A 144,179-nucleotide genomic window follows, 5' to 3' on the forward strand; every position below is an offset into this window, starting at 1 on the left:
TTAAACCCTCTTCGAAAGTAAGCAAATAAGAGGCTTGTAAAGCCGTGTTAAAGCACTGTTGGCTAATGGTGTGATTTAGAATCAGTAATAAACAAGCATGACTTCACAGCACAAAATCATAAGATGTTTATCGTGGTTTTATTGGTTATTTGAAAGCATATGGTTGTAAACAACAAAAGCATTTCTAAGGAAAGTGTGTCCCCTTATTGGTTTTCATCATTGAAAGAGGATAGAGGTAGGTCATCTGTATGACAAAGCTGGTACATCCTGTCATTTTTAAAAAACTCCTCCTCACCTCCATAGAAATTTTGGAATTGGACACGGGCTTACTGTGTTTCTTTTTTATTGGCCATGCCTCCCACTTAAGATATTACCTAGAAAGTTTATATTGAGAGACTTAAAATGTCATATAATGTTGATTTAGAACAAAAAACATTTTAAACTTTTTTTTTTATCAAGAACATAGCTTGAATTTGTGTAAAATTAACTCAGTGAATCAGTGTTAATGGATAAAAGAGGCTAGGAGACCTACTTTTATCCATAAACCCTGATTCACTGAGTTATGTAGAGCATTTATAACAGACAAATCTAAAATTGGGTAAAACTTGAAGTTAAGATAATTTCTTTAACGAGGTTGAGAGCGAGACTGAAATCAGATCACTACATTTCTGATAGTTTGTATTTTGTTTAATTTACATATCTTCTTTTTATTCAAAAACATATTGTTGCTCTTTTTTTAGTATATTACAATTGTTACTTACTATAAAGAATTTGGATATAAAATTCTTTAACCTTGCCCATCATACAGTGAGATTGCATAACATTTTCTGTTCATGGTACATTATATGTGTAGTAGATCATAAATTTTAGGCATTTGATATTCAAGTTGATAGCAAATAAGATGACTTTTTTTGTAACTTTAGAGTAGAAATTTCTTCGGCTTTCCTGCACTTAACTATCCAGAATTTTAACTTTTTCCAGTAGTCAAGCTTTTAATGTAATTTCTCATTTTCTGAAGAATTTTTGATAATCACTCAGTTTTTTTAAGTATTTGACATGTGTTGTTTTCAAATTTCAACATCTAAAAATGGAGAAGATGGAGGAAGTTGAAATTTTACCATCATGTGATTGTAGTTCACTTAGAGTTCTGAACTTGCGATGTAAATATACGTTACAGTATAGTTCTCTTGCTCCTGTATAACTTTAATATTAATTTAATTATTAATCTTTCTAGAAATAATTACTTCCAAAGAAATTAAGCTTACTCATAGAAGTCCTGCAATTTTATAAATAATATTTCTGCCCTCTCTCTCTATAGAGAGATTTTGCACTTGTTATTAATTCATTAATAGCAAACCTCAGAAACTTACAAACAAAAAAAAAAAAAAAAAAAAAAAAAATGTTTTATTAACCTCGGAAACAAGAGTTAAACAATCCTTAAAGCATTAGCATTTAAAATTATTTGTAATGAAATCTGCCATGACATTTTGAATTTTTCACAGCTTATAAATTTATAAACATTTTTCTCAGTATTTCATTTTCAAAGCTGTTTTATTGTGAACTTTATTATTAATTTTATTGTGAGATGTAAAATTATATTCTTTTATAAGACCTTAAAATTCTAACATTAAAAAATTTATCTGTTTTAAAGACTTGGAGTTTTCACAAGTTATGAAGCAAACATTTCACCCCCCTTGAAAACAAGAACGATAAAAAATATTAGTTAGGTGTCTTTCTAGATTATTTTTTAAAACAAACTGCTTGAATGGCCAGATGTCAAATTGAATGCATGCCAGATGTCTTGATTTATCTAAGAAAGAAATTATTTGTAAAATGTAAAGTATACATTGCTCTTAGCAGGATAAAGTAACATGAAGGACTAAAAATTTAGGAGTTCTGTAGCACAAAGCTTACTTGAAAAATAAAAATCTAATAGTAATGTATTAGTAGAAATGAAGAGAATACAAGCACATGATCCAAGATATTCTGAAATCAAATACATGAATTTTTTAATTGCAGTTAAAATGCATAAATTTTAATGTCAAGTTACAAATTTTATATTTTACTAGCGGACAAACCTACCAAATAAGTGGGTTGCAGCTAAAGCAAAATTTAGAAGTTCTTTGTACATCTGAAAAGAAGCTTAGCTTTATTTTGGCTTCATTAACAATTTTCGGCCATACAAAATACAGTTGTACCAATGTTGTCATAGAGACACTCTGTGACAATAAAACTACTACTCTGTGTACTGTTGTTTAACTGTGAATCATTCATCATCATGAAGAAAGAAAATTACGTACGTTATTGGTTCCAAGTTAGGCTTAAAAGTACTGATATTAATGAGACCAACACCTCTTGTATTTATTACAATATTTTTGTTTGATGGAGGCCATCTGCACTCTTGAAAACAACTGCAACTTCATTTTCTTTTGGACCGTTGTAATGTTCTCTCTGCTCACATGTAACAACACTTTCTCCTTTGATTAACATATGGATAGTAGCAGCAGTTTCAGTGCTTTGTTTTCGTAGAGTTCCTTCTTCAGATCTTTTTTAGTATCTTGTAGGCTTTTGCATATGGATTCACATTTCTTAAAACTATGTGGTTTAGTCAATGATATATGGCATCATGAATTCTAAAACAATATTGACCTGAACTTGCAGGCATTTCTATATTGGCACCCATGAAAGCAAAACTAAGAAGAATTAAGGTACCTATGGTTAGCAAAAGAAGTTGAGAAAATTGGTGGTTCCCATTCTTCTGGATATCTTCTTTCAGTTCAACAATTTTCCCATTATGACAGCAGTGCACATAGTTTCCTCTTGTGTTCCTTTCTCCTGGAAAGAAGAGTCCACTGCAGAGATCGCAGCAAGTTTCCATTGAATTGACACTTTGCTGCTCAATGGATACTTTGATTCCATATCTTCCTGCATTGGGAAGAATGCTACGTGAATGTTGTGCTGTACTCATGCAAATCCTATCTTGTATAGTCATTGTTTTTTCAGATGAGAGTTGTTTGTTATATGAAGCATCTTGCATTCGTCGTGTAATGACATCCTGTTCTAAGTCTTCTATTCGAATTTAACGGTGAAATGTGAGCAGCTGTTCACTAAGTTCTTGTTGCATAAGTAACAACTCTAAAGAAGGGTTAAAATATTAATTATTCTAATTCAATTCACTTTTGGTTTGAACTTAAAATAGAAAATGTAAAATTAGATTGTGTATTTAATTATGGCAAAGCACATGGGGGCTATCTGCCTAAGGGGAGGGATGCCTTAGTGGAGGACTTTCTAAGGGAAACTGGCTCGTATACACGTTACACATGAGGAAAACCACGAAAACGCCCATACAGCCAGCCCGTTTGCGGGATTCGAACCTCGGACCGAACTACCAATGTTCAGCGACGTTACCGCTCGGTTGCTGGTGCGCCATGTAAAATTAGACTAAATAGAACTAAACAGCCTAAGCTGCATAGAGTTGTTACTGCATAGTTGGCTCCTATTTAAAAATCGTCGGCCGAACCTTTCCCTTTTAACTGTTGCAATGCAGGTGCAAAGACAGGGGGAATAAGAAAATTAACACTGGTGCAACAACATGGGCAAAAGGCAGAACATGCTTTCTCTAGTTTTCTTAAGTACCTTAGAACTAAAAACTCAGTGGTGTAACAGCCCGAACTGGCCAATGCCAGCAGTGCCCCGAAATCTGCTTTCTTGGCCGTGGGCCCCGGGGTACATAAACGTATACCCTGAACAAGTGGTCAGCTTGGGGGGTCGTAGGACCCCCAGTGTTTAGTCCCCAAGCGAACTTGGTACTCATTTTATTGACCCAAAGGATGGAAATCAAGGGATGAAAGGCTGACCTTGCCCAGCCCAGGGATCGAACCCTGGACCTGTGGTGCTGCTGCGCAATGCGCTATCCACTGCGCCACCGGGTTTCTAAGTACCTTAGACCTCAGCTTAAATAGTTGTTTTTCTTCTTATTTTGCATAAAGTGTAAAACTGAAAACTCATTCTGGTAGGAATGTATAAGTAAGAAAGTGAGGAAAGGAAAGCTGTCTTAAAAGTAAAAATAATTGCTAGTAGAATAAAGTAAAACCCTACAATTTCTTTTTCCCATTAAACTGATAAATTGTTTCTCCATTTTTAGTTCATTAATTATTTCATGAATTCTGAATAAAGTTTTCTTCATAAAAGTGTTTTTAATATCTTCCGTAATGGAATATTCTTGTATAGAATTGTGATAAATTTATATTACCAACATGTACATACTTTTTATTATTATTAGCTTCTTAATTGATATTGGAGTTAATAAATATCAGTTCCTGTAATGAACGAGAATAAAATACAGCACTGATGGGTAAATTATGTATACTCAGTTTTAATTCCAGATTTGATTTTGTTACATGAATTAACATGTCTGTGCTAAGAAACTTGAGTTAAATAAAAAAAAGGGGGAGGGGGCAGGTTATGTTTGCAAATAAAAACTTCATGAAGAATTTTGAATCCTATACATTTTTACCATGAAGCATAATGAAGTAATTCTGATTTTATGCAGACTGCACAGTATTAACCAAGTATTAGCTGTATCAATGAATTTGTGTATGTGTGTGATTATGGCAAAGCCTTGAGGGCTATCCGCGTAAGGAGAGGAATGCCTTCGTGGAGAACTTTATAAGGGAAACTGGCTCGTATCGACGTTACACATGCGAAAAACCATGAAAATGCCCATGCAGCCAGCCCGTTCGCAGGATTCGAATTTCGGACTGAACTACCAGTGTTCAGCAACTTTACCGCTAGGCCACTGGTGGGCCATCAATGAATTTGATTGGACTATCTGTCTTTAGAGAGAGTTCTTTTTGTGAAGTATTTTCAGAGGCAAAGTAGTTTATGTTTATTTGCCCAAAGAAAACTTATAACTGAAATTATAACTAAAAACTAAATTTAAACACAATTAAACTTATAAGTTGAAAATAAAAACTCAACTAACAATTAGCACTCTATCACTTAAGACATTAGCGGTAAAATTATGAAACATTGTTACACATGAAAAGCACATCTGTATAAAAATATGTTTCTGAATTGTAATGAATTCTGTGAAAGAGAACATAATTATTAGATCACTCAGTAAAAGTTTGGAATGTAAGTCCTTTTCTGTCTATGCTAAACCTAGAAAAATCCTATTATATTTACACATTTCAAAACTTGGAAGCAAGACACATAGCCTGTAAGTTGAAATAACAATCAGATGTAAACCAATGAGAATTATGGAAATTTAAATTATGAGTCATCCTAAAGTGCAAATTAAGAGCGAACCATTCCTGTTTATTCTAAGTCAGCAGTCTCAAACTCGGATTGCATGTGAGCTGCATGCATGATCTGAAAACGAGATTTTTTACCTTCCCTCCTTTTTTGTACGATAGAATGTTTTGCTAAGAAAATACAAAATTTTTTTAAATAAATTTCACTCAATATTTATTAAGATATAACAAACAATAACATGATCATGAATAAAAATACTGAGATTTATATTTATTTTCTGTTAGAAATCTGATACCTGCAAGACATTTTTCTTATTACACTTTGTAATTTAAGTATATTCACAGCTAAATACTAAATTCTTAGACCAATTTAGCTTTCAAATAATTCTAACATGTTAGATTAGTCAGTAAATAATTTCATTTAAACTAAAATAAATAAATTATAAAAATTTTCTGAGAAACTTTTCCATGTGAGACAAATTTAAAGAATAAATAATGACAACTATTCACTTTCTCTTATTAATTAAATTTTTCTTTGAGCATAAATAAAAATAATTATAAACTTCTTTATTTCTTACTATGTCTTGACACTTGCTGGTGTTTCAGTTCTGATAAAGTTTGTAGCCTTGGAGAGAAATTATTAGAATTATCTTCTATCATTGATTGTCGTACTCGTTGGTCAATCGGATTCTTTTCTTATCAATATTCAATTGTGGAGAAAAGCTGTTCACATACAATGCCTCCCAGAAGTGTTCGGACACTTTAAGAATTTGTAGAAAAAGTGGTAGGCTAGGAATTAAATTCAAATATAAAGCCTAACATTTTTCATATCATCTCCATGCAATTTTGAATAAAGACAAACTTTTCTTTTTTAATACTGACCAATTTTCTTTTTCTAAAATTGAAAATGTAAGGAGTCGTAGATAAAACGCACCACAAAGAAATCGTACACCGAAACATTTTTGTAAAATTTCATAAAAAAAAACTATAGTCGGACACTTTTTTTTTTTCATTACATTCAAAAATTTGTTTGGCTTTATTCTTTGCTTGCTTACTTCGTTATAATTTAATTTATATCTGAAAATTTGTCGTTGTCGTAAGGAAACAAGAAATATGACTCGGAAATTGATCATTTTTCATCAGAAGGATGGGAAATAGATCCAGGATATTGCTAAATTAGTAAATTTATCCCATTCTACACTGCAGTATGTGATAAAATGCTTTTAAAAAGAAAATCAGATCGAAAATGAAGTAAGATGACATGGTCGAGGGAAAATAAATTCAACGTGATCAGAGATTTATAGTTAGAAAATTTGTGAAAAATCCATGTTTGAGTGCTGAATGCATGTTTGAGTGAAAGATTTCCATAGAATTTACTTTACAAATTTTCTACTTCAATTTTTCCTGAAACTGTTGGATGAATACTCAGATCAGCTGAATTACATAGGTGCTCTGCTCGAAGAAAATCTTTGGTAAGTGAAAAAATAGAAAGCTTATCCTTTCCTTTGCAAAATCAATGGTAAATAAGCCGAAAGTGTATTGGAATCATGTCTTATTTTCATATGAAAGCAAATTTAACATTTTGGGTTCCGATATGCATCTAATTTTATAGAAATGTAAAAATGAGGAATTAATCTGAAGACCTTAGTTGGTAGAATAAAGCATGGCGGTGGAGATGTGCGAGGGGCATGCCAGTATCAGGATTAGGTAATTTAGTATTTATTGGTTGCATAATGAACCATGCTCTTTATTTAAAATTTCAAAAGCTAATTTAAAATTATCCTCCCAAAATATAGATATTAAAAATATCTTCTTTTTTTTTTTTTTTTTTTTTTTTTTTTTAAATCAGGATAACGATCCTAAGCATATGGCCCTCAACATTTGCCTTTAGTGTGTCTATAATTATCCACAAATTCTAAAAACACCACCTCAGTCACAAGATTAAAATCCAATAGAAAGCATTTAGAGAGAATTACAGGTTAGAGTATGAAGGGACAACATAAAAACTGCAGGATATCTTACAATATACTGACAGAAATACAACAATATTTACTAATATATGCAGATTTCTTTAAAGAGTACAAAGACTTTTGTGGGGTATTTATGGATTTTCTGGAACGTTATTTAAGTTTGATTTTAATGGTAATGGAAATAATATAAACTCAAACTTCAAATAAATTAAAATAGTGAAATGTTTGCAAAACTATTTATATGACAAATAATAATCAAAATGTCTTTGCTGGCTGCCTAAAATTGCTTCGGGTCCCCTATGCAGCCTGCCACATTGAGGCCAGTGTTCTAAGTATTCACAATGGTACTACTTAGTTTTTGAACAGAAAACTAAGATGTCTCAAATTTAATAAAATATACTAGATCAAATTATCGTAAATTGTTTTAAAATGAAAAAAAATCAATTGGCAAAAATAATTTTATATAGTTAAGGAACTAAGGGCAAACAGGCATTAACGTAAATATAGAATGTAACTCATATTTTTAAAGCAAAGCACTTTTTCTTAATCCTTGGTAGCAAATATTAAGTATCCAAAACTGTAGACCCAGAAATTTTACTTGAACTTGAGAAAGCAGCTTAGTTAAAAAATTAAAGAAAGAATTAAGTGTCATATTATGCTGCATAAAAATTAAACATTCCTTTATATCCGATTTTATTTTCAGGATACTTGAAAATTATTAGAGTTTACTTTTAAGGTGATGTTTGTTTTGTTTAATCAGTTATAACAAAACATGCAAGGCTATCTGCCTAAGCTGGTGATGGCAAAACTTTTGAGCTCAGCATGTAAAAATATGGAAGAACCCTAGCTCAAGTCTGGGCTGTGTCACATATAAAATCATCCATCTGAGAACGCACGGATGCCTTTATGAGGTAAACTGCCTCATGCAGTTGTGTATGGGGAAAATCATGAATGTGCACACATAATTAAGCCACTTGTTGGGATTTTGAACTGTAGTCAAACTACTAATGTTCAGTGATAATTTATATTCTAATAAGTCTTTAAAAATTCATCCTCCTTTATAATATTTAACACTCATAAGAAATAAGTAACTGCTATTGGTAAAACAGTGGTCTATTTTCAGGAATAGGCAAGATTTAGTTTTGCTAATATGTTTATTTCTCAATCACATTTCATTCATAATAAAAGATCATCAAGCACTCATAACTACGACTTGTCTCAACAAATCAACTTGTGAATTTTTTTAATTGTCTGCAAAAGAAAAGTTTACAGTAAGACTTAAATTTCACTCATATTCTCACTGCTTTTTAATAAATTACTTTGCTATATAGCAAGTTCAGCTTTTGTTTACCCCTTTATAATCATAGATTTTAGCAACTATATTATTGACAATATAATGCAAAATATAATTTTTTCTCTTCAAATCTTATACTGCTGTCAACTGCAGGTACTACCAACCAACTGTAAGCACATAAAGTTTAATATGTCTGCTACTAACATCTGAAAGAAATTAAAAGTCTTAAATATTTTTATAAAATATTGAACATTTTGTTTGCATTTTGATATAATAATTACGATAGAGAAGAATTTACACAATGATTGAAAAATATATTAAATTTCCCTAAAGTTTGAATGAGATTTAAGTGAATGTTCCGATGGCAGTGTATTATAACGCTTGCATAAATCAAGAGCCAAAGGTTTTTGAATTCATGACTGAAAGTAAATTGGGACAAAAGAACACAGTGCACATGAAGTGAAAGAGTTAAAATTGTCATTTTTAGCTTGGCAGATTGATAGAGTTCAATATATATATATATATATATATATATATAAAGATTTAAAATGACTAAAAAATATTTCCCAAACCCTGGCAGTATTAATAATTTAATAGCGTGGATATTAATAACCATAATCTCATTAATAAAACACAAAATTACTGACTCTAATATATGTGACTTCAGGATTTTGTTAAATGGCACTTAAAGAAAATTACTGTATTTGACGGCATATAAGACGCACCCTTATTTTTAGAAGGCCACACACAAGGAAAAAGAGTTTTAAGAGCGTGGTTTCTTTTAGTTCTCACGTTTCGTAAAGCCAAATAAACAATTATTGAATGCAATTACCTTCACGTATAAGACGCAGGTAACTTTTTTGAGACCAAATTTAGGAAAAAAAGTGCGTCTAATATGCCGTCAAATAAGGTATATTACACTCATGTCCATAAATTAAGGAAAATTCGGAGTCACGCGGAAAGCAAACTCTAAAATAAATATATCACCTGTAAAATCACTACACACATCTTCAAGAATCATATGCAAATTTCAGGAAGTAACCAGATGACACTGATGGTAAGTCACAATGACGAGAGTGTAAGAGTGTGATATATAAGGAATACAGACAAAGAAGTAAAACTGTTCACAGGCGCTTTATAAGCATTTCAGTGCAATAACCGAATAGTTATGACACAAAGGACGCATTTGGATGATTTTTTACGTGGTAGAATTATCGGCCGTCTGGAATGTGGGCGTACCCAACTCGAAGTATCAGACGAACTTGGAATTGCCCAGAGTTTCATCTCCAGGCTTTGGCAATGATTCCAAGATGATGGTAATCTGAGTAGACGTTACAGCACAGGTCGCCCCAGATTTACAATGCCGAATGAGGACCGGTATTTGGCAATTACTGCCCAAAGAAACAGGCGGAGCACAGCCTCAGACTTGTCTCGTCAGCTCTCTTAAGGCACTGGTATGACAATTTCAAGGCAGACCGTGTACAGAAGCTTAGGGCAGTTGGTCTATATGCTCATAGACCTGCCAGATGCGTTCCACTTACTACAACTCACTGTCGCCTGCGGTTAGCCTGGAGTAGAGAACATGCATTGTGGATACCGCAACAGTGGGCTTGTGTGATGTTTTCTGACAAGTTCAGGTTTAGCTTGCAGTCTGATTCTCGCCGGACTTTCATATGGAGAGCTCTAGGTACCCGTTACTACCAAGAAAACATCATTGAACGACACCGTTACGGTGGTGCAGGAGTGCTCGTTTGGGGTAGAATTATTCTGGATTCCAGAACTGACCTGCATGTTCAAATTGGAACCATGACAAGCCAAATCTATTGGGACGTCATTCTGGAAAAACATGTACGTTTGTTTCGGGGCGCCATGGGCGCACAATTTGTGTTTATGAATGACAACGCCCATCCTCATCGTGCAAACATCGTAAGCGAATGCCTACAATCGGAGGATATCACCCGTTTGGACTGGCCAGCATTCTCACCGGACTTGAATCCAGTAGAGCATGTGTGGGACATACTTGGCCGACGAGTTGCAGCCCATCAACCTCCTCCTACATGTTTACCGGAACTTCGGAGAGCATTGCTTTTTGAGTGGTGTAATATCCCCCAAGATCAGATCGATAATTTGATACTCAGCATGCCTAGGCGTTGTACGGACTGTACTGCATCGTCTGGGAGACATACAATGTATTAACAATCATACCAACCATGTAATATTGGTTTTTTGTAAATAGGTGTTTTTTGTAATTTGCTCCAGGGAGAAAAAATCGCTAATTTTTTTAATAATATCAAACATATAGCATCTTTTTCTGCTCTTTACCTTTTGTTTAATAAATAAGCTTTACAAATAAGTCAAATTTGTTTTTCTTCTAACTCTTCCTTTGCCTGATTTTGCATTATCCTTAATTTATGGACATGAGTGTAATTTGAAGTTATCTACAAATTAATACAATTTTACTCATAATATAAAACTGTTTGTTTGTCAGATTTAATTAATTTGTATACGAATTCTGTGGTAAAACTATACATGGAATACATACAAAATAATTACCCATATAACGAAACTCTGAATAGCTCTTACAGATTTTCCATTACCCCCTTCCTTTCAAACATAAGCATCTTAAAAGTTATGAAGGTCAAAGATATAACTTCTGTGTTTAATAATCATGCATTAGTCACAGATGAAACTATTGAAATTGAGACCAATTTTTATAAAATATTTTTATTAAAACTGAAATATAACATATGAGAACATCAGTGTGAAATGTTATGTTAATTTCATAATTTTTCATAATAAATATCTGTAATACTTTTGTTCTCTATCAAAATCAACACGATATATTAGCAAATATTAACTCTAAATTATTCATATATATATACAAAAGATTTTATTACCATATTAATAACACCATTACTATATGGGCCATGTTCAACAATTTAATATTCATGCATTATTTGTAAATTATAATGAATGTTCAGAAAGCAGAATTAAATACAGCCAGTCCTATTGTGGAAACAATAGGACTGGCTGTATTTAACCAGCACTTACAAATAAAATTAAATGTATAATGGATAATCTCGAAGCGCTTGGACAAGAGCTGTGTCAAGCAGAATGATGTCTAAGAAGCTCCAAGTAGTGAGCTAAGTTATGTGCAGCAAAATATTCGCTTAGTAAGTCTATATTTATATGCCTGGTATCACTACATATGTGCTGCTTGACATCCTGTTTTTGTCTTTTTGTACTAATTCACAAAAAGTCATGTTTCTGTATGCAATGTAGTGTAGGCCATGTATATTATGACAATATGCTATGCTATGTTCAATCACATTTGCCTATGCTATGCTATGCCCACCTGCTGTACAGGTCATGTTATGCTGTTTATATATATATATATATACAGTCAAAAGTCTTTAATCCGGACTCGTCGGGACTTGGGCGATTCCGGATTATAGATCATCAGTTTAAATCTGGTAAGATGGCATGCAGAAATTATAAAACTAAAAATATGAAACCGTAATTTATAAAATAATGAGCAATTATGATCTAAAGGGTATCAAAATTTACAAAAAAAGAAGCTTAATATTTATTTGTTTACTTTATTAAACATTTCTTTTAACGCGTGCATGCGTAAAGCATACATTACGCATAGTCGAAATTAGAAAATTGCAACCAGAAAACTATTTGATTTGTATTCGTGGAATTTATAATGACGAGGAATTTGATTTAAATCATATCAAAGACAGAGTACATCGAGATGAAATACTACATTTAATAAGGAATTATAAGCCGAATAAAATAAAAACATCTGCCCTGAAGATAACGATATTGCTGACAGATCAACTTCCAGTTCATTGCGTGCCGTGACGTCCCCCCCCACACACAGAGCAGCATGAAATTGATAAACAGATTTCGGAACGGTTAGCTAAACAAAGGATATGCCTTTATCTATTTTTTGTAGCAATTCCACTTTTTGTTTGATAGACATCAAAACATACTTTCGTTTTGTAGATCCTTTGGGAGCTGCAGCATCGGAAATTCTATTTGACATAATCGAAAGTTCAAGCTTACTTTTATAAAATTGCTCTTACAGTCTGAAAAAAATAATAAGCCGGATCCAATTCGAAGATTAAGGAACAACGCAATCATCAACATTAACTGAAATAGATAATTAGATAATTTTAGCTTATACCGTCCGTTATACATTAAACGCACACGTGAAAACGTATTCTGCGCTTGTGCACACGCATGTGCGCAGTCGTAAAGGTCTTGTGTACACGCGTAAACGCCTATGCGCATGCGTCAACGCGGCGCATGCGCAGAAAGATTTTAGCTTTGAGGTCCGGATACAGATCATTCCGGATTATGGGTGTCCAAATTAAAGACTTTTGACTGTATATATATTTTTTGTTTATTATAAAAATGTTTTTTCAATATATATGCCTCTAAGCTATGTTCATAAGCAAGGCTATGTTCTGTATGCCGTGCTGGCTATATGACGCTGTGCATTTTATGTCGTAAATCTGTGATGTCAATATGTTATGTTGCATTACTATGTATATTATGTGTATGAGATGCTATGGTATGTCGCTACGCTATACCCATCTTTCATGTAGTTGTTATGTTGTGTATTTAATGCTGTTATTATGTAATCCTTATTCTATGCTATGTCACATGATGGTGCAATGTTAATGCTGTGTCATGTTATGTCTACGCTAAGCTATAATATGTCATCATGCAATGTCCACCTGTCGCATAGGTCATGCCACACTGCGAATTGTATGTTGTAAATATGTAACCACAATATGTTATGTCGCTATGTCTTATCTATGCTTATCTATGTTATGTTGCTATACTGTATCCACCTGTCATATAAGTTACATTACGTTGTGTATTTAATGTTGTAAATATGTTATGTCACTATGCAATGACTATATTCTATGCTATGTCTCCTCGAATGCTATGCCATGTTATGTCTGTGCTGAGCTATGTTATGTCGCCATGCAATGCTCTCCTGTTGTGTAGGTAATGCAACTCTAGGTACTTTATGTTGTAAACATGTTATGCTCTAGATGGAGTGGGTCCCGGACTATACCCGATTAGTCTTTGAAAGCCGTCCGGGTGTCCGGCCCTGCTGTCACCTGTCACCTGTGGAAACAATCGCATCCTGATCGGTATAGTGAGGCTGGTTATAATTGGTCACAGATTCAAATCCTGGAAAAGATCTGGATGCTTAAAATATAAACTGTCTGTGTGGCATGGGGGCATTTAAAGAATATTCCATGGGCCAAGCAAACCCTCAATAATACTCTCACATGGTCCCCACACATCACATCTACTATCAATAAGTTCCGAGTTTGTAAAGCATTACTCAACCCCTTAATTACTCGGAACAGTGTGTTATCCATAGATAATAAGTTACTTATTTACAAGTCCATTCTCAGACTATTACTCTGTTATGCAAGCCCTGTTTGGGCACACACTAGAAAGACTAATAGGCAGAGACTGCAGGCATGTCAGAATATTGCATTAAGGCAGATAATCAATGCTCCTTAGTATGTTCGAAGTAATAGAATTCACCAAGAGCTTTGTATGGAGCAGCTAAGATCTCATTATTACAAGCTAGCAAGAAATTTTCATGAAAAGCAGGCTACTTTAAGCAATCCAAGTATCAAAATATGTAACTACGACTACAATGATCTTAATAATATGGCTAGGCCATTGGCCCAGCTAAATGGCACCATCATGTAACCCAAGTACCCTCAGATTATAGGTGCTACCACTTTTTATGTAATGTCTCTGCCTAGTTTACTGTATCTGTATATGTAACTGTAAATTGTAATGTTTGTATCTTTTGTACATGTTTTTCTGATTTAATATTTAATATTTACAAATGGGTTCAGACTGTGAAAACTTGTAACTTACCATGTATGTATTTTATCACCAGCTCCACTGCTTCTGTGCCAGTCCTTACAGCTTATCTTCCCAAAATCTACTAAATGACACTTGCAATATTATAAGTAACACAGGCAGCTAAAGTTTAACTTAAATTAATTATGAATGAATAATAACAAAATATATATATAAGTAAAATGAAAGTGCATAAAATTAACAAATAGTAGAAGTATCAATTAAATGCTTCATTGACAGTTAACCATGTCAACTTTCGCAATTACAAAGATCTTTTCTACAAGGGTTAGAGCCTAGGCTCAGGCACCCTGGTGTTGCAACACCGCTCCACAGAGGTCTGGGGGGCATTTAAAATACTGGTGAGCTAGAATTCCTCTTAAGAGGTCTGGTGTTTGGGAAAGAAGGGTGAGACCTCATATACTGTCGTCCAGGGCTGGCACTACAGCTGGCATTACTGCAAAATTTTTAGAATTTAGAGAAACACCAAGCAAAAAAAACATAAAGATAGCAAAATCTTTAGAATTTAGCAGGGGCAGTGGGCAACAGAATTCAGGGACAGCAAAATTTTTAGAATTTAGGAAGATAACAGGCAGGAAAATTTTGAATCCATAGAGACTGAATCAGGCATCATCTAGCATCAGCGCTGCCTCTGTTGGGATGTAGCCATCAAAACTGGAATGGGACTACACCTGTAAAACTATAGTTGAAGTACTGGTATACTGCCTACTTCTTCTGCCATATTCTGTAACAAACATCTTTGAAGTTCATTACTATTTCTGAGACTGTAATAAACACTGATATTCAAAATCACTTCTCTAAAATGAGCACTCCATAAATGATCAAAATCAGCTTGAACCATGGGAAATCAGAAGTAAAACTCGCTTTATTTCACTAAGAAGCATCATATTTTAGTAATTTTTATATTTATTTGAAATGCATTAGAAAATATGTAAAATACACTAAATTAAACAATGCTCTGCAATTTTACCCCACCAGTAACTTAATGGTTAAACATCACTGAATACTGGTAATTTGACTTGGGTGAACAGGCTAGTTGCATGGTTGGTTTGCCATATCCACATAATCTAACCTAATCTCTACAAATAATGACATAAAAAATAACTGAAAGAGTGATACAAGTACTATTTTATTGTAAAATTCTGCAAAAGGATAAGAGTATTTACAATAAATGATTTATATTTAATTTTCCATCCAGTCATCTCTAGCCCAAATTGGCAGTTCAGTTTCAAATTCCCAACCATCACCTCTGTACCTTAAAGCATGGAGAAAAAGAATTAAATCCTTTGGTTCTGGATCCATATATCGCTGATGACACAAGTCACAAGCACTGTCCATTAAAAATTTTTCAGGGTCCTTTGCATACTTTTTGGCCAAATCTTCAAATCCTTCTGCTTTAATATAATATTCCAAAGCACGAACAGCTATTTTATTTTCAAGCTCACTTAATTTTTCTCCCTGTGATTCATCTTCAGATAGAAATTCAGCAGAAGAGTCATCTAAAAGCCATTTCTGAAGATTATGTGTTTGCATGAGATCTTCCAATAATTGCTCACGAGATTTACCAGTCTCACCATTTTTTCCTTTTAGAAGGCCAAATGCCTGTTCATGGTTATAAATTGGATCATTAACAATAGGATGGCCAAGATATTGAAGATGAACCCTTATCTGATGCATTCGGCCAGTTAAAGGCTTACAAAGTACAACACTTGATTTGCCATTATAACTTAATCTACTAAATTCAGTTTCACAGTCCTTTCCTGATGAGCTCACTATACTCACACCCATTTTAGGAGAGATGACTTCAATGGGCTCTTTACACAGAACAAGACCATCAGGAAATTTGCCCTCAACCCTACAAACATATTCTTTTTTGACTTTTCGTTCACGTATCTGTTCGTTAACTTCTTGTGATTTTTTAATAGTTTTAGCAAAAACTAGTAGACCTGATGTCAATCGGTCAAGTCTATGCACAGAGTACAATTCTTTTAAATTGTGTTCTTTTGCAAGGATAAACAAAAGACAATTATGACGATAACGACCGCATGGATGCACAGGTATTGAAGGTGGCTTATCAACTACCAGAAAATCATCACTAGAATGAATAATTTTTATTGGAGCTGCAGCAACTGCGATTTCGTGTCTATGAGCTTTATTAGTAACACAATCATTTTCTTTGAATATATAGTCGCAGCTTATAGTTTTTCCATTTATTCTAATATTACCACAGGTAATATTTTTTTCATATTCTTCTTTTGAATGTGCACGGAATTCTTGACTAAATACATCTATTAAACGTTTCCCTACCCATCGACCTTTACAAAATGTTGTGTATGTAAAATAATATGGATATACTTTTCGTAAGTGGTTTTCAAAATAATATTCTGCTTCATCAAATGAAGCTTCAGTAAAACCACGTCGTAATTCTTTGGAACATATTTTTTTGCTACTTTTAATTTGAAGTTCTGATTTTCGTTTGGATTGGAATATTTTAGAAGCATTGGATTCCATCGTTTTCTCACCCACTATTAATTTATCCGTTAAGTCCGCTGAATTCATAGCAAATATAAAATTAAAAACGTGATGTCAATTACGCTATTTCAAGTCCAAGACTTTTATTTGAGTAATATAACTTTTATTTCCTGACACGTTTTGCGTGGCTGAAGATAAACAAGTGCATAGCTGGACGATCTATCTTTACGCATGCTAGTATCGAAATAAATATAAAAATTCAAGAAATTAATATAAAAGGGCTAATCTTTATGCATGTTAGTATAGAAATAAAAATAAAAATTCACATTGTAAGAAATTAATATAAAAGGGCTAATCAGAGTAAACTAAACAACATTTTTAAATAATTGGCAGAATTTTTTAAAAGTTGATTAAGTTTATTTAGTTATTGATAAATTTCTTCTATATTTAAAATTACTTGTATTATAAAAGAAATTATGTAACTCAATTTAAATCTAGAACAAAGAGTTTTGTATTACTTTAAAAAAGAAGTTATTTAACTGTTTGGGAAAAGAGTTTTTGCGGCATGTTATTGTGGCAATACTAAATTTTGCTGTTCGTTGAGCCATTTTCCTAAACGCCGCTGTTTTATTAATTCAAACTTCGTTACCGTATTGATAGGTGATTTGAGTACTATTGACTTTAGGATTTAATTATATCCTGCAGGAACATGAGTGAAGGGAGATTTGATAGAGAACGGTATGCTTCTAGATCACGGTAAGAAATTGTTATTATCGGAAAGAAATACTGTATTTCTGACGCTTTTCTTGTCTTCCATTGTTGCTCTGTATTGTGCAATATGATGTAAAGATTTAGAATATTATTATGACTAAAAATTTAATTTGTATATTATTTAATGCTGTTGAATATGACTAATAATTATTTTATTGTAGGAAATTTAAAACCCGAACTTGTCTAGTTTTGAGAATGCCGGCTATGGTACCAGAATGAAATGTACAGAAAGTATTCGATCTTCTTTCGATTATCTGAACAACGCGCCATTAAAAAGCATTAAGCAATGAACTAAAAATTTTATTTATGCAGTGTGAAAATTACAGAATGAAGATATGTCTCAGGCACGTTCCCAAAAAGATGAAATAAATTTATACTACAATATAAAGAAAACACATTATAGATTCCATACTATAAGTCAAAAACGTATTCGATTATTTTCTAAAATGAGAACAAAAAAGGATTTACAGTATAATTAATATTTTATAGAATGTCTCTTAGACTTAATAATGGCTTTCAGTGTAGATGGTATGCTTACAATTAGTTAATCGTTTTTTGTTTATACCATTTTTCTCTAAAAGTTTTTGCTTTCTGGTTTTACTATCTTCTTCTGATCATTCGACCTGATTCTTCCCATAAATGTTCAATTGGAATAATTTGCTGATTGTGTATGTGTGGGGGGGTTAAGTACTTTTGGTGTATTGTACAACAGCCAGAGTCTGGTATTAGCGCTCTATGCTTTGGATCATTATCTTGCATAAATACAAAATCTTTTGATAATCCCATAAATTGAGCACTAGCATGTAAATCTGTTTTCAAAATGTTAATATGTTCCTTATCGTATATTATGTTATAGATAAAACATAGTTTTTCCTATAACTGCATAAGATATGCACTCGCAAACTATAGCAGAATGTCCCCATTCTTTACTGCTCAGATTTTTCAGTTCAAATTCTTTATTTGGTTGTCTCCATACCATCTGCTCCAAATAAGTTATATGTACTTTCATGACTAAATTTACTTTTTCTCAAGAGTATAGTGGCTGATTTACATATTTTTTCACAAATAATAGAATAGGACAATCCAGTCCAGGCGCCCATTGAAGTGAACGTATCGATCAAGGATGCTAGCCTTTTCTATTGACTTCAGACGTATGAAATTTCTTTCAAGCTGATTGTCCTAATAACCAAAGTCTTTAAGGGCATTTCTTACATTTTGGATATAAACTTCTACTTTTCCGTTTCGCCGGCGCAAACCTCGCCATTTCCCTTTCTCCGGCGCAAATCTCGCCAAGCAGACCTTATTGGCGACAACACACAGTATACACATAAAAAAATGTTAAGAAATGTTAATTCTAAGAATTTTAAACATTTTTTTTATTTTGGAGGCATAAATATTTTAATATCGTTTAGAATTTTTTCAAATGTGTCTTTTGTGTCCTTTCGCCGCATAAATTCAGCGAGGTAACTTTCCAGATGATGCCAAGCAGTTCCTCTGTGTTTCTTATTCCGCCATTTTGCGCTTCCCCATAGTCTTTCAATTTTTTGCGTGTGCGTTCCAGTTTCCGGATCTACAAAATTGTATTTATGGTTCACTTTGAAATGTTCGAAACTTTCCTCTTCCAGTTTTTCAGTGCAATATGATTTCCATGAATCGGAATATATTGTAGTTCCTTTTTCGATGTTTTCATTTATTGCCTCTAATATAATACTCATGGATCGGTTTGGCACCATCACAAGGAAACATTCGTTTGTTTCATGACAAACTCCACCAAAGATCCACTGTTGTGGTAAAATCCGTTCCGTGTTGTTTTTGCGCTTCGTGAACATACTTCAATGATCATACCAGGGCCTCTTATTTTGCGTTGTTGACGTTTAAGTAAAGAATCCACACAAACCTCTCGCATGTAGTTATTCCAATCCACAACTGTTCCGTGACTGATTTCCAACTGCTTTTCACACCATTTAACTGAAGTTAATTCTTCACTCCAACCATAAATGAATCTTAAACACTTCAAGAAACTTAATCTCAATGATTCAAACCATGTGCCTTTCCGTATACTTCTTTTACTGCGGCAAGTTGAAAGGTTGCAACGCCATTGAATTTAGTCTCCGAAATATAATTTCATTTCATGATTATTTTCACAAATAGCAATGTTGGGCAAAACGCCTTTCACTTGAAAGAACCTGATGGATTCTTCCTCTGTCCTGGGCAAATCCCAAATTTTCATTGGTTTTTCATCCATTTTTGACATATTTGTAAAAGACGTTAATTTAAGACTTTAAAGACGTTAAATTAAAGATTTACTATGCTTTCATGGTATAACCTCTTGATTCGCAGGTTAATATCACGTGATCCCAAACAATCTCATCTCACGTAAAATACGCGACAAAAGTCTGATTCTCTCAGGAATTATCTACATTAATTTCAAGTTAAATCTCAGTATGGAATAAGAGTTTAAATGCAAGAATTATTTCAATATTATAATTAAAAAAATTCTATGTAACTGTATGCCAATATTGAAAAAAAAAAAGGTAAATCTGATAATAATTCTCAGCGACTTGTTTTGAAAGTGCCGTGAAAGGTTATCAGCGAAGATATTCGCTTTGGCATCAGTTCTACCATTTTCGGCGACTTTTATCGCTTGTGCCGGTGAAATGGGGAATTGCGCCGCCCAAACGGAAAAGTATCAAACCTTATTTCTTAATCAGTAGTTTTAATTCTGAACCACTTAATGTTGCATCTTTATCATATCTGGTCAACCTTTTTGGTTGCCCACTTCATGTTCTATTTACAAATTTGTTGATTTCAATATTGTACGGTTGAAAGTTGCCTTTTAATAGTAGGAATAAATTTCTCGTGTGTTTCTCCAGATTTCCTCATACTGATTACAGTTTTCTTTTCTTTAATTGTAGTTTCCTTTCTGAGATATTTTAAAATTTCCTATTTAAAACTACAGAAATGAGTATGACTCAGGAACAAAAGTTTCAGATAACCTTAAAGCAATACTCTTGTAATATGTGTTAATGCAAACTTTGTAACCCTTCGAATGACCTATAAATAGCCAGAGTTGAATACTTTTTTTGGAGATAAAAACAGGTTTTTTTTTTACAAGCAAGTTCCTTTTATCTCAACAAGTTTGTTTCTTTAAATATGTTTTTGAATTAATGATGCAAAAGGGTGATGTTTTTGCTTAATAATTAGTATAGACTTTGATCAGGACTCAGAAGAGAAAGGCTAGCTCATAGAGCTTTTCCCCCTGAAGCAGAAAGTGAGAAGTGATGACGTAGCCATGATGACACTGAGCGCGCCAATATAATTCACAGCTTGGAAATTAGCGTTTTTGAACCAGCATTTAAAATGAACTGTGTGTGAAAGAAAGCTATAATTTGGAAGAGGCAATGTTACTGCTTTATGCATTTTAGACTGAACCATTAAGAATTTAATAATGCTTACTAAATTTTAAAGTAATAGATAAAATGTGCTACTCTTTTAACATAAAGTTCCGTGTTTTTTTTTTTTTTTTTATTTCATGCACGTTTATTTCTAATCATTTCTTTATTTGCATGCTAACTGAGAGAATTTTTATACTGCTTCTAAGATAACTATAATAGTAGCTATTTAAATTTACTCAAAAAACGACTACATTGACATAGGTTTAAACATATATGACATATATGGCAACATTTCTGCTACCTATGTTTGATTTTTTGCCTAATTGTAAATTTTACATTGTTATAATTCTCTTCCGATTCAATATAATAGATATTTTTCAAACTATAATTTCTGCCACAAGATGGCATTGTATGTCCATATGGTTTCAGATACATGTGCATTAGACCTTCTACTTGAAGTGAGAGAAACATGACTCACATACACGTGTTTTTGATTATATAAACAAACGGGGAACTAAATGTTCGGCGTGATCGAATGGCGTGATTTATGACGTCTCTTTAAATCGCACTTTATTCGCACGTGGTAGTTGTTTATTTTAAGTAGAAGTTTTATATGTACTAAAGCGTTGAGTATTTCCGTTTACGGTTCAGTTTTTAGAAAATAATTAGATCTTGTTAGACGTGAATTCTTTCTGTTTTTACCGTTTCAATGTCGAAGCGTCGAAAATGTTTAACAGAGCATGAAATAGCAGAAATGATGCAAAATGTTTCAGATATTGATTCTGAAATTCTGATATTCTGATATTGATTCTGAAAAGATTAACTGAAAGACATTTTCCAAAACTTTGTTCAGAAGAGACTGATAAGAAAATGAGACAACGATGCTTCGTTTGTTCACATTCCCGGAAAAATCCTCCAAAACGGCAGATGAGTTGTTACGAGTTCAAGGAATGTAACGTAGGACTGTGTGTAGATCCCTGTTTTAAAATTTTTCATACGAAAAGAGAATTTTAAGTAATATATTTAATTTTCAGATGTGTAATGTTAAAAGTCATAAAATGGTGAGTAATTAAAATAAAATGTGTAAAATATGCATTTAAACAAGAAATAAGGTAATTAAAGTATATGTATAAAAATATCTATAAAGCATAAGCTGTTTAAATACTCTATAGAGCATTATTAAACAATGCGTTGATACTTCGGAAATTTCATGGATTTAGGCTTAGTAGCAAAAAAGCTCCCGGCCCTGGAGAGACGCTCGCGGAAGACACTGCCGGCCTCCGCGATAAGCGCACGTTTTCGCTACCCGGCTCGAAGAGGTTAAGAAATGCTGGTTATGAACATTTCACTTTGAATAACAGTTATAATTTTGTAGAACCTGGAACTGGATGCCCCATACCCAAACTGTGGAGCGATTGTGGGGCAACCAGGTGGAGAAATAAATGTCAGCTGCTCGGCAGCATTTAGAGCCTTATCTGTTAGAATTTATGTGACGTTGGTTATATTCAAGAACTGAAATTCTTTCTGCAGTATAGAATGATATTTTTAATTTTATGCCACTTGTTAAGATTGAATTTCGTTTTGTATTGTTATCTTTTATTTATGTGTAGAATATTATAGATTAAAAAATTGAAAGGAAAAATTTACCATCTTTAAGAATTGAGAAATTAAAAAAAATATTTACTGTTTGAAGAACTAATTTGTTTAGTCTTTTGAATTCTTGTTATTTCATAATTTTACACTTGGCAATAATTGATGGTTATAAAAAACGATGCATTTTTAACTTATGCCGCACTAATGGAATTGTATCCAATTTTCAAATGGTATTGTTCATGGTTATTGAAAACTGATTTTTCTAACACTTTTATAACATCAGTCTTTTGGACATTAGCGATATCCTTCCAGGAAAGACATAAAAATCGCTTATTGTAGATTTGGTTACATACTTCACATGTATGTCCTTAAGATCAATTTGTGTGATTTCATCAATGAATGTTTTTGTAGACTTTTTCCCTTTATATTCAACAAGTACCCATTTTCCTGGTAAAAGTTTTATTTCTGATTTCTTGATCACCTTTCTTTAGTAGACTGGATTTTTTTTTTTTTTTTTTTCCTTTCTTCATACTGAGCCTGTTCTCCATAGTTAATCTTTTCCTTATTAGCCTGTTGTAATTCTTTTATGTAAAGATGATCTATTACTTCAGGTTCTGTCAGAACTTCCCCAACTGTATGTTTGACTTTTTTCTTTCTTTTTCATATAGAATTAGCTGTTGCAGCTTTAGTGGCATTTGCTTCCACAGGTGAAAGTGTTATCAATATAGCAGATTTCAGATCTTTGAATGTTGATTGATTAAATGGAACGATACAACTCTGATATACGCACTAATTTCACCAAATGTGGCAATGTGTGTTCTGTGCTGGTTTTTGGCACAATTACGTGTTGTACGGCAATCCTGTTGACGTTGAAAAATCTTTCGCTGGAGTTAGTTGGTTCACGTCATGCTCTGTGTCTGAGAAGCTAAGGGGGAAAGATAAAATGGTGGAAGTTGTTGAATTGAAGTTCGACCAAAGGAAATATCGTCATGGCCATCCTGTGGAGGGGCAGTGGGTATTTGGAGGTGTGAAAAGAGGGCCTGGGGGATTATTTTTAGTGTCTGTGCATGATAGAAGTAGAGATTTGTGATTATTTGTTATTTTATTTATTTGTGAACCATAGTAGGAATTTTCTGGATAGTGTGTCTGGCTGTCATAAATACGATAGTGATTATGTGGCGGCGTGTTAAAGGCGGTATGAAATTGTTATTTCTCCTGTTCGAAAAAGCATTAATTCATGGTAAGTGCATTTTATTTTATTCTTGTTCTTATTTTGTAGAATGTTATGTTCATTGTTTTTTTAGTATGAATTTCTGTCGTTATTGTTGTTTTTTTGAATTGTTTGAAATTTATTTTAGTTATTTTGTTGATTAGTGCGTACCTTCTAAATTGTGCAATTCGTAAATGTTTTTTAAAGTTGAAAAAGAACGATGTATACATGGTATTGTTTGAAATTTGTTGTTATGTTAATTTATTAAAGTTAGGTGTGCGTAGTTCGTAGATTCGTTTGTTGCCTAAATTGTGCAATTCTTAGATGTTTTTTCAAGTTGAAACAGGATGCTGTGTACATGGTATTCTTTGAAATTTATTGTTGTTATGTTAATTTATTAAAGTGAGGTGTGCGTAATTTGTAGATTTGTTTGTTGCTTAAATTGTGCAATTCGTAGATTTTTTTTTTTCAAGTTAAAACATATCGCTGTGTACATGGACTCCTGTCAAATAATTTTGGTTAGAAACTTTACTGTTTTGCTATCTAAATTTTTTGTTTTTGTTTCGAATTTTTAGCTTAAATTGTGTGTTCAAAACGTGGTTTTTGCGTGTTTTTGGAGACAATTTAGGCTTAAGTTCGAAATGACAAAAAATTTAGATAGCAATATGGCAGCATGGAGTTTCTTGCCAAAAATATTTGGCAAGAAATTTGGCGACTTGAGGGCGCATATCAGAGTAGTTCCAATGGAACTTAAATAGTGTTTTGTTTATTTGAACAGGAAGGAAGAGCTGCATCGGAACCTGAAGTAGCATTTGTACTCTCTTACTATTGCATTGAAAGAAGTAGATGATACATCCAATTCTTCAGTTGCTCCTTAGTCAACACAATCCTATGTGCCACTTCTTTCATGTTAGGAAAAAAAATGGCTGCACCTTTGAAACCTTTTACAGCATGATCTTTGTGTAAAGTTTGTAAAAGGTTATTTCAGAAGAAGAGAGAAAACAGGTTTAGAAACCTTTTCCAAACACAATCCTATGTGCCACTTCTTTCATGCTAGGAGGAAAAAATGCCTGCACCTTTAAAACCTTTTACAGCAGGATCTTTGTATAAAGTTTGTAAAGGTTATTTTGGAAAATGAGGAGAAACAGGTTTAGAAACCTTTTGCAACCTTGTTTATTGAAACCACTGTTTTAAAATCAGTCTCCAGGATTTTTTTGCAGGTGCGAAAACTCCCACATTAAGATGTTACAAGACATTGGATGCATTAGGGGGAAGAGGTGAAATAATAATTTGATTTTTAAGTGCAGCCTTCACTGTCCTGCAAGTCAGATGGCTGCCGTGACCATCAAAAATGAGAACAATGGGTTTTTCAATGTTTTGTACAAAGTGTTCCATCCATGATTAAAAAATTTTGTCTTCTATCCAACCAGATGCAGAAAATTCATAAATAGCATTCTGTGGTTCAGGAATTGTAAGTGTGCACTTTTGTACACTAAAATAACATAGTACATAGCTTATCCTGCATTGAAAGAAAATAAGCATTTCTACTGTGCTTTGAGACTCTGAAATGATCATTTCCACTCTTCTTTGAGACAAACACTTTGCTCAGGTCTGTACGCTGACAAGCTTCATCTAGATTGAAAATTCTTTTAAGACAAGTAGTTAATTTATTTCTCCTTGTCAATTGGATGTATGATGTGAAAAACTATTAATACCGTCTGCAGGCAAAGCTGCTGCTCTTGATGCCCAAACTTCTGGTTTTCGATTTGTAAACTCATTGCTTCATATTTTTTCAAAACCTTTTAGCCATTCTATGCTAAGCATGAGATTACTATGTTTTATTACTTGATTTGATGTATTTATCAGCTATATTTATAACATATTCCCTATCGTGAGAAATTTCAAAGCAACCACAATAGTATATTTCTCATCTTTGTGAGGATTGTACTCTATTTAGAACCTCTTTTGAGTAGGAGTTTTAAATACCCATCTTCCGAGAGTTTTAAAAAGTATACCATATTGTTGCGCAGCTGCACGAATCGTTTTTCTAATTGTTATAGCTTTCAATACTAACTGCAAATGCGACAAGTCATAGCTCAAAGTTCTCTTTTTTATATAGTTTCTGGACATGTCTATTACAAGCAAAAAACAACATATATAATACCATTAAATGCTGATACTCAGACATAATAAAATAAAATTTATCTACCTATAGAACAATCTTATTGGTTGCCAGCCAGAAATTAGACAGAATTAAAGGTTAAATTTTAAGGAAGATTGAACTAATTATTAATCATATGTTTAAAATAATAAACTGATAAGAGACATGTTGAATTTCTTGCATGACATGCTAATTAAATTTAAAGTAATTAATAACATTGTTCATATTAAATAAAATTAAATTTATAGTGATATACAGAAAAAAATGAGCTAAGCCTAGTCAATTAATAAAGTGTCATATTTTGGCAGTCGGGCACATGAATGAATCTTGGTCTTACCTGATGTACCAAGCTTCTTTCATGAGAAAGTACTTTAATTTTGCATTATTATTTGTTAAAATGAATATTTCAGAATTTAGCAAACCATGTGATTACCACAAGAACATTCTGAGTGTATGTTTTCCTTATATTACCATATTCATGAACATAATGTTTAAGATATTAAATCTGCTGCTATCAAACTGAGAAATATAACAAATTTGGGTTAAAAAAAATCAGTTGTATTTTTATTTACATTGAATTAATTATAAAGTGACCTATTTTACCCTATTCTACCAACTTTTCATTATGACATTTTGGTGCTGTGATGTATAATAAGTTGTATTTGAATAAGAAATTAAATCCTAGAAGTGTTTGCAACCCTTTTATATATTCTTGTGAGTTTTATAGAGAGTTGTATATAAAGACAAATTATTACGGTAATTTAATAATTTTTTCTATCGTATGTATGTGCATAGCAGGGTGAAAAGAGTACAAGTACATACTATGGAAATTTTTTTATTCAGTCATGTGAAAGTAAGAAATTATATTTTAGTTTTTATTATCAGTATTATAGGCAGTTGTTGCATATTTCCTACATTATAGGCTCTCGAGTATGAAATAATGACAATGTTTAGAAGAAGTTTGTTGAAATATTTAAATTAGTAGCATTCTGTTACTGCAAATTAAAATTACTGAATTTATTTCTTAAATGATGTTTTATAATTAATTTATTTTGCATATTACAGATCAAGATCACCTTTCCGAAAAAATTTCAATGAAAGGTCATATGATGATGAGTACAATAAGAGCAAAAATAGAAGACGTGAGCGTAGTTCGGATACGAGAAGAGTTGGAGGTGGTGGAGGAGCTGCTAAGAACAGAGTCTTTGTAAACAACATTCCCTTTGAATGTCGCTGGATGGAAATAAAAGATTTATTTAGAGAAAAAGGTGATTATACTTTTTTTTTTTTTTTTTTTTTGTTTGTTTGTTTTGGAGCAGCTTGAGTATAGGACTCAATTAGCGATTTTTTGACTTGGCGACCGAAAAATGGTGCCAAGTCATCGCCAAGCTGTGAAAAAGCAGTTAAAATTGAAAATACAAGTTTAGAATACATGTTATAACCAGAAAAAAATTTTAAATACAAATTTAGAATGTTTTTTTAAAAAACAAAATCGAAAATACATAAGTAGGTGGAGGCATATTTTAGCAATAATAAAGAAAATATAAATTTATCCATGGAAAAGCAATTAAAATTAAAGTTAGAATGCACATTTTAACCAGAAAATTTAAAAATGCAAATTTAGAATATATGTTTAAACAGTAAAACTGAAAATACATAAATACATGGAGGCATGTTTTAAGCAGTCTTGTTGAAAATAAAAGTTTTAATGTGTAAAATTGAAAATAGAAGCTGAGAATACATGTTGAAATTAAAATTAGGAAAATAGCAGTTAAGAATAAATGTTTAAATTAAAAATAAAGAAAAATACTGGAAATTAAGAAAAAGTTTGAAAATACAGAAGTACACGGAGGCATATTTTTAGCAGCAATATTGAAAATACAAGTTTTAAGTTGTGAAACTGAAAATGGGAGTTCAGACTACGTGTGTAAATTCGAAACAAAGAAAAAAAAAATGCTGGAAATTAAGAAAAGTTAAGGTAAATTTAATTAAATTTACGAAGAAATCCTATACTTTGCCCATTTACATCCCTTACAATTTCTAGAAATTAGTTTCTGTTTCTGTATCAACAAATGCAAACTTTGATTTATGTTTAAATCCTGAAAACCCTCCTTACTTAAATGGTCATAGCTTTCCATATATCAGAATAAATTGTGGTCCCTGCCTTAATCCACTCCTTAACAACACCCAATAGTGAACAATTGTGAACAGCTACCAAAAATAGTTTGCCAGATTCTCTCTCAACCCCTCCAAAAATCCACTGCCCCTTATATTTCTGCTTTCCAAATTTACTTTCATCTATTTCTACTATCTTCCCAATACCATTTATTTTTTCCAGTGACAGTTTTATATAATCTAAAGTAGTTTAATTTGTAAATTGCCTCCAGTCTGCTAATATATTAGAAGCCAAAAAAATATTTTCTTGAATAGCCCATGTTTTAGTTCCTCTAAGCATTTCGTATGTTAAGAAAAATATTTCATCCATACTGAACTTACAGTTAAAAAGCCATGATTCATATCCTAATGACTTGAAATTCTGATTCCTTCCCTGCCGTAACTCTCCTACACACCGACATAAAACCATCTGACTTTGACTTTTTAATCTTAAAAATTTCAGAATTACATTTTACACATACAAATCCCCTGTTTATCAAACATGCTTTCTTTAAAAAGTCTAAGAATAATTGTTCATCTTGACATAAATGAAAAAAGAACAACCTATTCGCTAGACTAGGCTTTCGTGTCATCCTTCCATTTGAGAACTAAAATTTTAAATTTCCCAATAACTTCTCAATAACGCTTAAAACAGATGGCATCTTAATCTGAAAATATAAGGAAATTGGAATAACCCCTAAAGGAGTTATTCAAATATTTTGTGATTAAAATTACAGGTAACCCTCCTATAACATGGTAGATAGGTTTCTAGAAAATTTTGTTTGTGTGAAACCGTGTTGTACGAGACCCAGAGCCAGTACAAAAAAAGGGGTTACTTTCCGTAAACTTATTAAAACCAAGTATTTTTTAAAATTATATGTAAATAACTTTAATTCTTGTTAAAAATATAAATGTATGTACAATGCAAAACAAAAAATATTATTTTAATTTAATTAATTTCTTCGTTGTTGCTCAGCATAATCAACTGAGAATGTTTTTCAGTGGAATCACATCACTTTCATTTTCAGAATTTTTCATTTAAAGTTCTAGCACCTTCATCCCACTTTTAAAAAATCTGTGATTTTATTATGCATACTAGATCTTGCCAGGTCATTGTAAATTTCTTGACGTGGAGCTAGACAGTTTTGCAGCCCCCTCTTGAATTTTCGGCTTCTTTCAGCAGAAGGTATTCAGAAAAGTAGAAGCAGCATTTAAGAAAAATGACACGAGAGTTTCAGCTAAGCTTTTAATTTTTTTACTGTTAAATTATTAACTGCACCATCTTCATCAATGAGCCTTTTGAAACTTATCTTTAGCGTGTCGCTTTTGTTAATTTCCAGATAACAGACTTGGGCGAAGGCGCAAAGGTAACCAATTGTATGAGTAGCAGGGAAGGTTGCTTTGACAATGTCTATCTCTGCCATGGAGGTCCTTACCTCCATGATCTACGTACCTTGAAGAGTAAGGGGATCAGAATTTCTCTGACTGATATTTGGGTCAGATCATTTTTATTCCTTTGAAACCCTGCAAATCTGGCGTACATTTCGCCCACCTATTCAAAGTGGACAATGTTGGTGCTTGCTCAATACTGGAAAAACTTCGTGCAGTTTGTTCAATTTCTTGGGCTATTTTCTTATCGTGTTAGAGCAAAACTGTGTTGTAGGAGGGTTCTCGTGATTTATGATTCGTGTTATAGTGAAACTGTGTTGTAGGTGGGCTACCTGTACTTATAAGGATTGAGTTAGCAACTTTTTTAAAAAAAATTAATGATTATCATAACTTCGAAAACACTGCCAATCTATGAAAAGAAAATAATTAAAATTACGTTGGTGTCCTATACTGAAGCTGTACCTTTGTTTTTACTTTAGAGAATCTGCTCAGAACATTTTGATTTAGGCTTTCCAAGGACTAATTTGGCAATACCAGCCGAAATAATTGCTATTTCAAGTTATGAAAGGCAAAGCAGTTTAATTTTTTAAAAAAAGAAGGTTTTTCCAAAGATTTTCATGAATTTCGATGCTGCATGCCTAAAGGAGTTATTCAAATATTTTTTGATTAAAATTACTTATAAGCGTTGAATTGGCAACTTTTTTAAAAAAATTAATAGTTACCATAACTTGAAAAACAGGAAAAGAAAATAATTAAAAATACTTTTTTTAATATAAAAATAGTGACAAAATACAAATAACACAACAAAAAATTGAGAATACTATTCAAAATACAAAAATGATATTAAACACTATGTTATGTCACCTAGTACTGTTTTTATATGTGCTCTGCAATCTGCTAAGTAGAATTGCTTAAAAAACATCTGAATTGCAAAAACTAGCCATTGTGCACATTAAATATATATTTATGTTACATTACTGCTTTTCTTCTCATGTACATAGCAATCTATTTTCACTTAATAAACATCAGATAATTGCATTAATTCAATAGTTCTTACCCACTATTATTAATTAGAAACTATTAAATAAGCAGTAAGAAATAATTCTTACCTCTTTTGAGAAACTGATTATCCAACTTAGGATGAACTTTCTTTATATCGTCTGTGTTTGACAAAGACTGCTGCTGAGGATTGCTTATGCATTTATTGCTGCATGTATTCAGCAAGGTAAGAATCAAATTGATCTTTATGTTTGCAAGTTCCATGTGTGCGTCTTTTAATAGAACTTCATGAGTCTTCAATATAGTTTGTGCTAGAAATAGAGTCTTTAAATGAGACAGTATGGTTTAATAAAAGATGTACAAGTCCTTCATCCTTAAGACAATAATGTGCCTTCCAGCAATCTGAAATATTGACCTGCTTTATATTTTGTTGAATGACTTCTAGCAGAACTTCCTTTGTTCCGTCCTCAAAATCCTTAGGTGGGAGAAAAAACCCCACTACCTGACTGACATTTTTTCAACTCCTTCAAACATTCAGGTTCATTCATTCACTATTTTTTCAATTATATTGTTATACATACAGTGGTGGCCAAAATTGTGGACACTTTTGGAAATTTTTATGTTTTTGAACTTTGTATGCTTATAGAAAATGTTACGTTTCGCAAAATGCAAACTCGTATATATCATTTTAAAGAGAATTTATTACTGAATTCAATACAAAACACAAAATTCAATTATTTGCAATACAAAAGAAGTTATGTGTACTTTAATATAAATTAAAAAAAACAATTCATTGTTTTGCTTTGTTCTGTAGAATGAGGACCTGTTTCTTATACACTGCAATTACAAGTAGGAATTTTTGTAAAAACTTTTAATATTTAGTCAAGAAGCAATGACATCAGATAAAAGAGTAGATTGGACACCTAGAAAGAGATGTAATATTATTGTGTTACGAGAAAGTGGTCTTTCCTATCCTGAAATTGCAAGACAGGTGGGTGGTTCAGTGACTACGTCTGGAGTCTGAAAGTTTTGTTTACGACATCAGGAGACAAATTCAATAAAAAACAAAGAAGGAAAAGGCCGAAAAAGGTACACCACTTCTATTGATGACAGAAGAATAAAAGGACTATGTGTCCAAGATAGAAAAATGTCATCATCGGCCATCAGAAGTGATCTGAATGATGGTGGTGTTTTTGTCAGTTCAAGAACAATCAGGAGAAGATTAACAGATGTTGGACTGAGAGGTAGAATTCCACAAAAAAAAGCCTTATCTTAATTATCAGCAATGAAAAAAAAAAAAAAAAAAAAAGACTACAGTGGGCAAAGGAACACATTAATTGGACAGATGATCAGTGGTCACAAGTTATATGGAGTGATGAAACTAAGATATCGTTATTCTGTAGTGATGGGCGAAAATATGTAAGACGTAGAATAGGAGAAGAGCTACATCCTGACTGCATTCAAGCAACTGTGAAGAACCCAGTTAGTGTTATGATTTGGTCATGCATGTCAGCAGATGGTATTAGTCGCCTTCATGTCATCGATGGGACACTGAATGCCAGAAAATACATTGAAATACTTGAATAGTTTCAAGAACCAAAACTTATACCTTCCATTAGAGATCTCTTTCCCAATAATGCTTCGTTTATTTTTCAGCAGGATTCTACTCCTTGCCACACGGCCAAATTTTCGAAAGAGTGGTTTCGTACAAAGAGCATTAGATTGTTGTCATGGCCAGGAAACAGTCCTGACTGCGACCCTATCGAAAATTTGTGGCACCGTTTGAAAACTCTTGTCCGAATGAAGCACATATCAAATAAAAGGGAACTAATTGAGGCTATAATTGTTTCCTGTCATCATGTAATAACGAAAGAAGGGCTTAAAACTCTTGTCAGCTCAATGAAACGTCGATGTGAAGCTGTAATAAAAAATAAAGGGTACTCTACTAAGTACTGATAACTCGCTGCAATCATCTTTATCTAATGTATATCGATAACTATTATCGTTTACCTTTTTTTGTATTGCAAGTAATTGAATTTTGTGTTTTGTATTGAAATCGGTAATAAATTTTCTTTAAAATGATATATAGAAGTTTGCATTTTGTGAAACGTAACTTTTTCTATAAGCATACAAAGTTCAAAAACATAAAAATTTCCAAAAGTGTCCACAATTTTGGCCACCACTGTATGTATACAAAGTTATACTTTTGCTTCTCATATTTATTTTTGTACATACACAATTTAAAATTATCCAGTTCGTAACACATTTCCTGACACATCTATGTCAAAACAAATAAAGCAAGCGTCACTTTACATAATCACATATTTGTCATCATTAGTACTTAAATGATAGTCAATTTACTCACTTGAAATCAACTACCTCATTATAGATATCTTTACACAGTGTTCGTTCTTCCACTCTTTTGACATTTTCAAATAAAACTATCATTCAGTTCTTTCCTTTCTACATGAAGTTATATCGTAATTGCATTCTGAACATTTAACTTCCTTTTGCAATTAAACCTCATTCCATGCACCTGCAAAATATGGACTTATTCCTTTTTTTTAAAAATTTGTAATAAAACCCTGTATTGCATTTTTCTGCCATGCTGAACTCCATTGATTTAATTTTCGCCGTGTATAAATGCACAGGTAATTAAAAAAATATGCAGTTCTTAAACTAAAAAATGGCATTTAGAACCAAACAGCATGTGACCAAGAGAACTATTTCACAATCCTTGTGAATTCTACTGTATTATATATATATAATTGAAATAGAAATTGTAAAGCTAACTAGTAATGAGACGTAAGACCTATATGGTCTCAAAAATTTCTGGCGCATAATGCTGCAAAAAGATACGAAATAATAGTAGGTAGAAACATTGCGGCGATCTTGCTAAAAAGTTACCAGGAGCTATAGCTCCACGAAATAGTTCAACGCTGTATTACTAAAATATGAATTAAGAAGAATTAAAAAAAAAAAAACTTATCTGGAAAAACTGGGGGAAAAAAACGTTAAAATTAATGTTGGAAGACGTGCGAATGCACGAAAAAATATCTGACCGTTGTGATATGTTAAAAGTTAATACATAAAAATAGATTGACGGAAAAAATATATATCAAAAGTTAAGGTTGATATTTAGATTATGGTAACTTGGCGAAAATTTGGCGACCAACTCTCCTACAGCAATCCTCTATTTTTTTTCCCCCGCCGCCATTTTGTCTTCATGATGTGTAAAGACATGTTTCTTTTCTTTTTATCTACTGAACACTTCTTCCAACAATCTACTAGCCGAATTACACTTATGCTAGAAATTTTATCTAACAAAACTGTTTAATCATGACAAATATTCACTGCACAATTGGGAAAAAGTGCACAATACCATACTCCTTACGCGTTTTTCAAAATAACACATACACATAAACCATGTACACGTCGACTTATTTTTACTTAAAAAAACATCCCATAATTACACAAAAATGGCATTGCGCACACTCTTCACTATATCCGTGTACACTGCTTTTTTCTCATAAATTAGAAAAATTTCACGAAAATACATGACAATTTTCTGAATCTTTAAACCCCTTAAAAAGAACATATATGAAATTACCTAATAACGAAAAAGTATATACCCTTTCCAAATATGAACATTTCCACGTATAAAATAAATAAAATATCCAAAAACTTTTACCTCTAAATTATCTATTATATTATAAACATCACCAACAAATTCATACCGCAAACATTACAAATACTTAGTGTCAAATATTTAAATTATTTCCATGCACGTTTACTTCAACTAAAACGTATACCAAATTCCTACAAACATAAAATTCACAAGATAACTATCATTTAATTAAAATATCACTAAACCATGTACACGTCGACTTATTTTTACTTTAAAAAAAATATCCCAGAATTCCACAAAAATGGCATTGCGCACACTCTTCACCATATCCATGTACACTGCTTTTTTCTCATAAATTAAAAAAAATTCACGAAAATGCATGACAATTTTCTGAATCTTTAAACCCCTTAAAAAGAACATATATGAAATTACCTAATAACGAAAAAGTATATACCCTTTCCAAATATGAACATTTCCACGTATAAAATAAATAAAATATCCAAAAACTTTTACCTCTAAATTATCTATTATATTATAAACATCACCAACAAATTCATACCGCAAACATTACAAATACTTAGTGTCAATATTTAAATTATTTCAATGCACGTTTACTTCAACTAAAACATATACCAAATTCCTACAGACATAAAATTCACAAAATAACTATCATTTAATTAAAATATATTTAAATTCAAAAACACTACTTAAAATATAAATAAGCACATACATTAAATTAATAAAAATTAGCTTACAATCCTAATTACTTTAAACTAAATCATTGCTAATAACAATTTTCCCAGTAATACCAAATTTCTTTACTTCCACCTTACATTTAGAACAATGCATAAAAATAATATCCTCAAATAATTAAAAATACTAACTTACCTAATCTTCTTCAGAATCTTGCTTACGTGGTGGATACACTTTTATTATGGATTTGCAAAAATCCACGCACACTTCCCTACAAAAAGAATTCCAATCAGCTGCAGTCATACTGCTAATTTCTAAATCCGAAATCCAATAGTCAACTGGCAATCTATTCACCCAATAATAAGAAATCAATAAAATCTTACCCATACTCAAACGACTTTTCAGCATACCACGTACTCTTCCTTACACTCCGTTTCACAAAATGTCCATTTTCACCAGATTTCTTGCACCGCCATTCAAACTTATCAGTAATATCCTTCCTTTCACACAATCTCATTTCATTCCCACATTTTGGGCATTCATACTTATCCGCAATTAAACCTACACTCATGCACCATTCAACCAATTCTTTTGAATTATCACACAAACGTATTAAAAATCTAAAATTCACTTTAGACAGCGCCATACAATCCCAAAATTATTCAACCTTACTTCACACAACACACAATGAAGCTTAATACAAAATAATATATAGCCATAAATATTTTTCCAAATTTCCCCCTTTTCCGATTAAAGAACCGTAATTCGTCCATTAATATCACATGACATATCCCATAATCTCTCATTTCCCTCACACAAAATAATGCGTAATCAGAACTGAGTACTGCTCACATTATTACCAAAGTCCCAAGTAGTCCCCTTTATCGCCTCCAAAATGTCGCCAAACTACCAGTTACCATATTTTAAAGATCATAAAAAATAGATTGACGGGAAAAAAATATACCAAAACATAAAATGCAAAAATTATAATGAAAACATAAATTGCTAAAATACAATAATTACAAAGCGGAAAATGGTAAATTAACCCACTCGTACCCTCTGCCAGGCTTTTCAAGGGAAAAATGACTGATTGTACGAACTAGGCTAAATACCATTACGCGTTTCGCCGAAACAGACCATAGAAGCTCTTGTTTGATGCGAAAAATTTTTTTATAAAACATGAATAGTCCCGAATAAATCTTTTTTGGAGCTTCACTGCTCTGTTCCTTTTTCCCGACGCGTCCACTGAAAAACACATTAGGGTGTTAAGAATGTAATTGCAACTCCGAGCAATGTAAAATTAAAATCATAATAAAATAAATAGCGGTCTGCTATTAGTCAAAAAATTACAACAACGTACAGGCTGGTCCTGCACAGCTTATATATATTTATGAAAAAAAACACTGCCAGATTAAAATTAAGGTTTCCTTCCGCAAAGAACCGATTGGTGACAGTGCCTTTTTTGTTGCCAATAGTAATGATACATAGCGATATACGGTTAAGATTTGAAATGAAACATGATATAGAGCATATATTAATTAAATTTAGCATTTTAAACATGATATTTAGTGCTTGTTAAATGTGATGATTTGTATAATTAAATTCAGGTTAGCAGAAAAGCAGGGTATTGAGCATATACAAGCAAAAACTAGCTGGTTAAACATAATATTTAATACAATGAAAGTTAGGCTAGTAGAAAAGCATGATGTTTTAAGCAAACACAAATAAAAATTATCATAAACAAGTAATGTAAATGTTAGTATCATGATTGAAATAAATTTCTAAGTAATTCTATTATTATAAACCAGTTGAAAAACTATACTTATATCTTCCAATACTTTATTTCTTTTTTCAGATTTTTGTTGCCCTGCAAAAAACCACATTCCTTCTTTTTTTCAAAATGCTGCACTGTTAAGTAAATTGCCAGAGATGTATTGCCCTAATAGGATATAAACTTCAATTGTGTTTAAAGTTTCTGTGAAATCTTGCTGTTATGTTTAATTTCAGGCTGAAATAGATATTCGGGTACAAGATCAGCTAGATTTTCCTTATGAAGACCACTGTTTTGTAATTTTTTTTTCGGAGGCTACTTGTTAAATTTCGTGAACCGAACTATCATCCTCAGCTGCTGATAGCTTATTTTTTTTAATATAAAAGAAGTAATAGATGCTATAGAAAAAATTGATGGCATAGCAAATTATTTATATTAATTAGCATTTGTTATGAAATTGAAAAACTGGCATTAGTCATTAAGAAACAGTATAGCTTCGGCAAGATTTTCTTTTTTGGAGGGCCATAGATCCGATTTGATAAACTTCAGAGGTGAGAAGAATCTTCGTACATTGACTCGAGTAGGAGGAAGAGCTCTTACTGTTAGGGCTACTTTTAACTTTTCAGGATAGATTTTTGTAAGTTCTAAATGAGGCGTCTTGCAAGTGCAATCATATTTCTCTATGTCTTCAAAGATCGTGTAAAAATCTTGTTTGTATTTTTTCATTTTTATATCTAACGGCTCTTGTTTTATTTTCATTCGCTTTGCCTTAGCCTTTTCAATATTATCCAAAAATATTTCTCAAATTCTAATTTATCAATGGAAAAGGATGATGGGGACGCATTTGCAATGTCTGCGGTTTATTGTCTTGATTTCGAATTCTCCAGGCAGGAGTTCTCAGAATTCTCATTCTCTCAGAATAATTTCATTCTTTTCATTGTCAGAATAATTTCATTCATGAAAATTCATAGATGACTTTCTTTGCCTTTATAATTTGATTGTCATCCGAGAAAATTCAATGTTTCAGATCTCCATAAATTGAACCCAGCAAGATCTCATTGTCTAGCAAATTAGTTTCTCTTTTCTTCATTGAAGAAATTATTCTTTCTGCAATAAACCCTCTATTTGAGAAAGAGCAAACATACCTTTCTCACCTCCCGTCAATTTTTTAGATTGCAGCTTTTTATGGCTGTATATGGTATAGAAAGAAGAGTTTCCAATTCTGCAAGATCATTTTACATTCTTTCTGTTAGTGAAACATTAGGGTTATCATCTTCTTAAAAAGTTCTTAAATCTAAAAACCTCTTTATCATCAAATATGTACTTCCTTATTGCATTACTTGATCAATGATTGCTGCTTTTCCTGCTCACGTCTTAAGAATGGCATCAATTTTAGAAGTTCTTGCTGCTTACCAGTGAGATTTGTAACTAAATGAATCAGTTTAATCACTATTGACAAATATCACATCCAGCCTCCTCCCTTATTTATTAATAGGCCAATAAAATCGAAAATAACTATTTATTAAAGTGTACAGTTCATAAATAAAAATAACTCGTCATTAATTTTTTAAAATTCATTTTAATTTAAGCCAGAAAATAATGTTAAAACAGTCCCATATGTAAAATTCCAGTTTTCTTCATGTCCTACAGGGAAGTAAAAAGTACTTTATTTCGTACAAGGAAGTAAAAAATGCAGATTATAAAGGTGATGTTTTAAAAAAATAGCAGCAGTCAAGAATAGAGAATACATTGAACCTGTCTACCAAAAAATTAAGCTAGGCTACCAGGACAAATTTTTTATCGAACAATGAAATAAGCAGATTAGACTTGCTCCTCGCACTATACTTGAGTGCATGCTTACTTAATTTTTTTTTTTTTTTTTTTTGTTTTTGTTTTTTTTGTTTGTGTGTGTTACTTGAATTTGTGAAATAATTGCATTCTCTAATAACCTACATTTTCGTGTAGTGGGAGATGTGGCTTTTGTTGAATTATTTGAAGATGACAATGGAAAATTCAAAGGCTGTGGGTAAGTATTAGTCTATTAAAAATTATTTATTGTAATAAATCTGTGTATAGGGTATTTATATATTATCTTTCTGGGAAAATGTTGATTTCATTGACTTGTAATTTTTTGCTGGACCTGGAATATATAAACTGCATAAGAAAAAGAGCTTTGTGTTTAGTTTTTCTGTCTAAAAGTACTATTTATGCTTCAAGAGCTGCAGTATTTGATTATTTAATACTGATGTTTGATAAGTTAAATTTTTTTGTATATGGTCAAACTGCATTAACAATGAAACATTAATGATTGCTTATGCCAAATGTTCCATCTCCAAAGGTAAAATTTAATAAAGTTTTTAAACTATCAGAAATTAAAGAGTTTTCTTTCTCTGTTTTACTTCCTTGTACGAAGTAAAAAGGAAGTATTGTAATCGCGAAAAGCTTCATGCAGCATATTTCAATGAAAATATCCACTTTGACCGCTTTCGAATGTACTGTAATTTCCGAAAGAAACGCCGCGGCGTTTACGTGTTTAAAACTTAAATTTTCAGCGGGTGCGGCATTTAGGTGCACTAAAAATAAAATATTTCCTATGATGGTCATTGTACATAGTTTGGATGGCCTTCTCATTGTGCATAGACTGGTGCTGTTCCCACACAAAAGACCACTCAGTTGCTTTTTGCGAACGTTATTTTGTTGACATTCTTTCCCTTGAAGGGACCTACATGCCTTATTCACCCTACTCAGAACAATAACATTCTTCCCCCTTTCAAATCAACATTCTCATCAGTTTTAATAGTCTCTCTCCTCTGCCATTCCATGAATCTTCCAGGACCCATCCTCTCCCCACCCCTGCCTTTTCTGCAATTTTTTTCAAAGGCGGACACGACTCCACCTGCCTCGAAATAACGAACTCTGGCTCTGGCCAGTTCGGGTACAAGTACTTGTTGGATAGTTTTTAATTAGGGAATGGAAAATTTTTGAAAATGTCTCTAAACGGCACAGAAGCTATACATTTCTTACCTTTAATTTATTTTTGAGTTACGGTTTCATTTCATGCATTTTTCTTAACTTGTATGTCATATATCAGGACTTAGCTTGAGTTTTTGCATCTATACGGCCCACGACGATGTCATGCGCAATTTAATCTATTGCGACGTTTCTGTGTAGATTTTATATTTTTTCCCGCCATTTTTCTCAAGTGCGGCGTTTACACTGATGCGGCCTTTCTTCCGGAAATTAGGGTAATTTAACGATGTTTTTGCATGATATCTGTACGTAAGGACAGAATAAAAGACTCTTTTACTCAAAAAAAAAAAAAAAAAAAAAAAAACCTTAAAAACTGCTTTAAAATGAATTCTGAAGAGAATTTTTCGTGGCGTCTGTACGAACGTATCTCGCATAACTCAAAAACGAGTAGCCTCAGAACGTTGAAATTTTGTATATAGGACTACTATAACATGTAGATGTGCACCTCGTATTTTGGTTTCAATCGGCTGCGCCAAACATTTATAAATATATCCACTCTGTTACCCGGCTCAGTGATCTCAGTTTCTTGATATGTTTGTAAATTGTACATTTTTTGCTTTAAAAATGATTGAATTATGTCGTTCTTATCTTCCGGTTAAGGGTTTTATGCCTTTAGTAAATCTGTAGGCACTATTTTTAGAATTATCAACAATTTAAAAGTTGTTTAAGTGCCGCTAAGCCTATTTTGATGGCAGCCATTGCTTGTTTATATTTGAAAAAAGCGGAGTAGTGGATTTGTTGCCAATCTAGAGAAACGCAGCTTCACAACAACAAAGATAAACACCTTCATTAATTATTGTGATTTAAATCATGCTTAATCCTTTCTGTAATTTTTTCGAGGAAATAAGTGTTTAAGATTTACTTTTTAATTCTTTAAATGATACAAATTTTGTGCATTCTGAGTTATAATACGAACGAAATGTAATACTGTTAAGTGAACCTAGTGCCAGAGTGTCGCTATGGTAAACAAATACAGTGAATTTTAAAGAATACACTTATTCTATTGTGGTTTATGCGCTGTCGGCGAAGTAGATATAATTAAATCTAATAAGTTTAAACAAAATGCAAGAAAAAATGTGTATAATTTAATATTCCGTACAAGGAAGTCATGTGGTGTACACATAAGATTTTTTTTATAGAATATTTTTTTTTTTTTTTTTGAAATTTTAACCCCTTTATAAGAATATGCTCTTGGTCTCTATTCAGGAATACTTTGCTTAATTTGGCTTTAGTCAATGTGTACCCCAATATAGTATGGTTAGTAATTTAAGTAGATTCACTGTTGTATGGTTTGGAAAGATTTGAGCCAAAATAATGCAGCTTAAAAGTTCCCACTAAAATATGTACTTCCAAAATGAATATTGCTGCTGGGTCTTCTGCACATGTGCATTCACTGAAAGACATGGCAGACTCACTGGGTGAACTTATACCCTCAGTCTCTACGATACCCATATTGCATGATCATTTATCATTCACACTTTTTAAAATTTTTATTTATACTTCATTCCTTAACCCATTTATAATGAATGAGAAATGGAAACCTGATGCTAGTTGTGATAAATCAGTAAATTATTGGATTTACAAAAAAAGCTAGAAACTATAAAAGGTCATGATGATAGGGCCATCATATGCCAAGATTTAAAGAGAAAAAATAAATGAGTCTTCAGCTCGAAAGATAGTAAAAGGTAAAGAGTATGGAATGACTGCAAATTCTTTGAGGAAATTTGTAATAAATGTGACAAATAAGTCCTTTAATGTTAAATATGGAGACTTCCTTCATTTTATATTGTAATGTATTTTGCAGTATTTAACAAATTAACACATGATCTTATTAAAACATAATTTTTTTTTTTTTTAGTTTACAGAGCTAGATAATTTGAATACAATCTTTTGGTTACAAATTCTTCATACAACTGCTAGCAGGTAAAAGCTTCTGAATTACAATTTTTAAATAATTTCTGGCACTTTTCCGTTTTGCCAGCGCAAGCGATAAAGTCACCAGTAATGGTACAACTGATGCCAAACGAAATATCCTCGCTGGTAACCTTTTACTTTAACTTTTGCATTTTCAAAACAAGTCGCAGCCATTTCTTATCAGATTGATTGTTTCTTTCAATACTGGCTTACAATTACATAACATTTTTACCAAATAGTTGAGTTTTATGCCCTAAGGCCATTCACGGGCAGTAATTAAGTCAATTAGGATGCAATCACACTACTCATCTGATGGCGAAAATATAGAAAAGGCAAAGTCAAGAGTTAAATTAGAATGCACTAGCGAAATAAAGTACTGCGGATTTACATAATTTATGAGTAAGCAATTCGTGCGAATTGTAATAATTCTGGCATTTAAACTTGTATTTCAAATTAAGATTTAACTTGAAATTAATGTAGGTAATTACTGAGAGAATTACATTTTTGTAGCGTAATTAACGCGAGATGAGATCACTTGTGGTCATGTGATACGAACCGGCGAATCAGGATGTTGTACAATGAAAGGATAGTAAATTCTTAAAGTAATGTCTTTTTACAAATTTATTGTCTTTATTGGCTTTTTACAAAATTTTAAACAACATTAAAATGTTTATACAGGGTTCGTAGCGGTCCTTATAAGTGCTTATTTATAAGTCCTTATATTTGAAACTAAAATATAAAGGCCCTTAGGTGCTTACGTTTTCTTTAAAGCCCTTATTTTTTGCTTTTAGTGCTTTTTTTTTTTTAATGAACGCTGTATCAAAGCCGAAACTAAATAAACAACTTTTCTTCCTAATGTGGAATGTCAAATGGTGAGTCATACTCCCGGAAATAGCTTTTCCCACTTTCTCTGCATTAACATAACTTTTGGTGTGCACGAAGAGTAGAGACAGGTGCCCGTCCTAGCAGTAGAAAATTCCGCAACATTCGGCATTCTTTTCCTCCCACCCAAACACTTTGGATTTCTATCAAGATCTTAATAATTTGCGTTCTCATTCCGCTTGGTCAGTTCATATTCGTGTTTATTATGATCATTATATTTATATTATGATTATATGTATGAATGTTTATGATAACATAGTTGTGGTAACTGCTGAAGTATAGTAAACTTTCAGAAATGGTTGTGTTTTAACACAGATTAGCTTTCTAAGGAATAATATTCGGAATGGCTTAAATAAAGGGAAAGTACTTTATTTTTAAAAAAATTACTTTGATTCCGAATAATCAAAGTAATTTTTTTTTTTTTTTTTTTTCCCAATACACTATACAGTACGAAGATTGGGAGGTTTTCCCCTTTCTCCGCAAAATCTCGAATATTGAAACTGTTACAGCTCGCTGCAAAACAAGCAACAGAGTTTTTTTTTTTTTTTTTCACTTTCCAATCTGGATTGAATAGGACTAAAAGTTCTGCGGTCTTACCAACCCAAGCGAAGAATGATTCTATTCCGGAAATTTAACGCCGTCTGTTGAAAATTAGAATGAAAAACACACCAGTTATTTAGTTCTTTATTCTCTCAGTACCGGCAGCTGTTGATTCCGATTGTGTAATATCACGTAGGGAAGAATTACTGTGCACGTATTGCGCAATAACATTTGCTATAGTTTGCAGAGATAATTAATTTTGAAGTTCTGTCAGAGATTTGTTTATGAACACTTAAAAGAGTTTTACTGTGCTAAGCAGAATATTTTTCAGTTCCATTCGTTTATTTTTATATGATGCGCATATCGAAATGTCAAAAGCATTTATTTAGTGGAAAAATTTTAAGAGCGGCTACAGTCACCCCCCCCCGCGCACGCGCTCCTCTTTTTCAAGTTACGCTTGACTGTCCGAATATTAGCCAAAATTTCCAAGTATGCAGGTTAGTTAAGCTTTTACTGTTAAAGGATGACTGCATGAAGCAAATTTCTGTCTTCAGATCTCGGAAATATTCCTCTTTTTTACTTAAATTACTTTGCTTGCAATATCTGTTAAGGGAAAACTGATATACGATGAAAATTTAGAAAATGTTCAGAATTTAGATTTAAATTAGTTAAATATCAATATGAGTGGAAAAATAAATTGTATTTATTATTAAGTTCCAAGCGAATAGAATAAATATGCCTTATTATTATTTATTTCCTCTATTTTGAACTGAAGTTTCATCATTAAATCTTGTAATATAGCTTAGTTCTGTAAACTGAACTGTTATTTAAAATTTAAAAAAAAAAAGTAATTATTGTCCATGGTTGAGGTAATGCTTATTCTCTCTTAATAAATACTGCATTTCTCATATTTTAAATTACGAGTCTAATTTTTGAAGTTATGCAGTTGTGTATTATGTATTTAGACAGGTGCTTATTTTTTTAACTAAAATGTGGCTATGAACCCTGTTATACCTTTAGAATAAAAAATTCTTAGAACTAACATTTGTCAATTTATTTTGTGTATACTATGTGTTTTCGCCAATAAAGTATGCTTGGCGAAATTTGCGCCGGGGAAACTGAAAAGTACCCAATTTCTTCGGTTGCTGAGCAACAGTTACATGATACAAGTATGGCATTGCCACTTCAATAAAAAATATAGTTTTTTTATTAAATAGCAAAATATTTAGGACTGTAAACAAAAAAAGAATTTCTTTTTAAGTCAACTAGAAAAGCAAAAGCATCAAGTTTGTTTCTGCACTTAAAGGGGAAAAAAGTCTGAAAAGATGAAAATTTTCAAGCAAGCTGGTGGATTGTTCTTTAACTTCTTCGCGCCGACTGTCACATATACGTGCCAGCAACGAACACACTTATCTACCGGCCGACACGCAGGAGTGCCAGAGCATTGTTGCGTTTTCTACCGAATGTCACGTATTTGTGCCACTACCTTGGAACGTTTTTCAAACTATAATTTCTGCCACAAGATGGCACTGTATGTCCATATGGTTTTAGATACATGTAGATTAGACCTTCTACTCGAAATGAGAGAAGCATGACTCACATACATGTGTTTTTGATTATATAAACAAACGGGGAACTAAATGTTTCCGAATGGCGTGATTTATGACGTCTCTTTAACCCTTTGCGACACGCATATTTAAAATATATTTAAATCTTTGAAAAAATGCCTTAGAATAAGTCTGGACTTACTTAAGTGCCTTTAAAGCATGAAAAAAATTCTGCGCTTTTATTTTTTACGGGGGAAGGTGGGATACCATTTGTCCCACCATGCAACTAGCACATGTCTTATAGCATATTTGTGTATAGCAGGGAAAAAAAATCATATGTGGAATGAATAAACAAAATAAAGCGTGCATTCTAAAATATTCATAATAAACATACTAAAATGCATTTTGTACTTATTGCATATATGCATGACTTGTATAATTTTGCATATGCACATTTTACATATATATATTTCATATTTTAAAATTTTAAGAACAAAAGAAAATATTTTCTTGAATATTATTTTAAGATTAAAATTTGATACACGTACGTATGATACTAAATAAAATATTAAAATTGGCACTTGATTCAAAAACATTTATATATGATTAAAATTGAAAAAAAGTCTTTTTTCATGAAACTTTGAAAAACATGTTGTTTCATTCTTTTGTAAGCATAGAGACACTTCACATGTTTCACACATCCAAAATGTTCGTCGTTCTTCTTTCGATGTGCTGCAATATGCACACCTTCTCCTGCTCGTTATCTTTGGCGTGTGACTTACATTTTTTAGTCTCTTTTCTGGTTGTACGAACGAGTTTTTAGTTTTTATTTGAACTGGGGATTTCAGTTTTCTTTTCATCTCTTTCTTGCCTGCAAGTGTCATTAGACCTTCTATAACTGAGAGAAGAAAATCCTTCATTGTGTTTACATCATGATCGGGTTCGCGAACAAACTTAAATAGAATAAATGCGTTTACTATACTCGCATCTAAAAATTAAAAAAAAAAAAAAAAAATCATGTGCCACCATTTCTTGCTTTTGTGGTCTATTTCATATAGTCCTTTCAGTTGATCAATCAGTCGACATATCCTATGTTCTTATTGTATGAAATAATGCTGTTTAGGCACAGTACTTTTTTTGTCTTTCCATCTCATTCTTTTCTATTAATTTCTTTCATTTCAGTTGCCTTTTCCAAGCAAGACAGGATAGAAACGGATCTTTTATCCTTCCATTTTATGCAATAAATAGAATCATCGCTAACTGAAAAGTCTATATATTCTCTTGACATAAATTTGTGGGTAGATACTTCCGATTCATATTTACAGTGCTACATGCATAGATGGGTCTGTGTCTTTAAAAAGCAAAACAAATTATAACTACTTCCCTTTCTTCTTCAGCAATAACTTCAACCTCAGTTATTCTCTCCTGGATTTCAATTTCATCTGAATCAGAACTGACATCTGAAGCATTTGAGTCGCAATTGGATGGCAATTCAGCAAAAATATCCAAAGCTTCCTGAGTTGTTAATTTTTTTCTAGACATTGTAGCACATCAGAGCATACAACGGATGTAAAAGCACGCGCAATCACGAAAAAAAGTAGATGCAAAAAAGAAAAGAAAAATAATCGTGAGTGCTGCCATCTATTGAGTGGAAATTCAAGTGTGTGGTGGGACAAATTTTAACCCACTTATTTCAACTGCAAAATTAATGTTATAAAATATTGAATCCAATTAAGATTTTTGAAAATAAAATACCTTTGAATATTAAAAAGATTCATACATATCATAAATTGTATACCAAAATTTTTAAAATATTGAAAAATGCGAGATAAATGGATATCACTCTTGTGATCCTATTTTGAATATTTTTTGCTTATAAACTTAAGCCCTGGCATAGTAGTGACATCTACTGAGAAAGATAATAACTAAAATAGATTATTTTTTAAAGATTAGAAAATTTCTAACGGAAATTGCTAACTGAGAAAATAAATATTAATTAGGTGGGACATATATTGACCCACCATGCCGCAAAGGGTTAAATCACACTTTATTCGTCTCTTTAAATCACACTTTATTCGCACGTGGTAGTTGTTTATTGTAAGTAGAAGTTTTATATGCGCTAAAGCGTTGAGTATTTCGGTTTACAGTTCAGTTTTTAGAAAATAATTAGATCTTGTTAGACGTGAATTCTTTCTGTTTTTACCGTTTCAATGTCGAAGCATCGAAAATGTTTAACAGAGCATGAAATAGCAGAAATGATGCAAAATATTTCAGATATGGATTCTGAAATTCTGATATTCTGGTATTGATTCTGAAAGATTAACTGAAAGACATTTTCCAAAACTTTGTTCAGAAGAGACTGATAAGAAAATGAGACAACGATGCTTCGTTTGTTCACATTCCTGGAAATATCCTCCAAAACGGCAAATGAGTTATTACGAGTTCAAGGAATGTAACGTAAGACTGTGTGTAGATCCCTGTTTTAAAATTTTTCATACGAAAAGAGAATTTTAAGTAATATATTTAGTTTTCAGATGTATAATGTTAAAAGTCATAAAATGGTGAGTAATTAAAATAAAATGTGTAAAATATGCATTTAAACAAGAAATAAGGTAATTAAAGTATATATATATAAATATTTATAAAGCATAAGCCGTTTAAATACTCTATAGAGCGTTATTAAACAATGCGTTGATACTTCGGAGATTTCATGGATTTAGGCTTAGTAGCAAAAAAGCCCCGACCCTGGAGAGACGCTCGCGGAAGACACTGCCACTGCCGGCCTCCGCGATAAGCGCGTGTTTTTGCTACCCGGCTCGAAGGGGTTAACATTCTGCATGGCACCGAATTGTATCTGTTATGAAGACATGTATTTAAACAGCATTTATTAGCTGAATTTGTATATTTACTTATTTTAGCATTTATTTTATAAACTTTCATTCATTAAGATGATATTTACATTATTAAAGAAAGCAAATTATCTTAAATTATAAGCTAATATATACCAAGGAACAAAAAATCTGATGACTGGATAAAGCTGGTCATGGCACTCTGGGGGTTAAAAAATGTTCAGAGATTAATACTGTTCATATTGTGGGCAAAAGAACAAGCACAGATAAAGAACTACCTTTAAAATTCCTAAAAGTAATGAAACAAATTATTGAAGAAGGTTGCCTTAATAAACAAATTTTTAGCATGAATAAAATTGGTTTATACTGGAAGAAGCTGTCTTCTAGAACTTATCCGTTAGAAAAAGAGCAATCTCACCCAGGGTTTAGGGAGTTTAACTGTGTTAAAGCAGCCTTGAGCTTGCCAGGTCAGATTGCTCCTTCCTCCTAGCACACTGTCTTATTTGGCGGAAAGTTATAATCAGAACAGGAGTTCGTCTCTGGTGTTCTCTTGTGTCTTAAGTGAATGTGAAAATACTTGATGCCGACGCATATATAAGCATTCGACAAATTGCTTAATCCTTATTTTGTGCTTACTGTCGCAATCGTAGTAATTTGTACAACATTTATTTTTTTTATGATTACTTGTTATTGTTTTTCTACATAAAAAAGATAAGTGCAGTTGCATCCTATGTTAAACTTAGGTTAACCTTTTAATTCAGAAAAGCAACGATTTGAGCATAATTGCTCAAAAACTGTTTACCTGTCATGTTTGAACCATTGTCGTATTCTTGGCCACATAAATTGCTAATATCTAAACCATTTTCCTCTAAAGTTTTTAATAAGAATGTTGTTCGTTTCCACTGGTCGTATCTGTTGTAATACAAAATACTAAAAACCCTTCTTCAATACTCATGTCTGTATTTTCTAAATTAAATACAAATTTTTCTCATACAAATTGATAGCCAGCATTAGGCGTACAATCAAGTAAAATAGAAAAATTCTTTGCCTGTTTGACCTTATTTAAAATAATTTATTTTATATTATTTTTATTTATACTTAAAATAATTTGCTTTTACATTTTTCCCTAATAACTTATTTTGAATTTTATCTTCAAGGTAATGAAACATTTTTTTTAGTTTGAATTTTATTAATATATACAGACATTGTCAAATTTAGTGATCATTTCTATACTCTTTAGAAAGTTATTATATCTTTCGAACAATTTGTTACTGGAACTGTAAAAGGCTAAGTTTTGCTTGGCTAAAAACTGAATGGCATAGATAATTCTTTCGATAACTTCGCGCCAATGCGTAGTCACTTTTTTTAATAAAATTTGAAATTCCGAATTAACTGGCTTATTCTTTTGTAATCGTTCTAAGAAATCGGATAGCTCTTTCATTGTTTCCCCAGATTTGACAAAAGTACATCTAAAAAAAATTACATTTATTTTTGTCTTTTGGGAAATTGAAACTCAAAACCAAGTTTTTTTTTAATATCCAGAACCATTTTTTATTAAGGCTTGAACTTGGGATGGCAATATGGGATTTGGGCATAATCTGGAATCATCAGACGCAAGCAAATGTGTATTTACAGGAAAAATTGTAGATTTTGATAGTATTTCTGTTTTTTTCGACAGGCTGGCATTGAAGTTAAGATAATTTCTAGGTGAAAACACTTTGTAATTCTTTCTGATTATTAGCTTCTTTTGGTAATTTCAATGGTAGCTGAGACGTTGATGGACAACTAGTACTAGTAGCGTCAGCTTATGTATTCTTTGGATTTTGGAAAAACTGAGTATTTTTAAAGTTCTGATTTATTAAGTCTTCCTCTCACCTTGTTCTCCACACATTGTAATACTCAGGCATTTTTTTCTGTTTTTCTTCCGACGTCTGAGGAAAAATAAAAATGAAATGTGGAAGTAAATATAAAAGTAGAAAATAACTATGATAAGAACTATTGTGTGAAACGCTTCTTGAAAACATTCGGAAAGTCACTGTTTGAAATATTTTACCTTACTTCTGCAGGGGTGTTTGTGCTCCGGGGAACAGTGATAATGCCTGAAAAGGGGGAAAAAACTTCTTTTTTGTTCTTTCCTTATTGCGATTTATGGCTCATTCCCCCTGTTCTCGGACATTCTCTTCTGGATTCTTTTCGGCAAGTAGGCGCGGCAGAAAAAAAAGGGAGAGACTTCGTTCGACCAGATGTGCGATCACGTGACTCTGTGTTCAAAGGCTTTTATATTTTTATTTCAGTTCAAATCTCAAAAAGATATATTTTAAATTCAGTGGTCCTCTGTAAGTATGTCAATCTGTTATTCTCAAAACATAATAATTTTTAGTTTAATAAACAAATGGTTCATGGGGGGGGGGAATTCTGAGTAATTATGCTCAAATCGTCACTTTTCTGAATTGAAAAGCCAACCCAAATTTAACATTATATGTAACTGCCTTTACAATTTTTATGTAGAATAAATATTAAAAAAAGCAGTCGCCAAGTTGAGTTGACCACTCTGTCAATGCCGTGTCTAGCTCATCAAAGGTTTTATAGTTTTTCGCGTTTTCATTGTGGAAGCAGTGTCCGACAATCATGCAAAGTTCACCATTTTGTCTTTTTCCTTTAGAATGTCACGCACTGTTGTTTCCAAGATTCCGTAATCCAATTCCATCTTCTGCCTTGTAGCGCCATTTGCTACTTTAGAAATTAATTCTAGTTTTTGCGCAATTGTCAGCACAACCTTCTTTCGATTTCCTGACATTTTAAATCGGTAACGAAAAACACAAAACCAAAAAGCACAAGCACTGAACACAATACAAGATAAGAAATTAACTCTGACCGGTATGCAAACACTATCAGGCTTAAACTAACAATGGCAAGTGGGAGGAAGTGGACGTGTCAGTAAGATTACGACGAGAGAGGGCAGTGGAGCAGGCACTGCAAGGGTGAGTAAGAAATCACTTACTCATCAGAGGGGAAGGTTCCGAGAAGACCTGGATATTTTTGCCATAAATAAGCAAGATGTTAGCAAATTTAACTTTGGGCTCAGTTTTTGTGAACATTTTTATTTTCTTTGCTTTACGCTTGAAAAAAAAAAAAAAAACTTTGTGCAGCAGGCGCGAATAAGTATATCCAATATTTCTAAACTTAGAATTGAACATCATGAAATGATTTTGGAGGATTTTAAAAAGTGACATTAGCGAGGCCTTTACCATCCATTTTCTTGCGGAATTTCAAAAGTATCAAAGTATCATAAACTTTAAAGAATTTATTGAGCAGATAAATAGCTGAAATTCAAATTTAGATCAGTTTGTACCAACAGTTTGCACTGTAGAAACAGATACCCGTACTTTTGTCTTAGTTTGTGAAATATTGTACTGCAATTTTTCAGTCTCTTCGTCTTGTTGAGTGAAGTACATTTTGTGCAATAATAATTAGTAACTGAAAACTGAAATTGGCTGAAGATAACTAATTGAAGAGATAAGAAAAGTTAGCAAAAATGGAATTTAATAATTCACAAATTAGTAGAAATTATTTGTACTCAACCAACATATTAATTTTGTTTTGTTATAGGTTTAGTTTGTATTGTGTTTTTTTATTCTTATATATTTTTATAAAAGAAATGTGCACAATACTTTGAGCATATGCTTTTGCTATAAATGGGCAATTTAAAACTGTTCTAGATTCATGATTTGGCAATATCTTCAGTTCTTATTCAAATTTCTTTGTTCATAAATATAAAGCCCAGTTCACACGAACACATTCAGGTGAAAAGCAATGACCAGTCAGAAGCAAGCTTGGACTTGGTATTTTCCTGATGACTGGATACCACATGAGTTGCCTTGACTTTTCTTGCTTGCCCTGTCAGTTTCAGGCTTCTTGTTTCAGATGTCCATTTTATACCACGGTTTTTAAATGATTACACTTTCAAAAATTCTTCTTGAGGAAAATAAAAAGTGGACTAACCTTAAAGGAAAATTTCAGATAATATTAAAAAAAGCATATGTTAATAGAATAGTTTTAATAAATTATATAAAGGAAAATTTTCAAGTTTATTAGCAGTAGTAATCTTTATCATAAATGACATATGTTTGATAATTTTTACAGAATAATCTAAAGCAGTAGATTGTTGTGAGAAAATAGTGATGGATTTCGAATTTTTCTTAAAAATCTATCTACATCAATTTAAGGTTGCTTTTGTTGCCTGATGGATAAATCGTTCTGGAGTTTGTGGATTTAAATGTCATCCATCGTGGTGTTGTAATGGAGTAGATATTTTAAAAATATTTACAGAAAAATTTATCGCTACTTTCAGAGTAGCACAGATGCTTCTTCAGTTTCCTGAAGATAAAGTGTGAAAACGGTCTTTCACCACAAGACACCTTAGTGCAGAGGTAACACGCTCAGTAGAAAATTCAGCTGCTACTATGGACTTGTATTGCAGGTTTGAGCCTTGCTTTCTCCCCACCTTTGATAATAGTATGAATACACCATTGTTTTTTAAAATCTATCAGAAGAAGTTTGCATTTATTTTTTATTGACTATAAACATAATTTTCACTCGGCATTGTGTGCATTATCCTTCTTTTGACAACGAGCCTTTGGCACAATTCATAATCTGACTACTGTGATCTGATTCTACTTTAATTGACGTGAGACTAAAGAAAAGTGATGCTGGTTTTAATATAATGTTGCTGTTTTACCTAATTAAAAAAATTTAATGAGTTCGAAATTTTAAATGAAGTGTGACGAGTAAACCATTTGTTTAAAAAAATTAAGAAGACTGTTATTTATACAGAAAGGAAGCACGCTAGTATGTAGCTGATTTTATGGCATTTTTTAGGCAATTTAAATGGCTTCATGTTTGTTTTTCTGAACATGCATGGCCATTTTTCAGACAACTTATACATGAACTTATGCAGATGTTTGATCTTGATGCTAATTTTTCATTAATTTAAAGAACTTTAGCATGAGCATTGACAAATTTATTAGTTGTGGGATTAAATTTTTAACACAGAAAAGAAGTAAAATGCTGTTACTTAGACGAGTTTTATGTAAAATTGACTTTTTAAAGTAAAACATTAAATAGTGGCTCTTCATTAATGTATGGGTGGCTAAATTGAAATGAAATAATTACAGTTACATTTAAGGTGAATTTGTACGTAAGTCAGAAACTGAAACATTATTTTTAAATTTCTCTTCTTAAAAATAAGTACTTTTTCCCTTCCAAGTGTGATATTTAGTTTAGTGATGTTATAAATCCTATTTTAATTAACCATCAACAAAATTCATAAATTAAGTATATACAACCAACCTTTTCTGCAATATTCTGACAACAATAGTGTTCTACTTGGTAAATGATTCAATGAGGGCTAGGAATCCGTCAAATTGATGATGTGTCATGCAAAAGTAATTAATAGAAATTTCGATATGTTAAAGCGCGTGTCTTCAGTTAAATTATTTGCATTTCCATGCTGCAGTCATCTCTCGCATGCTAGTATAAACCACTGCATTCCGCTTCTCTTACATAAAGCAAGAAGTAAAATAAGTTTTAATCTGGCAAAAGTTAAACCCATTTTAATTAAAAAATGTAATTGTAAAAAGTCAAACTACCACACAAAAATTCACCCCCCTCCAAGTCTCCAATATGATGAGCCATCTAGTGCTTGCATTTGACAACTTATAAAGTGAAATTGGCTAATCTTTGTAATATGGTAACAGGTAGTATGGCAACATTTTAGTAAGGCAATAAAGGTTACTAGCTAGGACTTTAGCAGTGTACATGAATAAAGTCAAGAGTGTGCGCAGTACCATTTTTGTGCAATTCTGGGATGTTTTTTTAAGTGAAAATAGGTCGACGTGTACATGGATTATACCGTGTATGTGCAATTCTTAAAAACGCGGCAAGCAGTGGGTGATTGATTCTGCACTTTCTCCCAATTTCGCACCTAATCTTCGTCATGATTAAGCATTTTTGTTCCATAAAAGTTCTAGTATAAGTATAATTCGGCTAGCAGATTGTTGGAAAAAATGTTAAGGGGGAAAAAAAAAACATGCCTTTACTTCGTGAAAACAAAATGGCGTCCAAAACAAAACTAGCAGGATGCTGTAGCAGAGTTGGTCGCCAAATTTTCGCCAAAAAACCGCCAAGTTACCATAATCTAAAGATTAACCGTGAAACTTTCCACTCTGGTGTGAATTGATGGATGCAGAAATCTTTTTTTTTTTTTTTCCCCCTTCTTTGTTTCTGCTTTTTGCACCAACAAACCAGTGTGAATGCATCTTAAGTACTTTGTAATTATTAAGGTGAGTGTAGATGAATAAGTGGAGTAATCTTTTTTTTGTGTTGTTTTTTTAAATTAAATTTGTAGTTTGTGATGCCAGTGATTTAGCAAGTATTTTTTGAGTCAGATGTATTGTATTTAAAAGATTTAGCATTATTTTTTCAGAATATGAAATATTTTTGGAGGAAAATTATAATGCTTTGGAAAATGTTTGAAATTATTTGCAATCACATCAAATTTTTCCTATAGACATTTCTTTTAAATTGCAGTTTTATCTTACCTTAAGTTACTGATATTTGCATGTTTTTCTTAATTATTAAAATTGTTTAAAATTTTTATTTTTAGCATTGTTGAGTTCAAGGATCACGAGACTGCTTTAAAAGCAGTTGAAATAATGCACAAACATGAGCTTCGTGGGCGACCTCTTAATGTGAAAATAGTGAGTACCAAATCTATATTTCATATCTGTAACGTGTATTAAATCATTTTAGGCTTTTTTTCCATCACTTAAACCCGTATATTATTTTTGTAATTTTTTTTTTTTTTTTTTTTTTTTTTTTTTTTTTAAATTAAATATTATCAGATTTATAATGTAAGTATTTAGGATATGTAGTTATAAGATGATAAAAGTGCTATTACCTTGTAATTGAAGATTCTAATCTCTGCAAAATCTAATATATAACAAATTAAAATTAAGTAAAAATATATTAGAGCAGCATATCTGAAGTTTTTTTACTTCCTACATCTGTTTTATTTTAGAAAGTTGTTGACTCCCTCGTGACTTTCTGTAATGCCAAAGCATATATTCAAAAATTTTATTATTTTAAAGTGTGAAGAAACATGCATAATAAGTCTAATGGTATATGATAGTGAATTATGTAACAAGCAACATAATAGACATACAGTCAAAAGTCGTTAATTCGGACACCCATAATCCGGAATGATCTATAATCTGGACCTCAAAGCTAAAAACTTTCTGCGCATGCGCCGCGTTGGCACATGCGCACAGGTGTTTTACGCGTGCGCGTAAGACCTTGACTACTGCGCATATGCGTGTGCGCAAGTGCAGAATACGTTTTCGCCTGCGCGTTTAATGTATAACGGACGGTGTAAGCTAAAATTATCTAATTATCTATTTCAGTTAATGTTAATGATTGCGTTGTTCCATAATCTTCAATTTGGATCCCGCTTATTATTTTTTGCAGACTGTAAGAGCAATTTTATAAAAGTAAACCTGAAATTTCGATTATGTCAAATAGAATTTCCGATGCTGGAACTTCCAGAGGATCTACAAAACGAAAGTATGTTTCGATGTCCAACAAACAAAAAGTGGAACTGCTCCAAAAAATGGATAAAGACATGAAGAATGTGACAGAGAGGTTAGTGAAAACGAAAAAATTTCGTTTGACAAGTTAGTCGGTATTCTCGGCACAGCAATTAACGGGACTGGAACAGCGGAACTTTGTAACTGAAAAAGAAATTATGTCTGTTTATATAATTAAAGAGAAAGTATTATCACATAAAACGAAGCAACTTAACTTACATTGAAAGAAATGTTTAATAAAGTACACAAATAAATATTAAGCTCTTTTTTGGGGGGGGGTAAATTTTGATACCCTTTAGATCATATTTGTTCTTTATTTCATTAATTATGGTTTTATATTTTTAATTTTAGAGTTTCTGCATGCCATCTTACGAGATTTAAACTGATGATCTATAATCCGGAAAAATCGATAATCCGGAATCGCCGAAGTCTCGATGAGTCCGGATTAACGACTTTTGACTGTAGTACTGAATACAAGTATCTTATGATAATAATACAGAGTGGTAATAAAAACCATCCCGATATCAGAACCCACCATTCAAAATGAAATTTCAGGTATTTTTGTGCACTGAAGATTTAATGACTTAAAACAATGGAGTTCTCATAGTTAGTTATGGCTACAATGAAAAAAAAAAATTGAAATTTTTAAAAGACAATATGCAGTTTTTTTCCTGTGCAAATTGATCAGCACATTGATGAACCACAAATGGCATTGGAACAATAAGCATATGACAAAAATTCTGAGTGTAAAACATTTGCAAGAGCATTGCAACAAAGACAACATGAGAGGAGAGGTGGAAAAACTTTTTTGTTTGACTAACAGGTTTCCAGCTTGCTTACCTTCACAGACAATAATCTGTTGCATTTGGGAGATTATTGAAAACAATGACTAATGTAACATCACTGGGGGGGAGAACTGTATAACTTCACATTTTTGGAATCTTTCAATTCTGATAAATCTTATGGATTTGATGTGTATACCTTAGATTATAGATAACCCCAGAACCAGAGGTTCATCAGAGTGAGGTCGGGGCATTACAGTGCCCACAGAATTGTAGAGTGACAGGAGATGACTCAATCTCTAAAATGCTGTTTCAACATTTACTGAATGCATGTGGTTCATGGAGGAGCACTGTCTTGCATTCATGCAAGTTATTAACTTTTTCCGGCGCAGTGTGTTCGGAGTGAACACACCAAAATTATTCCCTCTTTAGACACTAAAAATAATCGATAACTATCACGAAAACTACACTAATGGTTACTTTTAATCTCTTTTATGAATAATAGATGGCAGTACCACACAAGCAAATCATTAAGTTTGAGATATATTCTGTTTTTAAAGACGCTGATTTTCAAAGAAATGTTTCAGATTTTCTTTAAATAACAATTAAAAAAATCTTTATATAGTTTTGTTGTTTATATGCTAATCTGTCTATTCTGTATTACTTTTAATTTTTATCTTTGAAATATCGCATATAAAGAAACCTTAGTGTATGGTGTGTTCGGACTGAACACACTGTACAGGTAGCGCCTGTCACGTCGGAGTGAGTCAGAGAATCCGGTCTTGTGCTTCAAACACTGGAGAGGCTGAGAGTGCGATTTATTTATATTTGTTTTTATTCTTTTCTGTTTTTGGTTTTGAAGACCGCTGTGCTTTGCTTTCACTTACAGGGTTTGTACAATCCTTAAGAGTCCTTAGATTTTTTGGAAATGATTTTTGGTCCTTAAAAGTCCTTAATTTTGGCCAAAATCAGCAGAAGGTCCTTAATTTTCAATTAATTAATGAAATTTCTGTCTGTTTTTATGACTGTCATTTTGAGTGTTAATTAGCATTTTAGAGGAATATTTTTGGTGATTCACTGACGTATATATGGTTATCTTGAATGGGTTCATGAGTTATAATTTGTTTCTATTTCTAATATAAATAATGAGGTACTTGAGTTTCTAAGCAAGAAGTGAAACATAAGCATTTTGAAATTCAATTTTTCTAAGAAAGATAAATAATTTTTCGCTTTTTGGGGATGTGAATTCTTTTATTAAACGGTTCTAAATTTGGCGACTTTTCAATATTTTGGCGATTTTAAGATCGGTTTCTGTAGAAACTTTTTAATTCCGAGATCTGAGAATTTTTCGACGATTTTTTTAAAAACATCGTAACATTGATTAATTTCATTAAAATAAAGGTAATGTATTGAAATTATATTTAAAAAATAACATTAAAATAAAACATTTTTATTTTTCGCTGCCATATTATAGTTTCATTTTGGCAACTTATTAATGTACAGTATTTTGAATCTAAAAAATAAACAAGATATAATGCTATAAAGCACAATTTACGAAACAGCTCTTAGCAAAAGCAAAATTAGCTATGTAATTAATTAAAAATGTTTTCTTTTTAATTTTTTCATAGTAAGAGTTTTTCCTATGTCTCAGAGTCTCAGAATATTCAAAATTCCCAGAGTATGCATGTTTTCTATATAAAATTAATTTTACACTTAAATTAAATTTTCCCTCCCTTTCCCCTCCAAATATTTCTACTTTTTTGCTGTTACAGAATTGGTAGGTATAATTTTTCTTTAGGATTTTAGACATTGCAGCTTGGAAAGTTTAGAAAAATTTGAAGGCAAGATTTATAGACCCATGATTCTAGAAGATTCGAGAAATATGTGACAAAATGAAAAATGTCTCCATGGTATCTGTACGTAATGGATGTATTTTACAGAAAGTTTGCAATGAATTTCTTACTTTTTGGAGAACGTCTGGAAGAACAATGAAAGCATAATATTTAAATGTTTTTACTTCTGATACTAGAATCTTAACATGTTTATCTTCCCTTTATTTTCTCTACTTTTCACTAGACACAAGCATGGAAAATATCAAAAATGCTTCTGATCTTATCACATGGGCAGGCATTATAGAAAGGGATTTTTTATTAAACAAGAAATTGAAAACTTAATATTTAAAAGATTCATCTAATATGTCTTAATGCATCATACACGTAGCTGGAAATAGGCATTTTCCCACCTGATGCAATCTCTGTGGATCCTAAATTCTGCTGTCTAGTGCCTTTCTAAATTCTGCTTCCAGTGCCTGCTCAAAATTCTAAAAGTTTTGCCAATTCTAGATTTTTTTGTTCGGTGTGTCACTAAATTCTAAAAATTCTGCCACATTAGCTCTGTAACTGGCCTTTACTATATGTATTCCATATTTCTTCTGAATGTTCATATTACTAAAATAAAATTATCCACCTTTTCTGAACATTCTAAATGAATTTAGTGTTTTTTAAAATAACAGAAATCCTTAATTAAATCCAAAAATTCTAAAATGAAAAGGAAACAAGTTGAAGAAAGAAACTGTGAGTACATAAAGAAAATTAGTCTTCAAAGATATGTGCAGTTATTATTATGTAAATTACCTAATTGCTTATGATTTCAGTCTTTACTATTATTTCCCATTTCTATTTTCTCATATGATAGAGTTGAGCCAGATTAAATTAAAATTAAATTGTATAATCTTTGACCACTAGTCCACATTATTAGTTTGAATTTGATTGTTCTTGTTTAATTGCGTCACCATGAGCTGTAATTGATTTTGTTAGTATCAGAAAATGCCTTTATGTTCTAAGTTTTTTAAATAAGAGGCTTATTTAAACCTTTGTCTGATATTGTAGTTACTTTCAGACAAAACAATAATATTGTTAGAAATTGTACAGGCGCTGTAAGATAGCTTCCCCGCAATGCAGTTTTAAGGTTGCTATAAAATGGCAAGGGAAGGCAGGGTTGCCACATTTGACGAGAAATTGCCCATTTGTCAACAAAATTGGCAATACACCATAGACGGATGGAGAACCTTCTGGAACGAATTCTTACCGGATTGTTCTCGAACACAAGCCAAACGCTATATAAATGCTGCTGGTTCGCAGTCAGTTAGTGTGTGCCGAGAGAGTGCCTCTTCTAGAGTGACGTTGTGTCTCATCTAGTTAGTCCGTGCGGAGACGATCGAGTTGACAAGCGGCCAGCGAGTGCCGAGTGCATCATCGAATGCACCGAAGGAATCTCTCAATGTATTGTGTATCGTGGTTAGTGCATCGTTGAGAGAGCGTGTTGAGCTCTGGGAACGACTGAACCGAAGAGTCGAGAGCTGTGCTCTATGTATGTCGTCGAGTGCGTCACGAGTTATAGCGTGGAGAGTCTCGAGAGTACATGAGTTCCGAGAACGACCAAGCAGGGTCAGGAGCTGTACTCTGGTGCTTTGCAGTGAAGCTGTCTCCACCGTGATAGCTTGATAACCTGAAAGCTGTGTCGCTGATCCTGTCAGCATGTTTATAACAGTTCGATGACTGTAAACGAGCTTTTGGAGTTGTCCTGATTAATACCGGCCAATAAAGTATGTTTTGATACTTCATCAAGTGTCGTCGTTATTCACTCCAAATTCACATGAACCCCGTTCAAACGTGAAGGAAGAAAATAACGTAACAACTGGTGTCAGAAAAAAAAAAACGAAACTATGTGCTTCACATCTGTCGGGGGTTTTGGACTATATAACTTCTACCAGATCAAGTAAACCCTTGTCAAGTATACCTGCATACTCTCCTAGGCATAAATAGACTGCCTAGGTAAAATTCCATCTTTAAAGAGTAGCGTGCCGGAAAGGGTTAACGACATTGCGCTGCTACTGTTGTGGAAGTATGTAATTCTATATACTGAATGTGTTATCTGTGTTCTGTAAATTGCACAATTCTGTAATAATATTGTGTAATGAGCACTTGTGATGGAACACATTTTCACACCTGTGGAGGTGACCATTTCAAAGAAGTATGGACCGAAAATTAATGTAGTTGTGATGCTACACCACACAGTCACTTTGGCTTCGTGTCGAGCCGCTGGTGCCACTTTGATTATTTTCGCCAGCCTAGTGAACTCTTCTGGAGTCTATCTCTGTGAATTTGGCTGTGTTAGTAAACTTCCTCTGTATGAAGTCACTGTTTGTTTACAATGCTGTTGTATGCAAACATTTTACACTACCAATCTTCAGCATATGTGTATCATTCCAACACCATTTATGATTTTTCAATGTGCTGATAAGTTTGTGCAGATAAGAGTGGGTGGTAGCTATTCGAAAATTTTTGAGTTTTTTTTACTAATCGTAACAGTGAGAGTTGTTTTATTCTAAACCTTCACAGTTGTTAGCAGCGCCCACCTTCAAATAACACTACAGTGAAATATGTTTAATGCGAAAATGCTTAAGACGAAATAATACAACGGTCCCATGTATTTTCATGCTTTTTTTTTTTTTTTTTTTTTTTTTAAATCTTAACACGAAACGAAAATCGCTTAACACAAAAAGATTTCTGTTTTGGGAATGAACAAAATATTAAAAACGCGAGCCACAGAGGCGAGATTTAAAAGGGGCGTGAAATGAAAGAGAGTTGGTTTTACATGTTTCGTACAAAAAACATTAACTTGGTATCCTCAGAATAGCCTGTGACACGAGTTAATTATGTTTAAGTTACTTTCACCCTCCACCCCCTACAAACACCACACAAAAACATATCATCTCTCATCAGTTGGCTTTGGAATTTGGTGATAAGTGCATCGCAGAGTAAAGATCATAGAGTTTGGTTCGCGTCCCCTCTTTTTTCTATTTTAGAAGAATGTTTTACTAGCACAATGGCAGAAAACTCGGGGCTTCTTGAGGCCGTTGATCAAAAACTGAAGATGCAAAATGGAAAATGGAATCCTGTAAACTTTTTTTTATTATTATTACTAACTCTACAGTATCATCAATAATTAAAAAAAAAAGAGGACAAATAACGGAAATGTATGAACGGAGTAGGTTTGAGCCAGAGTGAAAACAGATGAGAATGACCAAGCACGAGGATTTAGAGATGGCTTTACTTGTTTGGTTCAAACAAGCAAGATCTCGCAATGCTCCTATATCATGACTTTTAATGCTAAAAAGAAGCAATGAACTTGCTAAACTAGAACGTTTGAAGAAAATAAATGGCATAGTACTAAAATATGCTTGCGCTGAAGCTAATGAAGTTCGACCATGACAGCAAACTGGTTTCAGTCTACGTTACTATACTTAAAGAATCTGAAACGAAAGATGTCTTCGATGTGGATGAAACTGTTGCTTACACAATAAAACTTTATCGTTTAAGGGACAATCATGTTCAGGCAGGAAATTGTCTAAAGAACGGATTACATTATTGGTAGGATGGAATTCAGTCAGTTCTAAAAAAACTACCTCTATTTTTGGTATTGGCAAAAGTTTGAAACCACTGTGTTAAGAATGTAAGAACATCATCTGTCGAATGTACAGCAAACAAAAAGGCATGGATGGTAGCTATGATGTTTACCAATTGGATTCACCTTGGTTCACCAATTCTTACGAGAAAAATCATAAGGTTGCAATGATAATTGATAATCGTCCGGGTCACCCCACCCATTGTATAGAAAGCTATAAACTTATTTTTTTGCCTACGAATACAAAAAGTATTTTGCAGCCTTGATCAAGGGATTATACAAAACATGAAATTTTTATGCTGGAAGCAGTTGCTTCTGCATAAAAATTTACGAAGCAACTGCATAAAAATTTACTTTCAATCAAAACAAATGAAAATTTCATGATCAATTTTTAGATGCTCTTCATATGTTGCACTCTGCATAGAATTCAGTGACTTCAAGGACGATTAAAAATTGTTTTTGTCATGCAGGATTCTCAAAAGTTCTTTGGTGCCAAAAGAAATGGAGAAGGAGGATATTGAAACTGAGCGGACACTTGATGAAATGTTTGAGAAAGGTTCTGTATTATTGGATTGTCCTACTGTATCATCTGAAGAATTCATTCCAGTAGATGGTGATAATGTGTGTACAGCTCCAATTATGGCAGACAAAGACATTTTGAAGTTTCTTCAAAGTTCAGAAAATATCATTGATGGAGATTCCAACGATAAAAATGGAATGAATAATGCTGCTCCTGTTCCCATGTCATCTGAAATGAGGAACATTATGAAAAGTATGCTCAGTTATTTAGACACACATTTCAATAGTGAAATGAATAATAAAATGGACAGCATCAAGATATTTGTTAACAGCTTGATGCTAAAAAAGAAATGCAAAGAAAAATATCAGATTATTTTCCAAAAACTCAATAAATGCTTCGTTTTTCAAAAAACTTGAAAATTTTGTATTAAATTTCATCAAGTTCTTGTGTATGTTTTTGTTTCATTGATTTTATTAAATACATGGATTTATACATATCTATGTAAATAAAATATACTCTAATAAACTTAATTTTGTTGAATATGTTTTTTTACAGTAACACTAAAAAATATTTCAATCCCCTCAGTTTAGTGTGAAACGATTTTCACTGTATTTGAAATTTTAATTGTTTGAGATAAACCACTAGGCTTCATATATCATGGAAGTTTTCTTTTAACAAACATGCAGAATTCAAAATTTTAGTGTAATGTTTAAAAAATATTATCCTAGGTAATTTAACTAACATTTGTGATTTACCATTTGCTATTATTTTTTAGGACTCTGGTGAGATGGACAGAAGGAGAACATCAGTTAGAAATTCGGAACGGGAATTTATGCGTAACAATGATGGATTTGGAGCAAATGATTTCAGACCGGATCCACCATTTAATACATATGGGCTTAATCCTGAATTTCTGAAATCTCTGGGTATCTGTGGGCCGCTTAATAATAAAGTTTTTATTTCTAATGTGAGTAATTGTATTTTAAAAAATTATTGGTATTATCATAAATATCTGTACTTTGTGATCATTCAAACATCGGTCTTTTTCAAGAGCTCACTGAAACATTTGTTTTAGTATCCTTATATCTATTTCAACGATACACTCCTGCCCCCTATTTTCTTACATTCTTCTTTTTCCCATAAAAGACACACTTGGAGTTGTGTTTGGGAATAATTTCAATTCTTCCCAGAATTTCACTGGTATATATATATTCCTTTGTCCACCATTAAATAAAGTGAGCAGCAGTTATAAAGCAAATGCAGTTGTCTTTAAACCAGTTTCCAATCTGCATCCTAAGTGTTGCTTGGAGTTTTTCAAATTTCATTTCCATAAGAATCAGTTGTTTAAGAAGTATGTAACTTAATAAAATGAAATTTTTGTATTGTTGGAAAAAATGCGATATTTCTGAAGAAAGAAATCTTCCCCCCCCCCCAGCAGAAAGTGGACTGTACAGTCCCATTGCAATTGGTTATGACAAAAAAACATATGTACTCAATTAAAAATGAAATATTAATCAGGAAAATGACTGTTCGACTTTCAAAGTGCAATACATGTATACTGAAACATACATGTAGAGGCTGTTTGCATATGCGAGTTGCCATATAAATACTTTTTGGTGCATTGCTTCATCAGAACTTTTTCATGAATTTGGAGGGATTCGGTTAATCAGAAAGCACCTAAATGTGCAGGAAAAATCTACATCTTCTGCATTATTTCAGTTTCCCATTATTTAAATGATATTAATGCATGCCACAAACTGTAGCTATTTAACTCAGCAGTTCTAAACATGATTCTTATGTAGTCTTCTTTTCACGAGAAAAGCTGTGAGTAGGGTTGACAGCTTTAGAATATATCACATTAATAGGAGGCATAATATGTTTAAAGTTGTAAGTTTAGGGGTATATAAATGAAGTCTCTGGTGTGAGAAAAAGTATTTGATGCTGTATTAAAAGAAGCTATGAAAAGATGCAAAGTAAACGTGTTTGCTTTTCTTTTTTAAAAATTGGCAGTAATTTCAGTGCCATATAAATGATAGGTGCAATAATAATAAAAATGCAAAAATTCTTTGGAGTGATAGTTTCCAAGTTGTAAATGACGTAACTGATTGAAGCTTAGTGTGTATTAAATGTACCTTTTTTATTGATTTATTATTGAATTTTATATATATATGAATAAAATAGCATTTACTGAAAAGTGTATATCACATTTGAGTAACTTTTTATTTGTATAGATGTACAGAATTTTAGTTCCATTTGATATAAAAGCTGTTATTTGCTCAATAAAATCTGTCATGTGTATCATATAAAAGGGAGGTTAATATGCTTGGTAAAAACATCATGGAAATTTGCTTATTTTTGCATTTGTTTAATAGTTTTGGGTACATTGTAGTAAAATAATTAAAACTTTACTGGAACATTTTCTATTTTAAAAGAAATATTTAAGTGAAATCACAGCTGTTGAGATCAAAACTTTTAGTTATGTCAAAATTTTTTGCAGATTTTTTTTTTTTTTTTTTTTTCTCAGTTAAATGGACATAATTTATTTTATGACTTGAAAAAAGAAGCTTAATTTTTAAGAATATATCAGACTTAGATGTTTTTCAAAAATGTTTTTGCTTTTAGTTTCTTAAAGTGTCCTCTTATAGAGAAAAATTACTATAAAAGAAGAATTAATGTCTTTTCTTTTGCAGTTAGACTATAAAGTTACTGAAAAAAAGCTTGAAGAAATTTTTAAAATTGCTGGGAAACTAGTGAAGGTTGAATTAAATGTTGACAATGAAGGCAAAAGCAAAGGCCACGGAACAGCAGAATATGAACATCCTTTGGAAGCAGTTCAAGCAATCTGTATCCTTTAAATTTTATTTAGTTTTCATGATTTAATATTTTTAAAGGGTTTCACATTATTGTTTGCATGAGATAAAATTTTAAAATTTAATAGAAAAATAGATTTTTTATTAAAAGTGTATCAGCAGTAAAAAATTTAAAGCAGTAAGAGTTTGAAATTAATGGCTAGAAAATATAAATATTAAATTTGAAATTTCAAAATGAAAAGATTTCAAATTTCCAGCAACAAACAACTTTAGTAGCTTCTGATAAAAGTTTTATTATGAATGGACAGTAAATTTTCTGCAAATATCACAGAAACATCTCTTGGTGTTTATCTGATTTGTATTGCAAGCATTGTAGTGAATTTGATTGATTTTATTAAAATAATAAATACTAAATTTTATTTATTTAATGTATAAGGTATTTTATTCCTCCTTTGTGCATGCTGTCGTGGTGTAACTGAAAATATACTCGATGCATATTTGAGAGGTCCAAGGTTCAAGTACCAGTGAGGGCAACGCTCATTTTTTATTTCTTCAGCATTTAAAAAAAAAAAAAAAAAACCACTACAAGTGACACCTAAACTAAATGGTGGTGGATGGTAATTAGTCTTCTTCAGAATTTGGCGATTGTTCCTGTAATCCCCAGTCGCCCTTTGTTCTCCCTCCTTTAAAGTTCATGGTGTAATACATGTGAGTGAAAGTTTGCATCTGATCAAAATGTAAAACTGCACCGATACTGTATGACAATGGAGAGGTAAATCCACTGAAAAGTAAAGTACATACCAAACCGAAGAAATCTCCAGTATTCTGGGACAAAAAAAATATTTTTGCAAATATTTAAAAACAGTTTTAAGAAATTTAGGTGAAGCTGCCTGAGAGTCTAAAAAACAAGAGTTAGCAAGATCCAGTTACAGAAATATTACTGCCTCTTTTAAAAACGTGTATGCTGTTCATGATAATTGCATCGGCTAGGTATGATGAATTAACTGTAGTTTGGACCTCGAAGTTTTGTTAAAGAGTCGGTATAGCCTGTGGTCTAGAGAACAGTTTCATAAACCTGCTGAAGGTGGTCGCCAAAAATTTTAGCAGTTTTGATATTTCTTTAACTTATTATAATAATTTTACAATTACCAAATATTTTTACACAGTGTATCTGAAAATAGGTAAAGATAAGACAATACAGACAAAGAAAAATGTTTTGACGCATTCTTTTTATAATATATACAAATGTTCATTTTACTTCCTTTGCACGTGACACTATCATTTCCAGTGTTACTTATTTAAAATTTTTACATTTTTCTATGTTAAAATTAGAAATCAAAGTTAATGATCTAAAACTGCAATAGTATATTACAGTACAAGTGGAAAAAATTGACAGTTTAACTTGTGTGGGATTTGTGCAATCGCAATGCTTATGGGGTCCTCAATGATTAAAGGGGGTCGTGACTGAAAAAAAGTTTGAGGCCCTGGTCTAGAATATAAGAATTTAAAATGTTTTATAGCTTAATGTATATGTATGTGTTTCTACTCGGGAATCTTATTGTGAACTTATTTCTGAATGCTTTATTGTATTGCGTATCATTCAATTCATAAATTATGTTAATACTTGTTGTAAGCGATGCCGTTGCTTCCATATATGAGTATCAATCCCACAAAATTTCTTTTCTGATTGAATGTTAAAAGTTTAACAAAAATTAGAGTTTTGGTAGTTTTTGTTTTCTGTGTAACTATAAAACTAATTGAAGCAATCCTTGTAATTTAATAGCTTAAGGTAAATTGTTATTTTCAACTGTTAAAAAATTATATTTTTTGCTGATTTTATATATCCTTTACTTCATGCCAGCTATGTTTAATGGACAGAGGCTGTTTGCAAGAATTATCAATGTTCGAATGGTATGTTATTTAAGTAAAAGTATATTTCTTTAGGAAAAATTGTTGTGTGTAAATAAATACCTTTGAAATTTTAAATTTAACGTAATATTAAAAAGGTAATAGTTTTGTATTTACAGGTATGAAAGTTTTAAATGCTGTAGTTAAAAAAATGGAAAAATAATAAGATAGAAATGATGTTTCCTTGCTAATTTTTTTCAGTTTTTTATTATTTTTATTTAAAGCAATTCATAATCACGAGATACAAATTTTAGTTTATTAATTTTTTAAGTCCTGAGTATATTTTCTCAGGTTTGTAGTTATTTTGTGTATATTTTCAGAAGAAAGTATTTTAAATTAAAGTTTTCGTATTTAAGTGTCCAGATATTTGATGTACAGCCATGCAGTTTTAAATTTTGCATTAAAATAAATTATAAATTGCACTAAACAAAATATAAGATTATCAGTATATTTATGAAGTTGCAAATATAGATTTAGGACCTTTACAAGTTCTAGGAGCATGACTATCTTTTTCTGCATCAGATTTGATTAAGTTTCTCATTAAATACAAATAGAATTGGTATGCAATCTGTTCGTCAGTCCCTGGATTTTTTGTATAATACTGTTGGTAAAATTGTGTTAAAGGTGCTGGCTGATTATTCCTGTCGTAACCTCTGATATATCAGGGTTCGTAGCGGTCCTTATAAGTGCTTATAAGTCCTTATATTTGAAAATAAAATATAAAGGCCCTTATAGGTGCTTACTTTTTCTTTAAAGCCCTTATTTTTTTGTTTTTAGTGCTTATTTTTTGCTTTTAGTACTTTTTTTTTTTTTAAATGAATGCAAAATTTTTCCCCGTAGCAAAGCTGAAACTAAATAAACAACTTTTCTTCCTAATATGGAATGTCAGACAGTGAACCATACTACCGGAAATAGCTTTTCCCCCTTTCTTTGCATTAACATAACCTTTGGTGTGCGCGGAGAGTACAGATAGGTAGCCGTCGTTCTGTTGGTCAAAGAATTGCGAAAACAGAAAATTCCGGTACATTCGGCATTCTCTTTTTCCCACCCAAATACTACACACGTTTGAATTTCTATCAAGACCTTAATAATTTGCATCCTCGTTCCGCATGGTCAGTTCATATTCGTGCTTATTATGACCGTTATGCTTATATTATGAGTATGTGTATGAATGCTCATAATAACATAGTTGCAGTAACTGCTGAAAAATGGTTGTGTTTTAACACATATTAGCATTCTAATTAATAATATTCGGAATGGCTTGAATAAAGGGAGAGTAATCGAATAATCAAAATAATTTCACTTTTTTGGCCAATCCATTATACAATACGAAGGTTGGGAGGTTCTCCCCTTTCTCTCCGGAAAATCTCGAATATTGAAACTGTTACAGTTCACTGCAAAACAAGCAACGGACCTTTTTTTTTTTTTTTTTTTGGTCACTTTCCAATCTGGATTGAATAGGACTAAAAGTTCTGCGGTCTATCAACCTAAGCGAAGAATGATTCTATTCAGGAAATTTAATGCAGTCTCTTGAAAATTAGAATGAAAAACACCCCAGATTGGTAAGTCTCTTTCTTTTCCTTTATTTAATTCTGTTTCTTTTCCTTTATTCTTTATTCTCCCAATACCGGCAGCTGTTGAATCCGATTGCGTATTATCAAGTAGGGTTTGCAATATTTTGCAGAGATAATTAATTTTGATGTTCGGTCCAAGATTTGTTTATGAACACTTAAAAGAGTTTTATTGTGCTTGCTAAGCAGAATATTTTTCTGTTCCATTGGTTTGTCTTTATATGATGCACATATCGAAATGTCAAAAGCATTTATTTAGCGGAAAAATCTAAAGAACGCCTACAGTCTATCCCCCCTCCGCTCCTCTTTTTCAAGTTATGCTCGACTGTCCGAATATTCGCCAATTTTCAAGTATGTGGGTAGTTAAGCTTTTACTATTAAAGGATGACTGCATGAAGCAAATTTCTGTCTTCTGATTTCAGAAATGTTCCTCTTTTTGACTTAAATTACTTTGCTTGCGATATCTGTTAAGGGAAAACTGATATACGATGAAAATTTAGAAAATGTTCAGAATTTAGATTTAAATTAGTTAAATATCAATATGAGTGGAAAAATAAATTGTATTTATTATTAAGTTCCAAGCGAATAGAATAAATATGCCTTATTATTATTTATTTCCTCTATTTTGAACTGAAGTTTCATCATTAAATCTTGTAATATAGCTTAGTTCTGTAAACTGAACTGTTATTTAAAATTTAAAAAAAAAAGTAATTATTGTCCATGGTTGAGGTAATGCTTATTCTCTCTTAATAAATACTGCATTTCTCATATTTTAAATTACGAGTCTTAATTTTTGAAGTTATGCAGTTGTGTATTATGTATTTAGACAGGTGCTTATTTTTTTTCTTAAAATGTGCTTGAAAAGTGCTTATAGGTGCTTATTTTTTTAACTAAAATGTGGTTATGAACCCTGTATATGCATATCCTCCCTTTATCTCTTCTCAATTGTGTATTCCATTGTTCGAACACAGAAAAAATCTTCGAAAGAATGACTTCCAAAAGTAACAGCATCACACATGTATCTTTCGGGTTTTTCGTATAAAAAAGGGTGCACATTATATGGTGAAATACAGTCAAAAGTCGTTAATTTGGACACCCATAATCCGGACCTCAAAGCTACAAACTTTCTGCGCACGCGGCGTGTTGACGCATGCGCGTAAGACCTTTACCGCTGCTAATTTGCGCGTGCGCAAAATATGTTTACGAAAGCGCGTTTAATGTATAACGGACGGGATAAGCTAAGCTAAAATGATCTAATTATCTATTTCAGTTAATGTTGCAGATTGCATTGTTCCTTGATCTTCGAATTGGATCCGGATTATTATTTTTTGCAGACTGTTAGAGCAATTTTATAAAAGTAAGCTTGAACTTTCGATTGTGTCAAATAGGATTTCCGATATATATTTACTAATATGTAAAGGATATACAAAGCGAAAGTATCTTTCGGAGTCCATTAAACAAAAAGTGGAATTGCTGCAAAAAAATGGATAAAGACATATCCTTTGTTTATCTTTAACGCCCTGGGGGCATGCAATGAATTGGAAGTTGATCTGTCAGCACTATCCTTACCTTCAGGGCAAATGTTTTTATTTTATTTGGCTTATAATTCCTTACTCAATGTAGTATTTCATCTCGATGTACTACGTCTTTGATATGATTTAAATCAAATGCCTCGTCATTATAATTTGCTTCTGATAGCGAAGAAAGTGGCAGAGGTTATTGAAAACGAAAAAATTTCCATTGACAAATTAGTCGGTATTCTCGACACAGCAATTATAGGACTTGAACAGCGGAACTTTGTAACTGAACAAGAAATTATGTCTGTTTATAGAATTAAAGAGAATGTATTATCACATAAAAAACGAAGCAACGTAAACAACTTACATTGAAAGAAATGTTTAATAAAGTAAACAAATAAATATTAAGCTTTTTCTTTTTGCAAATTTTGATACCCTTTAGATCATAATTGTTCTTTATTTCGTAAATTACGGTTTCATATTTTTAATTTTATAATTTCTGCATGCCATTTTACCAGATTTAAACTGATGATCTATAATCCGGAATCGCCGAAGTTTCGACGAGTCCGGATTAACGACTTTTGACTGCATACTTAAAAATAAATAAATACAGTTTAAAATTATAGGTGTGTGTTATGCACTGGTGCACATTATATTCCGGAATAATACGGTAATTATGTTGCGGTTATAAGCTGCATTACATACATAAATTATGCAGGATGATTCCATATGGATTATATTAATAATTTCGTTGTATGCAATTGGTCGCTTTGTATTATTTACCACTTCGCTATCCAAAATGTTGAACCATTTCAGATATACTGTCGTTTATTTTAATTTTCAATTACAATCCGATTCCTGTACGCTGTGTAACAGAAATAAATAAGGAGCAGATACTTTACCTACTATAGTTATAATTACATTGTAATTAGATATTTTAGAATTGGAGTTTACATTGTACTTATAATTAGGTTGAACAAATACTTTGTTAATTACTATTACAGTGTAACTGAAAAAGCAATTACTTTGTATTTTCAATTCCAATGTATTTTCAATTCTAATTGCCTAATCTAATTACATATATAATATAATTGCAATACATTTTCCCAATTCTTATACATAACTATTTTTAGTGTTCTGTTAGAATCATTATTTCTGGATATAGATATTTTTTACTTTCAATTTTATGTATATTAGTACATTTCAAGAACTTAAAGACATTTAAAATTATTTGCTTGGAAGCTGTTGTATTCCATTTTATGACTTATTATTTTGTTTATTATAAGTTATAAAATTGTAAAGGATTTATTACTTTCATTGCTTTTCTTAACATTTTATTTTAAAAGTTGGTTTTCTTAGGCATACATAAATTTGAATTCGGAATTGTTTACTGGTTAATTTGGGATTTTCTTCTTTTGTCATCTAATGGGAATATTAAGTTAAAATAAAAATAGGATTGGAAGAAATTAGAACAGAAGTTGCAAATAAGTTTTAAAATATGGGAATTTTCATCAGTGTTTCGGGGTTAATTTTATAATTACAAGTATATTTGCAACAAATAAGCTGCAGTGCATTCCAGAAAAGATCTGTTTATACATGGCGTAACAAAAGAAATTTTTTTTTCTTCCCTTTTCATGATTTTATTTAGATGGGCTTCACTGTCAGGGGTCGTATGGTCCTTAAGTTTTTTTTAATCGATTTTTGGTCCTTTAACCCCTTAACGCATTTGCCCGTGTCTCACACAGGCGAAAGTTTCCGGAAAATTTGCACATGCCCGTGTCTGACACGGGCGCCCTTGTATCTCACGTTATTTTATTTCTAATGCTTGTCTGAGATCCGTTCCAGTAAAAATAAATAGGCTAGATTATAATTAAAATTATTTGACATAGATGGCACCACTATTCAGCATTTTTCTTGTGTAAACCACGTGGCGCGTTTTGATGATTTGCTATAAAGTAGTCGTTTGGTGTGGAAAAGGTATTGTATCCATTTTTATTACGTAAATATAATAAAAGTAAGCAGTTAACTGCAAATTATATTACTAAGTGTTTTTGTAATTTAAAAAAAGTTATCTGATAATGAGCGACTCTGACGATGACAATTTTGAATATGCCAATTTATCAGACAGTTTCAGCGATTAGAGTGATGGAAGTGAATCGGAAGATAATGACAACGAGATTTTGGATATAGCAAGGAATTGGTATCAAATTAGTATAAATCAACCAAACGTTGCACCACCGCATTTTAAGATCATGTCTTAAAATGCACTAGAGAATATGATTATGCAAGAAAAAAAAATAGGTGATTTTTTGACCGAAAATTAGAAATTAATGTGTGCCTTAAGGGGTTAAAAGTCCTTAATTTTGGGCAAAATCGGCAGAAGGTCCTTAATTTTAATCATGTGAAATTTCTGTTTTTACGACTCCCATTTTGAGTGTGAATTAGCAGTTTGGAGGTATATTTTAAATATTCACTGATAAATATGGTTATTTGAATGGGTTATGATTTGTTCCTATTTCTAATATAAATGGTGGGATACTCGAGTTTCTGAGCAAGAAGTTAAACAAGTATTTCGAAATTATTTCACTTTTTCTAATGAAGAGCTCTTAAACAATTTTTCGCTTTTGGGGATGTGAATTCTTTTCTTGAATGGATCTAAGTTTGGCGACTTATCAGCATTTTGGCAATTTTAAAGATAGTTTCTATAGAAATTTTTTAATTTCCAAGAGCTGGGAATTTTTCGACGAATTTTTTTAAACATTCTAACATTGATAAATTTCATTAAAATAATGGTATTATATTGAAATTATATTTAAAATGTAACATATTAATTTAAAAATATCTTCAATTTTTTTCATGATAACAGTTTTCTCATGTAATTGTCTCAGAGTATTCTAAATTCTCAGAATATGCATCAGTTTTCTCTATAAAATTAATTAATTTCAATTTTTTTTCGTCTGATTTTTTTTTTTTTTTTTTTTTTTTTTAAATATTCTGGCTGTTTGCTGTTACAAAACTGGTAGGGGTATTTTTTCTTCGGGACGTTGGACATTGCAACTTGAAGAAGGATGCAACTTGGAAAGTTTAGAAAGATTTGAAGGCAAGATTTATAGACCCACGATTCCTAAGATTTTAGAAAAATTTGACAAAATGAAAAATGTCACTATGGTATCAACACGTATTGAATGTATTTTACAGAAAGTTTGCAATGAATTTCTTACTTTTTAAAGAACATCTGGAAGAACAATGAAAACATAATATTTGAATGTTTTACTTCTGATACTAGAATCTTTCTTAACATGCTTATCTTCCCTTTATTTTCTCTACTTTTCACTAGACACAAGTATTGAAAATATTAAAAATGCTTCTAATCTTATCACATGGACAGGCATTATAAAAATGCAATTTTTGATTAATAAAGAAATTGAAAACTGGCAATTTAAAAAATTCTTCTAATATGTCTTAATGCATCATACACTGGTCTGGGAAAACTAGGCATTTTCCCACATAGTGCAATCGCGTGAAATGTTAAACCTCTCTGTGTAGATCCTAAATTTTGCTGACTAGTGCCTTTCTAAATTCTGCTTCCAGTGCCTGCTCTAAATTCTAAAAGTTTTTCCATTTCTACATTTTGTTGCTGGGTGTTTCACTAAATTTTAAAAATTCTGCCACACCAGCTCTGTAACCGGCCCTTACCATATATATTTCATATCTCTTGTGAATAACTAACTGATATTACTAAAGAAATAAAATTAACAGCTTTTTCTATACATTTTAAATGTATTTAGTTTTTTTTTTTTTTTTTTTTTAGAATAACAGAAATATTTAATTAAATCCAAAAATTCTAAAATGAAAAGAAAATGTAGACAAAAAAAAACTGAATATATAAAATTATTCTTCAAAGATATGTACAGTTATTATTATGTAAATTACCCAGTTGTGTACAATTTCAGCTTTTACTATAATTTCCCATTTGTATTTTTTGGAAATCACCTAGACATTTTTTAAACTGAGGTGTTTGGAGTGCAAGACGATTGTGTTTCTGACCTCCACTTGCTCCTTGCATTAGTTTCTGCCGGCTCTGATAATTTGTAATTATTCATCTTTGAATTACTGCTGCCGACATTTGAATTAGTTATGACAGTAGAGTTACTTAGCCAGCTTAAAATTAAATTAAATTGACCACTAGTCCACATTTTTTTGTTTGAATTTGATTGTTCTTGTTTAATTACATCACCCCAAACTTTAATTGATTTGGTTAGCATAAGAACATACCTTTAGGTTCTTTTTAAATAAGAGGCTTATTTAAACCTTTGTCTGACTTTGTACCGTATATACCCGTGTATAAGTCGAGATATTTTGGACAAAAAAAAAAAAAAGACTTCAAAGTGGGGTGTCGACTTATACGCGGGGCCATAAAAAATTAAAAGAATCGGAAGTTAAAAAATTTCTTTATATAATGCAGTTGTTTTCTTCCCGCACTCAAATTGGACGACTTATCAAATAAGTCACTTACTTGAAGTAATTTCATGACTTAAATTATGTGACGAACTAATCACAGAGTTTCATACTTTAACTAGAGTAAGTTTCGATAAAATGTACGTATAAATCTTTATAATAGTTATTGTTCATTCATGAAATACTTTTGTTAACAGGCGTACACGTCAAAATTTAAAAAAATAGCCCACGCAATAACTGAACAGTTTTGAATATTTCTTAACTTTTAAAAAGGGGAAATGCAGATAGATTTTACGTACGCGAATCTTTTCCTTAGAATTTCCGGAACAAATTCTAGAAGAAGGATTTTGATTTTGTTTATTTACCAAGGTATTTTTTATCGTATATTTACTTTTTTTTTTTTTTTTTTTCTCAGATGATTTTGAATAAATGTAGTACTTAAGAAAAAATTTTCGAAGTTTCTCGATCGATTTCGGAAGTGGGGGGTCGACTTATAAGCGGGTTTCTTATTTTCTATGAATTTTTTATGTCGAAGTGGGGGGGTCGACTTATACGTGGGTATATACGGTAGTTACTTTGAGACTTAACGATAATTTGCGTCATGTCTTTCAGGAGTTTTTGGATTATTTAACTTTTACCGGATCAAGTAAACCCTCATAGGTACATTGTGGAGAGGTTGACAATTTAGGAGATAAAGCACACAGAAACTAATGAGAACATTGGTTTGCATATTGAGAGAAATTTCTAATTCTTAGTAAAGATGCTTAAAGAGAAGGAAATCGATATAAATTAGCCAAAATGTCTGGCCAGGCTTCAAATTAAAAAGAAGCATAAATATTTTGTTGAGTGTTGTTGCTATAAAAAATAAATGTTTTGTAGCTTTTAATGTATAATTATTCTAATATTGTTGAAGAATCAATGACATAAATTGCATTTATTTTAAAGTGTGAAATTTTATTAGATTGTGATTTTAATAGGTACTTTTAACAGTATTGTTAAAAAATAGGTAAAATTTAATAGTGGTCATGTAAATCCATAATGACTAAGGTTATCTAACTATCTAATTTATTTATAACTAACTGCTTATCCTTAAAAATTATCTGTGCATATTAAAGTGAGTTATTGCCTTCTTAGCGTGGTACAAGGTAAAACACAAAAATGTAAAAATTTATATAAAATTTATTCTTTGAATTTAGTGAAAATTAAAACAAAATAACCAAAAACATTCTTACCATTTTGGATAGTCAGAAAGAAAACATCATAAAACAAATAATAATCATTGCTAATCCTCAAAGTAATCACAATGGTCATTCAGTACTTTTTGACTTATTCTTCGTATCTAGTGAGACCTAAAATAATGCAAAGCAGCTTAGTGTCACTTCTGGTGCTTCAGTGGCTTATTGGAAGCTTAAAGTATATTAACTGGTTTACATCCCCTGGAACTCTACACGGAGCTACGACACCTTAAAGTATATTAACTGGGTTTTAATCCTTGGAACTCTACACGGAACTACGACACTAACTCCAACAGACAGAACCCAACTAACTTTAAAAACTAGCTAACCGTGCACCACATTAGGCCTTTCAGTTTTGTTCTGGTCTGCAGGTCTGTCTTTAGGCAAGGAACAGCGGTGACAACAGCCAGTCTTTTGTTATAAATCATTCTTATTATGATTTTACTTCTCATTTTAACCTATGACGCTTGACATTAAATCTACCTGGCTATTCACTAAACCTCTAGATTAAGCAAATAATGAGACATTAAAAAAAAAAAAAAAAAAAAATCAACATGAAACATAACTATTAGTAAAACATAAATAAAATGTCATCTTTCAAATATGCTGAACTATTATAAGTGTAAAATAGTTAATGCTGTTTGATAAATTTCATAAAGTATATTTTATACTCAAACTTACTAATAATTATGTTAATTAAGTTAGGTTTAATAATAATGCATCCTACGTACGGATCTATTTTATTTTTTGGATGATATTACCAAAGTGAAGTTCAGGCATAGATAGTATTTTTAATTGAACTTATTAATTTGCTATTTGCTCATATGTCCTTAATTTTTAATTTCCATGTGCAGAAATGTGTACGAACCCTGACTGTGTCTTTGGCTAGATTTTCATTTTGTTGCCCATTTACCAAGACAGTTTTCTGATGGTGTTTCACACATATATATTTATGCCATTACTATGTATTCAGAATTTGACTCATATTCCCCCCGTTCCCATATGCATGTTAATGTTGAACTGTTGTTGTGCCTGCTTGGAATTCCCAACATCACAGAATTTTGTTTGATTTCACCATCAAATAATTTAAAAAATAATCTTCCAAGTTATTTTTTTTAAACCTCCTAATTTAATTTACTGAATTTTAACAATTTTTTAAAAAACTTTCATTCCATTTTTAGTTATCGTGTATTAGTTAATAAGTTTCCAAATAAAGAATTTAGTCTTTTATTCTTAATAGTCCCACAGTTTTAGGGGGTGATAATTTAAGATTTCTAAATCAAAGACATATTTAAAAAAATTTAGTGTAATCCTATGCCATGAGAATAATTAGATGACCGTAAAAAGAAAGTGATGAATATCGCATTTTTATGCTGATTAAGAGTTAAGTTTCCTTCATTATTTTCTTTCTTAATTATTTTTTTCCTTTTCAAGGAATTGATGATATAAAATGAGTTATATATGTATAAATTTAAATTATATGATTTTAGTTAAAGTGCACATTAAAATATAGGATTGTTTTCTTTTATGGTCTTTTTGGTGATTTTATAACTAAAGGTTTTTTGGATACTCATATGACATTATCAACCTTTAAAGAAACAGCAATAGCTTAGTGATATTATCAAAGTTACATTTATGAGAATGATTGTATTCAGTTTGCATTAATTAGTTTAGTGTTAATTAAACTACGCTTTTAATTTTTAACAGTATATTTAAAAGTTCTTTTTATGGAAAAAAAATCTGATGCGGACACCACGACTTCCTTGTACGGAATATTAAATTATATGCATTTTTTGCTGCATTTCATGTAAACTTATTTCCCCAAAATTCATTAGTGATCTATTTCTCATTCAATTAATTCAATTCTCACTTCTCAGAAAGGCAAAAATACTTCGTACAAGGAATTAAAAGGGAATGTCATTCATTATGTATAGATTTGAAAATGCTAACAAGGAAATACTAACATGTGCTTTATAGACATTTTGAATTTACATTATGTCTATTTATGCTCTGTTATTTTAAGTGTATTTTATTTGTAATTTTCAATGTAAAATAAATGCTAAACATAGATCTCAATTTTTAGGATAAATTTACTGATGATGGCGATGCAATACCAGCCAAGTTACCTGGTGAGTAAAAAAAATGCTATAAATCATCTTAAGCTTTAAATGTTGGATTTCATGTTTTTGATCTATTTAAGATTATGTCCTGTTTTTATCTATTTATTTATATATTTTAAATTTCAGTTGGTCTTCATGGTATTGGAAAAGGATTGGGAATAAATGGACAGCCTATGCAATTTAACAGTAAGTTACTTTTTGCTTGTATATGGAATAAATGAATTTTTAGTACTTGGAAATTGCTGAGATGTTTCCCTGTTTTGGGAAAATTTAAATAACATTTTTATATATAGGGAAGAAGAAATAAGTCTTTTACTTTAAAATAGGCACTTCAAGGCCATTGCCAGCCCGCTCACAATTATAACTTGTGGCATTGCTGGCCTTTGCATTAATTTTTTTTTCACTTCATTTGAGGCTGTAATTCAACTTTCATTCACGTGCTTTTGATGGAGCAAAATTATGTAAATGGAAATGAAAAGGTGTGGATTAAATGACTTCACCTTTTTTCTGCAGCTGCTGTTGCTATGGTTATGAGTGAAATAGGGCAGTGGAAAATAATCTTGAAGCTCCTGTTTTAAAGTAACATATTAATGAGTAATGTCCTTTCCCCCAACTCTTGGAATAGATAGCACACTTAAGTAAAATAATGTAATTTCAAATAGCTTTTTTTTCTTCCCTTCTATATTAAGACTGTAGCTTGTATTAATATAATTAGTTTTTCTCTCATATAAAAATGTTAATAAATATTGTTTTAAATTGAATTTAAAATTGTCACTAAACTTTGGTATTAGAAGATTTTAGTTTCATATGTTACATAATAAAATTTTTGATACTTTCTGATTGTCTGCATTCTCCTTTTGAAAAGTTGACAGTTTAATACCCGAGAAGCAAAAGCCATTTTCAGAAAAGGTGGCGTACAAAGGTTTCCAATATAAGAGTGATTAATCTTCATTATTAACCCTTTCCAGCACGCTACTTTTTAAAGTTGAAATTTCAAAAAAAAAAAAGTAGTTGGTCAGTTTAGGCTTGAAAGAGTACACAGTTAAAATTTTTCGATGATAGCATTTATCATTTTAATTCTGTGGGTGTGCTGAATGAATAGAGTTTCGAAAAGAGTGCTGAAATGAGCATTGCTGGGAAGCATGTAAAAAAGTAAAATATTAAAAGATAGTAAGAGCCTACAATAGGATAGGATTAAGAGATTAAGCCTACGATTAGTAAGAGATTAAGTATACACAAATCTAATATGTTGTAGGGATTATATTAATTAATCTAACAGTTAAATTTTGAGTTAAAGTTACCATCCTATATTTTCTTAATTTCAAGCTTACAACTTATGGCCAGAGCGTATTTTTAGAATTGCATTTGAATGCAAATGAGGAGAAGTATTTGACTATGAAGTTCTACCGAATTCATACGAGAGAACCAGTGATTCTGACTAGCACACGTTTGCCTTTTAAGGTTACTCTCTCTTAAGCTATTATTATGCTCGGCCATACTTTAGGCTCTTGATAGCTTCGTGTTATTTAGCGTTAATGGGCCAACTTTGTTAGAATCTGATAGCTTCGGCTATATCTTTTTAGTTAAGATTAGTTAAGTTTTAGTTCTTAGTTTCCTAAGTTCAAGCCCGAGTAGAGGCTTTATTGTAAAACTCCAAGAAGGAGTTCTGTTAACTCTCTTAACTCATATCGGCCCAGATGGCTCTTCGTTCAAACAACCCAAACGGCCAGAATTCCAATGTTGCTTTCTTCCCTCCCTTAAGGTATGCAGTAGCAGGTGCAGTTTTCCCAAATGCATTGTATCAGTTTATTGCAGACAGCTTGTCCTAGAAAGATTTGTTTGTGGTTTCTTATCTTTATTTGCTAGAAGTAGAAAGGATGTAATTTGAAACCTTCATTCTTTGTGCATTCATGGATGGGGAGGGGAGAAAACTGTTGTGACCTTCGATAACTACGTAGCGTATTCGGAAACTGAGTTCATTCTAGCGCCGTCGCATCGCTGTGGTAGGCGTCCTGCGCATGCGTACTAGTCTTTCTTCTTCATTGATTTCCAATTGTCGCCATTTTGGTTGCTCTATGTTGTGTTTTCAGTTTGCTGTGCACATTCAAAATGTTTAAGACAATTAGTTCTCCCGCTGACTGCGAGATTCGTGCCGTGATTAAATTCTTGAACGCGAGGAATGTTAAACCGGTCGAAATTTATTCTCAAGTGACAGAAGTTTATGGTGAATACGCGATAAGTGATGGAATGGTGAGAAAGTGGGCAAGAATGTTTAATGCAGGTTAAACAAATGTCCACGCCGAGGCTCGGAGTGGTCGACCTTCTGTTGTCACCGATGATTTGGTAAGGAAAGTTGATGAAGCAATTAATGAGAACAGACGCTTCACAATGACAGACACTTCACGCTTTGAATTTGTCTTTTTACTTCCTTGTACGAAGTAAAAAGGAAGTATTGTAATCGCGAAAAGTTTCAGGCAGCATATTTCAACGAAAATATCCATTTTGACCGCTATCGAATGCAATTTAACAATGTTTTTGCGTGATATCTGTACGTAAGGACAGAAAAAAATACTCTTTTACTTCAAAAAAATTATAAAACTGCTTTAAAATTAATTCTGAAGAGAATTTTTCGTGGCGTCTGTACGCACGTATGTACGTACGTATCTCACATAACTCAAAAAACGAGTAGCCTCAGAGCGTTGAAATTTTGTATAACATGTAGATGTGCACCTTGTATTTTGGCTGCAATCGGCCGCACCAAACGTATATAAATATATTTATATATATATCCACTCTGTTACCCGGCTCAGTGATCTCAGTTTCTTTACTCTTATATGTTTGTAAATTGTACATTTTTTGCTTTGAAAATGATTGAATTGTGTTGTACTTATCTTCCGGTTAAGGTTTTTATGCCTTTAGTGAATTTGCAATATTTTTAGAATTATCAACAATTTAAAAGTTGTTTAAGTGCCGCTAAGCCTAATAATTTATTTGATGGCAGCCATTGCTTGTTTACATTTGAAAAAGCACAGAGTAGTGGATTTGTTGCCAATCTAGAGAAATGTAGCTTCGCAACAACAAAGATAACGCATTCATTTATTATTAACAATTAAATCATGCTTAATTCTTTCTGGAATTTTTTCGAGGAAATAAGTGTTTGAGATTTACTTCGTAATTTTTAATATAGATATTTTGAGTTTTTATGTATTTTTGCCTTCTCGCGAAGTGAGAACTGAATTAATTAAATGAGAAATACTCAATCGTCTGTGAAAAACTGTTTCTTTTTTGTTTTGTTTGCTTAATTTCTTTTATACATCATTCTAGCTTAATTGTAGTATTTGAATAGAACATGTGGCAACGATTAGATAATTCTATTCTTTAAATGATATAAATTTTGTACATTATGAGTTACAATATGAACGAAATATATACGTTAACTGTTATATAATTATTAATACTGTTAAGTGAATCTAGCGCCAGAGTGTCGCTATGGTAAACAAATACTTGAGTGAATTTTAAAGAATGCATTTATTCTATTGTGGTTTATGCACTGTCGGCGAAGTAGATTTAATTCAATCCAATAAGTTTAAATAAAATGCAAGAAAAATGCGTATAATTTAATATTCCAATACAAGGAAGTCATGTGGTGTACACATCAGATTTTTTAATTTTAAATTACGTTCCAAAGGGGCCTTTTTTTAACATTTTGTGTGTTACCTTTATTTATTAAATATCATGTTCTACGTACTCAAACCATAAAATTCAGTTCAACAGCAATATCGCTTATCTTTTAAATTCATCAGTGACGTGCTGCATATGATCCTGATGATAATATTCGAATCTCCACTCTATAATTTCAAGTTGAGTTCAGCAAATCAAAAGTATCTGATAGAAAAAGCCAGTACTTAAAACTTGACTTTTAGAATTCAATTAATTCAGTTTGAGTTTTAAAAATTGAATTACTTCATCTCGAAGTTCAAATAAACTTATTAATATTGTAACTTAACAAATAAACTTTACTGTTTGGAAGCCAGTATACTTCCATATGAAATGAATGTTTTATGCTTTGTTTCCGCATCTTTTCCTTCCCCTCTTACAAAAAGTATTTAACGTTATCATTTTAATTTGATTAACGATTTTGATGCATAATTTTAAGATAATGAGTTCATTTGGAAATGTCTTAGCCTATGCATAAAATAGTGAATAGCAGTAACACTGGGATTCATTTCTCTGATCATTTGTACAAATCTTAAGTGAGATCCAAGCATTGAAGAAGTTCCATTTGTGCATATGCCTGACAGCTTTTGCCTTGACATTCATATTTGCAAAAGAATTCAGAGATCGGTGTCACTATGTGAATTTTGAAGTAGTTGTTAACTCTGTAGAAAACAGTATCCGGTCTATCTTTGTTTCATTTGGTACCTAACGAAAACTAACATTTGGCAACATTCGTACTCTCCTCCAACTGTATCAGAGAAGAATTTCTTTCATGGCCTGCGCTAACTGATTTTTTTGTCTTCGGCCATGCCATCAGTGTAAAGTTTCACAGTGTTGTCAAAAAGCGGTATTTGTGAAAGGTTTTGTTTAATTTCTAGTCCAAGAACAATATCAGCTACTTTCAACAGACAGGCATACAAGCGTTTCTTCAATATAATGACTTTTCTTGGTCTTTGTGATGAGCTCATAGCATCATTGCTCAGTACTTCATAATAAATAACACGTTGCGGCTGGTCTGCACCAGCTTTTGCTATGATAACAAAACCATATTTAAGATACGCAAACTTCACTTCCTATGTGATCGATACTTACTGAATAAAGGCCCAACTAAGAATGGAGTGCAGCATTGCAGGGTGTGCATTGTGCATGGGTGGCACTTGTCTTGCCTGTAACCCCCTACTTTGAAAATCAGTGCTATAAGATGTGTTACTCCACACTAATTAATGATTAACTGCTCTTTTGCATTAAAATACCTTTGCTATTACAGTATGAACTGAAATGTAATCCTGTGATATACATAGTATATAAAATACTTTAGTTTTGTAATGAAATTAGATATTTTGTTATATGTTATACATACATATTTTAAGGTTTTGGTCATGTTAGAATGTGATTTTTAAGGGAATATAGTTATAATTATCAACATTGTTTATTAATGTTCTTAGAAATACTGATCATTTCATCTTAAGGAAGTGATTGCTGGGAAAGGGTTCATGGTATTTGGACACTTTTTGTGTATCTAGCATGAATTTTAAAAGTATAGTTCAAGTTATGATAATGAAACTCATTGTAAATATGTATGTCTGCAACATGTATGAACTTTTAAATATTTTCTTTTAGAAAGTGCTTCTGGCATAGCTGCCAATGGGAATTTTGGTTTTGGCATGGGAATGGGTAAGTTTGTACTCTTTTCTTAAACATTCAGATTGCATTTTATTTGAAAATTTTAAAAACCATAGAATTTAGTAGTAGTATGCTTTTCTATATATTCAACTAAAGATTGCCAATTAAATGTATCTTATGATGCAATGGAAACTTAAGTGTAACTATCTTATCATTGGTTCTTAAAATTTGATAGTTTTTTGTACTTATTTGTATGTATGTGTGTATGCATGTATTTAATTATTTTTCTCTGTCAGTTATCATGTTTTAAAAGGTAATTCTTTCTCTCATTTTAAAAATATAATTGTTAAATTTTTTAGCTAGGATCTTTTTTATACTTTACTTGTTTTTTTAGTCAAATAAAATGTTTCAGTAATTCGTCTGTAGATTTTCAATCAATCGGAGGCTTGTTTCTAAAATCTTGATTTCCCTCTATTGCATCTTTTATTACCTGAAATGAATATTGAGAGTTAGTTATTGGAGACACATGATGTGCCTATTTGATTGTGCCACTGGAAGGCATATGCATACTGTCTAGAATGATTTTTATATTTATTCAAAATGTAGATGTCCATAATATGTTAATCTTGACTTTACTAATCCTTACACAATTTGGTAGTTTTACAATTTTGACTTCCAAGATTCTGCAAAAATTTGCAAGAACCAATTTTTGGAAAAAAAATGATTTATTAGCCTAAAGAGCCAAATGCAGTAAATGGGATTTGATTTCCAAATCAGTTTGAGCTCAAAATAATATGTAATTTCAAGTTGCACAATTCTGAATCGTAATCGGTCGGAATCCATGCTGAGTCTTTTGACAAGAAATATTATGTACTTTGAAAGTAAAATCTTGAAAAACCTGAGATTTTAAATACATGATGCAGAATATCGATAATGTAAGAATAACTCTGCAACTTTTTTTTTTTTTTTTCCAGTAGTCCTCTAATCGTTTTTACATTCTTAAACCATATTTCCAGTATTGAGAATATTGTTTCCAATTTTGCTATAATCTTATGGCAGTTTACGTAAGTTTGCAAAAGTATAAAAGACAGTTTATCCTGAAATTGTATTTTTTAAAATTGAGTATTGGATCGCATTCAAATCGGAAGAATGTTTTTACAAAAGGTAGGTGTAGGGAAAGTGAACTGCTATGTGCTTTAAAATGTAAGTTATTTTCTCTTTAATCACATACAGGTTGTAATTAGTAGATAAAAACAGTGGTACTTCTTTATTATAGCGGCCTTCAACCATATTTGGCAACTTTAGATATTCACATGTCATTTGAAGAATTTTTTTTAGAATCTGTCATGTATCTTTTAGTGGGTAATTATTTCACAAAATAAACTTTTTAAAATTACATGCTACTTTTATTATATATACACACAATATTTCATCACTCTTATACACACTTATATTTACAGCTACTCGCATTCCAGTCATTTTCTTATTACTGCCCGCGCTCCGATGCTAGGAGTGGCGCCATCTTAAAGTCTGATTATGATATACACATCAATAGTTCTCGATATACCACATCCCTCCCCCTTTATCATAACTGCAGTCTATCTTGGGGATATCGAATTCTACTGGACCGACGCAAAGGTTGTGGCACTGCTGGTTTCTTTGGTAACTTGGTTGTATCAGCAGCAGGTCCAGTGGATGGAACATCTCGTACAACCTTGGACTTGGAGGACGATACAGACTCATCTGCCTGGTGGCTGTTATCTTTGGATGGTTCTGGAACTCCACTTTTATCAGGCTCTTTGGAAATCACGAGAGCTGGAGATGAACATATGAACCCCTCATCTATTACGGTTCCTCCATCACGCATCTGATCGATATGTTGTCGCCATAGCTGACCATCTACATTTATGATGTAATGAAGCTGCCCATGCTTGGATTGGACTGTTCCAAATCTCCATTGTCTATCACCTTGACGATAATTTCTTACTCCCACTGTATCTCCTGCTCTAAATCCTCGGTCTGCAAACACGTAGGTTCCTTTTCGAATTCTGTCTTCCACCCTCCTTTTGAGATCTGGTCTCAATAAATATATTCTTGTTCGAATTTTCCTCTTCAGCAGTAGCATTGCAGGGCTCTGTAGAGTAGTTAAATTCGGAGCTTTCCTATATCGCATCAAAAATGTACTGAGTTTTTGTCTGAAATTTCCTGGATAATTTTGCGTTGTTCTTAACTCGTGTGAAGTGAACTGTGGTCCGTTATCACTCACTAACAATACTGGTTATCCGAATCGTGCAAAAAAGTCCTGTAAACATTCTATTGTTTTGAAAGTCGAGCTAGATTTCATTGGATAGGCTTCTAGCCATTTTGAGTGAGCATTGATGATTATCAAAAACAGGTCCTGCAGAATCCATGTGAATATGTTCCATTGGAGCGCTCGGGTACTCCCAATGTTTTGCACATTCAGAAAAGTTTTTGGGATATCTTTATCTATACCGTTCCAAAATACGTAATGTCTAGCAATTGCTTTCATCTTTACAGTCCCTAAGTGTCTGTTGTGCAACTCTCAAAACATTATCATGGTATCGTTTTGGAATACAAACGCATTGACCATACATTATACAGCCATCTTGGAGACTGTACTCTATCTCCCTTCCTTTTAATTCACCGCCGCTTTGAAGTATTCGTAGCAAAGCACTGAGTTCTGCAACAATTTCAGTTTCTTTAGCCAAATCTCTGTCCGTGATTGGAAAAGTTTCAATCTGGTGTAATTGAAAAATAGTTACATCCTGAACAGACAGTTCCTCTGAGTTCGTCGGCAATCATAATATAAAGTCAGCATTACCATGCTCGTTTGTTTTTTGGTAAATAATATCGAATTGGAATGACTGTAAAGCCAAAGCGTAATGTAGGAGTCTTGTTGCTGCCAAAACTGGCATGCCTTTCTTTGAGCCGAAAATTGCAATAAGAGGTTTATGATCTTTAATTAATGTGAATTTCTTGCCTTTTAAGTACAGAAAATTTTTTTTTATTCCCCAAATGATTGACAAAGCTTCTTTATTGGTTTGAGAATATTTCTTCTGTTTCAGTCAGTGTTCTTGAAGCATATGAAATTGGCCTTTCTATTCCATCAGGAAGTTTGTGAGAAAGTACCGCACCTAACCCTACTGGTGATGCATCAGTTGCCAATATTAAGGGCAATTTTGGATCATAATGCATCAAAACTTTTGTGAACACAATTCTTTTTTAATGTTTAGAAAAGCCCTCTGACAATCCTTCGTCCAAACCCATTTTGAGTTTTTCTTAGTTAATTGATATAAGGGATTTGCAATTGTCGTTAATTTAGGGCAAAAGTTTCCATAAAAATTAACCAATCCCAAAAGGCTTTGAATTTCCTGGACGTTTCTGGGTTTTGGGCTTTTGCAATCGCTGATATTTTTTCATCAGTTTTATGTAAACCATTAGCATCAATTTTAAGACCTAAAAATGTTATCTCATTCTGAAAAAATTTACTTTTCTCTAAATTTAATTTCAGTTCATGAGTTTTACATTTCTCAAAGAAATTTTTTAAAGTATTTAAATGTGCGTCATCATCCCACCCCCTGTTATCCGCGCATCATCCATAGAGACCTTACACCCTTCTGTTCCGTGGAATAGTCCGTCTACGTAATGTTGCCAGATTGCTGGCGCTGCATTTAGCCCGAACGTTAATCTCTTCTGTGTGTTTATTGTTAATAATTTTTGAGTCTCAGGGTGTACTTTTGTTTGTAAATAAGCATGTTTAAAATCAATTTTTGAAAAATGCTTTACCCCGCTCAAACATGAAAATATTTCCTCTCTGGTCGGCAAAGGGTGTTGATGAGTAACAATATTTGGGTTTACTGTCACCGAGTAGTAGGCACACAATCGTATAGAGCCATCCGGCTTAATTACTGGTACTATTGGAGTTGCCCGTTCGAAAGTTTCAACCTTTTCAATTATACTCTCTTTTTCTAAACGATCAATTTCTTCATCTATCAGGCCCTTTAATGCAAATGGTACTTGCCTAACTCTAAAAATTTTGGTAAAACATTTGGTTTCAAGTTGAACCTCATAATTTTTTATCTCTCCTAATTTTCCGCCAAAAATCTCCTTATATTGTTCCAGTAATTTATTTAAATTACTCTTTTGAAAGACAGATTGACTTTATTGAGGACCAATCTAAATTTATCTCTGAAAGCCATTCTCTACCAAATATTGTATGAAGGTTTTCTTTAACAATATAAAGGTTTAAGTTTTTATTTTGACCTTTATATTTTACTTTAACTGTAGTAAATCCTAAAGATATTAGTTTTTCGCCATTATATGTTTTAAATACCATACTTATATTTTTAATTTTCTTTTTCGAAATTTGCTTGAAATTTTTAAAACTCAGTACTGATTCCACACCCTCTGTAACCAGTTCCATAGCTACCGGTTTCTCTTCCATGTTTGCTTGAACCATTATGGGTGGTTTCCTATTTTTCACCTCACTGGAATGTATGCTGTTTAGAAGAACTGTGTTTTCATTTCCTACATCTAATTGTTTTTGTTTCGCTTTTGTTTTTTCAGGATTTTTAGCATTGTAGCATACTCTTTCAATGTGCCCGATTTTCTTACAAAATCTGCAGATACTTGTCTTAAATTTGCAAGAATTTCTATCATGGTCAGTTCCCGTACATCGCGAATACAATTTTCCCTTAGCACTCTTAGCTGCAAAGTTTTGTTTTGGAGCGACTTACTTAGATTTACCTTTATTCCTGGCACTAAATTCCTTAATTTCTATTGGTTTCCCAATTATTTCATTTGCATCTTTTAACGCTTTTTCCATTGCCAAAGCTATTGTTAAAGTATCATCTAAACTGATATTATCCTGCTCAAAAATTCTATCCAGAATAGCCCTATCTCTAAACCCACTAACAAATACATCCCGCAACATCGTATTTAACATGTTCTGATCGTAAGCACACGGTATGGCAAGTGACCTTAACTCTGTCATATACACACTTATTGTTTCCCCCTCGTGCTGCTTTCGATTTAAAAATACGTCTGCTAGGAATTATAAGTGGCTTAGGATTTAAATGATTTCTTAATGTTGTTTTTAACACATCATAATCTTTATCGGAAGGATTATCGGGAGCTAGCAAGTTTTTTTAAGAGACTATACATTTTTCCGGACAAACTAAAAATCAGTACTTTCCCACGCTTATTGTGTGAAACATTTTGTATATCTAAATAACTTTCGAATTTCAATAGAAGCGAATCAAACTGTTCTTCGTGTTCATTATATTTTTCAAACTGAACCGAAGGTTTCGAATTGTCCATCTGTGGAGTAATAACTGTAGAAAGTGTCTCCATTAGAGCTCTAATCTGTGCTATTAACTCAGTAAAGCTGCTCCATGATGAGTCTTCCGAAAGAAAAATGATTATAAAATTGAGCAGACTTCGAGGAATCACCTAAATCCTTATTCAAATTGCATTATGAAAATTTTTTTTAAATCTCACATCCTCATCGCCAGCTGTTGTGTATCTTTTAGTGGGTAATTATTTCACAAGATACACTCTTTTAAACTGCATGCTACTTTTATTATACTATATATAAAATATTTCATCACTCGCATACACACTTATATTTATAGCTACTCATATTTACAGCCATTCCCATTCCAGTCCTTTTCTACTGCCCGCGCTTCGATGCTTGGTGCTTAAAGTCTGATTATGGTATACACATCAATAGTTCTCGATATACCACAGAATCCATATCCCTTATTATCATTATTTCATCACATGTAATTGTTCCCATCAACCTCAGCACTTTCGCACATATTAAGCTGTTTGTTATTTCATGGACATCAACTCCTCTGCGCAAGAATAGATAAATCTAATAGCATTGATGAGCAATATTCTGGAACTACTGAACTAATTTTAATAGCATTGATGAGCAATATTCTGGAAATGCTGAACTAATTTCCAACATTTAGGCCCTTCTTTGTTTTGCAAATTTTAACATAGCACTTCCAGATAATTTTGCTGTTAACATTAAGTTTAATGTTGTGGCAATTTTTGCAAGCTTGTGTTTCTGGTAAAAGACCTCTTTAAAAAATGTTAATTTAATTCACACACACACAAAAGGAGGAAATGAATATATTTTTAAATAAACAATGTGAATTTAAAACCTTCATCAAAAATGAATAATATAAGAACATTAGCAAAAATGCGACACAGTGCTAATACATGAGAAGAAACAGCCGTTGCTAATGTACTATATTTTTTGTGTATGGTTTGTAATAGACTGAATGCACACAGGTCAAATGATTGGTTAATCAAATTTATTTTATGAAAAAAAGCACTTCAAAGTTTGAAGCTTTCCTCAGAAATGCTTGTACAGGTGTTCACAGTATTGCAGAGAACTCCTAAGAATGTTATACAAAACGCTTCAAACTACTAAGAACATTAAATACAATATGATGCAAAGAGCATCTAAAGCAAAGATATCTGAGTAATCCGAACTCGTGCCGAATTAACAGCCAACAACTAATACTCACAGCAGATGCTCTCTCCAGTTTCACCTGGCCGCCAAGATATTTCTAGTACTTTCTGCTTTTCCAAATTACTGGAAGGCTAGTTGAGTATGGTTACAGAACATCTGAAATCAATTACAGTTATTCAGTTGGAATGTCTGTTACAATGATACACAGACCAAACCAAAATGATGTGAAATTTAACAACTTTTCACCCAATTTTGTGTCAAAAATGAGTCTCCAAAACTGTTCCCAGCTTAGCCAATATCTTGCCAAATTAGCGAGATAGCTATTTACTAAATGTTAAAGACCTCCCCCAGTATTCTTAATTTTCTGGCATGCTTTGCTCCTCTAGATTTTCATCTTACATTATACAAAAGAAATACAACAATTTTACATATGATTTCACTAAAACAGTATCTATATATGTACAAAGTTCATAACAAGACAGTAACATGCAGATTTTGGCGAGATGTCTCTGTTGATTGGTGGTTCAATCTCAGTGGCCGCTGTAACAAAGAATTACAAAAAATTTGGTACTCTAGTTAAGATCCGACAAGGTACTTTTCTCTAATTTTTTTATTGTCTGTAACTTTTGTTTGCAGATTTTCTGTATTCTCTGCTTTTTGTAAAGTAATTGAAGTATGTTTTAATATTTTGAATTAAAATTTGCTGTGAAACAGCTATGCATAATAATTTGTGTCATCTGCTTCTCTTAATTTGACCTGAATGTCTTGTGTATTTAAATTTGTGGTTTTCTTGCATTTAATTGAATTTTAAACAATTTTTTCTTTTATTCAATGTAATTGGCTTCTGTTTTAGTAGAAGCGAGTATTTAGCAGAAGATTAGTGCCATTGAAAATCATCTTATTGTGGTTTGGATTTTAATTCAGAAGTAGTTGCTCTTAGTTGTAACTGGATTATTTCCCATATTATGATATTCTGGTCTTTACAAGTATTTTTATTTTCCTTACTGAAAAATTTGAATGGTATTGTTAATTTCTTTCATAAATAAATTACTAATTAATTTTAATACGAAAATATAATGTTAATATTCGGGAACGTGTCTCATTCAATGCATATTTTCTAGCATTAAAACTACATTGAAGATAGTGGGAATTTTTTAACTTTTCTTTTTTGCTTTATATCTTTCAAGAAAATACTTTTGCATCTGAAACCTGATTTTATTTTACTAATAAAATTTTTAAAGTTTTCATTTGAAACATTTTCAAAAATCATTTGGAAAGTATGTGAATAAACCATTATATTATAAAGTTTTTAAGAGCAGTCTATTTGTCCCAAAATGAAAAGTATATTTAGAAGCGAATTGCAGAATATTTAGTTGTGTAACATCAACCAGATATCTCACATAATTAGAAATTTTCAGTATTGCTGTTCTCTCAGTCTCTAAGATAGAAGAGGATTGTTAGGTGTCTTACAAAAATTTTAAATGTTGCTAGTAATGAAAGATGTATCTAGAATATATGTGATATTGGTTTGTTTAACAGTGTGCTGAAAGTGATTAAGTCTTCTCTATTAAAGGTGTGGATATATGAGTATGAGGCACGTTTTGTCTTTTTTGGAGTGTATGTATGTGAAAAGAAGTCATGCAGTTCTTTAAAAATATTAATAGTTTCTTTGCAGGTAATATGTCATGATTTCGTTTCAGGCAGTGTAGGAGGTGGAATGTCTGGTGGTGGCATTGGTGTTGGTTCAAGTAATTTAGGAATGTTACCGTCATCTGGCATGGGTCTCGCTCCTGCAGGAGGATTGGGTATGAATAATGCTGACAGAATGATGGGTGCCTCTGGTATGAGCTTAGGCATGACTGGCTCAAACATGGGTGTTCCTTCTCCTAATGTTGGCATGGGAATGGGAGGATCATCCTCCATGATGCCAAGTGGCAATGTCATGGGACGCTCTGCCATGGATAGCATGGGTCGAGATGCTCCATATCAGCTTGGAAGTGGAGTTTCTCGAGGCTTTCGAGATAATTTTGATCGACCTAATGATTCCTACAACAACCCAAATGTTTCTGATACAGTATTATTGGGAAATGTACGTCACTTTTATTAACTATTTTGTGTGTTCTACTTCAAGTTTTGTTTGGACTAATTTAGTATTTCTGAAAATGATGTTAATGAGAAGTCTGTGTAAATACAATTTGTTGGATACAGTTACCAAGATCAGAGTTGGCTAGTATGCTGTGTTTATTTATTTTTTTGCTCGGAGCATAAGTATTGTGGAAGCATTTCTCCACCTGTCCCCAAACTCTTACGCTGTTTTGGATATGTGAATCAAACATAGGTTTTTTGGGCATAATTTTTTTCTTTATTGACTAATATTAAAGTTTAAAACAAATTTGCTGTTGATTATTGCTTGGTACAAAGTGCACTCTAGAACCAGTGTTATCGCTTTATCTCATTTTATCAAAGTGGTTTAACATCACATACTTCAATTTTAATTGCCTGCTTTTCTTGCTTTTGAATAAATATGATATATTTGAAAATGAATGGATTTGAACTTAAGTGTTATTAAATTGATTATGAAGATATAAAAATTTTCTTTGTTGTAACCCTAACATGCTAAATAAATCTATTCTTGATTTATTAATTTGGTAGATTCTGAAAGAAAATGTTACATGTATATGTTATTGCGATAATATACAAATATATGCTAATGTTATTATAATTATCATTTTGAATATCATTTTATATTATTTTTTTCATGAAAAACATTATTAATTTATAAACAGGGCTTTAAAAAAGAAATATGTCTTAAAGACTTGTATATTTCTAAATTCTATATAAAATATTTTATGAGATTTTTAGGCCCATCTTTATCTATGATTGAAATTGATTTATTATCTAGTTATTGGAGAATATTCAGAGGACCTTTTCAGGAGGAAAGTGGAGATTTGATGTATAGAGAATTCCTTTTACCCCCCAAAAAAGAAGAAAGCTAGCAATCTCATATTTTAATTGTAGCGAGCCGAAACCACAAAATATGAATGCAGCTGATATTAAAATCCCCAGAAAATTACTGGGTTTTGTGACTTGGCAGTTCGATTAGAATGGCAGATTAGAATTTAGTGTTTTGGCAGTTCGATTAAAATATGTTTTTATTTAAACCCATTGCATTAATTCTTAGTAAATTTATTGCTCCGATTTGTATATCTGTTAAAATGTTACTGTTTTTGACTGTCTGAATTATTTAAAATAAAGTCTGAAAGGTTTCAGATTTTAAATTACATCCAAAGGGGTGATTTTTTATACATTTTGTGTGGTGCCTTTATTTATTAAATATCATGTTCTTCGCGCTTAAACCATAAAATTCAGTTCAAGAGCAATATTGCAAAATAATTTTGAATTGATAAAAATGTTTTTTCTGTACAACGTTGCCATTGCTCACTTTGAAATCCCTGAGTTTGTTGATCAAAAATTTGCTAAAGTTTTACAAAATATGAAATCTATAATAAAAGAAATTTCAAATTTGGGGTTTTAGATGCCCATATTCGCTGTAGGATTACGTTATTCAAAATTGGATGGCTCTGGGTACCGTTTTTGTTATCACAATGCGAGAAACATACATTCATTTATGCAGATTCCTCATTATTTTATTTCTTCAAATATTAAACAGTGTGATAGTATTTGGTGGCGATGATTTGAAAAGTGATACAGCCTTTTAAAGTTGTCAGCACAAAATCGCAAAACGAAAACAATAGTCTGTCAGAGACAAAGCCCCTTTGGACTAAAAATTCTTAATTCCTTTTTTTAGTGTTGATATTATATCTTGGCTTGCAAAATTTAGTTAATATTGGAAGAATGAATTAAATGAAAATGAAATTCTTAAGGTAGAAGAACAAGTTTTAAATTTAAACATGAATATTTCTGCTGCAATAATATATTTTGGTTTTATTGGAGATGTCGAGGCAGCACAAATCATCCTAATACTGGTAAATTCTCAGAATTATTTTCAAAGGTTTAAACATATAACCTTCTTCAGCTGCAGAAATGCAAGTGGTAAAAGAGAAGCTTGTGTTCATTCACTAACAAGATGAGGAAAGTTAAGCTAACCGTCTGTTGGTTAAATATGAAAATTATGAAATAATTTCCTTAATAGCTGAAGATAAAGTCAAATTAAAATTGGGATCATTAACTAGGGGATTTTTCGAATGTGAAATGCTTGTAGAAAATCTAATTCGCCAGCAGTTTTTAATAATTTTGGCCGATGGAAAATGCGATTTTTCTAATCAACAGTGGTGGGCAGTAGAGGTTGTATTTGTTTCTTTTTGCTAGCATATGCCTCATGTTTCTTAGCGTGAAATTTTAATGCTTTCGTAGTTTGACCAATGTAAAACCTCATTGGCAAAGAATCATTTATATACCCCAGTAGTTCATATCTAGAATGGTACCTGTAAGTATGGAACAGCAAATTTATTTGATAGCAGAGAACATGACCCAAAAGTGGAATTTATGAAGTACATGCAGTTTCATAGCTAAAATGCTCCTAAAATGTTGAAATGTGATTTTTTTTAAAATCGTTTTGTCAATAATTATATGTAAAATGACCTCTAAATAGCATCTGCTTTTAAGCCATTTAGTTCTCAATCAAGAGCCAGTTTAAAAGAGAAAACAGAAGAATAAATTAAAGCGAACCTGTGTTTAGTGGAGTGATACGAATGTGTAGTGTGGATGGTAAAGTTTTACTATATACAATAGTAATGAAGTTGCATATGTTGTATGTGGCCAAGATGTCAAGCATTGGAAGGTAATTGGATGTTTCAAGTTCAAAAGTAAAATGATCAGCAGGATAGGGTCAATGGAATTCATTATTGAAAGGATTTTTAACTCAGTAATTCAGAAGTTTTGAATGAAGAAATAGAATGAAGGGAAAATTATCAATTTAAACCAAAAAAAAAATTAGATATTCTACTGTGCTTAGTTGTAGAAAATAGTTTTACATAATTTTTTTTTCGATAAGGAAAATATTAGTAAAATTTTATACTATACTTTATTGAATGGTAAATGTTAATCTGTGGTAAATAAATATTTTCTGTAGTTAATCTTTAATATGAGCCAAAATGAATTGAGACAACTGTAAAAATTATGTATAAAAAAGTAAGATAAAATTCGGTCAAAATTATAAATTTGTGATTGTCTCAGATTTCAGCATGTGGTTTAACTACCAGATTATGTGAACTTATTTATTATTTTTAATTTATGCACGCACACATATAACTTGATTTGTTCTCCTGGTAAAGTTCATTTTGTCAAAAATTAAAATTGCTTTCTTTTGCTGCATAGTATTTTTAGTTATAATGTAATTTTTAAATATCTTTTGCATAATATAAATATCATAATTTTTATTTCTGTATTTGTAACGAAAAGTAAAATATTATTTTAAGCTATGTTCCAGTAGATGAAGTCGGAAACCATTTAATAAAAATATATAAAAACTGTACTTTAAGCATGTTTGCATTTGCAAAAGCGTACAACTTAAAAAAAACATAAAACTGAGGAGGATATCTTAACCTATTAACTGCCATGATCCCCATTTGGGGATTTATTTTAGTAGTGGTGTAGAGGTATTAGGATTTTTTTTGGAAGCAGGATGTTTGAAAAATAAGCAAAAACCTCGCCGAGAATCGAACCACAGACCTCTGGAATACGCTTCCAGCATGCAAACACTAAGAAGGCGGGAGAAATACCTTATAGTGGAAATTTGGTAACTTTAATTAGGTTGGCAACAGTGGTTATTTTTTATGTTATGTACATAATTTCCAACTCCTGTGTATTGCCGTGTTCTCTGATGGTTTTAGAATATATTTACTATTTATTGTCAATGTGAATTTTATTTTCCTGTGAGGGCTACTTAAATGTCTATCTCCATTTGGGACTCATGGCAGATTCCATCTGTATTCCAATTTCCACTCTCTGTGCCAGGGGTTCTCAAGTGTATGCCCGCAGGCACCATGGCACCCGCCGCTGTGTGATCACAATAAAAATGTTTTAATTTTCAATAAAATTCTACGTGAAATTTTTCTCATTTTTAATTAAATAGGAATTGTGTCCAACACGGATACCAGCCCAAAACGAAATGCGACTGATCTCTTTTTTTCATGTGCATGTATTATTAATTCTATCATACTGTAAATTCACCATGAAAAACTAAATGGTGCCCGCCATCCAATAGATATTTTAGTATGTGCTCTTAGGGACAAAAACGTTGAGAATTCCTACTCTATGCCAATCTAGACACCCAGAAATAAGTGTAAATTAAGAGGAAAAAATTTTGCAGTTGCTGGTTAATATCCTATAACTTACTGTAAATTTTATTTTCAGAATTTTTAATAATTCAAATTATTTAAAGAATTCTTGTCAATGGGAGGTAAATATTAACTTACATTATGCATGAGTAAATGCAGTTTTTGAAAGAAAAAAATAAAATTCTGGGTCGAGATTTTACCACGTTTTTCCCCTCTTCCATATAATACATTAGTCACTTGTTAAAATTATATAATACAGTATGAAGTCAGTAATCCGGACTCATTGGGACCTCGGCGATTCTGGATTAGGAGTTTTTCTGGATTATAGATCATCAATTTAAATCTGGTAAGATGGCATGCAGAAATTATACAATTAAATATATGAAACTGTAATTTATGAAATAAAGAGCAAATATGATCTAAAGGATCTATCTAAATCAAATTTTACGAAAAAAAGCTTAATATATATTTGTTTACTTTATTAAACATTTCTTTCAATGTGCACATGCGTAAAGCATACAAAAATTAAAAAGTTTGTGGCTTTGAGGTCTGGATTATAGATCATTCCAGATAATGGACATCCGGATTACGGACTTTGTACTGTGTATATATATATATATATATGTTCTTTCAAATAAGAAAATAAAGAAGTTGTTTTTATACTGATTTGGTTAAAAGAAGTTAGTAACTTCTTAATCTACTCTTGTAAATATTTTTGACTGCTATAAAGCTTGTATATTTTTGGAGATACTTCTTTGTTGTTTCTTAAAATAAAGTGGCAACACTGGTTCTAGTACTTAAGTAGGTGCTGCTTAAGTAATGTTACTTAGCTATAAACATTTCCCCCCCCCCCCCAAGTGTTCATTCTGTTTTGACAAATGATGAATTGATTTGTTCCTGAACTTTGTTCAAAGTATGGATAAAAAGAATCTTTGTTTAATAGTAGTCCTCCCCTCCCTTTTTTAGTGGCAAGTTTTAAAATTAAAAGTTAGATGCACAACTATCACCAAAAAATATAGTTTCATAATTAATAAATTTTCTTGTAGTGAAGTACTTGTTTTGTTGTTATATGTGTTTTAGACGGCAGTATTTTCTTTGCAGTTATTTAAGTTACTTTTATAATGGACTGAAATTTGGAAATCAGATATACTCTTTTTTTGGTAACTGAATTCAGCAGTAAACTCTGAAGGCAGAGTATGCTTAGATGGAAATATATTATATTGATGGGAATTTAGAAGATAAAGCAAGATAACTGTGATTGAATATGGGCATTGGTTGTGTTGAAATGAAAGGAGATGAAATTGTAAACTGTTATTACTTGTTGTTATGAAACTGTAAATAGATGTTAGAGTTGGTTGCACTCTGATACTTTTATGTTAATTCAGAAAATAGAGGCATCTGGTAACTGAAGCAATATGATGTCTTATGCAAGAATGTCAATTTGATGTGATCAATCATAATCCTGCCAGAACGAGAACTGTTGTATCAATTTTCCATTGTAATTCTGTCAGCAGAAATACCTTCTGGTTACATCTTTTTATAATTATTTTATATTAAAAGTAAAATTATAGCTTTTATAAAAAATGCATTGCTTAGCTGGAAAATTAATATTGATGTTCTTAGTGGTTGGTTTATTGTGAAAGCCAGCTTTGAGTGTTATGTAGGTAGGAAGGGATGTCGTATAATGCTTCAGTTGCTATAGCCATGTGAAGTGAATATGCATATTTATCCATTTGAAATTTTTGTTTGGGTGAAAAGTATTTGTATGGTAAAAAATCTTTAAAACGTGTTTTGTCTTCTTGAAATTGTTTTCTGATTAGGTTTTGAGTATAATTTTTTTTACTATTTGTATGAACAGCAAAGCAGTTACAGATTTTGGAGAGGAGATTAGGAATTCCCGCTACCTGGAAATTCAGGAATCTTGTAATAAAGACAAGTTAAATTGTAGAAAATATTTTAACTTCTGCTTTGTTTTTAAAGATGAGCTATATTTACAAAGCATGCTTATGCATATAATGATTATATTTTTACTTTAACTAATAGGTGCCTTGCCTGCTGCATTTAGAAAAGAATTTGGTCACAAGATTTGTTATCTGATAGGTAAAGCAAGAAATAAAGTTTAGCTTCTGGCTGAAGAGGCGGTTAATAAGAACCTGAACAAAGTGCATTCTTCTGAAATTACAGATTGCTTATTATTGACATGACATATTGGTTTTTCATCTGAAACTAAAGTAGTAATTACACTGCTTATTGTCTTCCCCTTAAAATGAAATGGCATTATGAGTGCGTGTAGCATGTTATAGTCAGGAAGAAATAAAAATGAAATAAATTATATCTTTGTTAAGGGAATCAACAGTGTTAATGTGTTGGAATTTCTGCTTTGAGCACAAATTAAGGTGAACACAAATTTTCAGTCCTGTTTTCTCGTCACTTTGTATATCAGTGAGTATACAAGCTGCAGTCATTTTAAAAAAAAAGTAAAAATGTAAGTCCATTTGTGCTTTCATATTTAAAAGGTGCCCATTCTGTTGCAATGTAATCTTATAGGAAAAATCTCATCAATGTACATAATATATGCAACTCAAGAAGAACAAAATTTCAAAGGTTTCAGATTTTAAATGATGTCTAAAGGGGCAATTTTTTAACATTTTGTCTGCTATCTTTATTTATTAAATATCACGTTCTTTGCACTTAAACCATAAAATTCAGTTCAAGGGCAATATCGCAAAATAGTTTTAAATTGAGCATATCTTTAGAATTTTCGATACATAGTCTCGTGCGTTGGAGATAAAAATGTTTTTTCTGTACAATGTTGATAATTGCTTGCTTTGAAATTCTTGAATTTGTTAATCAAAAATACGTTAGTTTTACAAAATATGAAATTGATAATAAAACAAATTCCAAATTTGGGCTTCCACATGCCCATATTCACAGGAGGATTACATCATTCAAAATTCAATGGCTCTATGTACCTTTGTTTTATCACAATGCAAGAAATATACATATATGCAGATTTTTCATTATTTAATTTCTTAAATATAATGCAGGATTCTAACATTTGGTGGCAACAGGTTGGAAAAGTGAAACTGACATTTATAGTGAACCAACGCAAAATCGCAAAACAAAAACAATAGTCCTTCAGGAGCAAAACCCCTTTGGACTAAAAAAAAAAAAAAAAAAAAAAAAAAAAAAAAAAAAAAAACGCTTTTTAAGCTCTTTTGTCTTTGACGCGCCTTTACAAGTACGTTGTATGTAGTGTCAATTTTTTCAGGAAGTCTGCTTTTTTATGGGGGGGTGGGGGTTAATGGTCTGATATCAGATTTAGAAGATTTTTGTGTATCAATTGAACGAACTGAGCAAAATGTTTAATTTTTAATCTATTAATGAGGTTACTAATTGAAAATTTTGAAGAACTAAATTTTGTTGGTCTTCGTGAAATTAAAGTTGTTTGAAAAATGTACAAAATAATTTATTACATTGAAATTTAGTTTTCAGACTTAAATGCTCAGTTTTTGAATTGGTTGTTTTTGATGTATATACTCAAAAGGCTTATTCTAAACAGCTGTGATTTTTAAAATACAGCATTCCATATTGCTGCTTTTTCTTAATATGTTGCTTCATAATATGAAGAAGAATTATTTTCGGAAATCTTATCTGTACTGTAATTTTAGTAGTATGTTGCAGATTGATATTCATATTAGCTTGAACTGAAGTTTATAATTCTATTTCATAAATAAGAAATAAATAAAGGCTTCATAAATATGTTATATCAGGTGAACCATTGAAACTTTCAAAACTTTAAATTGTGATACTGAGCCCCATAGTTACTTTTACTTTTTAAGCAGTGTAATTTGTATTTAAAAATCTTGTTTTGAAATTTTCATCAGAACACGGTTAAAAGTTATTGAACTAAAGCGAATTTTAATTTTTTACATAAAGAATCATTTGTTTTCTTGTGATGCACATTTGAATTGTATCTATAAGAACTGCATGTTTTTATAAGGTATGCATTAGATCTCAAAATTTTTTTTAGTTCAGAATTATTTTTCAGTTCCATAGCGCTATTTTTATATTATGCACATATCGAAATGTCAAAAGAATTATTTAGCTGGAAAATAAAAAGTGGCCACAATCTACCCCCTTCCACTTTTTCCTGTTACGCTCGATTATCCGTAATTTTCAGATATTCGGCAATTTCCGAGTATGCCGGTTAGTTAAGCTTTTACTGTTAAAGGATGACTGCATGAAGCAATTTCCCGTCTTCTAATTTCAGAATTTTTTTTTTTTTTTTTTTTTTTTAAATACTTATTTTTTCTTAAATTACTTTGCTTGTAATATCTGTTAAGGAAAAACTGTTATACAATGAAAATTTAGAAAATATTCAGAATTTTGGATTTATGTTAAATTATTTAAATATTAATATGAGTGAGAAAATAAATTTTATTAATTTTAGGTGCCAAGCGAATATAATAAATATGGCTTATTATTTATTTTCTCTATTTTGAACTTAAATTTCATCATTAAATATTGTAATATAATTTATGCATAGTTTTTTCCTTTTATGTTAACTAATTCTGTAAATTGAACTGTTATTTAAAGTTAGGAAAAGAATTGTAATTGTTTTCCATGGTTGAGTAATGCTCTTTCTCTCAATAAATCCTGAATTTCTCATATTTTAAATTACAAGTATAATGTAATTTGACAGGTACTTATTTTTTTAACTAAAATATGGCTACAAACTCTGTATGAGCATAGAGATATACAGGGAATTTTTGTTTTGGTAAATGACAATTTTTTATCTTTTCTGATCTGATTAAGACGTTCTTTTTGAGGGTTTCCCCTCTTCTTCTTTGCAGCTGTGCTTCTATGAGAAAATATCTGCTTTTTCACTGGACATTAGATAAAACAGATTAATTATGAAATTATCGTTCAGTTTTTCTGGATGGGTGAAACTTGACAAAATCTTTTGACCTAATTTTCTTCTCTTTGTGTTGGCATAATTTCATCCGTATGGAAAATTGTAAGGTGTTTTTCAAAAAATGTAATGGATGTAGCTAAGTCTATATCTACAGAGAATATAATTTATCAAAATCTAAATTTGGTATTGGGAAATAGTCATTACATGATAATTTCTGCTGTTGTGAAAAATGTGGAAATTGGGCTGTTCTAGCAGATATTCTAAACTAAATATTTAAAGCCCAAAGATGCATTGTTGAAAATTTTCAAAAGTCCAAAATGAAAATTCATACGAACATAGTAGCAACATGAATGGCACTGAGTGCCGAGGCTTTTGTTGATAGAAAATTTAAATCGCCAAGATGCTTAGAAATGAAATTTTTTTTTTTTATCAAGCTTATTACTGCCATGAATGATATTAAAACTGCTTTAGGCAAAAGCAAGAGATTCTACTTTTATTTGATAACTGCACTTATTGTGCGCTTAGCACTCACTTGTCAAAAACTTAGAATGGATTGCATTGGAACTTAGAATTGTTCCCCCCCCTAAAGCAACTTTAGATCAAGGTGTGATCAGAAGTATGATTATAGAAAGTTGCTTGAAGCATTTTGGATAAGTACAACAAATATGTTGTGATGTTTCACTTCTTGATGCAATGATAGCGCTTCAAAAGAATTGGCAACTTGTAACAAAATCAACCATGCAAGATAATTTTCAGTCACTGGTCTAGCAAAAAGGTACATGAAAAGAAATATGATGAAAACATTTCATTGTTGCTAAGGTATGAAAATATTTCATTGTTGCTAAGGTGGTTAAATAAACAGCATTTCAGTATTCAATTGGTGCTTTTCCAAACATCCAGTAAAAATGGCATTTCAGTATTCAGTTGGAGCTTTTTCTTAGGTGATGAAGATGATATTCATACAAAGATCCAAGCGATGATATTGTGATGGAAATTTAAATTTATTCACATGAATAGAACCAAAAGTGGTGGTCCATAGCAACCTTGATGCATCAATGCTTAAAATACGCACATCTTGCATAAATGGCCCATACAGATTGAAATATCTGTGTTATAGATCAATATACGATAAGCAGTCTATTTTTCAGATTTGGACGTTGCAAGAAATGCTTGCATATATGGTGTGATGTCGTGTCATCTTGAAAATCATGTGTTGGCTATTGACGGTCAAAAATAGGCAAACTGACATAAATTGCATTTGTGGTTTCATGATCTGATTATCCCATATCTTAGGAGCACTTCCAACAGGATATTGCATGACCATAGGTTACAGATAGCCTTCAACCCTTTCTCAACATACAGCAGGTTATGTTTCTGTGTTGTATTGTGCATTCACTAGATCTTTTCTGAATTTGACATGTCTTCTTTGTGATGTCACGATGTTGGCGTGACCAGTGATTGCAACAAATGAACTCTGTTTTATTTGATATGTTCTTGGAGTGTAATAACCTAAAATGCCATTTAAAATCTCTTTTTGCATGGCTGTGTATTGGTGATTAATGTTGTTCATGGTTTTGTTTATTCATCCTCCTTGAAATTTTAATGATTTTATCTTTGTATTGTAAATAATCTAAAATGAGTTTTGTTTTCACTTGTTCATATTGGTATTGTAGATTTTATGGTTAGCAGTGCATTTTTATTGCTGCTTTTTATGCATGGAAAATGCAATTTTTATTATGTATGAGAAAAAATAGGTTGAAATCCATTTTTTGTATTAAACCAGTTGAGATTATTCTACAAGAACATAGAATTTATTTGAGTCACATTCATTGCATAGAATTTTGATTAAAGAGAAAATTTGAGGAGTTTAATGGTAGAGTAAGGGATTAATTGATTAATTTTGTTCATTCATTCATTCTTGGTTTAAATAGTCATGTGTAAATTTGTAGTGAAGTAGCAGTTAACAGTCAGTGCAAAAATGAAAACTTGCATAAACTTGTGTTTTTGGCTAGGGCTTAACTGTTCTAACAGGCAAGGTACTTAATGAAAAATCGAGGTAATTTTTATTTATTTTAACTTTGAAAATTTATCATTTCTATAGTGTGTTGAATATAATGGTATAATATTTTAAAAAGTATAGAAACTTTAGTCAAAGATGATGTGTATTACATACTTTAAAATTCCTTGTTTGATAATCTTGTTTTAATTTTGGTTAAGAGTCTGAAATGAATTTATCTTTAGCTTAAAAAAATCAGAAGCAGACCAGCATATAAAATATGAATATTATATAATGTATCACTAGAAGTTAAAAAAAAAAGTTAAGTCCGAAATATGCAGCATGAAAAAATATTAAAGATCAACTTTTTTTTTTAAATTAAGGGATTTTGAGTTATTGAAAAAAATGATTTATTAAATAATTATGCAATATTAGTTGTATTTCTAAGTAAAAAATTTAAATATTTTATTTATTTAGCTCCCCAGTTCTTTCAGTTGGCAAAATCTTAAAGACAGATTTCGAGATATTGGTAAGTTTTCTTTTATTTTTAAGTATCATATGGTAGAATTTTCAGGTAAAGAAACCATAGGAATTAATAAGAAATGGATTAATTCATTCCTGCAATACAAATGATTTATTGTTTAAATTTTACACTTTATACAGAATTATTAAATTTTAACAGCAGCAGGTCTTCATGACCCAAATGTGTGTTTGTGTCAAAAGGAATGTTGTTGGTGCAAGTGGGAAAATGCTGAAAAGATTTTAATGTTTGATGCTATTGTCTGTAAAAGCATCTGCTGTCTCACTTTAGAGGTCATCATCTTTTTATTGTCTCTGAGCCTTACTAGGCTCTGTTTCGCTCAAAATTTGTTCAGCATTGTTTGTTATTGCCTACAATTTAAAATGTTCCCGAAGTGAGACATTGCATTGTCATTGAAACTGCTTTTGCTGTACGATGCTGTGGTTTTATCAGGGTCATATCAATACATGGAAACTAGCTTCTTACTCCATTTTGCACAAATTTCTCCAATTAGAGAAGTAGGATCATTATATATATATATATATTTTTTTTTTCCTTTATGTATATATATATTTATTTATTTATTTTTCTTTTGAAGACATTATTTCCGCAATTGCTTTTTAATGCTATTAATTTTTAAGGTCATGTAGTGACTTTTCCACATCTTCATTGTTAACTTCTTATTTCATGGTTTTTCCTAAAGACAGCATACCTATTGTAAATATAGAAAGTCTACCTACTGTCCAATCTTGCCACTCTTACCTCTAGGCTGATTTCATCCTGCAGTGTTTCCAAGAGTCTTTGATTGTTAATTTATCTGCCATAGGTTACTTAAAATCACTGTTGAAAATTGTATATTGTTGACTTGAGTATTCATAACTCTGTTTGGCATTGAAGGCTTTTTTTGTTCAGGTAATTTGTGCCTCAAGTTCATGATCCAAGGTATCACTGTATGGCTTCTGGATAAAGAAATATTTATGTGTCCTTATTAGATGTATCTCAGGTCCCTGTGAAAATAACTTTAAAATTGATCTTTGTTTGAAAAGCTAATCCTTTCAGGATAATCTCTTAATATTGTAACTGCAGCATTAGGGAAACATTTAACTCGTTATATATAGGAACAGGTTGAGTAAGGATATCTCTTTTAAATCTAGCCCTTACAGAAGCTAAAAATCATGAAAATCAACTGTAAATAAATTTCTGCAGTCAACATAGATTGAATATTCTTAATTTGTGTGTAACTTTGATTGGCTGTGTGCAAACTTAGGTCAATAAGTATGTAACAGATGTAATCAAAAAGTTTTTTTATAGCTTAATGAAACTTCTAACATTTTAAAGTTATTTAATGCAAATGAAATTGATGAATATAAAATGCTCTTTAAAAATATGTAATGTTTATATCCTCTCCTTTTTTATTTATAAAGTAAAAGCTTTTAATTAAAATCAGATACAAAGATATATGTATACTAGAACAGAAGAAAAATTGGTATATTGTGAACTGAGAAGGCATTTTCGAGAACAAACTAATTCCATTTGTATAAAAATATGAGATGAAAAAGTTCAAATAATTATATACTCTTGTTAGAGATGTAGTAGAATTAATATGTCATTACAAAATGCACAAGAAATTGAGATTAGAGAAGAGTGGGTAGGTGAAGAAGTGAAATTGAGGGGGGGATCCGAATTATGATTTATATATATGTTAGAAAAATAAAGAATATGTAGAAGAATAAATTAATTTCCCTTTGTTCTAAAAATAGCAGAATCTATTTGCACTGCATCATTTTGAGAGAAATCTATGTCATATGACTCCTGCGTAATTCTGGTGATGTAAATTGAACTAAAACTCAAGCAGCCAATAATAATTTTATAGCAATATATACTATCCAATCAAAATGCTTTGAGAACCAAAACTAACTCAGTTTTACTTAAGATTTCATCCTGAACATTACGCACTTGTTTTCCACGCTTTGACCTAACTGGACTGCTGTCTCTGCTGCTGCTTTCTTGCTACAAAGTTACCAAAAATGTAAGCCTTTTGGAACAGGCACAATTAATGTGTCAACTTGTGTGTAGCGGTAAGATGATGCTGAAAATAAAACTGAAGATTCGCCTTTCCTGCTCTTGAAATTATATATATACATATACATATATAAGAATAAATTTAATTTAAATACAAATTTAATTAAATATTCTTTGTGCCATTGCTGCAAGTAATGAAATTTAAATTTTAACAAATTTAAATTTTAACAAACACGTATAAAAGTAAAAGAGCAAATTTAAAGCCAAAATTTAAAAAAAGAAAGCCAAAATAATTTTAAAAAATTTTAAAAAATGTGGAAACATATAAATGATTTAATTCTCGAACTAATCTACAATATCATTTAAATTCAGAGGCATAAGCAAATCAAGTGCAAAAACAATCCATGAAAATAAATTCACAGCAAATTAAAATTAATCCAAACAATTTTTTTTTTTTTTTTAAATGCATAAGTGAATGACTGTTGAGTAGGCAGGAGACAGACTTATCAAGGGAAAGTTGCCTCCAAACCTAACTCTCCAATCATTCAATTCGTGTTTCGTCATTCATGCAGGCAAGGGTAAAAGTCAAAACCATAGGTAAAGAATGTCCAAAAAGAAATACCAATAAAGTGGTACCCTTAGAAATTAGCATTTAAGAATTAAAATTCTAAAAGGAAAATACTAATGAAGTCTTTTGAGAAACAAGCAAGTAAAGTCAAGTATTAAATTGAACTTTTTTTAAAAAATTAAATTTTTAAAAAAATTAATTTTTTATAAAAAATAATCTAGAAACCAATATATTTTAGAAACCCTTGTCTACAGAAACCTCCCTGACACGAATATGCATATCAATAAAAAGAAACTAAAAAAGAACTAGACATAATCCATATAAACCAATAAGAAACAAAAAGAACTCATTTACAATTTTTAAAAAGCAAATATATACTTAAAAATATAATTTCATATTTAGAAAATATTTAAATACTACATAAAGAAAATTTTAAAAATACTTAAAGCAAGTAAATAGTAAGTTTTAATTCTAACTTACCTTCTATATGAGTGTTGGGGTCTGCAAAAGTGTTTTTAAAGAAAAGTAAGTATATATACATATATATATATATCGCATATGTGCTGTGAAATCTTTTCTAAAATGAATGAGGCTCCAAGGGCTTGCTGAATTTTATTCAATAATAGTATTCTAGATGTGAAATGTCAGTCTCTTGATTTTTTAATGCATTGAATGCTTTGTTTTCCAACTCATTGGTGATTTTGCACTTGATATTTCTAATTTAAAGATAACTTTTTATTTACTTAGACTATTGCTATCTTCTTATACTATGCACTTTATTTTAATAAGACTTTATTTCTGAAATAAGCAGTTTTAATGATTGGACTCCACTAATATTTTCTTTCCTTCCTAGGAGATGTTCGATTTGCTGAACTCAAAGGGCAGGGAAATGCTATAATAAGATTTGGTTCTGTTCAAGATGCACAACGTGCTGTTGGTATCCTTTTATAGTTTTGAAATGCTAATAAATATTTGTAAAGTGTGTCAGTTCTATATTTTGCCGATTTCTAAAACTTTATTTATTTGTGAGGGTTATTTAGAAAGCAAGATTCAGAATGTAATAATTCCTGGACCCACCAGATTTTGCCCTTTATAGTATCATATATTTGATGACTAAAGAATGCATTATAATAGAAAAGTTCACATAACAAAATGCTGACATGTGTAAATTTTGTGCTAAAGATGTTAAAGACTATGAAAGATCCTGCCGACTGTATAATTCATTCTATAGTTTGCTTTTTGAATGCAAGGAATATGCAATCATTCAAAATTCATAGGCAAATCTGAGAGGTATACGGCAATACAGTTATGAGCAAGGAATAATTAGGTAATGGGTTCGATTGTTTCAAGTAGGACAAATGTGCAATAAACGGCCATCTGCTGTGAATGATGAACTGATTCATTAATGTGAATGAACTTTTCACAATATCACCTTTTTGCTGTCAAAACCATTTCCTGCAGTTTTGCGTGCCATTCTGTATGAAATTACGGTTGAACACTTTGTTCAGACTGCTTCCATATGCAAAATCATGTGGGACAGAAAAGGTCTCATATTGGTAGATTTAGCACCCCGAGATAAAATATTCAGTGAATTATCTGCCATATAGACCTGATCTGGCAGCAAGTGATTTTTCATGATAATAGCAGGCCACATTTCACTTGTGGAATTCAAGGTCTCATCGAGTCTTTTAATTGGGAACAAATATATTGTCTGCCATATAGCCTTGATCTGGTAGTGACATTTATTTTTACACTTGAGGCGATTCTCGAGTGGCCGGTGTATTGATGATCACGATGGAGATCTTAAAGATGCTGTAACATCTTGGTTAACCTTATATATTACTGGCATACAAAACTTTGTTTCTTGATGTGATAAATAGCTTAATGTGCTGAGTGACTATGCTAAAATAGTGTTTTGTTTGTAAATTATTATCAAATATGTGTCTTTGTCTATATCTGCCTCCATTTTCTTTTACACAATGAACTTTCGAAAGAACCCTCATAGAATGTATGAAAAAAAAACCTTATCTTGTTTTAAATGCAAAATGCAAAACATTGCCTTTGATTTCTTTTTTTATTTTAGTAGGAAAGAAATAATTTGGCCCTCCTTTATTTTTATAGTGATGTTAATATACAAGATGCTTGAAGTTAAATGTTATTAAAATGCTTCCTTTTTTCATTGAAATCTAATGTTTGAAATATTTATATAATTTTCTGAAAGCTGCACCTTATTTTCCTTAATATGTCTTAGATTTAATGAATGGCTATAGAATGGAAGGCCGAGCTATACAAGTTCGTTTTTACTAAGCTTGGAGATCATCCACATCATGTCAGTCTATGCATTTCACATCCCATTGTTTAGTCTTTGTATTAGTAAAGTGGAACTTGTGTCAAAACAACAGAACTTTTAACCCCGCCTTTGTTTTGTTTGGTATTGCAAAAGCAAGATTTTGCTTATTAAATCCTAATTTCATTAAAGCTTGTGTTTTATTTCTACAATGTTCATAAATAAAAAAATAAAATTTAAAAAAAAAAAAAAAATTCTTTTCCTTGTGAAAATTGTCCTTATCTGTTCTGATTCTTTCCCCTCTTATTCCATATTGTTCAAACCTATTCAAAGAAATAAAATTAATTATATTTAATATGTAAAATACAGTATCTGCAAATATTATTCCTAATATTACTAAAACAGTTATTTTTGTTCGCATTTCACTTTAGATTACTGTAAAACTGTCTGTTTTTAGCTATTTCAATGACACCTTAGCAAAGAGTAATTTATCAATAAAACAAAAATATTTGATACAGAAAGCTTCCCCCCCCCAGTAATATGCTGTTGATATTCTTCATGTAATCTGGAATTGTTTTCTGTACACTTCTACATATTTGATTTTTTATTTGGAAAAATTGCATAATTGCAAAGGCAAAACAATCCATAAAATTAATGTTACAAAAGCACTACTTGCAGTGTTGATTCTCATCTGTTTTTAGTGAAAAAAGTTTCATTCATATTATATATATACTTTTAATGTAATAAATTTTTTAGTTACAACTGTTGTATGTTTTTTTTCCTTAATAACACTGTTATGATTATTCTGCATGCATGTAAAATATGTCATATTGCATTTAATTCTTAATATTCCTGAATAAAGATTAATAACAGATATAATTAATTTTAAAGAAAGTTTTAATTCAATTTTAAAGAAATTTTTAACTATACTATTATCATTTGATGACATGTAATCTAGTACATCTTTTCGCAATAATACTTTGTGGACCTGATCTGATTCAGACAAGTGTGTAGTAACAAAAACAGTTGAGAGTAAATATTTCATTATATACAATTAAAAACATTCATTGTTCATCTCTGAAGATCTGTATTCACACATTGCCATTATTACAGTTAATCGATCACATGTCAAAACTGTATTTTCTGAATATGAATTAAAGTACCATTCAGAAAGGGGGGGAAGTAATATTTAGCTTTCTGCAAATACAAGCATACACGGAGATTTCCCGTATGGCTATGAATTTTGTAAACCTATTCTGACTTTTACTTGTTTTGAAGTTTTCTCAAAGTAGTCCTGTAAATTTTTATGAAATTGAGAGAAATGCTCTGTTTTACCATGCTTTATTTTTGTATTTTCCTTCTATTTAGTTTTCATTTCGATAAAACCAATGGAAATCGGTAAATATGAGAGAAAAGGCTAAACATGACAGTAAACAAATTAAATATTGAAAATTTAATTTCGATCTATCTGTTCAAAGGAAGTCTATGGCATAAGTAGTAAAGGATGTGAAATTTCCTTCGAATAATACAGTTGATAATTAGAAAACATCTTTTATCTTTTCTTTTTCTCTCGGTGCTTCTTGACTTCGAGACCTACTGACTTCTGTTTCGTTCAGTTGTCCAATGGGATTTGCTTATTATGTTTAAAGTGAGACATGTTTTTGTCACGGAAAATGCTTATGATGTTATTGCTACATGAAAATTTAGCATCTCTTATCTTGAAACTTAACATATAAATCAGGGTTTCTTAAACTGTGGGGCAAGGGGTCGCCAAAAATTTTAGCATGTTTTATACTTCTTTAACTTAATAATAATTTTACAATTACCGAATATTTTTACACAATGTGTCTGAAAATAGATAAGGATAAGACAATACAAAAAAATGAAAATGTTTCGACGCAAACTTTTTATAATATAAACATTCATTTTCCTTGCTTTGCATGCGATGCTGTCATTTTGTCTTACTTATTTAAATATTTCACATTGTTCTATGTCTTAAAATTAGAAATTAAAGTAGGAAATGACCTAAAACTGCAATAGTGTTGTATTACAGGACAAGTGAAAAAAAATTGAGAGTTTTACTCATGCGTGTGTCGAATTTGCTCAATAATTGTGGGGTCGCAAAAAATCTCAGTTGCAACTGAAAAAAGCTTAAATAACCCTGATATAAATAACAAAAAAACATCCTAAATACTAAGTGCTTAAAAGTGTCTGCTTGTAACCCAAATCCGGTCATAATTTCCTCCAGGTTGATTTTATCAGGGTTGCCACGCTACCTGGAAAACCGGAAAAAGTCAGGGAATTCAAGTGTTTTAGTCAAAATCTGGAAAAGTCGGAATTTCATACAACGATCCCGCCAAAAAAGGTGAGGTTTGCGCCAACGTCGGAAGAGATCACTTTTTTGGCGAATTGTGTATCACGTGAGTGTCATTCGGGCAGCTGGCATAGAGCCAATTTTCGCAGCTCCAATTTGATTGTCTTAGAAAGGCAAATCAAGTTTCTCGCAACTTTTGGTTTCCAGTAACCTCGAGAATCGCATGTGCAGTGCATGAACTAAAGAAAGTACCTGTTCTCGTATAAAACAAAATGGGTTTAATCCTAGTATACAGTACCATGATGGTTAGAATAAAAAAATATGTATTGTAAAGAAAGAAAACCTCTGTGCAACAGACGTGGCTCCATTCCATCATAGAGGGAAACAGCTGTGCATGTGCGATAAACAGCATGCATGAGGGATCTGTCGCCAAAGCTTGAAACTGGTGTTGAAGTTCGAAGGTCACGTTATCAAGAATTCATAAAATGAATATCGTTTAAAATTTCTTTAAACTCAAAAGGAAAAGAAAATATTTTTTGGCGCAAGTAAATTAATTCATAGATTAGTTATTTTGAGGGGGAGGGGAAAAAAACTACGAAAATCCGTTTATAAAATTATTGTGAAAAATCCAAGAAAAAACGTTCTTTGATAAAACATTTCTTCTTGGATTTTTCGCAAATAATTTAAAAACATATTTTCGTAGTTTTCTTTTTTGTCAAAGAACGTTTCTTCTTAACACGTGTTTCTCAATTTCCTGTACACATCGCGGAGAGGGAAATTCTGGCTGCCAGGTTCCATCGCCAAATCCCTTGGCAAATTTTCCCTCCGCTTTCTAGCCGCGTAATAGCATTTACGGTGTATGGAACCTTTTCTTCTTTACATATACGTTCTTTGGTTATAATAATCTCCATGTATGGTACAGCGGGATTTGGCGACATGATTATGAGTAGTAAACGAGTCATTTTGTTCTTGGCGACAATTTTCAAAATCGTACGAAGGCCGTACCATATACTAGGATTTTACTGCAAAATCTTTTTTTTTCTTTTCTTTTTAATAAATACCTTGTCATTTTGCAGTAAAATAAAAAAATAGTAATCGGTTATCTAGGCTAACCATGTAATATAACTGTATTCGCTAAAATATCATTGTTTATTCTAATTCAATTTTTAAGTAATTATCTTTATTTTTATGTTATTCATATCATTAATGTTGCTTCTTCCCTCTAAATTTATTTATCATTAGTGAATAATATTTCCAAATTTCAGGAAATTTTCTCTAGCATAATCCTGAAATTAATTCTAGCAGTATGATGACATCACGAAATTTAACGCACATATTTTTTCCTTATGCATGCTGTGAAATAAATATAAAATACCTCAATTTAGTAAAAAAATATCATTAAATAGATTTCTTTCTTTCATTTAGCTGCAGAATGTCTGCAAAAAAAGCCTTTTTTATTCCAGATTGGGAAGATTCTAATCTCAATCTTCAGTGGAGAAAACAACTCCTATCATAATTATATTTGTGTTTTCAAGTGTTAAGGTGCCTTTTAAGAAGACACCTCACACAAATTAAATTTACCTAAAATCTAACCTAACTTTTAGCATTGCATTGTGATTTATAAGAACCGGATTAGCCTCATGTTGAACTGGTGATGATCATGAGTAATAATTAAATAAAACATAGAATTGTTATCCAATGTATATATCTTAATATTAATTTTATTAAGTTTCTTAAATGGAAAAGTAAACAAAATTATGAAACAAAGTGTACCAAGAATAAATAACCCGCGAGCACACGCGGCGGGTATGTCATACCCATGTACATTTTTCTTTTTGTATATTTCTCACCCATTCTTTCATAAAAGGACGAAACTTGGTGTAGCTGAGTTCAAGGTCACATACTTAAATGGGGAAAATTCCTGAGGTAGCAAGTGCAACGGTTTTTTAGGACCAGCATTGTTCGGGCATGTCAAACCCGCGCGTGTACTGGCGTTTCTCAGTGAGTCACTTCGCACTTCTCGTTTTCAAGCTTTTAGTATAAGTTTTTCTTGAGTTGTAAGCATGGCGCCGTATATTCCTTCCGATAAAGAGATGAAAAGATTGAGAAATCTCCTTGAAACAATTTCTTCTGATGAGGATTCATTTAGTGAAGAAGAGGAAGATGTTGATGACGAAGAATATAATTAGTAATCATGATTCATCCATAAAGAGTAGTGATTCAGATACAGAAACAGAAAATGAAACTCTGGAATGTAGCAATGAGTTCCATGTTGGGAAAAAATGGAGTAAAATGGAACAAAAATAAATTCCGGACTAATGTTAGAATTGGCGCCCAAAATATTATAACTAAACTCCCTGGAAATACAAAGTATTCTAAAGACGTCTCAACACCTTTAGAGTCCTTAGTTGACAATACAGATATTTATATTGATTCAATACGAGAAAATTTCACTCATGAACGGGATGAGTACTTTTCTCAAAACCTTAGGGATACAGCTAATAGAAAATGTTCAAAATGAACGACGACGAGCATCTGTGGTTCCTGATTCGGGACGAACACTGACCACCGATGAACATGTTAACAATGGACCGCCCTCCAAAAAATGTAAAATGACTTACAAGAGGTGTACAGAGTGCTCCAAGAAAAAGATAGAAAGACTAGATTCATTTGTGAAAATTGTAGCAAAAGTATATGTATGGAACATATGACCGCATTTTGTAAACAATGTTAAAAAAATTGTAAGTAAATAATTTTTCCTCTCCTTATTTTTTCCTATATTGTCTAACATGAAGTATTAACTTGGTTTTACAATTTAGTTTCTTTTAAAAAACCGATTAATTTTTTTCGGCAAATTTTTATTTACAACTTTTTTATTCGGGTATGACATACCCGGCACGTGTTCTCGTGTTCGTTGGATCGGTGCGTGTGCTCGCGGGTTAGGAATAAATGTCCTCTGGGATTTATTGAATAATTAAGTGAATTTGCTACACAGTACAAGTAATAACATAATTAATTTACCTCTTAGCACAGCCAACGTACATTACGCGGATAGACTGGAATTTTCTCGAAACATACCTGGAAAAGTCGGAGAATTTCATTCTGTTTGAGTGGCAACCCTGTTTTATAGTCCTTCAAAAATCACTTGTTGCCAGGCTTTGCTAATAAGAGTGAAGCAAAGGCAGATTTTAAAATTTTATTATTTCCTGTGCCGATTGTGTGGCATAGGTTACCTAAACAGATTTTGAAATCATTGCTTGAAGGATCATTACTCAAGATGCTACTCGTCATCTGACACATTTTCTGTTTAGATCATTTGTTAAAGAAGTAAAGCATTAGTGATCCAGGCTTTTACCATATATTGATAAATAGTTATTCTTTGTATATGATTTCAAAAATTTTGTTTGCAAAAGTCTTCCCAGACTTGTTTTTGTTATTATTGAAAGTTGATATGCATTATTGCAAGGATTTGGCTCATACTTTTTCATAAATTTGGTTGACAAGTTCATTTTCAGTAGATTATTGTTTCATAGAACAATGATTTAGCAGATCTTTTAAATAATTATATCTGAACAAGATAAATGGCAATATTGACTTGAATTCTTTGTTAATTAAAAAATTGAATGGTTCCAGTATTAGTAAAGCTGTTTTATCCTCATTGTATTTGGAAATGTGCATGAAATTAGAATAATTTATAGTTCATCATAACTGATTTTCTGGAATACATTGTACAGTCAAAAGTCGTTAATTCGGACACCCATAATCCGGAATGATCTATAATCCGGACCTCAAAGCTACAAACTTTCTGCGCATGCGTCGCATGACCTTTACCGCTGCGAATTTGCGTGTGCGCAAAATACGTTTACGAATGCGCGTTTAATGTATAACGCACGGGATAAGCTAAGCTAAAATTATCTAATTATCTATTTCAGTTAATGTTGCAGATTGTGCTGTTGCTTAATCTTCGAATTGGATCCGGATTATTACTTTTTGCCGAATGTTAGAGCAATTTTATAAAAGTAAGCTTGAACTTTCGATTATGTCAAATAGAATTTCCGATATATATTTACTAATATGTAAAGGATATACAAAGCGAAAGTATCTTTCGGAGTCCATTAAACAAAAAATGGATAAAGGCATATTCTTTGTTTATCTAAACTTTAACGTTTGTTTATCTTTAACGCCGCGGCGGCGTGCAATGAATTGGAAGTTAATTTGTCAGCACTATCCGTATCTTAAGGGCAGATGTTTTTATTTTATTTGGCTTATAATTGCTTACTCAATGTAGTATTTCATCTCGATGTACTACGTCTTTGATATGATTTAAATCAAATGCCTCGTCATTATAATTCGCTTCCGATAGCGAAGAAAGTGACAGAGGTTATTGAAAATGAAAAAATTTCCATTGACAAATTAGTCGGTATTCTCGACACAGCAATTATAGGACTTGAACAGCGGAACTTTGTAACTGAACAAGAAATTATGTCTGTTTATAGAATTAAAGAGAATGTATTATCACATAAAAAACGAAGCAACGTAAACAACTTACATTGAAAGAAATGTTTAATAAAGTAAACAAATATAATAAAGTAAACAAATATTAAGCTTTTTTTTTTTGTAAATTTTGATACACTTTAGATCATAATTGTTCTTTATTTCGTAAATTACGGTTTCATATTTTTACTTTTATAATTTCTGCATGCCATTTTACCAGATTTAAACTGATAATCTATAATCCGGAGTCGCCGAAGTCCCGACGAGTCCGGATTAACGACTTTTGACTGTATGCTGTTTTCCTAAATTTCCATCATATCCAGATCTAATGAAGTTTGTAGAGATTTTTAGGGAGAAATATATTAAAATTTAGAGGTATGTAAGCAGTTGTTTATTATTTTTTGCAAAAATATATGAAAGAACTTCATTTTTTTTGGGGGGAAGGCTACTTTTTAGATCTTTCTAAAGAAAAGGAGTAAACTTATGATAGTTAACACTTGGCATGCGGGTATAGTTCACCGCGAACTTACACGTGCAGCAGGCGTTTTTTCATGAACCGCTCGGAAGTATGGTTATTCAGGAAAATTGCAGTAAATCGAAAACTACTTCCTTTTTTAAGAACGAAACTTTTTTATTTTACACTTAAATATATACTGTATGATTATTTAACCAATATATATATATATTTTTACGAAATCACAAAAATAAATGCTTTTTAAGATTTTACAATGTATTCAAAACTATTTTTCATAACAAGTACAAATAGAACTGATAATACATTAATAGTTCTTAATAACACGTTAATAGTACAGTATGGTACTGTTCAAAGCATTTTCCTCTATGAAGAGTGTTAAAAAATATGACCTATAGTAACCCTTTTTCTGCATCATCTCTCCTTGAAATGTTTATCTAGTTTAGTCCTTATTTTAAAGGGATATAGTAGTTAGACTACTTCGTTTTTCACTGCCACTGTTTTTATTAAGAACGGACTGTTTCAGCCTAATTAAGATGCAAAAACGAAACTTGATGTTACGTCATCTGGAAAGCCGAGTCGTGCCGATAGCTGATTGGTTGCCGTGAGATGACGTCATGGCTACTTCAGGTATAAGTATTTCGTGTTGCTGGTCACGGTATCTGTCCATCTCCCGCACTATGGAAATGTGTACTTTAACTCCTTGTATAATCCTCCGAGGAATATTCTCGACGTCAATTACTTAGCTAAGATATTGGATATTAACAAACAGGTTATTTTGGCGGGTGACCTTAATGCAAAGAACCAAGAATGGAACTGCAGGAGGACTAATAATAACGGTATTAAATTGTCGGAGTTCATTAATAATTACCCGGTTTATTTACATGTGCCCAGTGAGCACACTTATTTTCCCAACAACGGTAATTCGGGTGATATTCTAGATATCTTCCTTTCTACCATCTCACTATCTTTCAGCCTAGAGGTCTTGCAGGATCTGGATTCGGATCACTGCCCAGTCATTGCGACTCTTGGCACGACAAAGGAGGTCATGGAAGAGCTTATCAATACGACAAACTGGAGGGAATATAATGAAATTCTCTCTGAAAATCGCACAAATCTTATATTACGCACCCCAGATGACATAGAGCATGCTGCGAGGCAGCTTACGGCAGACTTACAAAATGCTTATGACGCTGCCACCAGAAAGATTCCAAGAAAGCATATCACTAATAAACTACCAACTAGAATTAAAAATCTCATCAGTGACAGGAACAAATTCAGAAAGAGGTTTCACCTTACATATGACCCGAACACTAAGAAAGACATGAATAGGCTCAGTAGAGAAATCAAAAAGCAGATAAGTATTTACCGTAAGGAACTATGGGATGAAAAGATTGAAAGCTTTAATGAGCCAAGTAATTCCTTTTGGTCTTTTGTAAGACGACTAAAAAATAAGAATACGGTAAACAGGCCAATTTATCATGAGCATGGAATTGCACTTACTAATAGTGAAAAATGTAACACGCTTGCTGAACATTTTGAAAAACAATTTACCCAGAACACATCACCATCTAATCAGGACTTTTCTACCTTAGTAAACTCCACAGTTTCTAACTGGATGGATAACCTTAATTTACAGAGTCATCTTGAGCTCACTTCACCTCAAGAAATTCTTAACATCATCAAAAAACTCAGGAATAGGAAGGCCCCTGGGTAGGACAATATAAATAATGTGGCGCTTAAGTGGCTGCCGATTAACATGGTCAACAAGCTCACAGGCATTCTAAACGCTTGCCTTTATAACAGTTATTTTCCACAAATCTGGAAATCTGCTAAGATGATTGTACTCCCTAAGCCGGGAAAAAATCTTACTAAATCAGAAGGGTATAGACCCATTAGTCTGTTACCCAGCATGGGTAAAATTCTAGAAAGAATTATCCTTAGCCGTATTCAGCCTCACATGGATAAGCTACCTCTAGAACAATTTGGTTTTAGAAAAGCACTTTCCACGACTAAACAGCTAGTTCGGCTCAACGAATTCATAGGCAGTGCGCTGCACAACAAGAGATATGTTGCCTTACTCATGCTGGACGTGGCGAAGGCATTCGACCGCGTCTGGCATGAGGGGCTTATCTATAAATTAATCAGCTTAAAGTTCAGTGATGCGCTGATTAAAATCCTCTATTCTTTCCTGACCAACAGAACTTTCCACATTCAAATTGGAGAAAGTAAATCGATTTTAAAAGAAGTAAAGGCCGGAGTCCCTCAGGGATCAATTTTAGGGCCCGTACTCTATCTCTTTTACGTAGCAGACTTACCTGCTGAGCACATTGATCAGAACTTTTTCATGGGGTGTTATGCAGATGATACAGCGTTCGCTGTAAAGTCTGGGACACCGAATTTTGCACTAAAGAAACTGCAAAGATTTATGCCTAAGCTGGAACATTGGTGCGCCAAATGGAAAATAGCAATCAATGCTGATAAATCCAAACTGCTGATCTTTAAGAAAAATAAGATGAATCATCCCTTGACGACGCAACTGATACTATTTGACACTGTAGTACCTATTGTCAAAAGTGCTACTTACCTTGGACTAAAATATTGTTCAAACTTCCTCTGGAAAGAACATATTAACAGCATTAGAGGAAAAACTATCGGAGTCTTACGAAGTCTCACGCCGCTTCTATCTGCGACTTCCAGATTAGACTTAAAAAGGAAAAGACACATTTATATTTCTATCATACGTCCTATCTTCTCATATGCCTCTCCCGCCTGGGCAACTGTTCAGAAGAAGGAGATAGAGAAGCTACAAATTTTACAAAATAAAGCTCTCCGGATGATAACTAATGCACACTATTACGTGTCAAATCACACTCTGCACCGTGACTTGAAAATTGACTCCGTTGAGATGTATTTACATAATGCCAACAACAATTTCTTTAATAAGGCTCAGAATTGTTTACACATGACTGATCTCAATGTATTGGATTACATAATTCTGAATGAAGACGCTTCACTAAGACCACTTGCTGCCCACCTCGCCAGGGACTTAAATTTCCCGACATAAGAATTTTCATGATGGGTATGCACTGCTCTTGTAAATATTGTATATAATGTAATTTTTATTATCTTCATTTTATTTTACAATTGTTTTTTATGTATTTCCTTTTCACGTTTCTGTAGTATATATGTATTAAATTATGATATGTTTATTTTTCTGATATATCATCTTCATACGTCATGACTGAAACTGTTAGATTTTGTCTGTGTTTCCTTGTTGTACGACACGTACATTTCACACAGAACCTCACGGCTCCTGCTTTGTGATTTTCTCGTTGTGCGCGCCTTTACGGCCTTGCGACGCATGGTCGCCCCCTGTGTTTTTACCTTTGACCTTTCTAAAATTGTCAAGAAACTGCAAAGTCATGTGCCCTTAGGGCTCATTTTCATGAGCCGGACAAGTCGCGCAGCCGCGCGACATTTCGGCTATAGTTGCACAGACTAGACTAGACTAGACTGGCTCATTCCTGCTATTGACATTTTGGATTCGCGTCATGGACGCCAAGAGCGACAGACGTGCGAGCTCTGAGCTCCGCAATGCGAAAATGGAAACTTCGAATACGGCGCCGCCAGCAGGCAACCATTCTACTTCTCAACCATTACAAGTACTAACGGATATGAATACAACGCACTCAACTCCTCTTGCTTCTCCTTCTGCTCATGAACTTTCGAAAAGTGCACTACAAATTTACGCCCTGAAGACTAGACATACAGATCTACTGTTCGATATTCAACGTTTGCAGAGATCAGAAACTCCAAACAAGGAACTGATGATGAAGCAACTACAGGATGAGGGTGAGAAAATTTTATTTTCTTTACACACACTTTGCACTCAACATTAATCTATTCACCCTACCTGCAACAGAAGAAGAATTTATTAGAGAATTTCAAAAATCCACAATAGCCTCAGATCCTGAACCTAAAAATCCAAAATCTAACTCACCCTCATCCTGAGACCCACCCAAAGAAAATCCTAAACCTGATACCAAAAAACGCACCAGACCAGTCGACAGTGACGGCTTTGCAGTCCCCCCCAAACACTTGATTGCAAAGAAATTACCCAACACTAACGAAAATACCAACAACATTCCAACATCAAATTCTTACACAAACATACAAAACGTCTCAGAAAAAACTGAAAACTTAACGCAGCAGCCGGCTGAAACTCCAACACCTAAAATTCAAACACCACCACCCATCTTCATTAAACCGCGTGCTGATTGGTTCTTTCTACTAAATCAGTTACGCAGACACGCACCAACTGTCCAATCCAAACAAGACATTGAATTTCTACGCCTCACCACCACTAATGAATCAGATTACAGGACAGTTGTTAGATTTCTCACAGAAAACAACATACAATTTAAGTCACACACACTAAAATCGGACAGACCACTCAAAGTGGTCATTAGGGGATTACCCTCCAACACACCGATCAACGTTGTGCAGACTGCGGTCGAAGTACTTGGTTATAAAATCCACAAAATCTCCCAACTCAAGAAATTCAAGACCAAAATGCCAATGCCTCTCTTCTATCTTCAAATTCACAATAGCCTCAAAGCAACGGAAATATACTCAGTCACCGAACTCCTTGGAACAGAAGTGGTAATGGAGCATTTCAAAGGGCAGAAAGGTCCCTCTCAATGCTGGCGTTGCCAGGGATTCTTTCATTCTTCGGAGGTCTGTACGCTACCACAACGATGTGTCAGATGCGCTGGTCCGCATCAGGCGAAAGATTGCACAAAGCCCTTCGAAGAACCAAACAAATGTGCCAACTGCTCCGGGAGCCATGCAGCTAACTGGAGATCATGCCCGAGATTTCCAGGATCGAAAAATCGGCAGCAACCTAAGCCAAGTACCAAGCCCAGTCAGACCGTTGACAACACGAACAAATTTAATTTACAACACAATACATTTCCAACACTGCCGGCTGCACACACTCCCAGTGCAAATAATATTCGCCCTGGAGTTTCATACTCTGCTGACCTTACGGGTATGCAACAGACTGCACCCCCACTCATTCCAAATTTATCGGTCCCCATTGGAGTAAATTCGAATCTAAATTGCACCGAAATCCTTTTGGCTATAATTCAAATTTCTAACCAGCCTGGTATTGACCAAAGCAAATTACTTTTGGCATTCAAAAACGCCTTACCGCAGCTCAGAGTGGCTCCATCTGGTGCTGACGCGGCTTACTACATCTTTGAGAGTTATGTCACTCTCCAATTCTCTGATTCCCACAATCATTAAAATTCAATACTTTGAAAGGGTTGAAAAATCTTAAACTATGCACCTGGAATGCAAATGGCATTCTTTCCAAATTTCATGAGTTTAGAGACTATGTAGAAGAGAAGGATTTTGATATCATTTTTGTCCAAGAGACCAAACTCCAGCCAGGGAGAGCTCCCAAGCTTGTAAATTATGCACTATATAAAAATGACAGACAAGCTTCAGATTCACGTGATATTTATCATGGTGGCACTTGTATCTACATAAAAAATTCAATACCACATCGAAGAATTGACACACCGAATATGAGCAAACTTGAAGCAACAATTATCGAAATTTTTATTCAAAATTCGCCTTCCCTAGTTATGATCTCTGCCTATCTTCCACCAGGTGGAAATTTTCCTGTGGTAGATTTTAATAAACTGCTCAATTTTTCAAGTAATCTTATCATAGCTGGTGATTTAAATTGTCACCATCATCATTGGCGTTGTCACAGATCAAACCCTGCTGGTCGTGGCCTCCTAAAATGGGCTCAGTGCGCCCAAATTAAAATTATTCCGCCGGATTCCCCTTTAGATATGGTTCACGGGGTGCCCCCTCTTTCATTGACTTGGCACTTTTTAGAAACATCCCTTTTGGATATAAAGTGACTGTTGAAAATTGTTTATCATCAGATCACAACCCCGTGATCATCGACCTTGGCTGTACTATTTTTAATCAAAATTTTCCGGCACTCGTCTCAACAAATTGGGACAATTTTCGTTTTAAACTTAATTCTAAAAGCTAACCCTCCCTCGAAATTAAATCCAGCCATGATATAGACAAGGCAGTAGATCAATTAACGAACACCTTAACTGATACTTATAAGGAAGTATCAAAACCCACCCTCAGACCCAATTTTCGTAAATTACCTCAAGAAATTAAACTCAAAATTAAAGAAAAGAATAAAGTACGGAGACTTTGGCAAAGAAATAGAAATCCTGGCTTAAAAATTCAACTCCGTACCCTCCAAAATGAGATCAAGGCATCATGTGACCAGTTCTTCCAATCACAATACACAAATTACATTCAGTCCCTAACGACCAATGATAACAGTCTTTGGAGCGCATCAGCCCGCCTACGCAAACACAAATCTCACATTCCGTCCTTAGCTACGGACGCAGCGGTGGCTCACACAGACGATGAGAAATCCGAATTAATTGCGGATTCTCTTCAAACTCAATTTACACCACATAATGAAGGAATTTTTGCGAACAACGCAAGTTCTTTCCCACAAGATGTTGAACGTTTCCTCTCCTCGCCTTTCGCGAGAGAAATACAATACACATCCATGAGCGAGGTAAGTGAATACATTACCAAGCTCAAACCCAAAAAAGCCCCTGGTATGGACTCTATCTCTAATCGTATGATTAAAAATTTACCCACCAGTTATCTATTTTTCTTAGTAATGCTTATAAATTTTATGATACAGCATTGCTATTTTCCTCAAAGCTGGAAACAAGCACTCATTGTGCCTATTCCAAAACCAGGCCAAAGCCTTTCAAATCCCCAAAATTATAGACCTATCAGCCTCCTATCATCGTTATCAAAGATATACAAATTTGTGTTACTTAAACGCCTGAATGATTTTCTCCGAAATCACAACGTTCTGATTGATGAACAATTTGGATTTCGAGCAAAACACTGCACTACGCACCAGCTGCTGAGGACAGTGGAGTTCATTCACGAAGGGTTTCGTAACAATATGCTTACTGGCGCTTTATTTCTTGACATAGCCAAAGCATTTGATAGGACTTGGCATATAGGAATCATTATCAAGCTCATACGACTTGACGTTTCGGCCCGTTTAATTCATATAATTAACTCGTACCTCACTAATAGATCTTTTTCTGTACGAGTTAATTCTTTCATTTCGGCACCCCGTCCTATACTAAGCGGCGTCCCCCAAGGGTCACTTTTAGGCCCAATTTTGTTCAACATTTTCATAAATGACATACCAAAATCACCTAGTATCACTCTTGCACTTTATGCAGATGATACGGCCATCCTAGCTCAGCACAAACGCCTTGAAAACTTGGTTCACATCATTCAGAGATATCTCTCCAGCCTTGAGCACTGGCTCATCACTTGGAAAATTAAAATTAATGTTGCTAAATGTGCTGCTATGATATTCAAACGTAGCCCCCTCCCGTACCCTTCCATTAACTTAAAGTTTTTCGACGATTATGTTCCCTGGTCAAATTCTTACAAGTACCTAGGAGTTGTACTTGATTCAAAATTACGCTGGCACCTTCACATTGAAAATGTTCTCAATAAAGCACAAGGTGCTAGAGCCCAACTTTACCCTCTCTTAGCTCGAAAGAGCCATCTGTCAATTAAAAACAAAATTCTTCTCTATACATCAATTATAAGACCTGTCTTCATGTATGCATGTACAATCTGTGGTACTGCTGCAAAAACTCATGTGAAAAAACTTCAATCTTTTCAAAGTAAGACCTTGCGTATTGCCGCCTGAATGCCGCCTGGTACGTCCGTACAGATGTGATTCATTCGGACCTTAATATTAAACCTGTTGATTACTATATTAAAAAACTTAGTCAAAATTTATTCCTCAAAATTGAACAGATTGATAACCGAGCACTCCAGCAGATACCAGTATACGATCCTGCTATTCGCAGCTCACAGAAGAGACCGAGAGCCGTGATTGGGATTCCGAGGATGGACAGCGAGGGTGACGGTCGCTCGTGTAACGAGCTCCCGCCAACGCAAGGCGATTCTCAGAGTTTTTGTGACAGTAATAATGTTATTGACCAGGAAATGAACGAAGTAAGGGATCAGGCTCCCTCTGTGCAATCGGCGTCGCCAGATGACGAACGCATGAATCTTGTCATCCAGTTTTATGACCTGAAACAACAGTTCGAGGCGATTCAGCGGCAGAAGAGCTTCATGAAGCGGACTCCTTCTCCGTTGGACACTAATGGATATGATCAGCTCGACCGGGCGGGTAAGTCACTTTTTCACAAGATTAATGACATTGCTAATGCTCTAGATGTTCCAATTTTTCATCTTCCCTCAACCAGAGAGGAATTTTTAAATATATTGGAGAGCGAGCGCTTAGCCAAGATGGCCGCCGCTCAATCCGCAGAAGATCCTTGCAAGCACGAGGCATCTATTCCCACGCACGAGGTGCGGGGGAAACCAGTCCAGTCGACGTCATCGCGGAAGCGAAAGACGCAGACAATCGACTCAGACGGGTTTATCACCCCCGCGGCTCGAAAGCAAGGGAAGGCGCCTATTGTGGATCTTACAATAGATGATTTGGCTTTGAACGCTAAAGATAAAAATAGCTCTATTCCAAATTCTAAATTGACAGCCACTGAAAAAAATGCTACTCCTAAAAAGGAGAGGAGTACTAACAAGTATGAGAAAATCAAAAATTCTTTAATCAATGAGCATTCTAATGAAGCAGAAATTGTTACTGCAAGTAATAGTGAGGGAGTTAATTCCGAGCAGGCACGGAACGTCCCCCCCCACCGCAGTCTGAGATTCCGGCAATACATCTCAAAAGCAGCAAAAACTGGAAGACGCAAGTGTCTTTCATGAGAGAAATTGCCCCAAACTTACGGAGCATCCTGACTGGACCTTATCTCAAAATTTTTGTTCAGACAGAGCTGGAGTTCAGGAAGGTTACCCGCTGGATGAAGCAAGCCGGCATCCAGTTCAAAACTTTCGACTTAAAGCAGGACCGGCCCGTCAAAATTGTTATCAGAGGCCTCCCTGTTGAAACTGAAATCGGGGATATCAAAGAGGAAGTTGAGGCGATGGGATTTAAAGTGCATCGCATCGTTCGGCTTACTCAGCCTGGCTCCAGACATCCAATGCCACTTGTATATTTACAAGTTATCCCTCACCCCTTCCTCGATCATCTGTTTGCCGTCACTGACATGTGGGACACAGAGATCAGCATTGAGCGTTACCGCGGCCGCAAGGGCCCTACTCAGTGCTTTCGGTGCCAGGGCTTTTTCCATTCTTCGGAACTCTGCACCCTTCCAATCCGTTGTGTCAGATGCTCTGGACCCCATTGGGCACGTGAGTGTACCAAAGGATTAGATGTACCAGCCACTTGCTGCAACTGCGGTGGAGATCACCCAGCTTCGTACAAATCTTGTCCCCGATACCCAGGCAACAAACGGGCTCGCGGTAAAAATTCCGCGCCTAGGACTAGGGCAGCTGCTCAAACAGCCCCTCCTCAGGGTTCTTCTAAGCCCCCAGCAAATGCCGAGACAAGACGGCCCATGCCTGCTCCCCCGAGCAACGTCAGTTCACCATCTTATGCACAGATGGTGAAGAACACCACTGAGCACGGATTCAAAACCACGAATCCAAGACTGCCGGTTGCAGAAGCCCCTGCAGCCCCAGCAGTGTCAGCCACAGCAGAGTGTAGCAATGATTCAGACGATGTCTTCTCATCTACACTGAAATGCTTAATTGAAATCTCCCGCGACCCAGCGGTAGACAAGCATATTCTGCTCCTTGCCTTCAAAAAAGCAATGCCTAAACTCAGGCAAGCAGATGCTTTAATGAGGGCATTTTATATTTATGAAAGCTATGTTGAGCTTTCAACCTAATTCGGCCTTATTAGACCCATGTCTTCTGTTTTCAGTGATGAACCTTTAACAACGGCATAAAATTCAATTGTATAAATAACAGTTCAAACACCATCAGAGAACTGACCATTTGCACATGGAACGCCAATGGTTTAACTTCAAAAATTCACGAAGTACGTGATTTTGTAGTAGAGCACGATATTGACGTGTTTTTAGTCCAAGAGACTCACCTTATCCCAGGGAATACTCCCAAAATTGGGAATTATGACATTTATTGTACTGACAGGGTGTCACAGGGCAGAAATCCCTGTGGCGGCACTTGTATCTATGTGAAGCGTTCGTTAAAGCACCACATGATACCGACCCCTGATTTAAATTTTTTGGAAGCGACAATCATCAAAATTTTCCTTCAAAATTCCTCCCCGCTGACAATAGTCTCAGCTTATTTACCTCCACTGTCTACAGCACGTGGAATGCCAGCTTTTCCTGTCAGTGATTTTGATAAAATTTTGAATATTTCAAATCACCTAATAATTGCTGGTGATCTAAATTCACACCATACCGCATGGTTTTGTTCTAACAGGAACAGGTATGGTATTAGTCTAAATTCATGGTGCCAGAGTAACCATGTACAGATCATAGCTCCTACCCTCCCGACCTTTTACCCTCATAAAGGGTCCCCTGCAGTTCTTGATCTGGCTGCCTTTTATAACATATTCTTCCGGCATGAGATAAAAGTGATTCAGGAATTGGACCCCGTTTTGATATCCCTAGATATTCAAAATCGATACTCAAAATTAGAGGAGCAAGTCTCAACAAACTGGGACGACTTTAGATTTATTTTGGAAAAAACTTCACTCCCTCCCATCAAAATTTCCAGCAATTCGGACTTTGACAGGCATATCAAAAGTTTGGAGTCTTTACTGAAAGAAGCGAGAGCTGCGGCTTCAAAGCCACGTAAACATCCAGGTGCTAGGCTCCCACCTGAGACTAAATTCAAAATTAAGCAGCGAAATTACTTGCGAAGAATTTGGCAAAGGTCACGAGATCCCAACATCCGTGCCCAGTTTCGCAAGATACAGAACGAGATAAGGACCGAAACCCGCTTATTAAAACAAGCGGAGTGGAAAACATTCATTGATTCCCTAACGACTGAAGACAAATCGATTTGGCGCGCAGCCGCCCGATTACGCAAACATAAAACACACATTCCGCCCCTTCAAACGGCCGATGGCGCGCAGATGGCCTACACCGACTCAGAAAAGGCAAATGTCATAGCTGACAGCCTTGCAACTCAATTCACAACAAACCACGACTCCTACTGTAACCGTCCGGTTACACAGGGGCGCATACAAGCACGGGTTAAAGATTTTCTAACACAACCTACCACATCTGAACTCAGGCCGACGGACCCTTCTGAAGTCATGGTTTTCATTGACAAACTGAAACCTGACAAGGCACCTGGCATAGATTCTATTTCGAATCGCATGATCAAAAACTTCCCCCCTATGTTTATCGTATGGATCACGGTCCTCATAAATTTAATGCTCAGGAGAAGCTATTTCCCCGACTGCTGGAAAATTGCAGCAGTCGTTCCCATTCCAAAACCGGGACAAAATTTAAACCTGCCCGTCAATTACAGACCCATCAGTCTGTTATCTTCTCTCTCTAAGATCTATGAATTTGTCTTACTTAATCGCCTGAATGAATTCTGTCGGGATCAAAATTTACTAATCCCGGAACAATTCGGCTTCCGACCTAAACACTCCACGGTACACCAGTTACTCCGTGTAGTGGAATTCATTCATGAAGGCTTTCGTAAGCGAGAGAGAACTGGAATTGTCTATCTAGACGTTGCCAATGCTTTTGATAGGACTTGGCATGACGGGATTATTTACAAGCTCATGCGGCTTGGTTTTTCGGCTCATCTCATTAAAATTATTAACTCGTACTTGACCGGACGCAGTTTCCGCGTGCGAGTTAACCACGAATTCTCCTCTCCCCGCCCAATCTATGCTGGGGTGGCTCAAGGAAGTCTCCTCGCCCCCGCAATCTTTAACCTTTATGTAAATGATATTCCTAAGGCCCCAAATATCGATCTTGCATTATACGCAGACGATACAGCCATCATTTCTCAACACTCCAACACCCTCCAGGTAATCTCACAATTGCAGAGTTACCTTTCGACCTTAGAACTCTGGCTCGGTCTGTACAAAATCAAAATTAATGTCGCAAAATGTGCTGCCACCATGTTCATCCGAAGAAATATCCCAAATTTACCCAACTTAATGCTCTTCGGTGAACCCATTCCCTGGGTCTCTTCTTATAAATATCTAGGTGTTTTACTAGACTCAAAATTAACTTGGCAGCCTCACATCCGCAAAATCATAGCGGGTGCGACAGCTGTCAAAACCGCCCTACGCCCCCTCTTAGCTAGTCATAGCGACCTGTCAACTGATAACAAAATCTTGCTCTACAAATCAATGATTAGGCCGGTTCTTACGTATGCGTGTCCCGTATGGGGCCCATGCGCACTGACTAACAGAAAACATGTCCAAATTTTTCAATCTAAAATGCTTCGGCAAATTCTAAAAGCTCCGTGGTTTGTACGGAACGAAGAGATTCATAACGACCTCAAAATTATGCCCATTAATCGCTATATACAGCGACTTTCGGAAAAATTTTTCAAAAATATTCAACGTGTCGCAAATCCTGTGCTTCATATGCTACCCGTATACGATCCTGCAGTTGCTTCTTCCCGAAAAAGGCCCAGAGCGGTACTTAATAGGGAATATTCGGCTCTGCCATTTAAACGGGCTAGATATGAGCACACTGATAACCACGTGAATAACTACCTCTCGTTCCTTAACCCCCCCGCCTCTAAAGTTCTTTAATGCACACGGCATTAACTCGAGGAACCTCCTTAGCGTTTCTTTAACAAGAAACATCAGAGTCAAATAGGACTGATTTAACTTACTATAATCTTTCAACTAAAATAAAACTAAAAAAGTTCTCTCTAAAACTGAAAAATATTCTTTAAACTTTAACTTCTCTCTTCCTTTAAGAAGGAACTTTCTCAGGCGCTTAACAGCGCCCTTTTGGCTTTTAAAAACCGCACTGACTAGCGGTCAAAAAAAAATGGAACTTCTCCCTCCCAGCCGATCACTGACAGAACCACTTTTTTCGACCTGTAAACAGGTTCCCCCCTCCCCCCCACCTCGAAGAGCGCGCATCGGAATTCCCCTGCGTGTCCTTCATCTGACGTATGCAAAGAAAATGATTATCAAGGTTCAAGGAAACTTCACCTTTTATATTTCTAGTCAAAATTTTTCTGGCTGCCCCTATCTAAATTATTCTGGCCCTTTTTCGGCGCAAAATTAAGACCTTCTGAGTTTTTTGCCTTTTTTTGACTCAGTGTGAAGGCACTTACTCCAAGTCATTCGGCTTATCAAAATTTTTACCTTATTTGACAATACCCTCTTTCGGACGATTAAATTTCCTTTGAAGATGTGGAGGTAAAGGCGTAATTGCCTATGAACTCCGTAAATTGCACTTCCTTGATCCTTGATCCTTGAGCCGTGATTGGCCGAGAGTTCGGCATTTAACCGCCGTCCAAAAGGGCAAGACACGCCCTCTCAACATCAAAACTTGCAAATCCTGCAAGTTAATCAGCGGCGCATCCAGCGGTACTTGGAACTTAGAATCTCAACATCAGTTCCAGCCCCGCCCCATGAAGGAAGGACGTCTCTTCAGCGAGCTGCCATATAATTGCTTATTCATCTTCTACAACTGCAATCCAAGATCTTCAAGCAAAGTTATCAATCTGTTTACTTAAGAATCACATCTCCCGCAGATTCTAAAATCTGCCTAAGAATATTTTCATCGCGTTCCCATTTATTATTTGCACTCTCCTACACACAGCCACATGCCAATGAGCCTCGTAAACTCTTTCCTATCCGCTTTTTGCTTTAGTGTTTGTATTGTGTATAAAAAAATTATAAAAACCAAAAAAAGTATAAAATATAAAATACAAAAAAATTATAAAAACCTAAACACTTATAAAAAGATTATGATACTTAAGTTTTTATTATCTTATCTCTATCCCTAAACTTTCTCGAGCCTGTGGCTCCCTCTATTGAGCATCAAGTAAATCACTTATGCCAAATTTTTCCTATTTCTGCTCATTTTTAGTAATTCTGATGTGGAGGTACATGGTTTTGAACCATAGGCACTCCGAAAATTGCAAATCATTGGCATTGGCTCATTCCTGCTTCTTGGCTCCTTGGTGTGCAGTTTCCAGCCCCTATTGGAAGACGTCTTGCTATGCGTGCAGTCCGGTGATAAGTGTTGTGGTTCCAGTCTACAAGATGACTTTTCCTGGATAAGTTCCGTGGTTCCAGTCTACAAGATGATTTTTCCGGTGATAAGTTCCGTGGTTCCAGTCTACAAGATAATTTTTCAGGTGATAAGTTCCGTGGTTCCAGTCTAAAAGATGACATTTCCTGGATTTTCAAAAGAGGCTACGATGTGAGTGACTGCCGTGGGCGGCATCCATGTTCTTCATGAAGGCGGCATTTAACACAAGTTAGCGGTGATGTTTTTCTAAGCTGTGATTCCTCGTGTTTAACTACAGTGAGCGGCGTTAGGCTGGTTTTAAGTGCTCTCAAGGATTTAATTTAATTTTCAGGTGCCTTCTTGACCATTAAGCGTGGACTTATTGATAGTGTAGCTAATTTCATTAAAACCGCATAATTTCTGTTTAGGATATGTTTTTTGCATATTGAATGCCAGTATTTTGGAGATCAAGTAAAATATGATTTAATATATGAAATTTTTGGTAATGGTTATATTATAATTTTTAAGTTTTTGATATTGATTAACACTAGAAGCACCAGAGCAGTCATTTTGACTGCTTTTGTCATTTGACCTTGGATTCCTTAAAAACCCTTTATCTTAAGAAGTCACAAATTTTGGTATTTTCCTAAAATATGTCGAAAATTATTGGTACCAAATATAAATCGAATGAAATTAAAATTAACGGAGATATTATTAGTTATACCTAAAAGCACCACGAACAGTCATAATGACTGCTAGTAATATTGAGTAGATTTATATGGTATTCTCGCTCAGAAAATATTTTTCTTGGAAAAACAATGGAGTTTATGCAAGAGGAGCATATGGTTGCAATGATATGGATTATGATTTTTGTGGAATAGTACATGGGGTCCTCCTTTTTTTCTTTTTCCGAGAAACAATGTCTCGCAATCGTTTTCGAGACATTATGAAATATCTAAGATTTGACTTGAAGTCAACTAGCACTCAGCACTTAGAAAGTGATAAGTTTGCACTTTTTTTCCAATATTTGGAATAAATTTATACAGATCTGTGCGATTTCCTATAAACCAAGAGAAAATCTAGTTGTGGATGAGCAGTTATTTCCATCCAAAGCCAGGTGTAAGTTTATACAGTACATGCCGAATAAACCTGGTAAATTCGGTATCAAATTTAAGGGTAGGCTGAAATTTATAATAAAATATCCTCTATTTTTTATTAAAATAATCTGTTATTCTTTAAAGTTCTTCAACAAATGTAATTAATATTCTTAAAAGCATTTACATTTGAATATATACATTAATTCGTTGAGCAGTCAATTTGACTGCCATTGGCGCTTCTAGTTAGGGAGAAAGCTTGGCGCTTCTAGTGTTAAATTTATTCATTTTGTTTTTATTTTTTTATATATTGTTAATAAATTGGTTAAGTTTAAAACCTTTTATTGTCTTCAATGTCTGCACAGCACATAACCTTAGGGAGCTTTTATTGCTACTCTTGTTAAAAGTTTATTTTTACAACTTTAAACTTTGCTTTTGCATCAAAGAGGAACACGGCAGAAGCTACATATGAAACACGTTTCACTTCGCACTCTTTTGACTGCGCATGTGCGACATTGTCTTTGTGAATTTTTCTTCTTTCTGGCACCAACAACTTTCTCCAATACGTGTTTGCGCATATCCATGGACAATCTTCCAGGAGGGTCGCATTTTGATATCGTTTGCTGTGGTTCTTCAGTACTGATTTCAGGTAGTTCATCAGTAACCCAATGTCGTGCAAAAATTTCTTATATTTTATTTTTTGCGTCTTTATCGAATTGTATACTACATATGCATTGAAAAATGCACAAATCATCATATACATAGCTAAGCGCTTTGTCCACTTCACTGTTTTACGCAAAATACTATAGTAGGACAAATACTGATCGGCCTGATCTATTCCTTTCGTGTACTCGTTGTAGTTGATCAAAGCATTTGGCTTTATAATTTTTTGCCTCTTGATACGATCAACATTACTCCTTTCTTTCATTTCCGCAGAATGGATTGAAGAGATGAGACTGACTGCTTTCTTGGATTGCCAAACTTGTACCAATATATCATTTTTTCTTCGAAAGATTGTTTCTCTTTTTTTCAAATTAGTCTTTTTCAGGCACTCTGGTAGACCTCTATTGTTCCGCAAATTCATAATTTTTTTTTGTAAAAGGGCTTCCGTGTTATCGACGCTGTTATAGTAATTGTCCATGTACAAATGGTGGCAGACATCAGTATATGGCGAAACTACTGTGAGTATCGTTTCGATCAAACGTAACCCTTGAGCTGCATAAACTTCAAAATTCCAAATATAACCAGTGTCAGATAGTGTCTTTCAGATATTATTCGTATGAGTATGGCGTATTTAAAATTTTTTCCGCCGTTATAAACTCTAAAAAACAATCGTCCTCTCTAAGATATTATGCCCTCATCTAATGATACTTCTTCTTTCGGTTTGTAAATGTTATTGAGTTTTTCAACAAAATAATTTAGTATAGGCCTGACTTTGAATAATCGATCAGAATCGTCCGTGATGTCTTCATTGTTATTGAAATGCCAGGCCTTTCATATTTGGTGAAATCTATTCCTTGACATAGTTTTTGAAAAAAACTGTGTACTTGTGCACACATCAGTTGACCAATAAACGTCTCAGGCGTCTTTACAAATTTGTCCCATGAAATTAATAAGCCCCAACATTTTTTTCATCTCCGGAATCGTAATATCTCTCCAATTCATGCTTTTGGGAGAGAGATATTTTAAACTGATTCATATTTTGATAATAGTTCCTGTTTGATTCTGCGACTAAATATGCAAAAAAGTCATCGCCTATAAATAACTGTACTGCGTCAGCTGTGGATTCAGGAACATTAGCCATGTTAGTTATCCCAGGATGATCCAAAAACTCTTCAAGGTCTGGAGGATTGTCAATCGATGACCATTCATCCGCTTCTTCATCAGAAGTTTCAGAACTACTAGAAATTCTTCTTCAGACGAACACTCGAGAACGTATCGTTGCTTTCTTTGATATCTTGACTTTCAGAATCACTATCATACGAAAAGTCTGATAATCTGTCAGCGCATATTTCTTCATTGCTATCTTTGTCACAACGGTTCATTTTATCAATTTATTTAATCAATAATAAAAAACCAAGCTTCAAATTGACAAAACATACCTTGTACGTTCTGGAGCTAAGAATTTGATTGAAGACGAAATAACTCAACAATCATAACTTGTTGAAAGAAAAAATGGAAAGCGTTGCCTAGCAACGCAAACAACACCCATATAATGTCACACATACATATAATTATACGTATTTAATAGATTTGTGGTGGTTAGCTTGTATTCACCACAAATCTACTAAATGCATATTTTTACGTGACACGCGCTCCAGTGATAGACTGCAAAAAACGTAAACATACGTTGACCGCAAGCCAAGTGTTAAGATTTTAAAAAACTCCATCGATATTCTTTTTATATATGTATGCTGTTTGCAAATTATCAAAGCTGTTAATAAAACTTACGAAATTTGCTTTTTTATTGAAAATGCTTTTGAACAAGACACGGAGTATTTATTTGATATTAATGATATATATTGGGTCAGTCCATAAATTCGTGTGCATTTTTTGATAAATTTTTAAATAATATAAAAAAACACAATTTAACACATTTATCAATTATATATTTTCCATTCTACAGTGTCTCGCCATCTTAGTGTCAGCTTTTTTATGCCATTGCTGTAGAAAGACTGGTTTTGATGCAAAAAAAAAAAACTTGAAATTTCATTGTGTATATCCTGTTTAGAATTAAATTTTTTCCCCAGTAAAAAATTTTGTAATGCACAAAATAAGTGAAAATCACTTGGGGCAGTATCTGGGGAGTAAGCAGGATGTGGCAGAAGCTCCCAATTAAATTCACTAATTTTTAGCGGCGTTGTTCGAGTTGGATGCGGTCTAGCGTTATGATGAAACAGAACTTTTGTGATATTCACCAATCGTGGGTGTTTTCTGATTAATTCCGAGTTTAGACGGCAAAGTTGTTCACTATAAACTTCTGAATTAATCGTGTGATGTGGTTCATCATCAATGCTGCTTTTTCCAACTTTGAATTTTTTAAACCATTTCTGGGCAGTCCTTACACTAATAGTGTGTTCACCATGTACACTATTAATTTTTATCACTGCAAACCCGGCAGGTTCACATAAATAAAAAATGTAGCACAGCATGTTTGTACTGATTATCTGTATTCATCTTCTATGGGTACTAAAATGCGTTTGATATTTATGAAAGTTGGCGATGAACTGAATAATATGTTAATCAAACGATGACAAGTTTTAACAGGTTCAAAATTTTATTGTTTTAGTAAATGCGCCATAGTGAATTCCACGCATACTCTTAATGCACACGAACTTATGGACTGACCCGATAAGAATCGACCAGTGAATGTCGGAGTTGTTTTGAAAATGCTTTTAATTTTTTTAACCTGTTTGAGTTTAAAGCATAGTTCTCAGTTGACGCTAAAGAATTTTATGTTCAGAACTTCAAGAAAAGTTACTTTTAAGGAATAATATCTGCAATATCAGTAAATTATGCATTTATTAGTAAAGAAAGACTAAAAAATGCATACCATCAGTAAATATGTTTAACAAATCTGTTCTGTAACACTAGAAAATTCTGTGTATGGACTTGTGTGGTATTTGTTTCTATTAAATCTAGTATTTGTGAAAAGTAACTTAAGTAGGGTTCGTACAGTCTTTAAAAGTCCTTGGGTTTTTTGGAATCGATTTGTGGTCCTTAATTTTAATCATCTAAAATTTCTGTTTGTTTTTACAACTGCCATTTTGAGTGTGAATAAGAATTTTCGAGGAATATTTGCGGCGATTCACTGACAAGTATGATTATCTTTTGAATGAGTTATAATTTGTTCCTATTTCTAATATAAACAGTGCAATATCTGAGTTTCTGGGCAAGAAATAAAAGAGAAGCATTTCATTTTTTCTAATGAAGAGCTCTTGAACAATTTTTCTCTTTTGCGGATGTAAATTCTTTTCTTAAACGGGTCTAAATTTGGGGATTTTAAGGTAAATTTCTATAGGAAATTTTTAATTCCGAGATTTTGTGAATTTTTCGATGATTTTTTTAGAACATTATAATAATAATTTTCATCAAAATAATGATAATATAGTAAATAAGTTTTTCGAGATTATTTCATTTTTTCTAATGAAGAGCTCTTGAAAAACTTTTCGCTTTTGGGTATGAGAATTATTTTATTAAATGATTCTAAATTTTGCAATTTTAAGATAAGTTCCTCTAGAAAATTTAAAATTCAGTAATCAGGGAATTTTTGACAATTTTTTTAAACATTATAACATTGATAGATTTCATTAAAATAATGGTACTGTATTGAAATTATATTTAAGAAATAGCATTAAAATGAAACATTTTTATTTTTTGCTTTAATATTATAAAGTGACGTTACTTTCCATTTTAGTGACTTATTATACAATATTTTGAATGAAAAATAATCAAGGTAATAAATGCTATAAAGCATAATTTACGAGAAAAAAAAAAAAAAAAAAAAAAAAAAAAAACAGTTCTTAGCAAAAGCAAAATAGCTATGTAATTAATTAAAATGTCTTTTTAATTTCTTCATGGTAAAAGTTATTCCCATTTTATTGTCTCAGTATGCACATCAGTTTTCTGTATAAAATTAATTAAAAATGTCTTTTTAATTTTTTCATGGTTTTACTCTTAAATGGCGTTTCATTTTTCAAATTGTTGCCACCAAAATATTAGAGCCCTGCATTATATTTAAAGAAATTAAATAATGAAGAATCTGCATGAATGTATGTATCTCCTGTTGTGAAAAAACAACAGTTATTTGGAGACATCAAATTTTGAATAACATAGTTGTCCACTCGAATATTAGTATCTGGAAACCCAAATTTATAATTTGTTTTATTTTCTGTTTCATATTTCTATAAAACTTAACAAATTTTTAATTAACAAACTTGACGATTTCAAAGTGAGCAGTGGCAACACTATACGAAAAAATGCAGCATTATCTCCAGCATGCAGGGCTGTGTATCGAACATTCTAAAGATATGCTCTTTTTGAATGTTTTCGATATAGCTGTTCAGTTGAACTTTATGGTTAAGTGTGAAGAACATTATATTTAATGAATAAAGGCAACACACAAAACGTTAAAAAATACCTTTGGAGCATAATATAAAATTTTAAAACTTTCAGATTTTTCAGAATTTTTTTTTATATATTACTGTTTATAGCTATGTTGAATATAGTATAAAATGTTAGCAATGATGATTACATCAATATGGAATGGAATTCATTGCTGCTTTGTAACTGACTTTCACCTATTTCGTGCATTGAACAATTCCTTCAGTTAGAAAATCCTTGATGCTGTGAAAACTGCCATCGAAGACTTTTTTGATCGAAACTGCAAGAATTTTTTATGTTGTGGGATTCATCTCCTACCAGAAAGGTGGCAAGAGATCATAGATAACAATGGGGATTATGCACAATACAGTCAAAAGTCGTTAATTCGGACACCCATAATTCGGAATGATCTATAATCCGGACCTCAAAACTAAAAACTTTCTGCGCATGCGCCGCGTTGACACATGCGCATAGGCGTTTACGCGTGCGCGTAAGACATTTTACGACTGCGCATGTGAGTGTGCGCAAGTGCAGAATACGTTTTCGCGTGCGCGTTTTATGTATAATAGACGTATAAGCTAAAATTATCTAATTATCTATTTCAGTTAATGTTGATGATTGCGTTGTTCCTTAATTTTCGAATTGGATCCGGCTTATTATTTTTTGCAGACTGTAAGAGCAATTTTATAAAAGTAAGTTTAAACTTTCGATTTTATCAAATAGAATTTCCGATATATATTTGTTAATATGTAAAGGATCTAAAGCGAAAGTATGTTTTGAAATCCGAAATCTGTTTATCAATTTCACGCTGCTAGGCGGAGGGAACGCCGCGGCGGGCCGCGTAATGAATTGGAAGTTGATCTGCCAGCACTATCCTTATCTTCAGCGCAGATGTTTTTATTTTATTTGGCTTATAATTCCTTACCAAATGTAGTATTTCATCTCGATATGCTCCCTCTTTGATATGATTTAAATCAAATTCCTCGTCATTATAATTCGCTTCTGATAGTGAAGAAAGTGACACAGAGGTTATTGAAAACGAAAAAATTTCGATTGACAAATTAGTCGGTGTTCTCGACACAGCAATTATAGGACTTGAACAGCGGAACTTTGTAACTGAACAAGAAATTATGTCTGTTCAATAGAATTAAAGAGAAAGTATTATCACATGAAACGAAGCAAAACCTAAACAACTTACATTGAAAGAAATGTTTAATAAAGTAAACAAATAAATATTAAGCTTTTTCTTTTTGCAAATTTTGATACCCTTTAGATCATAATTGTTCTTTATTTCATAAATTAGGGTTTCATATTTTTAATTTTAGAATTTCTGCATGCCATCTTACGAGATTTAAACTGATGATCTATAATCCGGAATCGCCGAAGTCCCGACGAGTCCGGATTAACGACTTTTGACTGTAATAGGTACTGTTTATTTGCTCTCTTCTTTATGGGTAGAACTTTTGCACTTACTCAATATTTATAGCAGTAGAAAACGTCTGATGCAGTGAATGCATGAGATGATGCAATCTGTTAAAATACAGGAAAATGGCTACTGGTCTTAAACTTTTGTGTTTGACTGTAGTCTACCAGGATCAATGTATGCCCATTGCCTCTGTTGAAGGCTGTTTTATTATTTTTTCACAGACAAGTATCAGCTGAAAGGAAGTTTTCCACCTATAATGGAATATTAATTTTTTAAAAGAGTTTGTATGAGCACAAGGAAAGTTACTGGGTATGTGTCATAGGATACAGTTTTGTCAAGAATTGCATTCAAAATATAAAGCTAAAAAAGCAAGAGTTAAATCTGCCTTTTAAGAAAATAGCAAATGATAAATTTGCACTAAGGAAAGTAATTTTAAGTGCCCAATCAGTTATTATTAAAGAAACTTGACATGCAGAAAGGTTTTTAAATGAAAATGCATAAAGAAAACAGCTTATGCTCTTACAGACACTGGAAATAAGAGACTGCAAACAATGAAGAGTTTATAAAGAATTGGTGGTTTATTGAAATAGAAGGAATTATAAGAACTGGCAGATGCCAGAGCTTATGATTCATATAAAAAATATGTCTCCCATGTTTTAATGTTTAGCTTTTATTAAAAGAAAAGTTTTCCAGCAATATATGAAATTTATTGAATTGATAAAACTGAAATTGTGCAAATTCCTTTCCCTTATACTGAGTGATTTTTCAGCTTAGTTTTTGTTATTAAATTTTATTAAATAATATTTGGGAAAAAGTGGGAATCCTGCTTGCTAGGAAACATTGATACGAAGATTAGGACCACTTTTTTGGACTTCGAGTCGTTTTGAGGGGGTTAGCATTTTTCTATCTGACTTAAACAATAAGAGAAACCTCAGCTATGTTTACTTGGAGTGAGATGTTGCTCGTATTGGCTTCACTAGTTGGTACTGCAGTGGGGAAGGGTAAAGAATTGGATTCCAGAGAACTTAAATGCAGTTAATAAGCAAATAGCACCCTCTACTTTCTAATTTGATCTAGCTTCATATTACAGGTCTCTTACAAAAATTAAAAGTTTGAATTTTGGGTTATATAAAAAAAAATCCTAATTTTAATACAGCTACAACAGGATCATCAAGCAAAGAGTAGAATTTTTGCAAAAAATTTATAAAGGCATATCCATCTCAAAATTATGCATTAGAAAATCAATAGTATGAGAACATTAACCTCTTAACATCACATTTTCAAGAAAAGAGTAGAAAAAGTGTCTCTTTTTTTTTTTTAAGAAAATTTTTTATAAATAAGTGTATATGTAATATGTGTATTCATTTTTAATTTTAGGAATGTCTTTAAACTTGAAATCAAGAAAATTTATTTTTTCAGAAATAAATCAGCAATCAGTTTGTTATTTTCCCTGAATCTTGGTGTTCCAACCAGAAATTAGTTGTTTTCCTTGCATGTTGGTGCTCCAGTAAGTAGGAAAAAATATGTATTTGAAGCATATTTTTTCTACTTACTACATAACGAATTTTAAGAAACTTAATGCATAATACAAAAAGTACCTAATTTTTTCTTGTATGAGAAATTTCAAAGCATGAGATGCAAATTTCACTTAACAATCTAGACAGTAATACCGAATTTTCTCCCTTCATCTCTTCTCAAACAGTTTTGAGATTAATCAAGAAAACTTTTGCATTGATGGTTACCTTTTCTTATCAGATGAAGAATTGGTCTAAGAAAATGTCTTTCAATCAAACAGTTAAGTAACCTTAAATGTAACCTTATCATCCAAGCTTGGCCAGCCTCTTTTTGGGAGGGTGTCTGAGGGCTGATTCTTTTCAATAAGTTCATCCATCTACTAAAGATAAGTGAAACATCAGATGGGATTCAAAATAGTAGTTTGATCAATAACAGATGAAAAAATATTTTCTTATAATCTTTTTTTCAAGTAATAAAGTAATCTCCAAGATAGCTATGAGAATCATCCAGAAAATGAACGCCACTACAATAAAAACCACAAATATTTATTAAAAACAATTCCGTTATGTACCTGAAGGTTCTTTTACTTCTTTACATAACCACCTACTACATTTAAACATGTGTCATACCTGGTCACAAGTTTCAGAATTCCCATATTAAGCCAGGTGGTCACTGCATTCTCCAACTGTTCCTAACTTCCAAAACATTTATCACCCAGAAAATCTTTCACTTTAGGAATCGCTGGAAGCAACGTACGAACTTCAGGATGGATAATAAAAAGTTTGCCATTTAAATTGATCCAGCAATTCTTGAGTTGCAGCAGCAGTGTGAGTGTGGGCTTTGTGATAAATAATACAATTCCTGCAGAGAGCATTCTTCACATGTTTTGGATGGCTTGCCGTAGTTTTCTGGAGTCTCACAATAATGATTTGCATTGATCATAGTGCTTTTGGCATCAAATTCACTGAAAGAACACTTTTACGATCCCAAGGACGACTGCCATGACAGAATTTTCTTGTTTTTTGGGTGATGAGGGATGATACCACTTAAGTGATAGATGCTTGCTCTCTGGGGTGATATTACACAAACAGGTCTCATCATCAATCCCAATCTGATCAAGAAAGACGCCTCCACGTGTTAAGAATGTCAGTGCTGATCTTCGAGTGCAGTAACCATTAGGGTAGAGCGAAAAACCTTTTTTTGAAATTCATATTGCCTGAGTCATTATATGGTTTTAAATGAGCTAGAACAAATTGTGTTCAAATTTCAGTCCAAATTATGGGAGGTTTGACACCTCAAGTGAATATCTGTACTAACGTTTTGGTTGTTGTGCCCGAAAATATCGATGTTGTGCATGACTTGATAAAGCAAGATCGTCATGTGACATTCCGTGAGATTGAGACATCTTTTGGGCATTAGTATGACAAGCATCAATAAGATATTACGTGAACATTTGGGGGCCATAAAAGAGATTTGTTTGAGTTGGATCCTGAATAATCTGACTAATGTTCAAAAGAAGGCTCGTGTCGATTGGTGCAAGAAAATAGTGCAAAATTATGTTCAAGGTGCATCAAAGGCTGTGTATAACATCTACATAGGTGACAAATCATGGATCTATGCTTATGAGCCCGAAACAAAACAACAGTCGACTGTATGAGTTTTCGAAGATGAGCCAAATTCAACGAAGTTGTTTGTGGAAGAAGGATAGTGGCATAACTGGTCACATGGCATTAGAGCAATGCAGGACGGTCAATTCCAAATGGTACCCGACTATTTGTTTGCCAGAAGTCATCGGGGAAATTTTAAAAAAAGCAGAAAATGTGAATCATTCATTATCATGACAATGCAAGCTCTTACACATCGGCTCAAACAAAGGAATTTTTAATGGGTCATCCACTGTAGAGCCCGGATTTGGCACCCAATGACTTTTTTTAATTCCCCGCACATCAAAAATAAATTACATAGTCAGTGATTTGTGATAAAGCAGTTGATGCATTCAAAGCGCATGTTTTTGAGTTACCTCAATCAGAGTGGAGAAAGTGCTTCGAAAATTGGTTCATACGTATGCAAAAGTGTTTTGAGAAACAGTAAAACCAGCGTCGAGCATAAATATTTGTTTTTTCATTATTAGGCCAGATAATTCATTATAGTAACCCTTGTACTGTATTTGCTGCTCCCATATTTTTGTTGTAATTCGTTATTGTTGTAGGTTTTTCATGCTATGGCACTTTACATCTACCATGTCATTTGTATGGACAGTAAGTAACATCTTTCCACTTCATGACAAGAACTTTGCCGCAATGAAAAGCAACAATTTCACCTTTTGCGACTGACTTTTTTACCAGTTCCTGAGGCATTTCTTTTTAATTTAACAGTTCCTTAAATATCTGTTTGAAATTTTAGAAGCATGTCTGCCAATTCTGGTGAGGTATAAAATTTATCCGTTATCAGAAAATATTCTTGTTTTAGCAGTGGTTTGACGGCTGACATAACGACTTGAATTGAATGGGGTAGTTTTTTGTATTTCGAATCAAAAATCGTACCTTTTCCAGTATTAATAATTTGAAAACATTTATACCAAGTTGGTTCACATAATGAAACTTTACTCCAAAATGACATAGTATATTGTCGCCATACCAAACACCTTTGAAGAGCGTAAGTGTTTCATCAGTTACAGTATCACATTAAGGAGTACAGCTCTTTGAAATGGTTCATTCAGGGGCTCTAACACTGGCCAAATTTAATGCAGTTTTGTTATGTAGAGAATTTGTCTGATAGCGTTATAAAAATTATGTGAATGATTTTATGATTTATGGAAATCTTAATTTTTATTTGATTATGAATTATTTATTTTAAGGCTTTAATTTTGGGGAAAAACAGATGCTTCTGGAAATATTATTTAGTTTAAAAGAGTATTATTTATTTTCCTCTACTTGCAAATCTTGTACAAACTTTTATTCATTGTGAAAGAAGCAGGGAAAGGGAGGCAATTTTTGCCAAGTCATGATTTTGCGCGCTTTGTCCTTTAGAATGTTCGAGAAAGAATTTTCATTGTTAGTTGACCTTAAGAGAGGAAAGTACGTGACAGAAAGGTCAAAGGTTGCTACTTGTCTTTCAATGTAAGTCATTCAGGTTTTTGGCGATTGAGGGTCTGGTTGTTGGCTAAGTGAAGAAAGGCGCGCATGCGCGATCACCCTTATTTCCGCATTCTGGAGTTGAAAACGAAGATTTTGCCATAATTAAGGGGGCGATAAGTGAAGCCATAGTGGGAGCCCGTTTTGTGAAGGAGACGATGGAAATTCGAGTTGGATTCACACTTACTCTTGACTCACTCACTCTAGGACTGACTCGCTGATTTTCGGGCTTGCTGGACAAAATGTAATTACGAAGAGAGATGTTTTCCGGCGGGGAGCGGCAAATATGCTCCCCGGCCGCGTTTGGTTAAGAGGCGAGACACTCTCACTTCTGGGACTCACTTTTGGACTCGCGCACTTACTGGTTGGCTGGACTTGTGGATGTTACTCTTGAAAACAGGTTGAAAAGCGAGAGATGTAATTACGAAGAAAAATGTTTTCCCGGCGGGGAGCGGCAAATATGCTCCCCGGCCGCGTTTTGGTTAAGAGACTCTCTTACTGACTTACTTTTGACTGACTCGCTGATTTTTGGGCTGGCTGGACTAGTGGACGTTGCTCTTGAAAACTGGCTTGAAGGAGATAAATGTAATTGACTACGAGAGATGTTTTCCGGCGGGGAGCGGCAAATATGCTCCCCGGCCGCGTTTTGGGTTAAGAGGCGACTCTCTCTTGCTGACTGGCGGGTGGAACTTACTTGGGACGTTACTCGTGAAGCTTGCTCTTGGGATGAGTAAGAACAGGCGAGCCGTAATTGCCTAGAAAAAACGTTTCTGACCTGAAGCTGAAAACCCTCTTCCTTGCGGCGTGCTGGTAAAGAGGCGAAATTTGAACGAGTTACCTGCGTGTTGACATAGGACTTTCAGGACCAAGCAGATAGCCGTCCTGGGCAGCAGTGCTCCTGTTTCTGTTCTACAGTGGTGAAGTGGCGTCGACATCATGAGAACCAGTGTAAAGATGAGCCCGGCCGACATCAACGCTTATTAAGATACGAGTTCCCCCCACTTCAAGATGTCCTGTCCAAGATAAGTTGTATTTTTTTTTTTTTTTTTTGTGTTTATTCGACCCTCTCACGGCACGTCTCAATATAACATTTGGTGCCGTGACCTCTGCTTAGTGGGGGATCGGATCGAGAATTGAACTTGAAATTTGAATTTACCTATTTTTAGTAATTTACTGTTTTAATGAAGGAGTTAAGTCTATGTGCTAGGATTAATTAAAGTTTTTGATTTGTGTTTGCTTATTTGTTAATACGAGAGTGATAAATTTTGAAAATGTGTGTAAATTTCAGGAATTTTGGACTTTAACGTTAGGCAAACAGAATTGAACTTTAAAATTAGGAAAAAATATTTTTTTAATGTAGCAGAATAGGTACTGTACATTTTCACTGTTGAAAATCCTTGAGTGTTTTCTAGATGTGTATTTTTGGATTTTCGACGTACTGATTTATGATAAAAGATGGAAAATGAATTATTTCACGATAATCCTATGCTATTTGTATATCCTTGTAACAAGTTTCGAGTGCTTGTCTTTAAAAACTGGACTCATTTTTTGAGCACTTCGAAGAGAAAGAGATTAAAGACTCTAATTATTTTACTGAATGAGACAAGCCATAGCTATGCGTAGCTAGAAATTTTTTTTTGTGTGTTTTTGCTAATTATTTAACCTAGAATCTTGTGAAATGTGTAATTGTGAGGGGTAGCGTTAGAGAAATTTTGATTTTTTTGACTTAATTGAATAATATTTTGTGAAATGTATGTAATGTTTTCATGATTCTCTAGCGTAGTATATTATTGCTTTTTGATTTACAATGTTTTGTTATGATTCCAGTATATTGTGTAATGTGTTAGAAAATTTAATTTAGTATTGAGCAATGAATTTTATAAGTTCTGAAGGCATAATGATACAAATGAATGAGTTAAAAAAATTGAAGGTTATTTTTTCAATTGAAAATTCTATTTTAAAGTTAACATGGGTTAGATTTGAATTTTTGCCTGAGATCAGCAATAGTGATGTTTGCATATTTAATTTTTTTTGGATTGAATTCTTCAGCTTGAGTGAAGTTCTAAGTAGTTTAATGAGTCAGAGTAATGGAGATTAGTTATCTTCTGAGTTTTAAGTTTGTGAAGAGTTGTCATGTGAGAATTGTTTAAACAGTAGAAATTGAGTTAGTCTTGTGAATTGTAGAAAGTGAATTTTAATGAGAATTTTGTGACAACGGGAATTTGTTTTGTGAAAATGTTTGAAATAAGTTTGAGAAGATTAGTTACTTTTGCTCTGTACTCATGTGTGGGAATTTCCTGTTGATTACAAGTAGTTTGTCTTGAATTTGCTAGTGAATCGTAATAGATTTGATTTGAGTTACTGAATTTTCTTTCTTGGTTGGACTTGTTGCTGAATTTGGGGTCAATTCTTGTTTTGGTTTGACTTGTTAGTATCAAGATAGTTGTATCAAGTTTTTGTTTTGTT

The 144,179-nt window shown here is 32.8% G+C and overlaps 2 protein-coding genes across 2 annotated transcripts; one reads left to right on the forward strand and one right to left on the reverse strand.

Moving 5' to 3' along the window:
• Positions 1–15,557: 15,557 nt before the first annotated feature.
• Positions 15,558–17,142, reverse strand: LOC118201830 (pseudouridylate synthase RPUSD2-like). Its single transcript, XM_035373988.2, has one exon. The coding sequence runs from the start codon at positions 17,004–17,006 to the stop codon at positions 15,630–15,632; it is 1,377 nt and encodes a 458-aa protein (XP_035229879.1). The 5' UTR covers positions 17,007–17,142; the 3' UTR covers positions 15,558–15,629.
• Positions 17,143–17,505: 363 nt separating this feature from the next.
• Positions 17,506–108,692, forward strand: LOC118199073 (myelin expression factor 2-like). The gene is made up of 14 exons (XM_085825535.1): positions 17,506–17,675; positions 27,115–27,317; positions 38,649–38,709; positions 54,110–54,203; positions 62,632–62,823; positions 64,547–64,700; positions 66,528–66,577; positions 77,439–77,484; positions 77,602–77,661; positions 82,813–82,866; positions 91,021–91,409; positions 103,011–103,062; positions 106,497–106,580; positions 107,895–108,692. Exons 1-14 carry the CDS (start codon positions 17,629–17,631, stop codon positions 107,948–107,950), a joined length of 1,542 nt encoding a protein of 513 aa, XP_085681661.1. The 5' UTR covers positions 17,506–17,628; the 3' UTR covers positions 107,951–108,692.
• Positions 108,693–144,179: the final 35,487 nt, after the last annotated feature.

Source organism: Stegodyphus dumicola, chromosome 10 (genome assembly GCF_044657685.1).
Source record: "Stegodyphus dumicola isolate Sdum_Otavi_A_Nest chromosome 10, ASM4465768v1".
In the NCBI taxonomy this organism is placed as follows: domain Eukaryota; kingdom Metazoa; phylum Arthropoda; class Arachnida; order Araneae; family Eresidae; genus Stegodyphus; species Stegodyphus dumicola.

What these genes read in the sequence shown, in the direction of transcription:
- LOC118201830 (XM_035373988.2), bottom strand. Translation starts at nt 17,006, where the DNA reads ATGAATTCAGCGGACTTAACGGATAAATTAATAGTGGGTGAGAAAACG.
- LOC118199073 (XM_085825535.1), top strand. Translation starts at nt 17,629, where the DNA reads ATGAGTGAAGGGAGATTTGATAGAGAACGGTATGCTTCTAGATCACG. An exon ending in ACAGCCTATGCAATTTAACA is followed by an intron (nt 77,662 to 82,812) that starts GTAAGTTACTTT and finishes ATTTTCTTTTAG; the next exon opens with AAAGTGCTTCTGGCATAGCT. An exon ending in AGACAGATTTCGAGATATTG is followed by an intron (nt 103,063 to 106,496) that starts GTAAGTTTTCTT and finishes TTTCCTTCCTAG; the next exon opens with GAGATGTTCGATTTGCTGAA.